This window comes from Natator depressus, chromosome 5 (genome assembly GCF_965152275.1).
Source record: "Natator depressus isolate rNatDep1 chromosome 5, rNatDep2.hap1, whole genome shotgun sequence".
Lineage (NCBI taxonomy): Eukaryota > Metazoa > Chordata > Testudines > Cheloniidae > Natator > Natator depressus.
In genome coordinates, this window is record NC_134238.1 from 1,313,956 (window position 1) to 1,453,682 (window position 139,727).

Here is a 139,727-nt window from a genome sequence, read left to right on the forward strand (position 1 = left end):
TCTGAGACGACAGGGGCAAATCCAATCGCCAGACGTGACGCAGCAGGGAGTGGGGCGGATTTGCCCTGGGAGGGTGTCACGGAGTGCCCGGGCGATGCTCTGGAACTGCTCCCCATGAAGCCAGTCAGGACTCTGGGGCAGTCGCCTTCCGGTGAGCAGCCTGTCCGCAGGGCAAACAGCTCACACGGCTTCCACCTTCCTGGGTCTGACCTCGGAGCATTCAGCATCCTCTGCCCCTCCGTGTGCTTCCCACAGCGAGACCGCTCAGGCGGGGCTCCTGGGGAAGCCAGAGGGTCCTGCACCCCAACTTCGCAGTCAGACGGGACTCTCAGCCAGCCAGTAAAACAGAGGTTTATTAGACGACAGGAACATGGTCTAAAACAGAGCTTGCAGGTGCAGAGAACAGGACCCCTCAGCTGGGTCCATTTTGGAGGGCAGTGAGCCAGACAACCACGTCTGCACTTCACTCCATGTCCTAGCCAGCCCCAAACTGAAACTCCCTCCAGCCCCCCCTCCTCTGGGCTTTGTTCCTTTCCCAGGCCAGGAGGTCACCTGATTCCTTTGTTCTCCAACCCTTTAGCTCTCACCTTGCAGGGGGGAAGGGCCCAGGCCATCAGTTGCCAGGAAACAGGGTGTCGGCCATTCTCTGTGTCCAGACCCCTGCACACACCTGCCCTCTAGGGCTCTGCAGTGATCATACACCCTTACCCCACCACCTAGATACTTAAGAACTGCATAAGGGAAATTGAGGCACCCCCACAATATTCGGAGGAACCATTAAGAACAGTCCCACTTCGTCACAGAGGGTTGCTGGGGAGTTCACTGGGACTGTCTGCATTGGTGATGGGAGACTTCCCCTGAAGGAAGATACCTGAGGCTCTAACCTGAGCCAGGAGGGGGGCTGGGAGAGCTGATACCTTGGCCTGGGAAACTGGACAAAGGCTAGAGGATGAGCTGGGGGGAGGGGGAGAGAGCCTGCGGGAGGGTTTTTTTTTTTTTCAGTTTGGTGCTGGGTGGAGGAACTCAGGGAACCCCAGGGCTGGGGTCTAAGCTCCCTGCTCCCCCAGAAGGACTTGACTGAGGGGTCCTGGTTGTACCCACAAGCTCTGTTTGGGACTGCGTTCCTGTCGTCCAATAAACCTTCCGTTTTACTGGCTGGCTGAGAGTCACGGTGAATCCCAGGAAGAGGGGTGCAGGGCCCGGACTCCCCCACACTCTGTGACACCAAGACATTGGCACCTAGCACCCAAGAACCCAGCGGATACCGACTGCCCCATCTCTCCTTAGGGAAACTGAACAATCCCCAGCTCGAGATCAAAGGACTGGGTGTGACGAAGCGGGACTGTTGTTAATGGTTCCTCTGAATAGTGTGGGGGTGCCTCAGTTTCCCCTAGGCAGTTCTTAAGTATCTAGGTGGTGGGGTAAGGGTGTATGATCATTGCAGAGCCCTAGAGGGCAGGTGTGTGCAGGGGTCTGGACACAGAGAAGGGCCGACACCCTGTTTCCTGGACACTGGTGGCCTGGGCCCTTCCCCCCTGCAAGGTGAGAGCTAAAGGGTTGGAGAACAAAGGAATCAGGTGCCCTCCTGGCCCGGGAAAGGGACAAAGCCCAGAGGAGGAGGGGCTGGAGGGAGTTTCAGTTTGGGGCTGGCTGGGGACATGGAGTGAAGTGCAGATGGGGTTGTCTAGCTCACTGCCCCCCAAAATGGACCCAGCTGAGGGGTCCTGTTCTCTGCACCTACAAGCTCTGTTTTAGACCATATTCTTGTCGTCTAATAAACCTTCTGTTTTCCTGGCTGGCTGAGAGTCCCGTCTGACTGCGGAGTTGGGGGGCAGGACCCTCTGGCTTCCCCAGGAGCCCGCCTGAGCGGACTCGCTGTGGGAAGCGCACGGAGGGGCAGAGGAGGCTGAATGCTCCGAGGTCAGACCCAGGAAGGAGGAAGCTGTGTGAGCTGTGTGTCCTGCAGACAGGCTGCTCCCCGAGAGGAGACTTCCCCAGAGTCCTGCCTGGCTTCGTAGGGAGCAGCTCCAGAGCATCGCCCGGGGACTCCGTGACAAGAACATTCCCACGTAGTCACACATGCTACCTTTGAGTGACCTGCTTTTAACGCCAGACCTAGAAAACATACGTTTCATTACACACACACACACACACAACGCCTTATGTTTTCCATACATACATCTCGCAATGATTGTGTGACACAGCCTTTCATTAGAGACCTTTCAGGACCCCTTCTTGAGAGCCAGGGGATCCCTCTACCCATGTACCCCGCGCCTCCTTGGTCCCACTCACTGCCCTGCCACTGGGGGCAGCTAACAGGCCCATTCGTGGCTAACCCCGGGCTCGCTGCTGGGCAGCTCTGGGACAGCCCGCCAGAGGCAGGGCCTGGCCCGAGAAAAGCCCTCTGCCAGGCAGCGGAGCGACGTGCATTGCAAACAGGCTGCCGGGGGAGCCCCCGACCGGCACCGACAGGGCAGGGCATAGGCAGGACACGTCTGTGCAGAGCCCAGAGGAGGGCCAGCAGGCTGGAGGGCCCGGGGGTCCCTGGGCCTGCGGGCTGTGAGCCGTATCCCCACGGATCTGTTGTGCCACCGCGTGCCTGCAGGCTGAGGTTGCACTCGGCCCCGAATGGGGCATCTGTCCAGGCCAAGCCCGCAGCTGAGGCCCCAGGGATCATCGCCTCTGTGCCCGGACCCAGCACTGCCTTCCCGCCGCCCTCCGCCTGGAACTCAACCCCCTCGTCCCCACTGTAAGGGCCCCCCAAACCGCTCCGCCCTCAGCCCCTTCTCTGTCCCCCTCACGCCCTGCCAAAGGCACATGCTGTCTGTGAGGATGTGACGCAGCAGGGAGGGGGGAGTGTTGACCTGGGAATGTGCCCTGGGGACGGGAGACCTGAGAGCCTGTCACCTGAGCCAGGAGGGGGAGGGGGAGGTGACACCTCTGCCCAGGAATGTGGAGGGAGGCTGCAGGAGAGAGCCGGCTAGGGGGGGGGTTTAGTTTCAGTTTGGGGCTGGGTGGAGGAACACAGGGAACCCCAGGGCTGGGGTCTAAGCTCCCTGCTCCCCCAGAAGGACTTCACTGAGGGGTCCTGGGTGTCCCCACAAGCTCTGTTTTGGACTGTGTTCCTGTGGTCCAATAAACCTTCTGTTTTACTGGCTGGCTGAGAGTCTCAGTGAATCCCAGGAAGAGGGGTGCAGGGCCTGGACTCCCCCACACTCTGTGACACTGTCCCCGCGCGCCCCCTGGGGCTGGGCACGGAGAGCAGGGGGGCCAGGCGGGTCGCCCCGCCCGTAGCTTCAGCCAGGCTGCCATCAGTCCAAGAGCAGCCCCCTTCGGAGGCACCGGTTTCATGAACAGACAATTCCCAGGAACACGAGAAAGACCTTTCCCCGGACCCCTCCGGCTGAGTCCGGCAGTGCCATGCCCCGGCCACACCCCCAAGGCACCCCCCCACTCCCATTATCCCGGCCACTCCTCCTCCACGGGCCCCGGAGCCCTTGTCTGCCCTGGGAGGCCCTGCCAGACCAGACACCCCGACACGCGGGAGACGCCGCTGGGCTGACCAGAGGGTGCGAGTGCCGGCGTCGCTTAGACCAGTGCCCTGGAGGGAACACGCTGCCCCGGCTTCGGCCCCTGGAGCCGGGATAACCGCATCCACGTGGGGCTTTGCCAGCATGGCACGGCGTTCGGGGTGACGTCGTCACGCTCTGAACTGACAGAGACAGGCTGGCAGATCGGTCAGCGTCGGCCCCAGCCCTGCATGGCAGCGACTCACAAAGTCTCCAGCTTCAACCACAGGCCAAGCCAGAGGCTCCTCTTCCCAGCGCCCTGCCCTCTGCATGGAGCCGGTGCCGAGCATAGCTCCCAGGGCAGGGACAGCGTCTCCGTCCCTGTCTGAGCAGCGCCTTGCACGTAGCCAGGCAAATCAATGCTGCAGCTCTTGCCAGCAGACAAGCTGCTCTGCTCTCCCCAGAGTCACCCAGCCACAAAGGCCCCTCCCCGGTAACCCCGGTGGGGTCTGGACCAACTCTGCCTCCGCCAGGCTGGGCAACTCCGTACAGAGCGTGGGGTGAATCGCTCCAGCCCCTCCAGCCTGCTCCTGTAAGTTCATTAGCTCCAGGGGGGGGTCGGGACTTTCTCTGCTTGGAGAAAGTAAAAGAGAAGTTGGCTGCTGGCGAGAGCCCGTCTGCCTTTGGCCGGCCCCACCTGCTCCCAGATCTATGCAAACTTCTGCTTCCTGCTGTCTGTGAGCTCCCTTTTCTTTTGCCACAGAGAGAGTGAGCTAGCTCCCCTGCCAGCGCCGGGGGCACAGCCAGTTCCCGCACAGCCGGCGCCGCAGACACAGCTGGTCCCTCCACAGCCGGCGCCGCGGACACAGCCGGTCCCTCCACAGCCAGCGCCGTGGGCACAGCCGGTCCCTCCACAGCCGGCGCCGCGGACACCACCGGTTCCCCCACAGCCGGCGCCACGGACACAGCCGGTTCCCCCACAGCCGGCACCGCTGACACAGCCGGTCCCTCCACAGCCAGCACCGCTGACACAGCCGGTCCGAACACAGCCGGCGCCGTGGGCACAGCCGGTCCCTCCACAGCCGGCGCCGCGGACACCGCTGGTTCCTCTCCAGCCAGCACCGCTGACACAGCCGGTTCCTCCACAGCCAGCACCGCTGACACAGCCGGTCCGAACACAGCCGGCGCCGCGGACACCGCCGGTTCCTCCACAGCCGGCGCCGCGGACACAGCTGGTTCCCCCACAGCCAGTGCCACGGACACAGCCGGTTCCTCCACAGCCGGCACCGCGGGCACAGCCGGTTCCCCCACAGCCAGCGCCGCGGACACAGCCGGTTCCTCCACAGCCAGCGCCGCGGGCACAGCCGGTCCCTCCACAGCCAGCGCCGCGGACACAGCCGGTTCCTCCACAGCCGGCGCCGCGGACACAGCTGGTTCCCCCACAGCCAGTGCCACGGACACAGCCGGTTCCTCCACAGCCGGCACCGCGGGCACAGCCGGTTCCCCCACAGCCAGCGCCGCGGACACAGCCGGTTCCTCCACAGCCGGCACCGCGGACACAGCCGGTTCCTCCACAGCCAGCGCCGCGGGCACAGCCGGTTCCTCCACAGCCGGCGCCGCGGACACAGCCGGTTCCTCCACAGCCAGCGCCGCGGGCACAGCCGGTTCCCGCACAGCCGGCGCCGCGGGCACAGCCGGTTCCCCCACAGCCGGCGCCGCGGACACAGCCGGTTCCTCCACAGCCAGCGCCGCGGGCACAGCCGGTTCCCCCACAGCCGGCGCCGCGGGCACAGCCAGTTCCTCCACAGCCGGCGCCGCGGGCACAGCCGGTTCCCCCACAGCCGGCGCCGCGGGCACAGCCTGTCCCTCTCCAGCCAGCACCGCGCAGGCACTGCCAGCCCCTCCCCAGCGAGCCCCGGAGCTGCAGCCGGCTCCCAGATGGCCCAGAGCGTCGTTTATGCCGACCTGAAGTTCGTGAAGGCCCCTGTGGGGAGCAGCGTGTGCTCCAGGTCGCGGGAGGCAGGTAAGAGCTGACCTGCCCCTGCGTGGTGCCGCCCCCTGCCCGGAGCCAGGCTGCAGACTAACCAGCGCCCTCTCCCTCCCTGCAGCGCCCGCAGACGAGGAGGAGGCAGAGCTCACCTACGAGAACATCCAGCTGGCCCAGCCTGGGGAGGTGAGGCGGGGGCAAGGGGCGGAGCAGAGCAAAGGTGAGTGTGTGGCTGTTCGCCCTGCCCCTAGCCCAGGGGTCCCGGGGGGAGCAAGCCGGGCAGGTGTCACGGAGTCCCTGGGTGATGCTCGGGAACTGCTCCCCATGAAGCCAGGCAGGACTCGGGGGAAGTCTCTCTGGGAGCAGCCTGTCTGCAGGACACACAGCTCAAAGGTTTCCACCTTCCTGGGTCTGACCTCGGAGCATTCAGCCTCCTCTGCCCCTCCCTGCACTTCCCACAGCCAGTCTGCCCAGGTGGGGTCCTGGGGGAGCCAGAGGGTCCTGCCCCCCAACTCTGCCGTCAGACATGACTCTCAGCCAGCCAGTAAAACAGAAGGTTTATTAGACGACAGGAACATGGTCTAACATAGAGCTTGTAGGTGCAGAGAACAGGACCCATAGAATCATAGAATATCAGGGTTGGAAGGGACCTCAGGAGGTCATCTAGTCCAACCCCCTGCTCAAAGCAGAACCGATCCCCAACTAAATCATCCCAGCCAGGGCTTTGTCAAGCCTGACCTTAAAAACTTCTAAGGAAGGAGATTCTACCACCTCCCTAGGTAACGCATTCCAGTGTTTCACCACCCTCCTAGTGAAATTTTTTTTCCTAATATCCAACCTAAACCTCCCCCACTGCAACTTGAGACCATACTCCTTGTCCTGTCCTCTTCTACCACTGAGAATAGTCTAGAACCATCCTCTCTGGAACCACCTCTCAGGTAGTTGAAAGCAGCTATCAAATCCCCCCTCATTCTTCTCTTCTGCAGACTAAACAATCCCAGTTCCCTCAGCCTCTCCTCATAAGTCATGTGTTCCAGGCCACGAATCATTTTTGTTGCCCTTTGCTGGACTCTCTCCAATTTATCCACATCCTTCTTGTAGTGTGGGGCCCAAAACTGGACACAGTACTCCAGATGAGGCCTCACCAATGTCGAATAGAGGGGAAGGATCACGTCCCTCGATCTGCTCGCTATGCCCCTACTTATACATCCCAAAATGCCATTGGCCTTCTTGGCAACAAGGGCACACTGCTGACTCATATCCAGCTTCTCGTCCACTGTCACCCCTAGGTCCTTTTCCGCAGAACTGCTGCCTAGCCATTCGGTCCCTAGTCTGTAGCGGTGCATTGGGTTCTTCCGTCCTAAGTGCAGGACCCTGCACTTATCCTTATTGAACCTCATCAGGTTTCTTTTGGCCCAATCCTCCAATTTGTCTAGGTCCCTCTGTATCCTATCTCTGCCCTCCAGCGTATCTACCACTCCTCCCAGTTTAGTATCATCTGCAAATTTGCTGAGAGTGCAATCCACACCATCCTCCAGATCATTTATGACGATATTGAACAAAACCGGCCCCAGGACCGACCCCTGGGGCACTCCACTTGACACCGGCTGCCAACTAGACATGGAGCCATTGATCACTACCCGTTGAGCCCGACAATCTAGCCAACTTTCTATCCACCTTATAGTCCATTCATCCAGCCCATACTTCTTTAACTTGCTGGCAAGAATACTGTGGGAGACCGTGTCAAAAGCTTTGCTAAAGTCAAGAAACAATACATCCACTGCTTTCCCTTCATCCACAGAACCAGTCATCTCATCATAGAAGACGATTAGATTAGTCAGGCATGACCTACCCTTGGTGAATCCATGCTGACTGTTCCTGATCACTTTCCTCTCATGTAAGTGCTTCAGGATTGATTCCTTGAGGACCTGCTCCACGATTTTTCCGGGGACTGAGGTGAAGCTGACTGGCCTGTAGTTCCCAGGATCCTCCTTCTTCCCTTTTTTAAAGATGGGCACTACATTAGCCTTTTTCCAGTCGTCCAGGACTTTCCCCGATCGCCATGAGTTTTCAAAGATAATGGCCAATGGCTCTGCAATCACAGCCGCCAATTCCTTTAGCACTCTCGGATGCAACGCGTCCGGCCCCATGGACTTGTGCACGTCCAGCTTTTCTAAATAGTCCCGAACCACCTCTTTGTCCACAGAGGAATGGCCACCTCCTCCCCATGCTGTGCTGCCAAGCACAGCAGTCTGGGAGCTGACCTTCTTCGTGAAGACAGAGGCAAAAAAAGCATTGAGTACATTAGCTTTTTCCACATCCTCTGTCACTAGGATGCCTCCCTCATTCAGTAAGGGGCCCACACTTTCCTTGGCTTTCTTCTTGTTGCCAACATACCTGAAGAAACCCTTCTTGTTACTCCTGACATCTCTTGCTAGGTGCAGCTCCAGGTGCGATTTGGCCTTCCTGATTTCATTCCTACATGCCCGAGCAATATTTTTATACTCTTCCCTGGTCATATGTCCAAACTTCCACTTCTTGTAAGCTTCTTTTTTATGTTTAAGATCCACTAGGATTTCACCGTTAAACCAAGCTGGTCGCCTGCCATATTTACTATTCTTTCGACACATCGGGATGGTTTGTCCCTGTAACCTCAACAGGGATTCCTTGAAATACAGCCAGCTCTCCTGGACTCCTTTCCCTTTCATGTTAATCCCCCAGGGGATCCTACCCATCCATTCCCTGAGGGAGTTGAAGTCTGCTTTCCTGAAGTCCAGGGTCCGTATCCTGCTGCTTACCTTTCTTCCCTGTGTCAGGATCCTGAACTCAACCAACTCATGGTCACTGCCTCCCAGATTTCCGTCCACTTTTGCTTCGACTACTAATTCTTCCCTGTTTGTGAGCAGCAGGTCAAGAAGAGCTCTGCCCCTAGTTGGTTCCTCCAGCACTTGCACCAGGAAATTGTCCCCTACATTTTCCAAAAACTTCCTGGATTGTCTATGCACCGCTGTATTGCTCTCCCAGCAGATATCAGGAAAATTAAAGTCACCCATGAGAACCAGGGCGTGCGATCTAGTAGCTTCTGCGAGTTGCCGGAAGAAAGCCTCATCCACCTCATCCCCCTGGTCCGGTGGTCTATAGCAGACTCCCACCACTACGTCACTCTTGTTGCTCGCACTTCTAAACTTAATCCAGAGACACTCAGGTTTTTCTGCAGTTTCATACCGGAGCTCTGAGCAGTCATACTGCTCCCTTACATACAGTGCTACTCCCCCACCTTTTCTGCCCTGCCTGTCCTTCCTGAACAGTTTATACCCATCCATGACAGTACTCCAGTCATGTGAGTTATCCCACCAAGTCTCTGTTATTCCAATCACGTCATAATTCCCTGACATCACCAGGACCTCCAGTTCTCCCTGCTTGTTTCCAAGGCTTTGTGCATTTGTATATAAGCACTTGAGATAACTCGCTGATCGTCCCTCTTTCTCAGTATGAGGCAGGAGCCCTCCCCTCACAGACGTTCCTGCCTGTGCTTCCTCCCGGTATCCCGCTTTCCCACTTACCTCAGGGCTTTGGTCTCCTTCCCCCGGTGAACCTAGTTTAAAGCCCTCCTCACTAGGTTAGCCAGCCTGCTCACAAAGATGCTCTTCCCTCTCCTCGTAAGGTGGAGCCCGTCTCTGCCCAGCACTCCTCCTTCTTGGAACACCATCCCATGGTCAAAGAATCCAAAACCTTCTCTCCGACACCACCTGCGTAGCCATTCATTGACTTCCACGATTCGACGGTCTCTACCCCGGCCTTTTCCTTCAACGGGGAGGATGGACGAGAAGACCACTTGCGCCTCAAACTCCTTTATCCTTCTTCCCAGAGCCACGTCGTCTGCAGTGATCCGCTCAGGGTCATTCTTGGCAGTATCATTGGTGCCCACGTGGAGAAGCAGGAAGGGGTAGCGATCCGAGGGCTTGATGAGTCTCAGCAGTCTCTCCGTCACATCGCAAATCTTAGCCCCTGGCAAGCAGCAGACTTCTCGGTTTTCCCGGTCAGGGCGGCAGATAGATGACTCAGTCCCCCGGAGGAGAGAGTCCCCGACCACCACCACACGCCTCCTTCTCCTGGGAGCAGTGGTCGTGGAACCCCCAACCTCAGGACAGCGCATCTCATGCCTTCCAACCAGTGGAGTCTCCTTCTGCTTTCTCCCCCCAGACGTATCATCTGGTCCACTCTCTGCAATGGTACCTGTGGAGAGAACATGAAAGCGGTTAGTTACCTGTGTCCGTGTTGCTGGAACCCGGACATTCCCCCTTCTTCTTCTGGAGGTCACATGTTGCCAAGCTTCTTCACTGGCCTCTTGGCTCCGCTGTGCAACCTGCTCTAAATCTTTAGAGCTTTGTGCCCGTAGAAGCATATCCTGACTTTTGTCCAGGAAATCCTCAGATTCTTGTATGCAACGCAGGGTCGTTATCTGTTGCTCCAGACCTTCAATCTTCTCTTCCAATATGGAGACCAGCTTGCACTTTGTACAGACAAAGTCGCTTCTGTCCTCTGGAAGAAAGACAAACATGGCACATCCAGTGCAGGTCACAATAGCTGAACACCCCCCCTCCATATCACCTTCCTACTATGAGCTTCCTCAGAGAAGTTGGCAAGATATAAGCCTCACTGGGCTCACCCCAGGCGAACTCCCAGACAAACTCCTGCTGTGTGCTGCTCTGCTGTTCCCCGCTGCTCAGCTGGTTCACCGCCGCTCCTCAGCTGGGTCCAATTTTGGGGGCAGTGAGCCAGACAACCACATCTGCCCTTCACTCCATGTCCCCAGCCAGCCCCAAACTGAAACTCTCTCCAGCGCCCCCTCCTATGGGCTTTGTCCCTTTCCCGGGCCAGGAGGGCACCTGATTCCTTTGTTCTCCAACCCTTTAGCACTCACCTTGCAGGAGGGAAGGGCCCAGGCCATCAATTGCCAGGAAACAGGGTGTCGGCCATTCTCTGTGTCCAGACCCCTGCACACACCTGCCCTCTAGGGCTCTGCAATGATCATACACCCTTACCCCACCCCCTAGATACTTAAGAACTGCCTAGGGGAAACTGAGGCACCCCCACACGATTCAGAGGAAACATTAAGAACTGTCCCACTTCGTCACACCTTCATGATATTTAGCGGCTGTAGTGATAGTCAGCCGACAGGCCTGTCTCCTGTAAGACATTAGCGTCCGCAGGTAGCGTACGTCTTGAGGTCTATGAGCTTCGAAGAGATCAACGGCCCAACGGAAACCCCAAGTATTGGGGAGCTGAAAGTTGAGGGTTTAAGGGGAATTTCTGACCACAGGAACAACCAACCACCAGAGTGTCGTGGCAGTGAATCGAGGTCTCTGTAAGCGGAGTCAGAATGAGCTCTCCCCTGATATCTGGTGGTGAGCTGTGGAAAAGGCCTTCAGGGGCTGATCTCGTTTGCATGGGCACACCCACCCCGCCTAGCATGATGGGACTGCTTGCCCAAAGGTCACCTTGCCTGCTGTGGGATCCCTGGTCTCTTTGTTATTGGGGCAGGAGTAATAAAGTGTTGTTATCCTGGTTATTTGAATCCAGGACAGTAGAACTGTACTTGGCATTTTATGGCTGAGGGGCTCTCCCTCAACTGAGAAGCACTCACTAGGCAAGGGACATGGTTCCACAGGCCTGTGGCTTAGGAGAGGTAGTTGTATGTAGCTATAGCTGATGCTCAAATAAATTGGTTAGTCTAAGGTGCTACAAGTGTGCCTTTCTTTTTGCAAATACAGATTAACACGGCTGTTACTCTGAAACCTGTAGTTGTATGTGGTAGTCTGGTTTTGAAATGCTGCCCTCTTGTTTTTTTTTTTTACACTGTGTAATAATAGAGCTGATTCAGATAAGAGTCCTGTGAAATGCTGTTGAGCTGCAATCAGCGAGACCTGGGTTTAAGCGTGAGATCTGCTCTGGGCGAGTGATTCTAGTGTAAGAAGCTTATGCAGGTGTGCCAGCAGCGAGGCTCCTCTGCTAACAGCTGAACTCACTGAGAGCTGTGTTAAATGGGGGGTGGCCCTGAGGGCACATTGGTGAGTGGCTGGCGGAGAGGCCTGGGGCAGGACCCCACACAGCAGTGAGGCAGTCGGCCCTGAGCAGCCGCGCGTGTAAGGTGCCTCCGTACCTTCCACCTGGGCTGGGAGGTGAACTCTGCAGATGAAGTTCTGAACTCTGGGGCTGCACTGACGAAGGACAGCGCCTGAGAGTTGGGTGACTTTTGGGTTGCTGGACTTAAGACCCTGAGAGGAAGAGGACGCTGCCCAACTCACTTGGGGGTGGGTCTTTTGCTCATGGGTTGTGTTATGAATCCTGTTGGTGGTGTTTCCCCAACATAATGCCGCATTGTTTCCCTCCTTTGTTAAAAGACGTTGGCTGCACTCAGACTCTGTGCTTGCGAGAGGGGAAGTTTTGCCTCTCAGAGGCGCCCAGGGGGTGGTGTGTAATTGTCCCAGGTCACTGGGTGGGGCTCGAGCCGGTTGCATTGTGTTATTGAAACGGAACCCCCAGATACTGAACCCGGCCCTTGTTGCTGCCAGCGCTGATGGGCGGAAGGGTTACACGTATAACAGGTGCATGAGCTACATCCGCACACACCTCATCACAGGCGGGCCATGGTAACGAATTGCCGTGTAGGATAACAAGGGCTGTGTCCTGTGTCCCCGCTGGCTGCAGAGCCCCTGGGGCGTGGAGCCCTACAGAGCTGCTGCGGCCGATGCTCGCTGGAGCCTCCTTTGGGGGTGCCCGGCTGGAGCTGCCTCTCCCTGCCGCTCGGAGGGGCTGGGGCCTGGGCCCTGCCGCTCACCCAGCTCTGAGTGGAGCTGTGAGCGCCCAGAGTAACCAGCCAGGCACGAGGCCCCAGGCCCAGTGTTTGGAGCAGGCCGCCTGGCCACAGAGAGGAAATCCAGCGGCTGGTGGGGCATGCGTGGGGAGAGCCCACACAAGGGGCATGGAGCCCACTCACAGGAGCTCAGACCCCCCACGCAGCCCGCTCCGACACGGCCCCCATCAGGCTCCGAACGGGAGAGAACAGACTTCTTGGGCAGGGACGGACGCTATAGTGAACTGGCTCCTGTCTCCCCAGGAGGCTGGGCCAGGCCCCAGGCGATACCTGGCCCAGCACCGGGGACGGGCTTGGGGGGCTGCTGGGGCTCTTCTGTCTGTGGGGTCCTCGCCCGGCTGGCTCAGGGATCAGGTTGGAATGACCCAGCAGCTGGGGTTAGCCCAGACCTGCCCACGGGGCGCTCCCCTGCACTCCAGCAGCTGGTGCTGGCCATGCCCCCAGGAGCCTGTCCCGGCCTCTAGGCAGAGTGTCCCTGTTCCTGGTGGGGATGGGGATGGGGGAGTGTGGCTGGGTGAGGGCAGAGGCCCCAGCTGGGTGGGCAGAAGCACAGGGCAAAGCCTCGGTGTGTGGCCCACTGCACGGGCAGGGCTCCGGCGCCCACCCCACCAGGCTGCCAGCCATGCACTGTGGGGGAACCGGAGCCGGTAGCCTAAGCCCGGGCGGGTCGTATCCCTGCAGCCCCACGGCACTGGGAGCTCTCCCCTGGCTCCCACTGCCCTCCTGGGGGGCTGAGCCCCATTCCCTGGGTGGCCGGAGGGGGGAGCTGGGCCGTGGGTTTGGGTTCCCAGGCACGCTGCCCTCTCGGGGGAAGGGGATGGGGGACCTGGTGCCCAGGGTTCCCACACGTTAACGCAGCTGGTTCTCTCCCGCAGAGCCCTGGTGGAGCACACGGTACCTGCCCCTCGGCTTGCTGGGGACCTGCCTCTTCCTCCTGGCCACCACCATCGGCCTGGGGGTTCGCTGTGAGTAGGGGACTCGGCCTGTGGGGGGCTTGTGGGGCCAGACACCCGGCCAGGGGAGAGAGGGAAGGAGCTGCATGTGGGGAGTGATGATGTGGGGGGCAGGGGCACCATGGGGGGGCTCAGGGTGACACAGGGCGCGGGCGGGGGGGTGAACCCGAGCAAAGGAGAGTTCTGGCTGCAGCTCAGGAAACCTCCCCAGCAGCAACACGGATCCAGCCATGGGGGGCCCTGTCCGGGGCATCTGGGGGCCCAGTCCCGGGGAAGACTGGGGCCCTGTTACCAGGGAGATGTGGGGGGCCCTGTCCCAGGGCAGGTGGGGGCTCTGTTACCAGGGAGATGTGGGGGGGCCCTGTTCCGGGGCAGTCGGGGGCCCTGTTACCAGGGAGATGTGGGGGGCCCTGTCCCAGGGCAGGTGGGGGCTCTGTTACCAGGAAGATGTGGGGGGACCCTGTTCCGGGGAAGACTGGGGCCCTGTTACCAGGGAGATGTGGGGGGCCCTGTCCCAGGGCAGGTGGGGGCTCTGTTACCAGGGAGATGTGGGGGGGTCCTGTTCCGGGGCAGTCGGGGGCCCTGTTACCAGGGAGATGTGGGGGGCCCTGTCCCAGGGCAGGTGGGGGCTCTGTTACCAGGGAGATGTGGGGGGCCCTGTCAGGGAATCCTCTCTGGGGAGGGGCCCATGGAGGGAGGGGCGGGGCCCTGTTTCTTGGGCCCTCTACCCACTGCCCGCCTGGCGCCCGCCCACCAGCACAGATGCTGCTGGGGCCAGTCAGCGCATGGCGGGGCTGACACTACCCCAGCTCCGCTGGCCAGGGGCTGTAGGGCACAGGCGGGTCCCTGGCAGGGCCAGGAAAGGCTGCTGGGCTGGCACTCGGCTGGCCCTGGCTGGCTGCCTGCAGGGCGCTCTGCCCGGCCCTCGCTGGCCGGCGCCCGGGGCCCCTCGCTGTGGGTTCGGAGGCTGCCCGCTGGCTGCAGCCCCCACTCGCCTCCCAGCTGTTTGAACCGCCTCGGCCCAGCGTTCCTGAGTCTCCGTCACCGCTGCTGGAGGCTCTGGCATTACGGGGCTGTTCTCCACGGTCGGGAGGGTCCCTGTCCCCCTGGGGCCCTGCTGGGGTGGATGAGTGAGCCCACTTCTCGAGTCGCCCTCCCGGCCCCGCCCCGCCCTGCTGGCACGTGCGCCCCTGCGTCCGGCCAGGCTCACGCTGTCTGTCCCCTGCAGACTGGCAGGTTTCCCAGCATCTGCAGCAGGCGTCCCGAGCGCACGAGGCCGAGAGCAGCCGCCTCTCCCAGCAAGTCAGCACCAAGGGGGCGACCCTGGCGCAGACGGCCAGGGAGCTGGGGCAGGCCAGGCAGGAGCTGGAGCAGGCCAGGCGGGACCTGGAGCAGGCCAGGCGGGAGCTGGGGCAGGCGAGGCAGGAGCTGGAGCAGGCCAGGCAGGAGCTGGAGCAGGCCAGGCGGGAGCTGGAGCAGGCCAGGCGGGAGCTGGAGCTGATGCGGCAGGAGGAGAACAGCAGCCAGAAGCAGCTGCGACAGCAGGAGGCCGCGTTAGAGGGAACGAAGGAGGAGCTGGCGAGGGTACAGGAGGAGAAGAGAGAAATTAAAGAGAAGCTGAACCAAACGGAGAGCGCCCTGTCCAGCATCCACTCCTGCGAGCAGACAGGTACTGCCTTCCCGGGGCGGGGGTCACTAGGGCACCCCACCCCCCAGCAGGGGCACCAGGGCCATGCTGCAGCAAGTGGCTCTGGTCATTCAGGAGGGGCAGCTCTTCCCCCAGGCAGCGCTGGCCCCCAGGTCTGCATGGTGCAGGGGAGTGTGTGCGCCATCGCAGACAGCCTGGGGCCTCCCCAACGGGCAGAGCGGGGCACGGGGAGGAGGCGGCTGCCAGGTGACAAGGGCAGCGAGTCGCTGTCTGCTCACGCGGAACAAGGAGCTCTGTCAGAACGAGGGAAACAGCCCGATCCCTAGAAGGGCTCAGTCTGTCTGCGCATCACTGCCCAGCCCTCCGGCCAGAGCTGTAACGGAGCAGTGCCCACGTCCTCACGGTGGCTGAACCCACAGAGCCACAGCGGAGTTGGCTGGGGCTGACTGTCATGGTACTGGAGGGTTCACACCTTTGGAAGGGTCAGTCAGGGGCTGCAGGACACATTGGGAAGGCTGGGAGCTCCCCTGAACCCCATGAACAGTTCACTTGTATCTGAGCCTGGGACTCAGCTCCCAGCCTGCCCCAAACCCTTGGGGAACCCCCCCTCCCCCCAGCTCAGAGCAGCTCCTGGAGCAGCCTTCAGTCTGGGGGAGTGTGAGCCCCTGGGGAGGGACCAGGCCTTCTTTGTACAGCCCTGGGCATGAGCCCTTTAATTGCACACAGGGCCAGGACAACCTCTGAGCTTCTCACCACCTCTTCTCTCCAGGCTGCTGCCCGGCGCAGTGGGTGTTGTACAGAGGAAAGTGCTTGTTCGTCTCGAAGAAGAAGGTGAATTGGCAGAAAAGTAAAGAAGAATGTGAATTGAACTCTGCTCGGCTTCTTATCACCAAATACTGGTGGACAATGCCGGTACGGTACATGCACGGCCGGTGTGACCACAGCCAGAACACTGTGTAAAGAGCGGGTGTCTCCAGGCTGGGGGGTGTTGGCAAATAGGCAGGGGCTCAGAGAAGAGCAATGGCAATGATCCAGGGGCTGGAGGGATCGATTTATGGGGGAGGCTAAAAGAGCTGAATTGGTCTAGCTGGGCTCTGTGACCAGCGTTGGGGTGGGGGAGGTTATGGGAACAGGGACAAATATTTATAGAGCCCAAAGCAGGAGAGGATCTATACAGAGAGTGAGAAAGGGGGTAAAACTCAGAGAAATTAGGAAAGGAATAACGGGAGCCCTGCCATTCAGCTCTTTCATACCACTTCCACTTTCACTGTCCATGGAATCTAAACTAGTATTAATTAGCTTGCTTTACAGCATCCACAGTGCACCGGGCGCTTCGTAGCACGCACAGAAAGACGCGGCCCCTGCTTTAAACAGCTTCCAGTCTAAAGCCCCAGCCTTGCAAGACACTGCACTAGCGCAGCCCCTGGTACCTGCAGGGGCCGCAGTGAGATTTTCAACACAGTCCCCCGACATTCTCATCAGCGAAGTAGGGACGTGCAGGCCAGATGAAATCCCTACAGAGCGGGTGCACAACTGGCTGAAAGTCTGTTCTCAGAGTATGTCAATGGTTTGCTGTCAGACTGGGAGGACATATCCAGTGGGTCCCAAAGGGGTCTGTCTTGGGTCCTGTACTAGTAAATAATTTCATTAATGACTTGGATAATGGAGTGCAGAATATGCTTATAAAGTTTGCAGATGACACGGAGTTGGGAGGGATTGTTAGTGCTTTGGAAGACAGGATTAGAATTCAAAACAACCCTGACAAATTGGAGAATTGGTCTGAAATCAGCAAGATGAAATTCAATAAAGACAAGTGCAAAATATGACACTTAGGAAGGAAAAATCAAACTCACAGCTACAAAAAGGGGACTAACTGGCTGGGTGGTCATGCTGCTGTAAAGGATCCAGGGGTTGGAGTGGATCAGAATCTGAGCTAGCATCTGTCATGCAGTCCCAGTCCCGGTGCTCTAAATGAAGTCAGCCAGGATTCTGGAGCAGCGACTCCCCTCAGGGCACCCTCACCAGGGCAAGGAGCCTGCTTGATTTCCGTGCCTCCTGGGTCTGACCTCGGAGCATTCAGCCCCCTGGTCACCCCGGGAGCTCCTTGCAGTGAGTCTCCCTGGACGGGACCCCTGGGGAGCCTCACCCCTCCCCCAAAGGGCCCTGCCCCCCACTCCGCAGCCAGCAGTGACCCAGCCAGCATGTGACACAGATGGGTTATTAGGCGTGGGGAACCCAGCATATCATAGAATCATAGAAGATCAGGGTTGGAAAGGACCTCAGGAGGTCCTCTAGTCCAGCCCCCTGCTCAAAGCAGGACCAATCCCCACTAGGAGGGTGGTGTCAAGCTGGGCCTTAAAAACTTCTAAGGAAGGAGATTCCATCACCTCCCTAGGTAACGCATTCCAGTGTTTCACCACCCTCCTAGTGGGGATTGGTCCTGCTTTGAGCAGGGGGCTGGACTAGAGGACCTCCTGAGGTCCCTTCCCTCAGGTAGTTGAAAGCAGCTATCAAATCCCCCCTCATTCTTCTCTTCCGCAGACTAAACAATCCCAGTTCCCTCAGCCTCTCCTCACAAGTCATGTGTTCCAGCCCCCTAATCATTTTTGTTGCCCTCCACTGGAATCTTTCCAATTTTTCCACATCCTTCTTGTAGTGTGGGGCCCAAAACTGGACACAGTACTCCAGATGAGGCCTCACCAATGTTGAATAGAGGGGAACGATCACGTCCCTCGATCTGCTGGCAATGCCCCTACGTATACATCCCAAAATGCCATTGCCTTCTTGGCAACAAGGGCACACTGTTGACTCATATCCAGCGTAGAGCAGAGCTTGTTAGTTCAGAAACCAGGAACATTCAGCGAAGTCCATCTTGGGGGGCTCCAGATCCCAGGGCTCCCCCCAACTCCCCCAGAGTCCCAAACCAGGAGACTGACCAGCTCGCAGCAGCCCAGCCTCTGTCAGGTCCAGCCGCCCCCCTCCGGGCTTTGTCTCTTTCCTGGGCAAACAGGTCACCTCTGTCTTTGTTCTCCAACACCTCCAGCTGGCTTCTTGCAGGAGACAGGCTTTGGCCATCAGCAGCCAGGATACAGAGTGTTGGCCATTCTCTGGCCCAGGCAGCCAGTCAGTGTCACACCTGCCCTTCAGGGGTCTCTGCAACAATCGCACACTCTGATCCCACCACCTAGATAGTTGAGTAACACATGGAGAAACTGAGGCACACACAGTATCCAGAGAAAACATTAAGAACATTCCCACTTCGTCACAGAAACGTGATGCCATTGCAAAAAAGACAAATGGCACGCTGGGGTGTGTTAACAGGAGTGTTGTATGTAAGACACGGGGGAAGTAATTGTCCTGTTGTACTTGGCACTGGCAAGGCAACAGGTAGGAAATGCCAGAATTAAGGTTGCCTGTGCTACCTTAATTCGCCCCCTGGTGCATATGCCTTAGGATACAGCATTTAATTACATGGCCACAGGCTATTGTTCCCCCATGACCCCTGCCTCATTCAGGGCACAAGATGGACCTGTTCCCTGGATGTTTCTTTTATCCTCCTGTCAAGGCTGATTCCCCACTCTGGCACTCCGAGTGCAGAAGGTGGGGGCCCGCAAGGATTTTAAAAATTAATACTGGCCACTCCAGGCTTGTATTAAACTCCCAAGGTTACAGCTTCTCTCTGACCTTGGCTTGGTAAACGCTGCCACCACCCAAATGCAAAATGCCTTTTGGAACCCAGGCAGACGCACTTGGGAATTCCTCCCTGTGGGGTGCCCTCAAGCCCTTTCACACACCCCGCTTCCCCCCCTTCCCCAGGGGAAGAGCTGAGAAAGAAAACAAAGGAAATTAACTGTTGCCACCAGCTAATCAAACAACATGTGCACAAACCTCTTAGGACCCCAAAACTCCAATCCTGTTCTTAAAAAAAAGGTAAATTTTATTAAAAACAAAAAAGAAAGAAAATCCATCTGGAACTTAGGTTTTGGCTAGATTTTAAAAGAGCAATTCCAAAACTTAAGCGCCCAAAATAGCTTTCTTGGGGTTTCAGCTTAAAGGTTACAAGCAAACAAAAGCATTTGAGGATAGCACAGAGGCCACTAGCCATAAGAAATAAACAGAAATAAACCTAATCGCATCTTTCTAAACATTCCTGATCTGCTTACACATTTGGGGGTTCCAAATAAATAATTCTAGGTATGAGCTGATGATCTGTGATCACACCTGGCTTAAAGCTTCTCACAGCATAACTGCTCCCTGTTCCCCTTTTTCCCGGAGAATAACAGAGACAAAGGGGAAGTTTTTTAAAAAAGTTCTAGCTTCTCTTTTGGTCAGGTGCCCACTCCCTTTCCTTTACCTGGAGGACTTTGTTAACCCTTTACAGGTAAAGCAAGCAGAGAACAACCATCAAGAGGGACTTTATAGCTACTGGCTGGCTGGGTGTCCATAAAAGGGAGCTACCCCCCTTCATTTATCACAGCTCCTCATTCAAGGTGTGGCCCCTGCCTTATTCACTGCGCACTATTCAAACCCTGCTCTGAACACCAAATTACTGCTTTCCCCATGGGCTTCTCCATGGGATGATCAGGAGTTCAGTGTTAAGCTGCAGGTGAGACATCGAGGAGGAGATGTCCCCGAGCCTGGCTGAGATGTGGGATTGGAGGGAGGAGACAAGGCAGGAGCAGGAGGCAAATTTGTGAGTGGCTGTGGAAATGAGGACACCCAGAGCGGGGGTGAGTGGAGGGAGAAGAGGAGGGGGCTGAGCCTTGGGGACCTGACACAGCTCATGGCTGATGGTGCATCTGGGCTGATGAGCAGGGAGAAAGGGCTCATTACCTTGGGGAGAAGTAGCCCCTCTCCATGCAGTGGGGCAGTACACTCTGACTGGGGCAGCTGGGGCCAGGCAGGGTAAATGCAGCTCTCCCAGCTTCTGCAGCAGCAAACTCCTCCGCTATAGCCATAGAGCGCTGGGCTGGTCCGGGCCTGCAGGCCTGTTGTATTGATTTAGAGGGAGTGTAGCAGCCCAAAGAGTCAAAGGTGTTAACACGACCCTGTCACTGTCCAGCATTGAACAGTTTTAAACAACGTTCAGGGTTTGGTCTACAGAGACCTCGGCCTGCTGAGTGCCCCGGCAAACACCCCATTCAACAGCCTCTTAACCTTTCATTAAAGATACAGAAGAGAAGGCAAAACAGTTAAAGCCTTTGGAATTAAAGTATTACGTAAGGCTTGCATTTGAACAACATCCCTTGTTCCCTTTCCCTTCAGCTGGAGAGAGTTTTTAAAAAGAACCTGCCCCCCTTTTGACAGTCTCTAGATGGTATCAAAGATGGTGATAACTGTCCTTCTGGGGAGAGGAGAAGACGTTAGCTGAGATGGGCTAGCGCTGCTGTTAAAGTCCAGTCCTGTTTCCTAAAAGACAAAACAAGACAAACACCCAAAAGGGGAGAGAAGAGAACAGCAAAGAGAGAAAATGCAGCTTCTCTCTCTGGTGCTGACTCTCACATGCAGCCTCACTGCTGGAGAGACTCAGGCCCAGCATAAGGTCTGATCGGCCAGTCTGAGACCTGAAAAACTCGTACCACCATTGGGCTGGTTAGGGCATTGCATTCCTCTGCCTCCCTGGTCACAGGCTCACAGCCTTGCTGCAAAATGTACAGTCTTGGCTGGCTACCCAGACTCTTATGAGACAGAAGTCAAAAGGAGAAGGACAGGGGAGGGAAGAAATAAGGTGGGGAAGGAAAGGGACGCCCAAGGGAGATGGAGAGATGAAGTCTCACATCCCAAGTGGTGTTCAGGACTTAGCCAGAGCTGGTGTCCTCTGGGTCCCTCTCTCTGGTCCGGTCTGGTCAGGACAGGACATCTCTCAGGGTCCGAATGATGGTCCCAGGAGATGGGGTGAAGGGCAGCCAGGATGGTGAAGCTGGCTCCAGTAGGCAATTTGTCTCCCAAAGTCTCCTTCTTTAAGGATGCCAAAGGGAGTAGTGGGTAGAACAGCCCCTGCCCTCCTTGTTTTGTCCACCAATTAGACCCAATTTCTGACACACCAATTTTGGCTCCTTGACTTCGGTCCCACACGTCAGTTGTTTATCAGGCAAGGCCTTAACGCAATCCTTGAGTTACACCAGGGGGCCTTTTTGTTTGGACTAATTCAGTCTGTCTCCTTTTTCCACATTTTCCCATCCCATTTCTTGTCCTGGGGTATTGTGACATCTTAGGAACCGTCGCCCACTTTTCACAGCTGAGCTCACACTTCGGGGAAACTCGTAGGCCCAGTTAGCACAGCCGATCCCAGCAGGGAAAGTACCCAGGGCCTCTCATTTCTGGTGGGCTGGGGTGAGTGGGATCCAGTACGATGGATAACCAATAGCAGGGCGCGCTGGGAGGATGCTGTTCGCCGCCCCACACCTGGCTAGCTGGGTAACCCCACTTCTGGAGCAATGTGATCGTGCTCATGGAAACATCCTTTTCTTCACCAGCTAATCCTCTCCCTGCAGTTCTCTGCTTCTTCACAGCAGTCACCTGAATGCAGGGGTGAATTCTTTTCTTCCTAGAATTTTCTGAAAAACACTGACGTCCCATACTGGATTGGACTAGTCCGGAATAAGGAATCACAGTGGCAGTGGAAGTGGGTTGATAACTCACCCTTTAAACCGTAAGTATCATATTTATTTCTTAAGCTAGATGCTCCATTTGCTAACCAGTGGCACCATCCAAAAGAAACATGCACTTTAGTAACTGTAACTAAAGCCACTGACTAAAGTGCGCTGGAAGGGTTAGAAGTGGTTTCCCCGAAATGGAACCAACGGGCCTGCAGTTCCTCATGTGGACCCTTTGCCAGAGGGGAATATTTAAAGCAACACCATGTACCTAAAAGCTGCAAAATAACGAGTTTCAAGCAGTTTCAAGTCCTCTGAGTAAATTCTTTATCGGTAGTGCCCCAGCGTAAGTCAGGTGGTTCCTGGGAGGGCAAGGGGCAAAACCACAGAGCAAATGAGTGTAAAACACAAATCCAGATGTCAGGAACGTACTGAACAGCGCTGGCAGGGAACGTGAAGAGGAGACATTTCTTAATTGTCTCTGACCCAATGCTGGGAATCCGGCTAACAAGCCAGAGGAATTGGAAATTCTCATTGATGAGAAGAAATGAGGTATTATTGTCATCACTGAGGCCTGGCGGGATGAGTCACAGGACGGGGATGTTAAACTCACTGGTTACAGCCTCTTTAGGAAGGTTTGGGGGGGGGCACTCTGCATGAAAGGCAGCATCACCTGTTTTAGAGGTGTTGCTAACTCAGAAGTGCAGGATCATGCCTATGGATGAATGTGCTAAAAAAGCCCAGCGGGTGCACGGGTGGGGTCTGTTACAGACACCAAATCAAACCGGAGAACAGAATGGGATACTCACTAACCTCTTGTCTGTGACGTGGGAAGAAAACCTGTGTTATGAGGGACTTCAGTCTGGGAGAGGTGTGGGAGGTCTCACGACCTGATCACATTCAGTGTGGGCACACAGAGGACAGTCCCAACCAGTAATTTATTCATAGACCAAAAGGGACCACGATGTTTATCTAGCCTGACATCCGTCACACACAGGCCAGAGCGCTGCTCCCCAAAGATGCACTAAAACATATCTTCTGGAAAGCTATCTGACCTCGATTTAAAGACTCCAAGCCATGGAGACACCACCACCTCCCATGGTGAGCTGTTCTGGTGGTTAATCACCCTCACAGCTAGGAAACAGAATCTGATTTCAAGGATCAATTTGTCCAACTCCAACTTCCAGCCATTGGACCTTGTTATGGCTTTGTCTGCTAGCCTGAAAAGCCCCTTGGTGTCAGCTCTCTTTTCCATGTGTCAGAACCTAGACACTGAGACGGTGTCACCTCTCAACCTTGTCTTTGATAAGCGGATTAGATTGGGCTTCTTAAACCTCACATCATATATCTTGTTTTCCATCCTCTGGGTCATTTTTGTGACCCGCCTCTGAACATTCTTTGGTATTTGGCATGCGGACACCAGGACTGGACACGGTATTCTAGTATCGCCTCTGTACGCAGCATGGTCAGGCTAAGATCACTTCCTTATTTCTACTGAAAGTCCCTTTTTTATACACCCAAGGAGCACATTAGCCCTTTTGGCCACAGCCTAGCACTCACGGCTCAGGTTGAGGCCACACAAAGTCCTTTTGTGAGTCGCTGCTTCCCAAGACAAAGTCTCATGTCCTGTAGAAATAACCAGTGTTCTTGGTTCCCAGATGCACTGCCATGCATTTGGCTGTATTAAATCACGTTTTGTCGGATTGTGACTATTTAGCCAGCCCATATAGATGACTGTGACAGTCTCCTGTCTTCCTCATTACTCACCACCCCACCAACCTTTGTGTCACCTGCATAATTACCAGCCAAGATTTTATATCATGATCTAGATTCTTGATAATATTGAAGTGTTGGACCAGGAACCGATCTTTGGGAGACCCCACTAGAAATGGCCCCGCTCATTGGGAACAAAGACATTTTGCAACCTCCCAGTTTTTAATCCATCTAACATGTGCCCTATTAGTTCCATTTGTAAACCTTTTGCCAGGTGGAGCCAGCAGCAACCAGGGCTGGGTTCAATATCTGGGGGTTCCTTTCCACCTATCCAACACAAAACCGGCTCGAGCCCCCACCCAGTGACCTGGGACAATTACATCCCCACCCCTGAGCACCTCGAGAGGCAAAACTTCTCCTATCACAAACTCTGAGGCTGAGTGTAGGAAAGAAACTTTTAATGAAAGGAAAAAGTCACCTGACATTAATTAGGGAAAATGCCACAAACAAGATTCATAAACACAAACTGTGAGCAGGACGCCCAGCCCACAGTGCGTGGGGCAGAGCTTCCGCCTCGTGTTCTTGAGATCTACAACCAACAGTTCCTTTTCTGTGCCCCCCTCTGCTCCCTCACCACACCCCACTCACAGGGGTTGTCCTGGGTCAGTGAGGACCCAGCGTTCAGAGGCGCAGCTGTGGGAGTTCCCCTCCCACCCGGGGGAGAAGGCACCTGGCTTGCTCCGGCCTCTGAGCACTTGCTCTGTCTTGCTGCCCTGCCAGCCGCGGTTCCTCTGGCCAACCCGCTCGCTGCTCGGCCAGCCACTCGCTGCTCCAGTGCACCCTGTCATCTTCCACTGCCTCCTGCCTTCTGCTGGGACCTCGGCAGGTCCGTCCCTTGAGGCTCCCCCAGCTCTCAGGAACTGTCAGCTTTTGGGGGGGGGGAACTGCCTTGCTGAAGCAGGCTGGGCAGAAACGCTGCCCCCCACAAGTGATGTCAGTGCTAGTGAGCACGTAACAAAAGACGCCGCACTCAGCTGTATCTGTGAACAGTGGGGAGGGGCAGGTCAAACTGTACCTGGGACCCATAAGTATCATCCACACCTCCTAGCAGGGACACCTGTCCCCACCCCTCTTACTTTCACAGGGGAGGGCTCTGGCATTCGAGCCCCTGGCTTAGCAAGCTCCTTTCAGTTGAGGGCGACCCCCTCAATCAGGACAGGCTCAGCACGGTTCGGCTGCCCTTTAGTCATACAATAAAGGTAACATGGATAACACCGTTTCACTCCCCCCTGCAGTCAGGAGTGAAGTGATTTGTATCCCAACACCAGCCAGCGTTGGTCACTTTGGGCAGCACCGTGCTGAATGCTGGATACCGACGCCGAGTGGGTGTGTTCATGTAAATACAGTCTGGTCCTGAAACCTTTTCCCCTCCCCAGCTAGCTGTCAGGGGAGAGCTCTTTCAGACCCTGCTTACACCTATACTGCAAGTTTTTAAATCAAAATACCATGTGGTACTAAGTCAACTGCCTTGGAGAAATCCAAGTCACTGTACCTTGATCACGCTGTACCTTGATCACGCTGTACCTTGATCACGCTGTACCTTGATGAACACAGCTACTTTTATCACACTGTATCTTTACCAGCCAGACCTGTAACCCTGTAAAAAGGGCTTGTCAAGCCTGACCTTCCATGAAACCATGCCGACTGAGGTTTATAAGGCCCGGCTTGACAAAGCCCTGGCTGGGATGATTTAGTTGGGGTTGGTGCGCCCCTTCGCAGCTGGGCAGCGAGTGGTAGGATCGCTGCTTCTCACACCCCCTGTTGACAACTACTGTGGCCCTGCAGTGGTCTCTTTCTTCCCATGACTCAGCCCTCTGGCTGGGTCACATTTAGCCCCACCTCTTCTGCGGTAACAAAGTCCCACAGAAACAAATATACACTCCCTCCGCCCCATCTGTCACCCTCCATTCTGGGCCCACTGCTCCATAGACCCTTTTCCCAGGGCTTCGAGTCATCCACCCCCCTTCTCAGGGACCTTCACGACTCCTGCCCCATGGCTAGTGGAGGAGCCCAGGCCTGCCCCCTACACCGGGCTCCAGCCAAGGGACCTAGGCCGGGCAGTCAGGGGTCACTCCACCAGACTCCTTGCTCCCACCTCCCTGCACTTCTTCCTCACCCTGCAAGAGCCTGGCTGTCCCCCAGGTCTCCTCACTCCCCACTCCCCGGAGAGGGACTGTGAAGCTCCCCCGGCAGCCCTCCCGCTGCAACCACCCTCTGTTTCTAGCACCCCCTGCTGGGTTTCCTCACTACCTGGCCATGGCCCATCCTCCCGGTGTACCCAGGTGGGTTACTGGTCTCTCAGGCCCACATCAGCCTTTTCAGCACCTGTGGGGTAGTCCCCTGTCTTCCACTGGTTTTTTTTAAAATGTTTTGTGGCTGCTGTCACAGCTCCATTTAAGCAGGATGTTTTTTGACCAGAGTAACTTCATGTTTGTGAAATCGTGGCATTTGGGACATCCGGTGGGATGGCCTTGAACAATTCCAGTTCTTGTTAACGCTACTGTCGTGGGGCAAGTCCATCCCATCACAGCTACCCAACTGTCAACAGGTGTGCCCAGTCAGCCATGCCAACAATTGCTTTAAGCTTTGGGAAACTGGCCCTTGAACTGGACAGTGAGTGTTGAGTTTCAGTAACTCTTGGAACACTGGGGAACTCCCAGAAGGAAGCCAACGTTGCTGGAACAGTGTGTCCAGTTCTGCTGTTCACCGGTCAAGAAGGACGTTGATAATTGGAGAGGGTTCAGAGAAGAGCCACGACAATGAGTAAGCGTTTGGAAAACCTGCCTTACAGTGAGAGACGCAAAGAGCTCAGTCTAGTTAACTTAACAAGGAGAAGGTACATGTGATTCCCATGCAGGTACAGGTGATTAGTCTATCAGTACCTGCATGGGGAACACGTATTTAATACTGGGTTCTTCAGAGCAAGATCTAACATGATCCATTGGGTGGAAGTTGAAGCTAGACACATTCAGATTGGAAATAAGGTGTACATTTTTGATAGTGAGAGTAATTAACCCATTGGAGCAAGTTACCAATGGCCATGGTGGATTCTCCATCACTGGCCATGTTTAACTCAAGATGGGATCTTTTTCTAAGAGATCTGCTCTGGGAATTATTTCAGGGCAGGTCTCTAGCCTGTGCTGTGCAGGGGGTCAGGCCAGTCCTAGGGCCTGCGCTGTGCAGGGGGTCAGGCTGGTCCTAGGGCCCGTGCTGTGCAGGGGGTCAGACTGGTCCTAGGGCCCGTGCTGTGCAGGGGGTCAGACTGGTCCTAGGGCCTGTGCTGTGCAGGGGGGTCAGGCCGGTCCTAGGGCCCGTGCTGTGCAGGGGATCAGGTCGGTCCTAGGGCCCGTGCTGTGCAGGGGATCAGGTCGGTCCTAGGGCCCGTGCTGTGCAGGGGGTCAGGCCGGTCCTAGGGCCCGTGCTGTGCAGGGGGTCAGACTAGATTTGCACAGTGGTCCCTTCTGGCCCGGGAATCCATGAAGCTGAGTATGGAGAGGCAGAGCTGAGTCACCGCAGAGCCGGGGGCAGAAGCAGCACGACTGGACCAGGGTGGACAGGGAGACGAGCCCTGTGCCAAGCCCACCGAGAGGGGCAGAGGGGCAGGAGAGGCTGAAGGGAGCCGGCAGAAGCAGCAGCAGGCAGGGGAGGTGTGAATGCCCAGGGGGGACAGGATTCCAAGGCAGAAGCTCAGCTGTGACCAGAGCAGCCAGGGCCAGGAACCCTTGACAGCCAAAGGTTAGGTGCTGAGTGACTTTAGGCTCCTCCAGGGCTCAGCGGCAGCCGAGGGGGGATTTTCTGCAGCGCAGGGTGCCTAGGCCTGGGACTTGCGTGTCTTTGTGGATCTGGGCCCAGGGCACCTACATACAGAGCAGATTTCTGGTGGCAGGCGGCTCCTCAATCTCGCGGCAGACGAGAGCAGAGCAAGCCCCAGTGGCTGAAAGACGAAGAGAGACAAAAATCAGACAGGAAATAAGGCAGAAAACCGGGCGGGGAATTAACCAGTGGAACAACTCACCCAGGCACGCGGCGGAGTCTCCATCCCCCGGGTTTCCGTGCCGAGTGGGTGTCGCTTTCGCTGAAGGAGGGGCTCCTGGCTGGGCTGCGGCTGTCGCTGGGTGAAGCGACTCTGGCCTTGAAATCGATGGTGACCTGGCCTTAGTGCGCCAGGGTGGCAGAGCTGACAGCCAGCGTAGGGCGGGTCGGGCCGTCTCAGCAATGCCCCTTCTCTTTCCAGAGACTGGAGCTACCCGAGTTACAGCTTTTCGTCATGTGGAGCAATAAGAAATGGCATCATAAACAAGGACTCGTGCTACGATCGAAAGCCATGGATCTGCGAGAAGGCACCCAGCCAGCCCAGCCCAGCCAGACGCTGGTTTCCTTAGAGTCCCTGGAGGGACAATCGGTGAGAGCCCTACCGGACAGTCCTGTGAGTCTGCAGCACCATCCCCGTATTGGGGACATTTCGGGCAAGGTCCACATCTGCAGGGTGGGGCTGGGGGGCAGGGCACACGGGGGGCAGGGGAGCAGGGGGTTGGCAGGGCGGAGCTGGGGGGGGGCAGGGCACACGGGGGACAGGGGAGCGGGGGGGTTGCGGGGTGGCTCTGTCCGAGCCGCTGTGGGGTGGAGGGTTGGGTGCTACCCCCAGGGATCTCCATGAAGGAGGCCCCAGGAGACGTCCTGATGGAGCAGTTGCTGACGCTGCCTTTTCTGCTCTCTCCGCCCAGGCTCTTCCCAGTGACGCGCTCCACCGCCTCCTACCTGGCTTGTGGGAGGGTGTTGGGCCCTGGGCTGTCGGATGGTTTGACGGTGCTGCCCGTGGGAGCCAGCTGAGGTCACTCAATCAGGGCGATCTGCAAACAGAGCAGGGCAGACAAACCCCAAACGCTGGTGGATATTCCAATATGTAGATTTACCCAGCCAGCCCAAACCAGCTTCTCTAGCCCCTCCCTGGGTACTCAGACGTCCACACAACGCAGTGCCCTTAAAGTACCAGCCTCCGGCCTCCACCCAGACACACGTCAGATATTATGGTGATTACTGAAAATCTTATCTCGTCATATAAAAGAAAAGGTTCTTCCAATCCCAAAGGATCAGCCAAATACACGCTTATAGTCAATTCTTGTTACCTAAACTAAAATTTATTAAAAAAGAAAAAAGAGAGAGCATGTTGGTTAAAAGATCAATATACAGATAGACTTGGGTTCAATTCTTGAGGTTCAGATACAGAGCAGAGCTGAGCTTGTAGTGGCCAAAAGTCCTTTTAGAAACAGTCCATATGTAATAGTCCAATGTCCATATTCAGGGTGACTCCAGGCAGTGACTGGGGATCTCAATCCTTGTGGCTTAAGGTTTCCCCCTCTTGAAACCCAGAGCCGATCTGAGATGAAGAAGGATCGTGTCCCAGGGTTTTTATACATTTCCTGCAGCCTTTTGGCCTGAGAAAACAATTGGTTTGACTTTCCTTCTTCCAAACATCTAGGGTAATTTATCCATTAACAGTTCAGACACAGGTTACCACAACCTTCAAAGAGACATAGACAATAACACTATTGCACTCAAGTGTCTTCCTAAATACTAATATTCCATTTTTGATCTTTCAATCAAAGCCATAGCAATAGGCAAGACTGGTTTGCTGACATCACAACACCTGAGAAAACATCTCCCCTTCTACCTCTAACAATACAGGCTGCATTTCAAAGCTCTGTTCATTTCCATCTCTTCCTAACCAGTCTCTAAAGTTCGGCCATGGGTCAGATCAGTCTGTGAGTTAATTAACTCTTTCTGATCCTGTAACGATGCTGGTTCTCGTGGGACCCCACGGAGAGTGCCAATTCAGGACGAATTGCTTCAAGCAGGGCAGTTCCAGCCCCAGGCTGGGGTTTCTGTGCACACCAAGGCAAACCCAACCAGACAGACAGAGAGGACTTCGGTTTTGCCCCACTGGCTAAGCACACATCACACAGCAATTCCCTTAGACACTACAGTTTCCCAGGATCTCCACCAGCACCAGTTGTTATGGGGACGAATGGTTATGAAAACCAATACCCCAGTAAAAGAAAAAAGATTCTCTCGATCCCAAAGGACCAAGCCCCAGACCCAGGTCACTATACAAATCAGATCTTACCCACAAATCACGCTGTTGCCAATCCCTTAGAATCTAAAATCAAAAGGTTTATACATAAAAGGAAAAAGATAGAGATGAGAGCTAGAATAGGTTCAATGGAATCAATGACAGACAGTGATGGCAAAGTTCTTGGTTCAGGCTTATAGCAGTGATGGAATAAACGGCAGGTTCAAATCAAATCTCTGGAGAACATCCCCAGCTGGGATGGGTCATTCAATCCTTTGTTCAGAGCTTCCATTATGTAGCAAAGTCCCTCCAGAGGAAAGAAGCAGGACTGAAGACAAGATGGAGGAGCTGCAGCAGCTTATGATAGTCTCTTGCCATGTGGTCTTTCTTTCTTTGTCCCAAGATCAAGCTGCCCATCCCATGGCCTGGAAACACCTCAGACTTCTGTCTATCGGCAGGTCCCTGCACACCTTGCTGAGTCCCAAGGCGTGTCTGCCTTCTCTCAATGGGTCAGTTGTGTAGCTGATGGTCCTTAATGGGCCATCCAGCAGGCCAGGCAGAGCTGACACCAACGTGTCTGGGGTGTCACCCTGAAGCACAGCACAAGGTTGAACTACAGACAGTCTAGAGCCAGTATTCATAACTTTAACTACAAAAATGATACACACATACAGACAGCATAATCACAAGCAGCAAACCATAACCGTGTCTTAGACACCTCATTTGACCCCCTTTATACAAGATTTGGTGCCACGACAGGACCTTGGTTGCAACAATGTTCTATACGGTCCCAGTTCAAGTCAATAACGTCACAGGCCCTATCACCTTTCAGTGAGATATTATATTACACTCATAACATCACAGACAGGTCGTGCACAGACCCCTGCTGCTGGATCTGTGAGCAGAGTGCCCTCACCTTGCAGTGGGGCCACAGCTCTGCCCCTCCCACTTTCCTGGGGGGAACACGACCTACACCTGCCTCGATCCCCAGTGAGAGCGGCTGAGGGCCCAGCCCCGGGACCCTGCACCTGGTGACCTGCTCCCCTCTACTCCCAGTGCTCCTCCCCTCCTGGGAGCCCAGTGATCCATGCACCCCCACGCCCCAAGAGCCTGCTGCACTGTCTCCCGTCCCCAGACTGCCCCTCACCAGGAAGCCTGCTGCCCAGGCCCAGACCCCACCAAACGAAGGCCCCACACTCCTGCCTCCCCAAGTCCCCTGCTGTCCAGGACATGCCCTGCAGTGTACTCTGTCATGGACAGCCCTTGCCAGTGCTGGCTGTGTCTGATCCCAGGCTGGAGTGCAGGGCAAGGCCGGGCACGGCACGGCATCAACACACGAAGAGCAGCAGCTCCTGGCACATCCCGGCCTTAGCCCAGTTGTGCAGATGCTGGCCAGGCTCCAGCTGGCCCAGACTGCGGCTGCCACCCGCCCCAGGGTCTGGGCTCCCATGAGCCCGTCAGGCCCATGCTCTGCTCCGTCCAGCGGCCCCCAGGTCCTGCCCAGGCCTAACCGTCAGAGCAATCACCGGATCAAGCCCCCGCTCCGCCAGAGCCAGATTGTCGCTCTCTGGCCCCCCGACAGCTGCGCTCCACTGGGGCAATGCAGACCGCAGAGTCCAGGGCACAGCGCCTGAGCCGGGACCCGGGATGCCCGGGCGAGGGGACCGGCGGTGGCATGAGCTTCTGGAGATCAGGTGAATCCGGAGTCAGAGCCTCTCTGAGGAACTCTGCAACACCTCCCTCTTCGACAAGGCTTTCCCTGTCCGAACCCCCTGCCCCCCACTGCATCCCCCAACCCCGATTTTATCCCCAAAGGGGAAGGATGCCAGAGGCTCCGTGAAGCCCCCTAAGGACCGTGCTGTCGCTCTAGATTTGATGGGAAGGCACCCAGCTGCAATGGTGATGGGCAGCAGCAGCCGGGGGGGGGGCTGTTTCCCCCACCCCACCTCTGTAAAGCTCACCAATAAACCCTTAAAATGTTCCCGTCTCACCTTCTCTTGGGAGCCCGTGTGTCAGGGGAGGGGGACCCCTGCATCCGTTCCCTTGAGCGCACCCATACACAGCCCTCACCGGTACCCGGGAAAGCCGTGCCCCAGCGGCTCACAGCCCAGGCAGAGCCCAGTCGCTCAAGGCCTAGGGTAGCCCCACGGCAGCGCGGAGCATCATTCCCCCACCCACCTCTCCGCATAGGGTGAGCGACAGAGGCACCCGGGCCGGGGGCTCCTCCCAGGACAGCACAGAGCCGTGCCGTGGCTGAGCCCCCTTCCCATAACAGGGGAGCCCCAGCTCTTTTCTGGGGTCAGTCCCCGGCTGGCTGGGGCTGATGGGCTCACTGGACTCGCCCCACGCTGCCAGGATGGGCAGCAGCCTGCAGCCGGAGAGGCTCCTGGGTCGCCGACGCGGGGCCGAATCCTGAAGGCCCCGCCTCACTCATGCAAGGGACGGTCCATTGCCCGTGCGCCAGCAGCGGCTGGGGGCGCTGGGCTTGTGCTGGGGAGGGCGAGGGGTGTCCGGCTGGTTTGCAGTCCCACCCAGAGGCAGCCGCAAGCGGCACCAACCGAGGCAGAGCAGAGCCAGGCTGCACTGAGCATCGCTGTGGCAGCCCCGTCTCCCCCCACCGGAGCCAGGCCCTGTGCTGGCGGCAGAGCCAGGGCGGAGAGCTGTACCCTGCAGTGCCGGGGGAGCCAGGGAGGCAGCCCTGGCGAATCCGGGAAGAGCAGCCGGAAGCCACGTGGCTGGGGATTGATGCTGCCCTGGCCAGGAGAAAGGCCGACGCGAAGTGGGAGCAAGGGAGAAAACTGAGGGTGGCTCTCTCGTGTCCCTGGGAGAAACGTCCCCCTGCAAGGCAGACGCAGGCTAGAACCCCAGGCAGACAGGGACAATTGAGGGGTTTGCCCGGACAGGGTGCACGCACTGTGACGCCTCTCAGAGCACCCAGGGCTGAGAGTCGCCTTGTTATCCCTGCCGGTGCCAGCCCCCTGCTGCCCCCAGCCTGGCAGCCCTCCAGTCCTCTCCGCCAGGCTGTACCAGCCCTGCCTTTGCCTTGCAGGCTGCCAGCCGATCCCCCCAGCCCCTAAGGAACCGCAAAGTGTCCCCTCCACGCTGTGATCCAGCCCCAGTCACTGCATCCCCCGAGAGATCCAAGATCCCCTGTTCCCAAAGGAGCAGTGTACCCCAGCTTTCCCTTCGCTCCCTCCCCGGTACCACACACAGCGCTTGAGTAACACAAGCGAGTCAAGCAGAAACCAGCGTGAGAGACGGGAGCAAACGGTTCCGTACACGTCAGAAGACGTGTTCTCATGAACCGAACTACCAAGTTCTCCTCCTGTCTAACGAAGTTTCTCACCCAAAGGTCACCTGGGTGGCCTGCCTCTGAATCCACCCTGGTCTTTACAACCAAGCCTGGCTGAAGTCCCTTTTCATGAAGAAAACCTGCCGTCAGATCACTGCCTAGGTGAAGGGTGCTGGGGTGTCTTCCCCCCAAATGCACCAGACCAGACCTGTGATGTTCACCTAGGGTCCCCACCCCCACCCCACTATTTACCTCTTCCTGGCAGCGTCCTTCTGCAGGCTCTGCCCGCTCGTCAGTGGCATCAGACTTCGAATGCTAATAGACACCTATTGTAGGACGTGCAATGCACATTGGTCCACGCTGGAGGTGTCTCCCGCCCAGTCTGGACTGGAGAACTTTGCCTCAAGACATGCGGTCCCAGTCCCACAGGATCGGTGCTACGCCCCCAGCTTTGGACCAGTCTCTAGGAGGAGCCCGTCAGTGGGACAGGCCCCCTACAGGCCTCACTCTTCCTCCAGAGTAAGCCACGTGGTCTCACCGCCTCTGAGACTGAGTCTCTGGGGCTCCAGCCCCCCTGCTTCGTGCTGTGAGCTCTGACCAGCGAGTCCAACTGAGACAGAGCCCTGGGAGAGACACGTCCACTCTTTAGTGACTGACGCAGCCAGCCAGTGTCTGCAGTGAGACTGTGACAAATTGGAAATCGTTTGTAATATTTGTGTGAAGCCTGTGTGTGCCTCAGTTTCCCCTACCTGCTGCATTGTTACCTGGTGGGTGGAAGGGGACTGTTTCCTCTCAGGCCAGGTGAACAGACATAGGTGTCTGGGCCTTAATCCCCACATCAGTGGAGCATCTGAGACGACAGGGGCAAATCCAATCGCCAGACGTGACGCAGCAGGGAGTGGGGCGGATTTGCCCTGGGAGGGTGTCACGGAGTGCCCGGGCGATGCTCTGGAACTGCTCCCCATGAAGCCAGTCAGGACTCTGGGGCAGTCGCCTTCCGGTGAGCAGCCTGTCCGCAGGGCAAACAGCTCACACGGCTTCCACCTTCCTGGGTCTGACCTCGGAGCATTCAGCATCCTCTGCCCCTCCGTGTGCTTCCCACAGCGAGACCGCTCAGGCGGGGCTCCTGGGGAAGCCAGAGGGTCCTGCACCCCAACTTCGCAGTCAGACGGGACTCTCAGCCAGCCAGTAAAACAGAGGTTTATTAGACGACAGGAACATGGTCTAAAACAGAGCTTGCAGGTGCAGAGAACAGGACCCCTCAGCTGGGTCCATTTTGGAGGGCAGTGAGCCAGACAACCACGTCTGCACTTCACTCCATGTCCTAGCCAGCCCCAAACTGAAACTCCCTCCAGCCCCCCCTCCTCTGGGCTTTGTTCCTTTCCCAGGCCAGGAGGTCACCTGATTCCTTTGTTCTCCAACCCTTTAGCTCTCACCTTGCAGGGGGGAAGGGCCCAGGCCATCAGTTGCCAGGAAACAGGGTGTCGGCCATTCTCTGTGTCCAGACCCCTGCACACACCTGCCCTCTAGGGCTCTGCAGTGATCATACACCCTTACCCCACCACCTAGATACTTAAGAACTGCATAAGGGAAATTGAGGCACCCCCACAATATTCGGAGGAACCATTAAGAACAGTCCCACTTCGTCACAGAGGGTTGCTGGGGAGTTCACTGGGACTGTCTGCATTGGTGATGGGAGACTTCCCCTGAAGGAAGATACCTGAGGCTCTAACCTGAGCCAGGAGGGGGGCTGGGAGAGCTGATACCTTGGCCTGGGAAACTGGACAAAGGCTAGAGGATGAGCTGGGGGGAGGGGGAGAGAGCCTGCGGGAGGGTTTTTTTTTTTTTCAGTTTGGTGCTGGGTGGAGGAACTCAGGGAACCCCAGGGCTGGGGTCTAAGCTCCCTGCTCCCCCAGAAGGACTTGACTGAGGGGTCCTGGTTGTACCCACAAGCTCTGTTTGGGACTGCGTTCCTGTCGTCCAATAAACCTTCCGTTTTACTGGCTGGCTGAGAGTCACGGTGAATCCCAGGAAGAGGGGTGCAGGGCCCGGACTCCCCCACACTCTGTGACACCAAGACATTGGCACCTAGCACCCAAGAACCCAGCGGATACCGACTGCCCCATCTCTCCTTAGGGAAACTGAACAATCCCCAGCTCGAGATCAAAGGACTGGGTGTGACGAAGCGGGACTGTTGTTAATGGTTCCTCTGAATAGTGTGGGGGTGCCTCAGTTTCCCCTAGGCAGTTCTTAAGTATCTAGGTGGTGGGGTAAGGGTGTATGATCATTGCAGAGCCCTAGAGGGCAGGTGTGTGCAGGGGTCTGGACACAGAGAAGGGCCGACACCCTGTTTCCTGGACACTGGTGGCCTGGGCCCTTCCCCCCTGCAAGGTGAGAGCTAAAGGGTTGGAGAACAAAGGAATCAGGTGCCCTCCTGGCCCGGGAAAGGGACAAAGCCCAGAGGAGGAGGGGCTGGAGGGAGTTTCAGTTTGGGGCTGGCTGGGGACATGGAGTGAAGTGCAGATGGGGTTGTCTAGCTCACTGCCCCCCAAAATGGACCCAGCTGAGGGGTCCTGTTCTCTGCACCTACAAGCTCTGTTTTAGACCATATTCTTGTCGTCTAATAAACCTTCTGTTTTCCTGGCTGGCTGAGAGTCCCGTCTGACTGCGGAGTTGGGGGGCAGGACCCTCTGGCTTCCCCAGGAGCCCGCCTGAGCGGACTCGCTGTGGGAAGCGCACGGAGGGGCAGAGGAGGCTGAATGCTCCGAGGTCAGACCCAGGAAGGAGGAAGCTGTGTGAGCTGTGTGTCCTGCAGACAGGCTGCTCCCCGAGAGGAGACTTCCCCAGAGTCCTGCCTGGCTTCGTAGGGAGCAGCTCCAGAGCATCGCCCGGGGACTCCGTGACAAGAACATTCCCACGTAGTCACACATGCTACCTTTGAGTGACCTGCTTTTAACGCCAGACCTAGAAAACATACGTTTCATTACACACACACACACACACAACGCCTTATGTTTTCCATACATACATCTCGCAATGATTGTGTGACACAGCCTTTCATTAGAGACCTTTCAGGACCCCTTCTTGAGAGCCAGGGGATCCCTCTACCCATGTACCCCGCGCCTCCTTGGTCCCACTCACTGCCCTGCCACTGGGGGCAGCTAACAGGCCCATTCGTGGCTAACCCCGGGCTCGCTGCTGGGCAGCTCTGGGACAGCCCGCCAGAGGCAGGGCCTGGCCCGAGAAAAGCCCTCTGCCAGGCAGCGGAGCGACGTGCATTGCAAACAGGCTGCCGGGGGAGCCCCCGACCGGCACCGACAGGGCAGGGCATAGGCAGGACACGTCTGTGCAGAGCCCAGAGGAGGGCCAGCAGGCTGGAGGGCCCGGGGGTCCCTGGGCCTGCGGGCTGTGAGCCGTATCCCCACGGATCTGTTGTGCCACCGCGTGCCTGCAGGCTGAGGTTGCACTCGGCCCCGAATGGGGCATCTGTCCAGGCCAAGCCCGCAGCTGAGGCCCCAGGGATCATCGCCTCTGTGCCCGGACCCAGCACTGCCTTCCCGCCGCCCTCCGCCTGGAACTCAACCCCCTCGTCCCCACTGTAAGGGCCCCCCAAACCGCTCCGCCCTCAGCCCCTTCTCTGTCCCCCTCACGCCCTGCCAAAGGCACATGCTGTCTGTGAGGATGTGACGCAGCAGGGAGGGGGGAGTGTTGACCTGGGAATGTGCCCTGGGGACGGGAGACCTGAGAGCCTGTCACCTGAGCCAGGAGGGGGAGGGGGAGGTGACACCTCTGCCCAGGAATGTGGAGGGAGGCTGCAGGAGAGAGCCGGCTAGGGGGGGGGTTTAGTTTCAGTTTGGGGCTGGGTGGAGGAACACAGGGAACCCCAGGGCTGGGGTCTAAGCTCCCTGCTCCCCCAGAAGGACTTCACTGAGGGGTCCTGGGTGTACCCACAAGCTCTGTTTTGGACTGTGTTCCTGTGGTCCAATAAACCTTCTGTTTTACTGGCTGGCTGAGAGTCTCAGTGAATCCCAGGAAGAGGGGTGCAGGGCCTGGACTCCCCCACACTCTGTGACACTGTCCCCGCGCGCCCCCTGGGGCTGGGCACGGAGAGCAGGGGGGCCAGGCGGGTCGCCCCGCCCGTAGCTTCAGCCAGGCTGCCATCAGTCCAAGAGCAGCCCCCTTCGGAGGCACCGGTTTCATGAACAGACAATTCCCAGGAACACGAGAAAGACCTTTCCCCGGACCCCTCCGGCTGAGTCCGGCAGTGCCATGCCCCGGCCACACCCCCAAGGCACCCCCCCACTCCCATTATCCCGGCCACTCCTCCTCCACGGGCCCCGGAGCCCTTGTCTGCCCTGGGAGGCCCTGCCAGACCAGACACCCCGACACGCGGGAGACGCCGCTGGGCTGACCAGAGGGTGCGAGTGCCGGCGTCGCTTAGACCAGTGCCCTGGAGGGAACACGCTGCCCCGGCTTCGGCCCCTGGAGCCGGGATAACCGCATCCACGTGGGGCTTTGCCAGCATGGCACGGCGTTCGGGGTGACGTCGTCACGCTCTGAACTGACAGAGACAGGCTGGCAGATCGGTCAGCGTCGGCCCCAGCCCTGCATGGCAGCGACTCACAAAGTCTCCAGCTTCAACCACAGGCCAAGCCAGAGGCTCCTCTTCCCAGCGCCCTGCCCTCTGCATGGAGCCGGTGCCGAGCATAGCTCCCAGGGCAGGGACAGCGTCTCCGTCCCTGTCTGAGCAGCGCCTTGCACGTAGCCAGGCAAATCAATGCTGCAGCTCTTGCCAGCAGACAAGCTGCTCTGCTCTCCCCAGAGTCACCCAGCCACAAAGGCCCCTCCCCGGTAACCCCGGTGGGGTCTGGACCAACTCTGCCTCCGCCAGGCTGGGCAACTCCGTACAGAGCGTGGGGTGAATCGCTCCAGCCCCTCCAGCCTGCTCCTGTAAGTTCATTAGCTCCAGGGGGGGGTCGGGACTTTCTCTGCTTGGAGAAAGTAAAAGAGAAGTTGGCTGCTGGCGAGAGCCCGTCTGCCTTTGGCCGGCCCCACCTGCTCCCAGATCTATGCAAACTTCTGCTTCCTGCTGTCTGTGAGCTCCCTTTTCTTTTGCCACAGAGAGAGTGAGCTAGCTCCCCTGCCAGCGCCGGGGGCACAGCCAGTTCCCGCACAGCCGGCGCCGCAGACACAGCTGGTCCCTCCACAGCCGACGCCGCGGACACCGCCGGTTCCCCCACGGCCGGCGCCGCGGACACAGCCGGTCCCTCCACAGCCAGCGCCGTGGGCACAGCCGGTCCCTCCACAGCCGGCGCCGCGGACACCACCGGTTCCCCCACAGCCGGCGCCACGGACACAGCCGGTTCCCCCACAGCCGGCACCGCGGACACAGCCGGTCCCTCCACAGCCAGCACCGCTGACACAGCCGGTCCGAACACAGCCGGCGCCGTGGGCACAGCCGGTCCCTCCACAGCCGGCGCCGCGGACACCGCTGGTTCCTCTCCAGCCAGCACCGCTGACACAGCCGGTTCCTCCACAGCCAGCACCGCTGACACAGCCGGTCCGAACACAGCCGGCGCCGCGGACACCGCCGGTCCCTCCACAGCCGGCGCCGTGGGCACAGCCGGTCCCTCCACAGCCGGCGCCGCGGACACAGCCGGTCCCTCCACAGCCAGCACCGCTGACACAGCCGGTCCGAACACAGCCGGCACCGTGGGCACAGCCGGTCCCTCCACAGCCGGCGCCGCGGACACCGCTGGTTCCTCTCCAGCCAGCACCGCTGACACAGCCGGTCCCTCCACAGCCGGCGCCGCGGACACCGCTGGTTCCTCTCCAGCCAGCACCGCTGACACAGCCGGTTCCTCCACAGCCAGCACCGCTGACACAGCCGGTCCGAACACAGCCGGCGCCGCGGACACCGCCGGTCCCTCCACAGCCAGCGCCGCGGACACCGCCGGTTCCCGCACAGCCGGCGCCGCGGACACAGCCGGTTCCTCCACAGCCGGCGCCGCGGACACAGCTGGTTCCCCCACAGCCAGTGCCGCGGGCACAGCCGGTTCCTCCACAGCCGGCACCGCGGGCACAGCCGGTTCCCCCACAGCCGGCGCCGCGGACACAGCCGGTTCCTCCACAGCCGGCACCGCGGGCACAGCCGGTTCCCCCACAGCCGGCGCCGCGGGCACAGCCGGTTCCCCCACAGCCAGCGCCGCGGGCACAGCCGGTTCCCCCACAGCCAGCGCCGCGGGCACAGCCGGTTCCCCCACAGCCGGCGCCGCGGGCACAGCCAGTTCCTCCACAGCCGGCGCCGCGGGCACAGCCGGTTCCCCCACAGCCGGCGCCGCGGGCACAGCCTGTCCCTCTCCAGCCAGCACCGCGCAGGCACTGCCAGCCCCTCCCCAGCGAGCCCCGGAGCTGCAGCCGGCTCCCAGATGGCCCAGAGCGTCGTTTATGCCGACCTGAAGTTCGTGAAGGCCCCTGTGGGGAGCAGCGTGTGCTCCAGGTCGCGGGAGGCAGGTAAGAGCTGACCTGCCCCTGCGTGGTGCCGCCCCCTGCCCGGAGCCAGGCTGCAGACTAACCAGCGCCCTCTCCCTCCCTGCAGCGCCCGCAGACGAGGAGGAGGCAGAGCTCACCTACGAGAACATCCAGCTGGCCCAGCCTGGGGAGGTGAGGCGGGGGCAAGGGGCGGAGCAGAGCAAAGGTGAGTGTGTGGCTGTTCGCCCTGCCCCTAGCCCAGGGGTCCCGGGGGGAGCAAGCCGGGCAGGTGTCACGGAGTCCCTGGGTGATGCTCGGGAACTGCTCCCCATGAAGCCAGGCAGGACTCGGGGGAAGTCTCTCTGGGAGCAGCCTGTCTGCAGGACACACAGCTCAAAGGTTTCCACCTTCCTGGGTCTGACCTCGGAGCATTCAGCCTCCTCTGCCCCTCCCTGCACTTCCCACAGCGAGTCCGCCCAGGTGGGGTCCTGGGGAAGCCAGAGGGTCCTGCCCCCCAACTCTGCCGTCAGACATGACTCTCAGCCAGCCAGTAAAACAGAAGGTTTATTAGACGACAGGAACATGGTCTAACATAGAGCTTGTAGGTGCAGAGAACAGGACCCATAGAATCATAGAATATCAGGGTTGGAAGGGACCTCAGGAGGTCATCTAGTCCAACCCCCTGCTCAAAGCAGAACCGATCCCCAACTAAATCATCCCAGCCAGGGCTTTGTCAAGCCTGACCTTAAAAACTTCTAAGGAAGGAGATTCTACCACCTCCCTAGGTAACGCATTCCAGTGTTTCACCACCCTCCTAGTGAAATTTTTTTTCCTAATATCCAACCTAAACCTCCCCCACTGCAACTTGAGACCATACTCCTTGTCCTGTCCTCTTCTACCACTGAGAATAGTCTAGAACCATCCTCTCTGGAACCACCTCTCAGGTAGTTGAAAGCAGCTATCAAATCCCCCCTCATTCTTCTCTTCTGCAGACTAAACAATCCCAGTTCCCTCAGCCTCTCCTCATAAGTCATGTGTTCCAGGCCCCGAATCATTTTTGTTGCCCTTTGCTGGACTCTCTCCAATTTATCCACATCCTTCTTGTAGTGTGGGGCCCAAAACTGGACACAGTACTCCAGATGAGGCCTCACCAATGTCGAATAGAGGGGAAGGATCACGTCCCTCGATCTGCTCGCTATGCCCCTACTTATACATCCCAAAATGCCATTGGCCTTCTTGGCAACAAGGGCACACTGCTGACTCATATCCAGCTTCTCGTCCACTGTCACCCCTAGGTCCTTTTCCGCAGAACTGCTGCCTAGCCATTCGGTCCCTAGTCTGTAGCGGTGCATTGGGTTCTTCCGTCCTAAGTGCAGGACCCTGCACTTATCCTTATTGAACCTCATCAGGTTTCTTTTGGCCCAATCCTCCAATTTGTCTAGGTCCCTCTGTATCCTATCTCTGCCCTCCAGCGTATCTACCACTCCTCCCAGTTTAGTATCATCTGCAAATTTGCTGAGAGTGCAATCCACACCATCCTCCAGATCATTTATGACGATATTGAACAAAACCGGCCCCAGGACCGACCCCTGGGGCACTCCACTTGACACCGGCTGCCAACTAGACATGGAGCCATTGATCACTACCCGTTGAGCCCGACAATCTAGCCAACTTTCTATCCACCTTATAGTCCATTCATCCAGCCCATACTTCTTTAACTTGCTGGCAAGAATACTGTGGGAGACCGTGTCAAAAGCTTTGCTAAAGTCAAGAAACAATACATCCACTGCTTTCCCTTCATCCACAGAACCAGTCATCTCATCATAGAAGACGATTAGATTAGTCAGGCATGACCTACCCTTGGTGAATCCATGCTGACTGTTCCTGATCACTTTCCTCTCATGTAAGTGCTTCAGGATTGATTCCTTGAGGACCTGCTCCACGATTTTTCCGGGGACTGAGGTGAAGCTGACTGGCCTGTAGTTCCCAGGATCCTCCTTCTTCCCTTTTTTAAAGATGGGCACTACATTAGCCTTTTTCCAGTCGTCCAGGACTTTCCCCGATCGCCATGAGTTTTCAAAGATAATGGCCAATGGCTCTGCAATCACAGCCGCCAATTCCTTTAGCACTCTCGGATGCAACGCGTCCGGCCCCATGGACTTGTGCACGTCCAGCTTTTCTAAATAGTCCCGAACCACCTCTTTGTCCACAGAGGAATGGCCACCTCCTCCCCATGCTGTGCTGCCAAGCACAGCAGTCTGGGAGCTGACCTTCTTCGTGAAGACAGAGGCAAAAAAAGCATTGAGTACATTAGCTTTTTCCACATCCTCTGTCACTAGGATGCCTCCCTCATTCAGTAAGGGGCCCACACTTTCCTTGGCTTTCTTCTTGTTGCCAACATACCTGAAGAAACCCTTCTTGTTACTCCTGACATCTCTTGCTAGGTGCAGCTCCAGGTGCGATTTGGCCTTCCTGATTTCATTCCTACATGCCCGAGCAATATTTTTATACTCTTCCCTGGTCATATGTCCAAACTTCCACTTCTTGTAAGCTTCTTTTTTATGTTTAAGATCCACTAGGATTTCACCGTTAAACCAAGCTGGTCGCCTGCCATATTTACTATTCTTTCGACACATCGGGATGGTTTGTCCCTGTAACCTCAACAGGGATTCCTTGAAATACAGCCAGCTCTCCTGGACTCCTTTCCCTTTCATGTTAATCCCCCAGGGGATCCTACCCATCCATTCCCTGAGGGAGTTGAAGTCTGCTTTCCTGAAGTCCAGGGTCCGTATCCTGCTGCTTACCTTTCTTCCCTGTGTCAGGATCCTGAACTCAACCAACTCATGGTCACTGCCTCCCAGATTTCCGTCCACTTTTGCTTCGACTACTAATTCTTCCCTGTTTGTGAGCAGCAGGTCAAGAAGAGCTCTGCCCCTAGTTGGTTCCTCCAGCACTTGCACCAGGAAATTGTCCCCTACATTTTCCAAAAACTTCCTGGATTGTCTATGCACCGCTGTATTGCTCTCCCAGCAGATATCAGGAAAATTAAAGTCACCCATGAGAACCAGGGCGTGCGATCTAGTAGCTTCTGCGAGTTGCCGGAAGAAAGCCTCATCCACCTCATCCCCCTGGTCCGGTGGTCTATAGCAGACTCCCACCACTACGTCACTCTTGTTGCTCGCACTTCTAAACTTAATCCAGAGACACTCAGGTTTTTCTGCAGTTTCATACCGGAGCTCTGAGCAGTCATACTGCTCCCTTACATACAGTGCTACTCCCCCACCTTTTCTGCCCTGCCTGTCCTTCCTGAACAGTTTATACCCATCCATGACAGTACTCCAGTCATGTGAGTTATCCCACCAAGTCTCTGTTATTCCAATCACGTCATAATTCCCTGACATCACCAGGACCTCCAGTTCTCCCTGCTTGTTTCCAAGGCTTTGTGCATTTGTATATAAGCACTTGAGATAACTCGCTGATCGTCCCTCTTTCTCAGTATGAGGCAGGAGCCCTCCCCTCACAGACGTTCCTGCCTGTGCTTCCTCCCGGTATCCCGCTTTCCCACTTACCTCAGGGCTTTGGTCTCCTTCCCCCGGTGAACCTAGTTTAAAGCCCTCCTCACTAGGTTAGCCAGCCTGCTCACAAAGATGCTCTTCCCTCTCCTCGTAAGGTGGAGCCCGTCTCTGCCCAGCACTCCTCCTTCTTGGAACACCATCCCATGGTCAAAGAATCCAAAACCTTCTCTCCGACACCACCTGCGTAGCCATTCATTGACTTCCACGATTCGACGGTCTCTACCCCGGCCTTTTCCTTCAACGGGGAGGATGGACGAGAAGACCACTTGCGCCTCAAACTCCTTTATCCTTCTTCCCAGAGCCACGTCGTCTGCAGTGATCCGCTCAGGGTCATTCTTGGCAGTATCATTGGTGCCCACGTGGAGAAGCAGGAAGGGGTAGCGATCCGAGGGCTTGATGAGTCTCAGCAGTCTCTCCGTCACATCGCAAATCTTAGCCCCTGGCAAGCAGCAGACTTCTCGGTTTTCCCGGTCAGGGCGGCAGATAGATGACTCAGTCCCCCTGAGGAGAGAGTCCCCGACCACCACCACACGCCTCCTTCTCCTGGGAGCAGTGGTCGTGGAACCCCCAACCTCAGGACAGCGCATCTCATGCCTTCCAACCAGTGGAGTCTCCTTCTGCTTTCTCCCCCCAGACGTATCATCTGGTCCACTCTCCGCAATGGTACCTGTGGAGAGAACATGAAAGCGGTTAGTTACCTGTGTCCGTGTTGCTGGAACCCGGACATTCCCCCTTCTTCTTCTGGAGGTCACATGTTGCCAAGCTTCTTCACTGGCCTCTTGGCTCCGCTGTGCAACCTGCTCTAAATCTTTAGAGCTTTGTGCCCGTAGAAGCATATCCTGACTTTTGTCCAGGAAATCCTCAGATTCTTGTATGCAACGCAGGGTCGTTATCTGTTGCTCCAGACCTTCAATCTTCTCTTCCAATATGGAGACCAGCTTGCACTTTGTACAGACAAAGTCGCTTCTGTCCTCTGGAAGAAAGACAAACATGGCACATCCAGTGCAGGTCACAATAGCTGAACCCCCCCGCTTCCATATCACCTTCCTACTATGAGCTTCCTCAGAGAAGTTGGCAAGATATAAGCCTCACTGGGCTCACCCCAGGCGAACTCCCAGACAAACTCCTGCTGTGTGCTGCTCTGCTGTTCCCCGCTGCTCAGCTGGTTCACCGCCGCTCCTCAGCTGGGTCCAATTTTGGGGGCAGTGAGCCAGACAACCACATCTGCCCTTCACTCCATGTCCCCAGCCAGCCCCAAACTGAAACTCTCTCCAGCGCCCCCTCCTATGGGCTTTGTCCCTTTCCCGGGCCAGGAGGGCACCTGATTCCTTTGTTCTCCAACCCTTTAGCACTCACCTTGCAGGAGGGAAGGGCCCAGGCCATCAATTGCCAGGAAACAGGGTGTCGGCCATTCTCTGTGTCCAGACCCCTGCACACACCTGCCCTCTAGGGCTCTGCAATGATCATACACCCTTACCCCACCCCCTAGATACTTAAGAACTGCCTAGGGGAAACTGAGGCACCCCCACACGATTCAGAGGAAACATTAAGAACTGTCCCACTTCGTCACACCTTCATGATATTTAGCGGCTGTAGTGATAGTCAGCCGACAGGCCTGTCTCCTGTAAGACATTAGCGTCCGCAGGTAGCGTACGTCTTGAGGTCTATGAGCTTCGAAGAGATCAACGGCCCAACGGAAACCCCAAGTATTGGGGAGCTGAAAGTTGAGGGTTTAAGGGGAATTTCTGACCACAGGAACAACCAACCACCAGAGTGTCGTGGCAGTGAATCGAGGTCTCTGTAAGCGGAGTCAGAATGAGCTCTCCCCTGATATCTGGTGGTGAGCTGTGGAAAAGGCCTTCAGGGGCTGATCTCGTTTGCATGGGCACACCCACCCCGCCTAGCATGATGGGACTGCTTGCCCAAAGGTCACCTTGCCTGCTGTGGGATCCCCGGTCTCTTTGTTATTGGGGCAGGAGTAATAAAGTGTTGTTATCCTGGTTATTTGAATCCAGGACAGTAGAACTGTACTTGGCATTTTATGGCTGAGGGGCTCTCCCTCAACTGAGAAGCACTCACTAGGCAAGGGACATGGTTCCACAGGCCTGTGGCTTAGGAGAGGTAGTTGTATGTAGCTATAGCTGATGCTCAAATAAATTGGTTAGTCTAAGGTGCTACAAGTGTGCCTTTCTTTTTGCAAATACAGATTAACACGGCTGTTACTCTGAAACCTGTAGTTGTATGTGGTAGTCTGGTTTTGAAATGCTGCCCTCTTGTTTTTTTTTTTTACACTGTGTAATAATAGAGCTGATTCAGATAAGAGTCCTGTGAAATGCTGTTGAGCTGCAATCAGCGAGACCTGGGTTTAAGCGTGAGATCTGCTCTGGGCGAGTGATTCTAGTGTAAGAAGCTTATGCAGGTGTGCCAGCAGCGAGGCTCCTCTGCTAACAGCTGAACTCACTGAGAGCTGTGTTAAATGGGGGGTGGCCCTGAGGGCACATTGGTGAGTGGCTGGCGGAGAGGACTGGGGCAGGACCCCACACAGCAGTGAGGCAGTCGGCCCTGAGCAGCCGCGCGTGTAAGGTGCCTCCGTACCTTCCACCTGGGCTGGGAGGTGAACTCTGCAGATGAAGTTCTGAACTCTGGGGCTGCACTGACGAAGGACAGCGCCTGAGAGTTGGGTGACTTTTGGGTTGCTGGACTTAAGACCCTGAGAGGAAGAGGACGCTGCCCAACTCACTTGGGGGTGGGTCTTTTGCTCATGGGTTGTGTTATGAATCCTGTTGGTGGTGTTTCCCCAACATAATGCCGCATTGTTTCCCTCCTTTGTTAAAAGACGTTGGCTGCACTCAGACTCTGTGCTTGCGAGAGGGGAAGTTTTGCCTCTCAGAGGCGCCCAGGGGGTGGTGTGTAATTGTCCCAGGTCACTGGGTGGGGCTCGAGCCGGTTGCATTGTGTTATTGAAACGGAACCCCCAGATACTGAACCCGGCCCTTGTTGCTGCCAGCGCTGATGGGCGGAAGGGTTACACGTATAACAGGTGCATGAGCTACATCCGCACACACCTCATCACAGGCGGGCCATGGTAACGAATTGCCGTGTAGGATAACAAGGGCTGTGTCCTGTGTCCCCGCTGGCTGCAGAGCCCCTGGGGCGTGGAGCCCTACAGAGCTGCTGCGGCCGATGCTCGCTGGAGCCTCCTTTGGGGGTGCCCGGCTGGAGCTGCCTCTCCCTGCCGCTCGGAGGGGCTGGGGCCTGGGCCCTGCCGCTCACCCAGCTCTGAGTGGAGCTGTGAGCGCCCAGAGTAGCCAGCCAGGCACGAGGCCCCAGGCCCAGTGTTTGGAGCAGGCCGCCTGGCCACAGAGAGGAAATCCAGCGGCTGGTGGGGCATGCGTGGGGAGAGCCCACACAAGGGGCATGGAGCCCACTCACAGGAGCTCAGACCCCCCACGCAGCCCGCTCCGACACGGCCCCCATCAGGCTCCGAACGGGAGAGAACAGACTTCTTGGGCAGGGACGGACGCTATAGTGAACTGGCTCCTGTCTCCCCAGGAGGCTGGGCCAGGCCCCAGGCGATACCTGGCCCAGCACCGGGGACGGGCTTGGGGGGCTGCTGGGGCTCTTCTGTCTGTGGGATCCACGCCCAGCGGCTCAGGGATCAGGTTGGAATGACCCAGCAGCTGGGGTTAGCCCAGACCTGCCCACGGGGCGCTCCCCTGCACTCCAGCAGCTGGTGCTGGCCATGCCCCCAGGAGCCTGTCCCGGTCCCTGGGCAGGGTGTCCCTGTTCCTGGTGGGGATGGGGATGGGGGATTGTGGCTGGGTGAGGGCAGAGGCCCCAGCTGGGTGGGCAGAAGCACAGGGCAAAGCCTGGGTGCGTGGCCCACTGCACGGGCAGGGCTCCGGCGCCCACCCCACCAGGCTGCCAGCCACGCACTGTGGGGGAACTGGAGCCGGTAGCCTAAGCCCGGGCGGGTCGTGTCCCTGCAGCCCCACGGCACTGGGAGCTCTCCCCTGGCTCCCACTGCCCTCCTGGGGGGCTGAGCCCCATTCCCTGCGTGGCCGGAGGGGGGAGCTGGGCCGTGGGTTTGGGTTCCCAGGCACGCTGCCCTCTCGGGGGAAGGGGATGGGGGACCTGGTGCCCAGGGTTCCCACACGTTAACGCAGCTGGTTCTCTCCCGCAGAGCCCTGGTGGAGCACACGGTACCTGCCCCTCGGCTTGCTGGGGACCTGCCTCTTCCTCCTGGCCACCACCATCGGCCTGGGGGTTCGCTGTGAGTAGGAGACTCGGCCTGTGGGGGGCTTGTGGGGCCAGACACCCGGCCAGGGGAGAGAGGGAAGGAGCTGCATGTGGGGAGTGATGATGTGGGGGGCAGGGGCACCATGGGGGGGCTCAGGGTGACACAGGGCGCGGGCGGGGGGGTGAACCCGAGCAAAGGAGAGTTCTGGCTGCAGCTCAGGAAACCTCCCCAGCAGCAACACGGATCCAGCCATGGGGGGCCCTGTCCGGGGCATCTGGGGGCCCAGTCCCGGGGAAGACTGGGGCCCTGTTACCAGGGAGATGTGGGGGGCCCTGTCCCAGGGCAGGTGGGGGCTCTGTTACCAGGGAGATGTGGGGGGGCCCTGTTCCGGGGCAGTCGGGGGCCCTGTTACCAGGGAGATGTGGGGGGCCCTGTCCCAGGGCAGGTGGGGGCTCTGTTACCAGGAAGATGTGGGGGGACCCTGTTCCGGGGAAGACTGGGGCCCTGTTACCAGGGAGATGTGGGGGGCCCTGTCCCAGGGCAGGTGGGGGCTCTGTTACCAGGGAGATGTGGGGGGGTCCTGTTCCGGGGCAGTCGGGGGCCCTGTTACCAGGGAGATGTGGGGGGCCCTGTCCCAGGGCAGGTGGGGGCTCTGTTACCAGGGAGATGTGGGGGGCCCTGTCAGGGAATCCTCTCTGGGGAGGGGCCCATGGAGGGAGGGGCGGGGCCCTGTTTCTTGGGCCCTCTACCCACTGCCCGCCTGGCGCCCGCCCACCAGCACAGATGCTGCTGGGGCCAGTCAGCGCATGGCGGGGCTGACACTACCCCAGCTCCGCTGGCCAGGGGCTGTAGGGCACAGGCGGGTCCCTGGCAGGGCCAGGAAAGGCTGCTGGGCTGGCACTCGGCTGGCCCTGGCTGGCTGCCTGCAGGGCGCTCTGCCCGGCCCTCGCTGGCCGGCGCCCGGGGCCCCTCGCTGTGGGTTCGGAGGCTGCCCGCTGGCTGCAGCCCCCACTCGCCTCCCAGCTGTTTGAACCGCCTCGGCCCAGCGTTCCTGAGTCTCCGTCACCGCTGCTGGAGGCTCTGGCATTACGGGGCTGTTCTCCACGGTCGGGAGGGTCCCTGTCCCCCTGGGGCCCTGCTGGGGTGGATGAGTGAGCCCACTTCTCGAGTCGCCCTCCCGGCCCCGCCCCGCCCTGCTGGCACGTGCGCCCCTGCGTCCGGCCAGGCTCACGCTGTCTGTCCCCTGCAGACTGGCAGGTTTCCCAGCATCTGCAGCAGGCGTCCCGAGCGCACGAGGCTGAGAGCAGCCGCCTCTCCCAGCAAGTCAGCACCAAGGGGGCGACCCTGGCGCAGACGGCCAGGGAGCTGGGGCAGGCCAGGCAGGAGCTGGAGCAGGCCAGGCGGGAGCTGGGGCAGGCGAGGCAGGAGCTGGAGCAGGCCAGGCAGGAGCTGGAGCAGGCCAGGCGGGAGCTGGAGCAGGCCAGGCGGGAGCTGGAGCTGATGCGGCAGGAGGAGAACAGCAGCCAGGAGCAGCTGCGACAGCAGGAGGCCGCGTTAGAGGGAACGAAGGAGGAGCTGGCGAGGGTACAGGAGGAGAAGAGAGAAATTAAAGAGAAGCTGAACCAAACGGAGAGCGCCCTGTCCAGCATCCACTCCTGCGAGCAGACAGGTACTGCCTTCCCGGGGCGGGGGTCACTAGGGCACCCCACCCCCCAGCAGGGGCACCAGGGCCATGCTGCAGCAAGTGGCTCTGGTCATTCAGGAGGGGCAGCTCTTCCCCCAGGCAGCGCTGGCCCCCAGGTCTGCATGGTGCAGGGGAGTGTGTGCGCCATCGCAGACAGCCTGGGGCCTCCCCAACGGGCAGAGCGGGGCACGGGGAGGAGGCGGCTGCCAGGTGACAAGGGCAGCGAGTCGCTGTCTGCTCACGCGGAACAAGGAGCTCTGTCAGAACGAGGGAAACAGCCCGATCCCTAGAAGGGCTCAGTCTGTCTGCGCATCACTGCCCAGCCCTCCGGCCAGAGCTGTAACGGAGCAGTGCCCACGTCCTCACGGTGGCTGAACCCACAGAGCCACAGCGGAGTTGGCTGGGGCTGACTGTCATGGTACTGGAGGGTTCACACCTTTGGAAGGGTCAGTCAGGGGCTGCAGGACACATTGGGAAGGCTGGGAGCTCCCCTGAACCCCATGAACAGTTCACTTGTATCTGAGCCTGGGACTCAGCTCCCAGCCTGCCCCAAACCCTTGGGGAACCCCCCCTCCCCCCAGCTCAGAGCAGCTCCTGGAGCAGCCTTCAGTCTGGGGGAGTGTGAGCCCCTGGGGAGGGACCAGGCCTTCTTTGTACAGCCCTGGGCATGAGCCCTTTAATTGCACACAGGGCCAGGACAACCTCTGAGCTTCTCACCACCTCTTCTCTCCAGGCTGCTGCCCGGCGCAGTGGGTGTTGTACAGAGGAAAGTGCTTGTTCGTCTCGAAGAAGAAGGTGAATTGGCAGAAAAGTAAAGAAGAATGTGAATTGAACTCTGCTCGGCTTCTTATCACCAAATACTGGTGGACAATGCCGGTACGGTACATGCACGGCCGGTGTGACCACAGCCAGAACACTGTGTAAAGAGCGGGTGTCTCCAGGCTGGGGGGTGTTGGCAAATAGGCAGGGGCTCAGAGAAGAGCAATGGCAATGATCCAGGGGCTGGAGGGATCGATTTATGGGGGAGGCTAAAAGAGCTGAATTGGTCTAGCTGGGCTCTGTGACCAGCGTTGGGGTGGGGGAGGTTATGGGAACAGGGACAAATATTTATAGAGCCCAAAGCAGGAGAGGATCTATACAGAGAGTGAGAAAGGGGGTAAAACTCAGAGAAATTAGGAAAGGAATAACGGGAGCCCTGCCATTCAGCTCTTTCATACCACTTCCACTTTCACTGTCCATGGAATCTAAACTAGTATTAATTAGCTTGCTTTACAGCATCCACAGTGCACCGGGCGCTTCGTAGCACGCACAGAAAGACGCGGCCCCTGCTTTAAACAGCTTCCAGTCTAAAGCCCCAGCCTTGCAAGACACTGCACTAGCGCAGCCCCTGGTACCTGCAGGGGCCGCAGTGAGATTTTCAACACAGTCCCCCGACATTCTCATCAGCGAAGTAGGGACGTGCAGGCCAGATGAAATCCCTACAGAGCGGGTGCACAACTGGCTGAAAGTCTGTTCTCAGAGTATGTCAATGGTTTGCTGTCAGACTGGGAGGACATATCCAGTGGGTCCCAAAGGGGTCTGTCTTGGGTCCTGTACTAGTAAATAATTTCATTAATGACTTGGATAATGGAGTGCAGAATATGCTTATAAAGTTTGCAGATGACACGGAGTTGGGAGGGATTGTTAGTGCTTTGGAAGACAGGATTAGAATTCAAAACAACCCTGACAAATTGGAGAATTGGTCTGAAATCAGCAAGATGAAATTCAATAAAGACAAGTGCAAAATATGACACTTAGGAAGGAAAAATCAAACTCACAGCTACAAAAAGGGGACTAACTGGCTGGGTGGTCATGCTGCTGTAAAGGATCCAGGGGTTGGAGTGGATCAGAATCTGAGCTAGCATCTGTCATGCAGTCCCAGTCCCGGTGCTCTAAATGAAGTCAGCCAGGATTCTGGAGCAGCGACTCCCCTCAGGGCACCCTCACCAGGGCAAGGAGCCTGCTTGATTTCCGTGCCTCCTGGGTCTGACCTCGGAGCATTCAGCCCCCTGGTCACCCCGGGAGCTCCTTGCAGTGAGTCTCCCTGGACGGGACCCCTGGGGAGCCTCACCCCTCCCCCAAAGGGCCCTGCCCCCCACTCCGCAGCCAGCAGTGACCCAGCCAGCATGTGACACAGATGGGTTATTAGGCGTGGGGAACCCAGCATATCATAGAATCATAGAAGATCAGGGTTGGAAAGGACCTCAGGAGGTCCTCTAGTCCAGCCCCCTGCTCAAAGCAGGACCAATCCCCACTAGGAGGGTGGTGTCAAGCTGGGCCTTAAAAACTTCTAAGGAAGGAGATTCCATCACCTCCCTAGGTAACGCATTCCAGTGTTTCACCACCCTCCTAGTGGGGATTGGTCCTGCTTTGAGCAGGGGGCTGGACTAGAGGACCTCCTGAGGTCCCTTCCCTCAGGTAGTTGAAAGCAGCTATCAAATCCCCCCTCATTCTTCTCTTCCGCAGACTAAACAATCCCAGTTCCCTCAGCCTCTCCTCACAAGTCATGTGTTCCAGCCCCCTAATCATTTTTGTTGCCCTCCACTGGAATCTTTCCAATTTTTCCACATCCTTCTTGTAGTGTGGGGCCCAAAACTGGACACAGTACTCCAGATGAGGCCTCACCAATGTTGAATAGAGGGGAACGATCACGTCCCTCGATCTGCTGGCAATGCCCCTACGTATACATCCCAAAATGCCATTGCCTTCTTGGCAACAAGGGCACACTGTTGACTCATATCCAGCGTAGAGCAGAGCTTGTTAGTTCAGAAACCAGGAACATTCAGCGAAGTCCATCTTGGGGGGCTCCAGATCCCAGGGCTCCCCCCAACTCCCCCAGAGTCCCAAACCAGGAGACTGACCAGCTCGCAGCAGCCCAGCCTCTGTCAGGTCCAGCCGCCCCCCTCCGGGCTTTGTCTCTTTCCTGGGCAAACAGGTCACCTCTGTCTTTGTTCTCCAACACCTCCAGCTGGCTTCTTGCAGGAGACAGGCTTTGGCCATCAGCAGCCAGGATACAGAGTGTTGGCCATTCTCTGGCCCAGGCAGCCAGTCAGTGTCACACCTGCCCTTCAGGGGTCTCTGCAACAATCGCACACTCTGATCCCACCACCTAGATAGTTGAGTAACACATGGAGAAACTGAGGCACACACAGTATCCAGAGAAAACATTAAGAACATTCCCACTTCGTCACAGAAACGTGATGCCATTGCAAAAAAGACAAATGGCACGCTGGGGTGTGTTAACAGGAGTGTTGTATGTAAGACACGGGGGAAGTAATTGTCCTGTTGTACTTGGCACTGGCAAGGCAACAGGTAGGAAATGCCAGAATTAAGGTTGCCTGTGCTACCTTAATTCGCCCCCTGGTGCATATGCCTTAGGATACAGCATTTAATTACATGGCCACAGGCTATTGTTCCCCCATGACCCCTGCCTCATTCAGGGCACAAGATGGACCTGTTCCCTGGATGTTTCTTTTATCCTCCTGTCAAGGCTGATTCCCCACTCTGGCACTCCGAGTGCAGAAGGTGGGGGCCCGCAAGGATTTTAAAAATTAATACTGGCCACTCCAGGCTTGTATTAAACTCCCAAGGTTACAGCTTCTCTCTGACCTTGGCTTGGTAAACGCTGCCACCACCCAAATGCAAAATGCCTTTTGGAACCCAGGCAGACGCACTTGGGAATTCCTCCCTGTGGGGTGCCCTCAAGCCCTTTCACACACCCCGCTTCCCCCCCTTCCCCAGGGGAAGAGCTGAGAAAGAAAACAAAGGAAATTAACTGTTGCCACCAGCTAATCAAACAACATGTGCACAAACCTCTTAGGACCCCAAAACTCCAATCCTGTTCTTAAAAAAAAGGTAAATTTTATTAAAAACAAAAAAGAAAGAAAATCCATCTGGAACTTAGGTTTTGGCTAGATTTTAAAAGAGCAATTCCAAAACTTAAGCGCCCAAAATAGCTTTCTTGGGGTTTCAGCTTAAAGGTTACAAGCAAACAAAAGCATTTGAGGATAGCACAGAGGCCACTAGCCATAAGAAATAAACAGAAATAAACCTAATCGCATCTTTCTAAACATTCCTGATCTGCTTACACATTTGGGGGTTCCAAATAAATAATTCTAGGTATGAGCTGATGATCTGTGATCACACCTGGCTTAAAGCTTCTCACAGCATAACTGCTCCCTGTTCCCCTTTTTCCCGGAGAATAACAGAGACAAAGGGGAAGTTTTTTAAAAAAGTTCTAGCTTCTCTTTTGGTCAGGTGCCCACTCCCTTTCCTTTACCTGGAGGACTTTGTTAACCCTTTACAGGTAAAGCAAGCAGAGAACAACCATCAAGAGGGACTTTATAGCTACTGGCTGGCTGGGTGTCCATAAAAGGGAGCTACCCCCCTTCATTTATCACAGCTCCTCATTCAAGGTGTGGCCCCTGCCTTATTCACTGCGCACTATTCAAACCCTGCTCTGAACACCAAATTACTGCTTTCCCCATGGGCTTCTCCATGGGATGATCAGGAGTTCAGTGTTAAGCTGCAGGTGAGACATCGAGGAGGAGATGTCCCCGAGCCTGGCTGAGATGTGGGATTGGAGGGAGGAGACAAGGCAGGAGCAGGAGGCAAATTTGTGAGTGGCTGTGGAAATGAGGACACCCAGAGCGGGGGTGAGTGGAGGGAGAAGAGGAGGGGGCTGAGCCTTGGGGACCTGACACAGCTCATGGCTGATGGTGCATCTGGGCTGATGAGCAGGGAGAAAGGGCTCATTACCTTGGGGAGAAGTAGCCCCTCTCCATGCAGTGGGGCAGTACACTCTGACTGGGGCAGCTGGGGCCAGGCAGGGTAAATGCAGCTCTCCCAGCTTCTGCAGCAGCAAACTCCTCCGCTATAGCCATAGAGCGCTGGGCTGGTCCGGGCCTGCAGGCCTGTTGTATTGATTTAGAGGGAGTGTAGCAGCCCAAAGAGTCAAAGGTGTTAACACGACCCTGTCACTGTCCAGCATTGAACAGTTTTAAACAACGTTCAGGGTTTGGTCTACAGAGACCTCGGCCTGCTGAGTGCCCCGGCAAACACCCCATTCAACAGCCTCTTAACCTTTCATTAAAGATACAGAAGAGAAGGCAAAACAGTTAAAGCCTTTGGAATTAAAGTATTACGTAAGGCTTGCATTTGAACAACATCCCTTGTTCCCTTTCCCTTCAGCTGGAGAGAGTTTTTAAAAAGAACCTGCCCCCCTTTTGACAGTCTCTAGATGGTATCAAAGATGGTGATAACTGTCCTTCTGGGGAGAGGAGAAGACGTTAGCTGAGATGGGCTAGCGCTGCTGTTAAAGTCCAGTCCTGTTTCCTAAAAGACAAAACAAGACAAACACCCAAAAGGGGAGAGAAGAGAACAGCAAAGAGAGAAAATGCAGCTTCTCTCTCTGGTGCTGACTCTCACATGCAGCCTCACTGCTGGAGAGACTCAGGCCCAGCATAAGGTCTGATCGGCCAGTCTGAGACCTGAAAAACTCGTACCACCATTGGGCTGGTTAGGGCATTGCATTCCTCTGCCTCCCTGGTCACAGGCTCACAGCCTTGCTGCAAAATGTACAGTCTTGGCTGGCTACCCAGACTCTTATGAGACAGAAGTCAAAAGGAGAAGGACAGGGGAGGGAAGAAATAAGGTGGGGAAGGAAAGGGACGCCCAAGGGAGATGGAGAGATGAAGTCTCACATCCCAAGTGGTGTTCAGGACTTAGCCAGAGCTGGTGTCCTCTGGGTCCCTCTCTCTGGTCCGGTCTGGTCAGGACAGGACATCTCTCAGGGTCCGAATGATGGTCCCAGGAGATGGGGTGAAGGGCAGCCAGGATGGTGAAGCTGGCTCCAGTAGGCAATTTGTCTCCCAAAGTCTCCTTCTTTAAGGATGCCAAAGGGAGTAGTGGGTAGAACAGCCCCTGCCCTCCTTGTTTTGTCCACCAATTAGACCCAATTTCTGACACACCAATTTTGGCTCCTTGACTTCGGTCCCACACGTCAGTTGTTTATCAGGCAAGGCCTTAACGCAATCCTTGAGTTACACCAGGGGGCCTTTTTGTTTGGACTAATTCAGTCTGTCTCCTTTTTCCACATTTTCCCATCCCATTTCTTGTCCTGGGGTATTGTGACATCTTAGGAACCGTCGCCCACTTTTCACAGCTGAGCTCACACTTCGGGGAAACTCGTAGGCCCAGTTAGCACAGCCGATCCCAGCAGGGAAAGTACCCAGGGCCTCTCATTTCTGGTGGGCTGGGGTGAGTGGGATCCAGTACGATGGATAACCAATAGCAGGGCGCGCTGGGAGGATGCTGTTCGCCGCCCCACACCTGGCTAGCTGGGTAACCCCACTTCTGGAGCAATGTGATCGTGCTCATGGAAACATCCTTTTCTTCACCAGCTAATCCTCTCCCTGCAGTTCTCTGCTTCTTCACAGCAGTCACCTGAATGCAGGGGTGAATTCTTTTCTTCCTAGAATTTTCTGAAAAACACTGACGTCCCATACTGGATTGGACTAGTCCGGAATAAGGAATCACAGTGGCAGTGGAAGTGGGTTGATAACTCACCCTTTAAACCGTAAGTATCATATTTATTTCTTAAGCTAGATGCTCCATTTGCTAACCAGTGGCACCATCCAAAAGAAACATGCACTTTAGTAACTGTAACTAAAGCCACTGACTAAAGTGCGCTGGAAGGGTTAGAAGTGGTTTCCCCGAAATGGAACCAACGGGCCTGCAGTTCCTCATGTGGACCCTTTGCCAGAGGGGAATATTTAAAGCAACACCATGTACTTGAAAGCTGCAAAATAACGAGTTTCAAGCAGTTTCAAGTCCTCTGAGTAAATTCTTTATCGGTAGTGCCCCAGCGTAAGTCAGGTGGTTCCTGGGAGGGCAAGGGGCAAAACCACAGAGCAAATGAGTGTAAAACACAAATCCAGATGTCAGGAACGTACTGAACAGCGCTGGCAGGGAACGTGAAGAGGAGACATTTCTTAATTGTCTCTGACCCAATGCTGGGAATCCGGCTAACAAGCCAGAGGAATTGGAAATTCTCATTGATGAGAAGAAATGAGGTATTATTGTCATCACTGAGGCCTGGCGGGATGAGTCACAGGACGGGGATGTTAAACTCACTGGTTACAGCCTCTTTAGGAAGGTTTGGGGGGGGGGCACTCTGCATGAAAGGCAGCATCACCTGTTTTAGAGGTGTTGCTAACTCAGAAGTGCAGGATCATGCCTATGGATGAATGTGCTAAAAAAGCCCAGCGGGTGCACGGGTGGGGTCTGTTACAGACACCAAATCAAACCGGAGAACAGAATGGGATACTCACTAACCTCTTGTCTGTGACGTGGGAAGAAAACCTGTGTTATGAGGGACTTCAGTCTGGGAGAGGTGTGGGAGGTCTCACGACCTGATCACATTCAGTGTGGGCACACAGAGGACAGTCCCAACCAGTAATTTATTCATAGACCAGAAGGGACCACGATGTTTATCTAGCCTGACATCCGTCACACACAGGCCAGAGCGCTGCTCCCCAAAGATGCACTAAAACATATCTTCTGGAAAGCTATCTGACCTCGATTTAAAGACTCCAAGCCATGGAGACACCACCACCTCCCATGGTGAGCTGTTCTGGTGGTTAATCACCCTCACAGCTAGGAAACAGCATCTTATTTCAAGGATGAATTTGTCCAACTCCAACTTCCAGCCATTGGACCTTGTTATGGCTTTGTCTGCTAGCCTGAAAGGCCCCTTGGTGTCAGCTCTCTTTTCCATGTGTCAGAACCTAGACACTGAGACGGTGTCACCTCTCAACCTTGTCTTTGATAAACGGATTAGATTGGGCTTCTTAAACCTCACATCATATATCTTGTTTTCCATCCTCTGGGTCATTTTTGTGACCCGCCTCTGAACATTCTTTGGTATTTGGCATGCGGACACCAGGACTGGACACGGTATTCTAGTATCGCCTCTGTACGCAGCATGGTCAGGCTAAGATCACTTCCTTATTTCTACTGAAAGTCCCTTTTTTATACACCCAAGGAGCACATTAGCCCTTTTGGCCACAGCCTAGCACTCACGGCTCAGGTTGAGGCCACACAAAGTCCTTTTGTGAGTCGCTGCTTCCCAAGACAAAGTCTCATGTCCTGTAGAAATAACCAGTGTTCTTGGTTCCCAGATGCACTGCCATGCATTTGGCTGTATTAAGTCACGTTTTGTCGGATTGTGACTATTTAGCCAGCCCATATAGATGACTGTGACAGTCTCCTGTCTTCCTCATTACTCACCACCCCACCAACCTTTGTGTCACCTGCATAATTACCAGCCAAGATTTTATATCATGATCTAGATTCTTGATAATATTGAAGTGTTGGACCAGGAACCGATCTTTGGGAGACCCCACTAGAAATGGCCCCGCTCATTGGGAACAAAGACATTTTGCAACCTCCCAGTTTTTAATCCATCTAACATGTGCCCTATTAGTTCCATTTGTAAACCTTTTGCCAGGTGGAGCCAGCAGCAACCAGGGCTGGGTTCAATATCTGGGGGTTCCTTTCCACCTATCCAACACAAAACCGGCTCGAGCCCCCACCCAGTGACCTGGGACAATTACATCCCCACCCCTGAGCACCTCGAGAGGCAAAACTTCTCCTATCACAAACTCTGAGGCTGAGTGTAGGAAAGAAACTTTTAATGAAAGGAAAAAGTCACCTGACATTAATTAGGGAAAATGCCACAAACAAGATTCATAAACACAAACTGTGAGCAGGACGCCCAGCCCACAGTGCGTGGGGCAGAGCTTCCGCCTCGTGTTCTTGAGATCTACAACCAACAGTTCCTTTTCTGTGCCCCCCTCTGCTCCCTCACCACACCCCACTCACAGGGGTTGTCCTGGGTCAGTGAGGACCCAGCGTTCAGAGGCGCAGCTGTGGGAGTTCCCCTCCCACCCGGGGGAGAAGGCACCTGGCTTGCTCCGGCCTCTGAGCACTTGCTCTGTCTTGCTGCCCTGCCAGCCGCGGTTCCTCTGGCCAACCCGCTCGCTGCTCGGCCAGCCACTCGCTGCTCCAGTGCACCCTGTCATCTTCCACTGCCTCCTGCCTTCTGCTGGGACCTCGGCAGGTCCGTCCCTTGAGGCTCCCCCAGCTCTCAGGAACTGTCAGCTTTTGGGGGGGGGGAACTGCCTTGCTGAAGCAGGCTGGGCAGAAACGCTGCCCCCCACAAGTGATGTCAGTGCTAGTGAGCACGTAACAAAAGACGCCGCACTCAGCTGTATCTGTGAACAGTGGGGAGGGGCAGGTCAAACTGTACCTGGGACCCATAAGTATCATCCACACCTCCTAGCAGGGACACCTGTCCCCACCCCTCTTACTTTCACAGGGGAGGGCTCTGGCATTCGAGCCCCTGGCTTAGCAAGCTCCTTTCAGTTGAGGGCGACCCCCTCAATCAGGACAGGCTCAGCACGGTTCGGCTGCCCTTTAGTCATACAATAAAGGTAACATGGATAACACCGTTTCACTCCCCCCTGCAGTCAGGAGTGAAGTGATTTGTATCCCAACACCAGCCAGCGTTGGTCACTTTGGGCAGCACCGTGCTGAATGCTGGATACCGACGCCGAGTGGGTGTGTTCATGTAAATACAGTCTGGTCCTGAAACCTTTTCCCCTCCCCAGCTAGCTGTCAGGGGAGAGCTCTTTCAGACCCTGCTTACACCTATACTGCAAGTTTTTAAATCAAAATACCATGTGGTACTAAGTCAACTGCCTTGGAGAAATCCAAGTCACTGTACCTTGATCACGCTGTACCTTGATCACGCTGTACCTTGATCACGCTGTACCTTGATGAACACAGCTACTTTTATCACACTGTATCTTTACCAGCCAGACCTGTAACCCTGTAAAAAGGGCTTGTCAAGCCTGACCTTCCATGAAACCATGCCGACTGAGGTTTATAAGGCCCGGCTTGACAAAGCCCTGGCTGGGATGATTTAGTTGGGGTTGGTGCGCCCCTTCGCAGCTGGGCAGCGAGTGGTAGGATCGCTGCTTCTCACACCCCCTGTTGACAACTACTGTGGCCCTGCAGTGGTCTCTTTCTTCCCATGACTCAGCCCTCTGGCTGGGTCACATTTAGCCCCACCTCTTCTGCGGTAACAAAGTCCCACAGAAACAAATATACACTCCCTCCGCCCCATCTGTCACCCTCCATTCTGGGCCCACTGCTCCATAGACCCTTTTCCCAGGGCTTCGAGTCATCCACCCCCCTTCTCAGGGACCTTCACGACTCCTGCCCCATGGCTAGTGGAGGAGCCCAGGCCTGCCCCCTACACCGGGCTCCAGCCAAGGGACCTAGGCCGGGCAGTCAGGGGTCACTCCACCAGACTCCTTGCTCCCACCTCCCTGCACTTCTTCCTCACCCTGCAAGAGCCTGGCTGTCCCCCAGGTCTCCTCACTCCCCACTCCCCGGAGAGGGACTGTGAAGCTCCCCCGGCAGCCCTCCCGCTGCAACCACCCTCTGTTTCTAGCACCCCCTGCTGGGTTTCCTCACTACCTGGCCATGGCCCATCCTCCCGGTGTACCCAGGTGGGTTACTGGTCTCTCAGGCCCACATCAGCCTTTTCAGCACCTGTGGGGTAGTCCCCTGTCTTCCACTGGTTTTTTTTAAAATGTTTTGTGGCTGCTGTCACAGCTCCATTTAAGCAGGATGTTTTTTGACCAGAGTAACTTCATGTTTGTGAAATCGTGGCATTTGGGACATCCGGTGGGATGGCCTTGAACAATTCCAGTTCTTGTTAACGCTACTGTCGTGGGGCAAGTCCATCCCATCACAGCTACCCAACTGTCAACAGGTGTGCCCAGTCAGCCATGCCAACAATTGCTTTAAGCTTTGGGAAACTGGCCCTTGAACTGGACAGTGAGTGTTGAGTTTCAGTAACTCTTGGAACACTGGGGAACTCCCAGAAGGAAGCCAACGTTGCTGGAACAGTGTGTCCAGTTCTGCTGTTCACCGGTCAAGAAGGACGTTGATAATTGGAGAGGGTTCAGAGAAGAGCCACGACAATGAGTAAGCGTTTGGAAAACCTGCCTTACAGTGAGAGACGCAAAGAGCTCAGTCTAGTTAACTTAACAAGGAGAAGGTACATGTGATTCCCATGCAGGTACAGGTGATTAGTCTATCAGTACCTGCATGGGGAACACGTATTTAATACTGGGTTCTTCAGAGCAAGATCTAACATGATCCATTGGGTGGAAGTTGAAGCTAGACACATTCAGATTGGAAATAAGGTGTACATTTTTGATAGTGAGAGTAATTAACCCATTGGAGCAAGTTACCAATGGCCATGGTGGATTCTCCATCACTGGCCATGTTTAACTCAAGATGGGATCTTTTTCTAAGAGATCTGCTCTGGGAATTATTTCAGGGCAGGTCTCTAGCCTGTGCTGTGCAGGGGGTCAGGCCAGTCCTAGGGCCTGCGCTGTGCAGGGGGTCAGGCTGGTCCTAGGGCCCGTGCTGTGCAGGGGGTCAGACTGGTCCTAGGGCCCGTGCTGTGCAGGGGGTCAGACCGGTCCTAGGGCCTGTGCTGTGCAGGGGGGTCAGGCCGGTCCTAGGGCCTGTGCTGTGCAGGGGGGTCAGGCCGGTCCTAGGGCCTGTGCTGTGCAGGGGGGTCAGGCCGGTCCTAGGGCCTGTGCTGTGCAGGGGGGTCAGGCCGGTCCTAGGGCCCGTGCTGTGCAGGGGATCAGGTCGGTCCTAGGGCCCGTGCTGTGCAGGGGGTCAGACTAGATTTGCACAGTGGTCCCTTCTGGCCCGGGAATCCATGAAGCTGAGTATGGAGAGGCAGAGCTGAGTCACCGCAGAGCCGGGGGCAGAAGCAGCACGACTGGACCAGGGTGGACAGGGAGACGAGCCCTGTGCCAAGCCCACCGAGAGGGGCAGAGGGGCAGGAGAGGCTGAAGGGAGCCGGCAGAAGCAGCAGCAGGCAGGGGAGGTGTGAATGCCCAGGGGGGACAGGATTCCAAGGCAGAAGCTCAGCTGTGACCAGAGCAGCCAGGGCCAGGAACCCTTGACAGCCAAAGGTTAGGTGCTGAGTGACTTTAGGCTCCTCCAGGGCTCAGCGGCAGCCGAGGGGGGATTTTCTGCAGCGCAGGGTGCCTAGGCCTGGGACTTGCGTGTCTTTGTGGATCTGGGCCCAGGGCACCTACATACAGAGCAGATTTCTGGTGGCAGGCGGCTCCTCAATCTCGCGGCAGACGAGAGCAGAGCAAGCCCCAGTGGCTGAAAGACGAAGAGAGACAAAAATCAGACAGGAAATAAGGCAGAAAATCGGGCGGGGAATTAACCAGTGGAACAACTCACCCAGGCACGCGGCGGAGTCTCCATCCCCCGGGTTTCCGTGCCGAGTGGGTGTCGCTTTCGCTGAAGGAGGGGCTCCTGGCTGGGCTGCGGCTGTCGCTGGGTGAAGCGACTCTGGCCTTGAAATCGATGGTGACCTGGCCTTAGTGCGCCAGGGTGGCAGAGCTGACAGCCAGCGTAGGGCGGGTCGGGCCGTCTCAGCAATGCCCCTTCTCTTTCCAGAGACTGGAGCTACCCGAGTTACAGCTTTTCGTCATGTGGAGCAATAAGAAATGGCGTCATAAACAGGGACCCGTGCTACGATCTAAAGCCATGGATCTGTGAGAAGGCACCCAGCCAGCCCAGCCCAGCCAGACGCTGGTTTCCTTAGAGTCCCTGGAGGGACAATCGGTGAGAGCCCTACCGGACAGTCCTGTGAGTCTGCAGCACCATCCCCGTATTGGGGACATCTCGGGAAAGGTCCACATCTGCAGGGCGGGGCTGGGGGGCAGGGCACACGGGGGGCAGGGGAGTGGTGGGTTTGCAGGGCGGGGATGGGGGGCAGGGCACACGGGGGGGGCGGGGAAGTGGTGGGTATGCAGGGCGGGGCTGGGGGGCAGGGCACACGGGGGCATGGGAGTGGTGGGTTTGCAGGGCGGTGCTGGGGGGGCTGGGCACACGGGGGACAGGGGCGCGGGGGGTTTTCAGGGTGGTGCTGGGGGGTAGGGCACATGGGGGGCAGGGGAGCGGTGGCTTTGCAGGGTGGTGCTGGGGGGTAGGGCACACGGGGGCAGGGGAGTGGTGGGTTTGCAGGGCAGGGCTGGGGGGCAGGGCACACAGGGGGGGCGGGGAAGCGGTGGGTTTGCAGGGCGGGGTTGGGGGGCAGGGCACTCGGGGGGCAGGGGAGTGGTGGGTTTGCAGGGCGGTGATGAGAGGCAGGGCACGAGGGGAGCAGTGGGTATGCAGGGCGGGGCTGGGGGGCAGGGTACACGGGGGCAGGGGAGCGGGGTGTTTGCAGGGCAGTGCTGGGGGGGCAGGGCACACGGGGGGCAGGGGCGCGGGGGATTTTCAGGGTGGTGCTGGGGGGTAGGGCACATGGGGGGCAGGGGAGCGGTGGGTTTGCAGGGTGGTACTGGGGGGCAGGGCACTCGGGGGGCAGGGGAGTGGTGGGTTTTCAGGGTGGTGCTGCGGGGCAGGGCACACAGGTTAGCTGTGAGTTCAGTGGGTTGTGCTGGGGTAACGGGGGGCCCAGCGAGCGTGCCTGTCCCCCTCCTCCCTGTGGTGCAGATCCAGGGCTCAGTATAACCGAGGATGTTTCTGAACTAAAGCACCAGCCAGGCTCCCCTGTGGGCTCCGGGCACCAGTCGGGTCGATTCGCGTCGCCCTGGGCATGCCCCAAATCAGCCGCCCCTGAGCCCAAACTCACCCCGTTCCCCAGGCCGTGCAGAGCCACAGAATCAGGCCCCCCACCCTGGCTGTACGAGGGGCAGAGGCCAGGCCTAGCTGGCACTGCCATTGCATCCGTCGGGGTCTCAGGCCTGCCCCAGCCGGGGGCGGGGGACTGACCCCCCGGCCCAGCTCACCCTGGCTGTTCCCTTACAGCTCCCGCTGCGCCAGGCTCGGCTCCTGTGTCGTCTTCCTGCCCTGCTCCCAGTGCCGAGGACACAGCACCCGAGGGCCGGCCCCACCAGCATCGCCTGCTCCACACTCAGCCTTGCCCCCTGCCTGGGGGGCAGGGCCCCTGCTCCGGCCTGGAGCCCGGCCTCACCCCCGGCAGGTGCCAGCTCGTGCATTGGGCAGGGCAGGGTGCTCGCAGCAAAGGGCTGGGGGCGTCATGCCCAGGAAAAGAGCTGCCGGCCATCAGCACACAGCCAGCCCCCTTCCCGCACATGGGGCTGGGTTCCATGGGGGCGAGTGGCCACTAAATGCCCCAGTGGGGCAGGCTCCGGGGAGGGGCGCCCAGAGCTCTCCCCACGGCTGCCGACACCTGCCAGCAGGGCAGGAGCAGGGAGCTGCGCTCTGCCCCACAGATCCTCCTGCAGCCCCTGGCTGTGGGCATGGGCCCATGCAGGGCAAGCGGCCTGCCCCTTTCTAACGGTGGCGGGCTCCCACGCAGGCCGGGTCACTCGTGCGGGGTGATTTCTGCTGCCCACAGCCCGGCGTGGCTGGGGTTGGGGCGCTGCCCGGCCGCTGGGGCTGCAGAGCAGTGACCCAGAGCACCCAGGGCTGGTCCCAGGCCCAGCTGTGCCCGGGGGTGTCAGCGCCGGGCCTGGGGCACAGCCCTCGCCGCCCCGCCTTCCGCACCCGGCGTTTGATGGGTCAGCGGGGCAAGGGCTGGGTGAGCCCAACACGGCCCCCCCGGTCCTGCCCCCGGCCTTCAGAGACACAACACGCCCCCCCCCGCCCCCCCGGCCTTCAGAGACACAACACGTCCCCCCCCCACGCCCCCCCGGCCTTCAGAGACACAACACGCCCCCGCCACACCCCCCCGGCCTTCAGAGACACAACACGCCCCCCCGGCCTTCAGAGACACAACACACACACCCCACGCGCCCCCGGCCTTCAGAGACACAACACGCCCCCCCCCCACACCCCTCCTGGCTTCAGAGACACAACACGTCCCCCCCACACCCCTCCGGCCTTCAGAGACACAGCACGCCCCCCACACACCCCTCCGGCCTTCAGATACACAACACGCCCCCCCCCACACACCCCTCCGGTCTTCAGAGACACAACACGCCTCCCCATGCCCCCCCCCCCACTCCCCTGGCCTTCAGAGACACAACATGCCCCTGCTCCTGCTCCCCTGGGCTTCAGAGACACAACATAGATTCACAGACTCATAGACTTTAAGGTCAGACGGGACCATTATGATCGTCTAGTCTGACCTCCTGCACAACGCAGGCCAGAGAATCTCACCCACCCGCTCCTGACCTATGTCTGAGCTATTGAAGTCCTCAATTCGTGGTTTAAAGACTTCAAGGTGCAGAGAATCCTCCAGCAAGTGACCCGTGCCCCACGCTGCAGAGGACGGTGAAAAACCCGCAGGGTTTCTGCCAATCTGCCCTGGAGGAAAATTCCTTGCCGACCCCAAATATGGCGATCAGCTAAACCCTGAGCATGTGGGCAAGACTCACCAGCCAGACACCCAGGAAAGAATTCTCTGTAGTAACTTAGATCCCACCCCATCTAACATCCCATCACAGGCCACTGGGCATATTGATCGCTAATAGTCAAAGGTCAATTAATTGCCAAAATTAGGCTATCCCATCATACCATCCCCTCCATAAACTTATCAAGCTTAGTCTTGAAGCCAGATAGATCTTCTGCCCCCACTGCTCCCCTTTGAAGGCTGTTCCAGAACTTCACTCCTCTGATGGTTAGAAACCTTCGTCTAATTTCAAGTCTAAACTTCCCGATGGCCAGTTTATATCCATTTGTTCTTGTGTCCACATTGGTACTGAGCTTAAATAATTCCTCTCCCTCCCTGGTATTTATCCCTCTGGTATATTTCTAGAGAGCAATCCTATCTCCCCTCAACCTTCTTTTGGTTAGGCTAAACAAGCCAAGCTCTTTGAGTCTGCCTTCATAAGACAGGTTTTCCATTCCTCGGATCATCCTAGTAGCCCTTCTCTGTAGCAGTTCCAGTTTGAATTCATCTTTCTTAAACATGGGAGACCAGAACTGCACCCAGTATTCCAGGTGAGGTCTCCCCACTGCCTTGTATAACGGTACTAACGCCTCCTTATCTCTACTGGAAACACCTCGCCTGATGCATCCTAAGACCGCATTAGCTTTTTTCACGGCCATGTCACATTGGTGGCTCATAGTCATTCTGTGATAAACCAATACTCCAAGGACCTTCTCCTTCTCTGTTACTTCCAAGTGATGCGTCCCCAGTTTATAACAGAAATTCTTGTTATTAATCTCTAAATGCATGACTTTACACTTCTCACTATTAAATTTCATCCTATTACTATTACTCCAGTTTACAAGGTCATCCAGATCTTCCTGTAGGATATCCCGGTCCTTCTCTGTATTGGCAATACCACCCAGCTTTGTGTCATCCGCAAACTTTATTAGCACATTCCCGCGTTTTGTGCCAAGGTCAGTAGTAAAAAGATTAAATAAGATTGGTCCCAAAACCGATCCCTGAGGAACTCCACTGGAAACCTCCCTCCAGCCTGACAGTTCACCTTTCATTGTGACCCACTGTAGTCTCCCCTTTAACCAGTTCCTTATCCACCTTTCAAATTGATCCCCATCTTTTCCAATTTAGCTAGTAATTCCCCATGTGGAACCATATCAAATGCGTTACTGAAATCGAGGTAAATTAGATCCACTGCGTTTCCTTTGTCTAAAAAATCTGTTACCTTCTCAAAGAAGATCAGGTTGGTTTGGCACGATCTACCTTTTGTAAAACCATATTTTGTCCCAGTTACCATTGACCTCAATGTCCTTAACTACTTCCTCCTTCAAAATTTTTTCCAAGACCTTGCATACTACAGATGTCAAACTAAAAGACGTGTAGTTACCTGGTGTCACAGAGTCCCTGGGCGATGCTCTGGAACTGCTCCCTACGAAGCCAGTCAGGACTCTGGGGAAGTCTCCTCTCTGGGAGCAGCCTGTCTGCAGGACACACAGCTCACCCAGCTTCCACCTTCCTGGGTCTGACCTCGGAGCATTCAGCCTCCTCTGCCCCTCCGTACGCTTCCCACAGCGAGTCCGCCCAGGCAGGGCTCCTGGGGAAGCCAGAGGGTCCTGCCCCGCAACTCCGCAGTCAGACGGGACTCTCAGCCAGCCAGTAAAACAGAGGTTTATTAGACGACAGGAACATGGTCTAACACAGAGCTTGTAGGTGCAGAGAACCGGACCCCTCAGCTGGGTCCATTTTGGGGGCAGTGAGCCAGACAACCACGTCTGCACTTCACTCCATGTCCCCAGCCAGCCCCAAACTGACTCTCTCCAGCACCTCATCCCCTGGGCTTTGTCCCTTTCCCGGGCCAGGAGGTCACCAGATTCCTTTGTTCTCCAACCCTTTAGCTCTCACCTTGCAGGGGGGAAGGGCCTAGGCCATCAGTTGCCAGGAAAGAGGGTGTCGGCCATTCTCTGTGTCCAGACTCCTGCACACACCTGCTCTCTAGGGCTCTGCAATGATCATACACCCTTACCCCACCACCTAGATACTTAAGAACTGCATAGGGGAAACTGAGGCACCCCCACAATAGTCAGAGGAAACATTAAGAACAATCCCACTTCGTCACACCTGGATCACTTTTTTTTCCTTTCTTAAAAATACGAACTATGTTAGCAATTCTCCAGTCATACGGTACAACCCCTGAGTTTACAGATTCATTAAAAATTCTTGCTAACGGACTTGCAATTTCTTTCTTTGTTTTCTTCTTATTTATATGGCTATAGAACCTTGTACTATTGGTTTTAATTCCCTTTGCAAGGTCCAACTCCTTTTGGCCTTTCTCACTTTATCCCTACATGTTCTGACCTCAATAAGGTAGCTTTCCTTGCTGATCCCTCCCATCTTCCACTCCTTGTAGACTTTCTGCTTTTTCTTAATCACCTTTCTGAGATGCTTGCTCATCCAGCTTGGTCTACACCTCCTGCCTATGAGTTTTCCCCCTTTCTTGGGATGCAGGCTTCTGGTAGTTTCTGCAACCTTGACTTGAAGTAATTCCAGGCCTCCTCCGCCTTTAGAGCCACAAGTTTTTCAGTCCAATCCACTTCCCTAACTAATTTCCTTAATTTTTTAAAGTCAGCCCTTTTGAAATCAAAAACCCTAGTTGCAGATCAATTTTTGTTTATCCTTCCATTTAGTTTGAACTGAATTAGCTCATGATCACTCGAACCAAGGTTGTCCCCTACAGCCATTACTTCTATGAGGTCCTCGCTACTCACCAAAACCAAATCTAAAATGGCACCCCCTCTTGTTGGTTCAGCAACTACTTGGTGAAGGAATCCATCAGCTATCGCATCTAGGAACATCTGAGCCCAATTATTATTACTAGCACTCGTCCTCCAAGTTAAAGTCTCCCATGATCACACAATTCCCATTAGTATTTACTTCATTAAAAACACTAAAGAGGGCTCTATCCATATCCAGATCGGATCCTGGTGGTCTCTAGCACTCCCCAAGCACTATCCCAGGTGGGGCTTGAGTAGTTTTCTTCCCCAATGTGATTTTTGCCCAGACAGACTCTGTCTTGTCCATTTCATCACTTCTTATTTCTTTACAGTCGACCTCCTCAGTGATAGACAATGCTACTCCACCACCTTTGCCTTTATTTCAGTCTTTCCTAAACAGCACTTACCCTTCCATACCCGTACTCCAGTCGTGACGACTATTCCACCCTGTTTCTGTTCTCCCTAGAATATCTGGTGTCACTTCCTGCACCAGTGGCTCTAGTTCCTCCTTTTTGTTACCTGGGCTCCTCGCATTGGTGTACAGACATCTTCGTTTTTGCTGTTTGGCCTCTCTCACATTCTGTACCCGATTGGGCACAGACACTCTACCGCCAGTATCTCCTATTAGACTGGTACCCGCACTGCCCTTCCTCCTCATGTCCATTCTCCTACCCACGGCTGTCTCCTTTCTTACTTCGTTTTCTTCCCTCTCAAGGCTAAAATCCGGCATGGAGATTATCTGGACATGTCCCAACCATCTCCCCCAGATTCCTAGTTTAAAGCTCTCTTAATCAGTTGTGCCAGCCTCCATCCTAGAAGTCTATTTCCCTCCCTACTCAGATGAAGTCCATCCCGAGAGAACTGTCCTCTGTCCAGGAATGCCTCCCAGTGGCCACACATCCCAAAGCCCTCCTGACAGCGCCACTGCCTAACCCAGCTGTGGATAGTCATAATCTTGTCACACCTTTGTTGCCCTTCTCTAGGAACAGGCAGAATCCCACTGAAGATCACCTGAGCCTCGATTTCCTTAAGCCCCCCATACTCCCCCAGGCTTCAGAGACACAACACGGCACCCCCCCACTGGGCTTCAGAGACACAACATGGCACCCACACGGCACCCCCTGCTCCCCCAGGCTTCAGAGACACAACACGGCACCCCCTCCCCCAGCTGGGCTTGCAGGGGCCTGTCAAAGTGCAGCCCAGCAGCCGTCCCTGGAGCTGGGCAGTGCAGGGGCCGAGAGCGGCCGGAGGCTGGGGGCAAGCAGAGGGCGTGGGAGGAGGCCAGTGCTGCGGGCAGGGGGGCAGAGCAGGCCCAGGAGTTTGGCTGGCGCCGGCATGTGAAGGTTTATGACCAAGGAGGGTCACTGAGTGGCGAGCCCAGGGGGGTGGGAGCCGGCCGCGTGCCTGGGGCAGGTGAGAAGGGGGCCAGGCTGGAGTGGGGAGCCACGCTGCAGCGGGGCTGGGCTGAGCGGGGGGGCAGCACAGGGCCAAGGTGCAGAGACAGGGCAATGCCCATGCCCCTCCCCAAGATGCTGCTGTGACGAAGTGGGACTGTTCTTAATGTTTCCTCTGAATACTGTAGGGGTGCCTCAGTTTCCCTAGGCATTTCTTAAGTCTCTAGGTGGTGGGATAAGGGGGTGTAATTGTTGCAGAGCAAAGGGCCAGGGTACATAACTGGCCGACACTCTGTCTCCTGGCACCTGATGGCCTGGGCCCTTCGCCCCTGCAAGGTGAGAGCTAAAGGGTTGGAGAACAAAGGAATCCGGTGACCTCCTGGTCCAGAAAGGGACAAAGCCCAGAGGAGGAGGGGCTGGAGGGGGAGTCAGTTTGGGGCTGGCTGGGGACGAGGAGTGAAGTGCAGACGGGGTTGTCTGGCTCACTGCCCCCCAAAATGGACCCAGCTGAGGGGTCCGGTTCTCTGCACCTGCAAGCTCTGTGTTAGACCATGTTCCTGTTGTCTAATAAACCTTCTGTTTTACTGGCTGGCTGAGAGTCCCGTCTGACTGCGGAGTTGGGGGGCAGGACCCTCTGGCTTCCCCAGGACCCCGCCTGGGCAGACTCGCTGTGGGAAGCGCACGGAGGGGCAGAGGAGGCTGAATGCTCCGAGGTCAGACTCAGGAAGGAGGAAGCCGTGTGAGCTGTGTGTCCTGCAGACAGGCTGCTCCCAGAGAGGAGACTTCCCCGGAGTCCTGACTGGCTTCATGGGGAGCAGTTCCAGAGCGTCGCCCGGGGACCCCGTGACAGCTGCCCCCAGCAACATGGTGCAGGGATGGAGCCAGGGTGGCCCCAGCTGCCGTGCTCCCAGCACAGGATTGGCTCCATCCCTCCCACCCGTGTATCCCCCTGGGCCCCGGCCAGAAGGCAGCAAGGACGAGCCCCCTCCCCAGCAACACCTCCCTTTGCACCAGCAGCTGCTGAGCCATACCTGCCCCACTGCCCGCCCCCCACCATCCCCTCCTCCCTGCGCTGCAACCAGGGGCCTCATGGGGCTGAAACCCACAGGAACAGCCTTCAGTGCTGCTGACACGCTCCCCACCCCCAGGGCTGTGCAATCCCAAGGGCACAGATGGGGAAACCGAGGCACAGCACTGAGGGGCCTCACTTGAGGTGGGTTTTCCTGACTCACACTCCCAGGCCTGGCTGTGTCCCTGTCCTGAGACCAGCAAGATCAGCGCCCCCCCGCCCCCCCTGGGTCGCACGGCACACACACAGTGGGCGCTGGGACAGTCACTTTTATTGGAACACCTTAAATAAGCCGTATATATTACTAGCAATTATCAATCATAATAAAAAACAAGAGTCTGCACTCACCAGGGCATCGCACACGTCGGCTGCGGGGAGCCCGGGGGCCGCCCCAGGCAGGGACTGGGCCGCTTGGGGACGCAGCTGGGGGGGGCAAGCCCCAACCACCATATTGCAAACAGACCTGCCCCATTGGCCACTCCACAGCCGCCATGGAGGGGACAGGGCCTGAACCAGGATGTGATGATGGGGGTGGGAGTGGGGGGGTGTATTTATCCCCACTTGCCAGGGACTGGCATCCAGCCTGCTTTGTGCCCGGTGGGCCGCAGGCCCTGACCCCCGGCCCCCAGACAGGCAGGTTCCATGGGGGAGGGCATTGCGCTGTCTCCCCTGCTCAGCGCCCGGCTCACCCGTTACCCAGCCCCCTTACCCCTGTGTGTGATGGACAGAGGGGAGCCCCCAGTGCACACTGCTGCCCCCCAGGCTTGTGCTCCCATCGCCTCTGAGCACGGGGGCTGGGGAGCGGACATGCAGGGACAAGCGGCCAAGGAGGAGCCCCAGGTCCTGGAGTGACCCCCTGACTGCACCTGCTCAGGGGTCACCCCTGCTCCTCTCCCCACAGCCGCGGGCAGGGAGGGGCGGGTTGGAGGGCCGGCCCAGCCCACCTGCCCAGCGAGCCTTCCCAGAGACTCCTGGGTGGCATCGCGCCCCGCTGGTCCATCGGCACCACACCTGTGTCTGGTCACTGGAGCCCCCAGCTTTGAGTGGGGGTGCAGAGCCCCTCTGCCCAGCCACGTCCCCATGGCAGGACATGAACCGGCACCGCTCCCCCCTCCTAGGGGAAGCGCTGGCCCCGACACGGTCGTGTGCACGAGGCCGCCATGTTATTGCACATCAGCCCAGCACGACTCGCCCGCCCCTGGTGCCACTGCAGGGAGCCAGCCCCGCACAGAGCCGGCACCACCTCGCTGCTGGGTCTGTGCCCAGCCTGTAGCTCCCTGCACGAGCTCCCCCTCCACCCCGCTCACACTTGGCCAGCCAGGACCCGAGCCCAGGTTGTGCGTGGCCTTGACAATGGCTGACGGTCTCACCAACACGGCGAGCGGCCCTGAGGCGGCCCTAGGGGAGGACTGGGGTCCCGGCCGGCAGGCCAGGTCCGGGGATTGCTGGGCTCCTTGCTCCGGGCCCTGCTCAGCGCAGGCCATGGGGGGAGCTGGAGCCGTGGCGGGGGGCTCGCCCATCTGTCCATCGCCCCATCTGCCCCCCCACTAGGACTGCGCCTCCGGCAGCTTGAGGCTGGGCTCGGGCAGGCGCTTGGGGTGGCGGCCCCGGTCCTGGCAGAGGAGGCTCTTGGCCTCGCAGGTGAGGTGCTGGTAGTGGGGTGGGCTGGGCGCGGGCCGATGGCAGACGGAGGCGAAGCTGAAGCTGAAGGGGCCCAGGCAGCAGCCGGGGCAGGCCAGCACCTCGTCCTGCTCCAGCCCGGCGCTGGAGGCGTGCCGGGGCAGCCCGCTCGAGTGCTCCGTCCGCTCCAAGGCCGCCGCGCGGGGGATGCTGAGCTCCGAGCAGCCGCGCTCCAGGCCGCGGCCCCAGCCGTGCGGGGTGCTCACCACCACGCTGTTGTTGTTGAGGGGCAGGCCGTTGGGGGGCCCCGGCGGCCAGGGCTGGGCGCCCGACGCCGAGGTGCTGATGAAGGTGCCGTTGGTGAGCGGCGGGGCGGGCGCCGGCTCGGGCTCAGGGCTGTCGGGGCTGCAGTCCATCTGCTCCACCGCGGGGGGGCTGGGAAGGGGCGAGCGCCCTGCCACCTCCCCCGCCGCCCCCCAGCTCTGAGCGGGGAAGGGGCTGTGAGGCTGGGGGCCCTCCCCACACGCCGGGGACTCCTGCCGCCGGCAGGCGCGGCCCGGCTCCCCCCACAGCGCCAGGCTCCCCCGGCGGGCCGGCTCGGGGGACGTGGGCAGCGAGCGGCACTTGCGTGTCAGCACCAGGGGGGCGGAGAAGTCGCACTGCGCCTCCACCACGGGCTCGGGCGTGACGGGCGTGCCCAGCTGGTAGGGGGCGGGCGGCGGCAGGGCGAAGGTCAGCGAGATGACCGACTTGCTGGGCGTGTCGAAGAGCTTGATCTTCCCGCCCTTCAGGTCCTCGCGCCGGGAGAAGGGGTTGAGGCGCAGCGGCATCTCCTTGGGGCGGGCGCCCGCGTCGGGCTCCTGGGGCGGCAGCAGGGCCGGGGACCTGGGGGGGAACATGTCCGAGCGGCTGCGGGCGAGGCGGGGGTCGGGCTGGAGGTGCGGCCAGCTCAGATCCCGCGGCGCTGGCTGCTTGGGGAGCGCGGGCTCGCTCGCTGCCTCGCCTGGCACAACACAGACAGCGGGTTAGCAGCCCCCCAGGCTGGGCCGGGCCCGCGGCCTCCAGCCCCTCCCGCCCGTTTGGAGAGCGCCTGGCGCCGTGCGCAGCCAGGGGCTCTGGGCACCGGGCGGGAGAACCCCCTGGGCACCCTGCTGCCCGGCCGTCTGCCCCGCCACAGCAGGCCTGGGTCACGCCAGCCCCCTGCCCTCCTGCCCCGCGGAGTGGGGCTGGCATTTCCACCTGATCCCACCCCAGGGCTGTGGGGCCTCCCCATTAGTTCAGTGAGGTGAGAGACGGGTCCCCACGGGGGGGACAGCCAGCAAGCCGCCCGCGGACCCCTTTGCTGCAGCCCTGTCCAGCAAGCGCCCAGGGGACAGGCTCAGCGTCCGCAGCGCCCAGCTCTGGCCACATGGGGGCAGCACATGCCCTAAGGTCCCTTCAGCACCCGCAGTGCCCAGCCCAGTGCCAAGGGCTGCTGGGGGTGCCCGGGGGGGTCAGCAGGACGGACAGGCCCACGGGAGGGGCAGTCACGGTACCGTTCAGCGTGGCCGGGGTCCCGGGCGAGGGCACACTCTCCCCATCGCTCTGTGGGTCGGGGCCAGTGCCCCCCGCTCCCAGCTGGTGCTGCAGGATACCCTCCAGGCGCTGCGTGATCTCCACAAAGGCAGGTCGGGCCGTCGGCTCCATCTGGGTGCGGGAGTCGCCACATCACCGACGGCCACGGGGCACCAACTCTCCCACCCGCCTGCCCGGCTTCACTGGGGCCCCCACCCCCGTGGGACTTGGGGGGGATGGCTGGGCAGGAGACGGGGGCAGCTTCCCTCCAGAGCAGGGGACAGCTTGGTTGTGCTGCCCCGTCCTGCATGCTGGGGGCGAGGGAGGGGAGAGCAGGCACGGATCCCAGTGGCTCTGTGGTGCCAGGATCCCAGTCCCATTCGGGGACAGGCTGGCAGGGGGGCAGGCCTTGGCACCAGGAATCTGAATTTCAGAAGAGGGTCCCTGTTTGAGGCAATCACCCGGCTGCCTCGTCTCGGTGTCCGGGAGATGGGGGCAGGCCCAGGGACGCTGCCCAGGGGGAGGGAAGGGAAGAGAGGGACACGTACCCTGCAGCAGTGGAAGGCCAGCTGGAGGAAGGCCGCAGGGCAGTCATCCCCCACCATGTTGCAGAAAGCAGCAACGTCCAGCCCAAAATCCTGCCCGGGGAGACGAGGGGAGGTCAGCAACTGAGCCCGAATCACGGGGTCTAGGGCAGGAGGCCTGCCCCCCTCCCCAGCGCCCCTCTGCATCGAGCTCCTGCCCCAGACGGCGCCCCAGGGGGATCCCAGCCACAGGTCAGGAAGTGCCCCAAAGCCCTGCCCTTCACAGGAGCCGTCCCTGGACCTGGGGAGCAGGGCCCCGTGTCTCCGGGGGGGTGCGTGGCCTCCTGCGGTGCGTCTACACTGCACTAAAGGAGCCGTGGCACAGCCGCAGCTGGCCCAGCTCAGCCGACAGGGGCTGCGGGGCGACGGGGAGGGTCCCAGCGCCCATGCTGCTGTCTAGCCCTGCAGCCCGAGCCAGCTGAGCCGGCTCTGGGGCGGCGCCGCGGGTTTCGCTTGCAGCGTAGAGGTGCCCGGGGGGATCGGGGCCTCGGGGCGCAGGGTCAAACCGGGACCAGGAGTACAACTCCCCTGCCACGAGGAAGGGTCGGGGGCAGCCAGTGTCTCCTGGGACGGCGCAGGAGATGGCTCAGCCCGACAGGTCACTGCAGGGGCTCGCCCTCCCTCCCAGCACCGGGGGCCCGGGCCCAGGAATTGCTTGGCCTCGGCCTTCCCTCCCGCTGTAGCTGGAGGCGGCTCCAGCTTGTCCCCGGCTCCCCGGACAGGGACAATGGGCAGGCTGGTCCATGCTCTGAACGCTGGGTCCAGTTATTAGCACGGAGCAGCACGTCCCCGTCACCCCACACGTACACCAGAGCCCCGACCCCAGGGCAACGCAGAGGGGAGCAGCACCTCCACCCCTGGGCAACAGAGCCACAGCCCGGGCGATGGGCTGGCACCCCCAGGGTCCTTGGGGCAGGACACCCCAGCTAGGGAGACAGCGACCCTAGCACGAGGGCTGCCCAAGCATCCCCACTCAGCCCCTGCCTCAGTCACCCACAGCTCGCCGGCTTTGGAGCATGACCCGGCTGGGCGGTGGGGTCTGCACAGCTCTCGCACCATGACGCCCGTCACCCTGGTATCTGAGCTGGGGCGTGGCCCATAGGGAGGAGACGCAGGCCGCGTGCTGGCGCTGAGCGAGCTAGGAGCCTGCGGAACTCCCTGCCGCAGCGCAGCGTGACTGGCGGGATCACTGACCAGCGTGGGCCAGCTGCAGGGGCCTCCCCTCAGGCCATGCTCACAGCCCGGCTGGCCCCGCGAGGGGACAGGAGGGGGCTCCCCACGCAGCCCTGGCCAGCCAGGGGAAAGGGCGTCCCGGGGAGCAGGTCAGACACTCGAGACAGGAAATGCCAGGCGGTGCCGGCCACGGTGCCTCTGCCCCGTTGGCATTGTCTGAGGGGGTCCTGGCTGCCCGCAGAGAACACAAGAGCCTGGCCCCCAGGGGCTGCTCCCCGCACAGGGCCAGGTCACACGATCCCCTTGCGCTGGCTCACAGCTAGCGGCCCCATGGGCCGGGTGCCCCATGGGCCGGGTGCCCCAGGGAGCCTGGCACCTGTAGCTCAGCCCGTGGCAATGCTGCTGGCACATGGGGCAGAGTCATGGCTGCAGGGTTGTAGCGGGAGCCAGGCCGCATGCAGGCCTCGGCACCCCTGCCACGCGCCCCCTGCCACGCTCCGCCTCGGCCCCCCGGCTCGCACCGGACCCCGGGGCAGGCCCTCGTCCCTCCCGGCACCAGGTGGCCCAGCCGAGCGTTACCTCGGTGCGGGGCAGGTAGTCCGGATCCGCGGGGACTCGCGCGATGGTCTCACACAGGATGATGCCGTAGGCAAAGACGTCGGCCTGCGGAGAGGAGCGGGAGGTGGAGGGTTTGGCAGAGGCGCTGAGGGGAACCCGACTGCCCTTCTGCTGGGCACGCATGAGCCAGGACATCCCACGGCACCCGCTGGGGCCATGGCCCCGCCGTACAGCGCGGAACATCACGGCTTCTGCAGCCCCGGCCTCTCCCAGTGTGGCGGGGGGGAGGGGGTGCTGGCTGTGGGGGGCTCCCGGCTACTCCAGCCTGGCCGCTCCCAGCAGGGTGCGTGTCGGAGGTGTGGTGGGTTGGCCAGGGGAGTGACAGGTTCAGGATGCCCTCCAGGAAATGCTGGAAGGACAGTGTCAGTGATCACTGTGACGAAGCGGGACTGTTCTTAATGTTTCCTCTGAATATTGTGGGAGTGCCTCAGTTTCCCCTATGCAGTTCTTAAGTATCTAGGTGGTGGGATAAGGGGATGTAATTGTTGCAGAGCAAAGGGCCAGGGTACATAAATGGCCGACACTCTGTCTCCTGGCAACTGATGGCCTGGGCCCTTCCTCCCTGCAAGGTGAGAGCTAAAGGGTTGGAGAACAAAGGAATCAGGTGACCTCCTGGCCCGGGAAAGGGACAAAGCCCAGAGGGGGGGGGCTGGAGGGAGTTTCAGTTTGGGGCTGGCTGGGGTCATGGAGTGAAGGGCAGACGTGGTTGTCTGGCTCACTGCCCCCCAAAATGGACCCAGCTGTGGGGTCGGGTTCTCTGCACCTACAAGCTCTGTGTTAGACCATGTTCCTGTCGTCTAATAAACCTCTGTTTTACTGGCTGGCTGAGAGTCCCGTCTGACTGCGGAGTTGGGGGGCAGGACCCTCTGGTTTCCCCAGGACCCCGCCTGGGCGGACTCGCTGTGGGAAGCGCACGGAGGGGCAGAGGAGGCTGAATGCTCCGAGGTCAGACCCAGGAAGGTGGAAGCCGGGTGAGCTGTGTGTCCTGAAGACAGGCTGCTCCCCGAGAGGAGACTGCCCCAGAGTCCTGCCTGGCTTCATGGGGAGCAGTTCCAGAGCATCTCCCAGGGAATCTGTGACACCCACACAGCCCCCTCGCCCTGCCATCCCCCGGCACCCCCCATGTCCCACCACCCCTCATGCCCCCCGCACCCTGCCCCCACATCTCCCCCCACCCTGCTGGCCCCCTCACCCTCCCCATGCCCTGCCGCCCCCAGCACCCCCCATGCCCCCCGCACCCTGCCGGCCCCCCCATGCCCTGCTGCCTCCCAGCACCTTCCCCCCTGCCGACCCCCAGGACCCACCATCACACACACATCCCCCCGCTCCACTGGGGCCCTGCTGGCTGCCAGGCTGGCACTGCCCCTGGAAATGGCTGAGCCCAGGCGTGGCAAAGGCAAGCAGCCCCCGGTCCCGCCAGCCTGGCCGTGCCCGGCGCCCAGCGCAGCGAGGGGAAGGCCCCAGGCGCAGGCAGCGAGTTACCTTCTCGTTGTACAGCTCCCCACGCAGCACCTCCGGGGCCATCCAGTACGGCGAGCCCACCACGGCCAGCGGCTCCTTCTGAGTGTCCTCGCTGGTGGGGCAGAGCCGCAGGGTTAGCCCCGGCCCCTGGCCCTGCCGGGCAACCCCCAGCCCCCACGGTCTCCTCCCCGACCCGGGGAACGCCCAGCTCCCCTGCGTCCCCTGCCCAGCCGGGGCAACCCCCAGTTCTCCCCCCGGGTCTCCTCCCCCAGCCGGGCAAGCCCCAGCCCCACTGGGTCGCTGCCCGCAGTCCCCCTGCCCCCGGGTCTCCTCCCCGGGGTCCCTGCTCACAGCCGGGGCAACCCCCAGCACCCAGGTCCCCTCCCCAAGCCAGGCAACCCCCAGTCCCCCTGGGTCCCCGCCCCAAGCCAGGGTCAGCTTGCAGCGCTTCAAATCCCTTCCCCAAGCCCTCCCCATCCCCCCTCCAGCCAGGGGCAACCCACACCACCCAAACTACCCCCCGATTTCCCTCCCCCAGCTGGCTCTGATCCCCAGGAGGGCGTGGGTGCCGCCCTGCCTCGGGGGTGGGAAGGGCCCAGAGGGGACTGCTGGCCCCTCTGCCTAGGCCTGCCCCACTCCGGGGTGGGGGAGCTCCCCATGCACCTGTAGGTGGGAATCTTCTCTGCCAGGCCGAAGTCGCCCACCACGGCCGTGTAGCCGTTGTCCTCGCTCTTCACCAGGCAGTTCTGAGAGCCAGAGGAGAGGAGACGTCACGCCGCCCACCCCACCTGGCACCTGCCCCATGACACACTGCCCCCTACAGGCAATCGAGAGGGTCGCGGGCAGGGGCATTCCCACCCTGCTGTGCCGGGGGAGGGCAGCGAGCGTCCGAGGGAGCGCAGGGGGTCCAGCTCGGCCCTCTCTGCGTGTGTGATGAAGTTGGGGATGTTTGTAGCGTTCTACATGAATAGCGTGTGCGCGCCTCAGTTTCCCTGTGTGCTGCATGTTTAAGAAGGTGGCGGGAGAGGGGTTGTTGTTGTAGAGGACCAGGTGTGACCTCGCCAAGCAGCTGGGACCCCCAGACAACGGCCTGGAGATGGGGAACCCCAACAACTGCTGCCCTGGTGACTAAGAGGCCCACCCCCGCTTGGGAGCCAGCGGTTCTGGCCAGAGGGGAACAAAGGACGGAAGAGAGAGGGCCCCAGTGACCTGTTTACCTGGGACAGAAGACAAAGGGCAGGGGAGGAGCTGTTGGGAGAGATGATACAGGATGCCTTGGCTGGAAGGAGGCGTCTCTGGGCTGGGAGGGGAGAGCAGCCAGAGCCCCCCTGGATGTGGGACAGCCCTAGATGTGCTGGGCTGAGGGAGGCCAGGCCTGAGGCCGGAGAGTTTCCTGTGCTGGGTTCAGACACTCAATAAACCCTCCTGTGTTATGCTGGCTGAGAGTCGCTCCACCCTAGAGATCAGGGGGATTATTCCCTCTGGCCGTGGAGGCCCTGGGGGTCCAGAGTGAGGGGGCTCCCCAAGGGGGCCCATGGCAGAGACAGGCGGGCTAAGGCTCAGAGAGGTGCGGTTCCAGGAGGCAGAGGGGCTTAACCCCCGAGAGTGAGTGGACCCCCCGCGAAGAGCTGTCGCACTGAGAGGGTCCCCCCAGGGACCGTACGGGGCCCGGACAACGTGCCCTTCACACCGTCCCGTCAGGGAAGCCCCCAGGTGGCAGAGCGAGGCTTGGGCTCAGCACCCTGCCAGCCCCGGCTCGTTCCGGGGCCCCCACGGCTTCCACGGGGCCGGGCAATGGAGGGGCTGGCTCCTCCGGGACCCTGCGCCGTGGGCGAGCGAGCGAGGGCTCCGGGGGGCCGGGGAGTGCAGGGGAGGGGCCTGGCAGCTGGGGGGAGCGCGGGGGGGGCACTGCCCACCTTGGAGGTGAGGTCGCGGTGGAAGATGCCCTTGGAGTGCAGGTAGCGCAGGCCGCAGGCGATGTCCAGGGCCAGCCGGATGCGCACGGCCCAGGAGAGCGGCACCGGGCTGTCCAGCAGCTGCTCCAGGTTCCCGCCGTTGATGTACTGCCAGGGAGAGGGGACGGGCAGCGTGCCGTCAGCCCCCCGCACCCCCACGGGGCCCGTTCCCCTGCCTTGCCCTGCCCTGTCGCCTCCCCCATGGGGCCCGTCCCCCCGTCCTCCTGCCCTGCCCTGCCCGCCTCCCCACTGCCTCCCCCAGCCACCCTGCCCTGCCCGCCTCCCCCATGGGGCCCGTCCCCCCGTCCTCCTGCCCTGCCCACCTCCCCACCGCCTCCCCCATGGGGCCCGTCCCCCTCGTCCTCCTGCCCTGCCCTGCCCACCTCCCCACCGCCTCCCCCAGCCACCCTGCCCTGCCCGCCTCCCCCATGGGGCCCGTCCCCCCGTCCTCCTGCCCTGCCCTGCCCGCCTCCCCCATGGGGCCCGTCCCCCCGTCCTCCTGCCCTGCCCTGCCCGCCTCCCCACCGCCTCCCCCAGCCACCCTGCCCTGCCCACCTCCCCCATGGGGCCCGTCCTCCCGCCCTGCCCTGCCCACCTCCCCCATGGGGCCCATCCCCTTCGTCCTCCTGCCCTGCCCTGCCCACCTCCCCCATGGGGCCCGTCCCCCCGTCCTCCTGCCCTGCCCACCTCCCCACCGCCTCCCCCATGGGGCCCGTCCCCCTCGTCCTCCTGCCCTGCCCACCTCCCCACCGCCTCCCCCAGCCACCCTGCCCTGCCCGCCTCCCCCATGGGGCCCGTCCCCCCGTCCTCCTGCCCTGCCCACCTCCCCACCGCCTCCCCCAGCCACCCTGCCCTGCCCGCCTCACCCATGGGGCCCGTCCCACCTCCCATCTTGCCTTGCCCTGCCCACCTCCCTGCCAGCTCAGTGCCCACCAGCCCCAGCCCATGGGCCCCTGCCAGGGCAGGCACAGCTTCATGGGCCCCTGTGCAGCCCCCCTAGGGCCCCCTGGGCGACCCCCGCTTACCTCCGTGAGCGCGTGCAGCTGCCCCTGGTGCACACAGACCCCCATGAACCTGAGACACAGAGGGGGGCGGGTTAGACCAGCAGCGCCAGGGACCTGCCCCCTGGACAGGCCAGAGCCGCTCGCAGAGAAGAGAGAGAATCCACGAGGCGGAGAAGGGACCGGCTCCCTCTGCCCAGCACATGCCAATCCGGGGCAGGGACCTCACCCCCCCAGCCCGAGCTGGCTTCCCCTTGCCCTGGGTGGAGGCACACGGGCAGAGCCAGGGCCTCCATGAGGGCCACAGAGCCAGGCTCAGCAGCCAGGCCGGGCCAGGAGGGGCCACGCTCGGCTGGGAGCCGGGCTCGCAGAAGCCAGCTGCCCCTCTCCGCAGAGCAGGGCAAGGGCCGCCCGGGTGGCAGGGGGCGACGGGGGGGTCACTGCGGGCCCCGCACCTGAGGATGTTGGGGTGCGAGAGGCGGTTCATGAGCTGCACCTCCCGCAGCATGTTCCCCCGGTTGCTCATCAGCTTGTTCATCTTCAGCACCATGATCTGGCCGGACTGGCGGTGCCGCACCTGGGGGGAGTAGAGAACGAGGAGTAATGGTCTCAAGTTGCAGGGGGGCAGGTCTAGGCTGGATGTTAGGAAACACTATTTCACTAGGAGGGTGGTGAAGTACTGGAATGGGTTCCCTAGGGAGGTGGTGGAATCTCCTTCCTTAGAGGTTTTTAAGGTCAGGCTTGACAAAGCCCTGGCTGGGATGATTTAGTGGGGATCGGTCCTGCTTTGAGCAGGGGGTTGGACTAGATGACCTCCTGAGGTCCCTTCTAACCCTGATCTTCTATAATTCTAGGGGTGGGACACAGCATGGCCTAGCGGGCAGAGCACAGGACTGGGAGCCAGGACGCTGAGTGCTGAGAGGGACCTGCTGGGTCCCACCCTGCCAGGAGCCTCAGTTTCCCCATGTGAAGTGGAGAGGAAGGTCTGCAAGCACACTGCGGATGGCCGGCTCTGGGCACATCAGCGCCGTTGTATTAATAAGGCCCCTTAGCAGAGGACTGAACGGCCCCTGGAGCCCGGCAAGGCCCTCGGGGGCTAGGGGAGGAGCCGGGAGCTCAGCACTCTGCAACTGACCAGAACCACTTTCCCAAAGCGCAGCGTTGGCCCCGAGCCTGCAGGCTCAGCACCAGGCCCTGGCAGACCCGGGAGCCCTGCCTGGGTGAGCAGCCGGCCGCAGGGAGCGGGGGCTCGGCGCCCAGCCCTGGCAGCCGTAGCAGGGCGGTATATTTAGCCTGCTCTGAGCGGAGGCCACCACGTGATCCGCGTTACTGGGGCTGCTCCAGGGAATCCCAGAGGGGCGGTGGCTGCCAGGGTCCGTCCTCCCAGCACACACAGAGCCCCCGTCTCTCGCACACAGACCCCGCCACATGCACGCACACACGGCTGACACACGCACACACACGGAGCCCCCATCGCATGCACACATGGCTGACACACACACGCACACAGAGGCCCCGTCTCTCGCACACAGATGCTGCCGCACGAACACACGGCTGACATGGGCACGCACACGGAGCCCCCGCCACATGCACACACGGCTGACACGCGCACGCACACAGAGGCCCCGTCTCTCGCACACAGATGCTGCCGCACGAACACACGGCTGACATGGGCACGCACACAGAGCCCCCGTCTCTCGCACACAGACGCTGCCGCACGCACACATGGCTGACATACACACGCACACAGACCCCGCCGCACGCACACACGGCTGACACGCGCAAGCACACTGAGCCCCCGCCACACGCACACACGGCTGACACGCGCAAGCACACGGAGCCCCCGCCACATGCACACACGGCTGACACGCGCACGCACACAGAGGCCCCGTCTCTCGCACACAGATGCTGCCGCACAAACACACGGCTGACATGGGCACGCACACGGAGGCCCCGCCACATGCACACATGGCTGACACATGCACGCACAAGGAGCCCCCGCCACATGCGCACACACAGCTGACACACACATGCACACAGAGCCCCCGCCGCACGCACGCAGACCCCATCACACACACACACACGGTTGATACACGCATGCACACGGAACCCCCACTGCCATGCACACACGGCTGACACAGACACGCATGCACACGGAACCCCCATCGCATGCACACACGGCTGACACACACACGCACACGGAGTCCCCGCCACACGCACACACGGCTGACAAACGCACGCGCACACACGGAGCCCCCACTGCCACACAGGCTCAGAGTCTTCCCCGGGGGTTCCAATTCCCTAGGGGGGTCCCTGGGCTCTGGGGGTGCTGGGAAGAACAAGGGGCCTCGCCCCATTTCCGGAGAGCAGTGCAGAGCACCCCCCAGCCCAGCTGCCCACCGGGCGGGGCCCTGCGGTGGGGCCCAGCTGCTGAGGGAGGAGCCCCAGCCCCCAGGGAGCCGCAGGCAGGCTCAGGCATTCCTCAGGGCTGCTGTCAGCTCCCCACGTTTGCCCTTTTTAGTCAATGCAGCTCTGAGTCGCTGTGGCTGTGCCAGGCCCCGGCCCGCCCCCAGCCAGGCCTGCCCCCCCCCCCCCATGAGGGGCTCTGCTGGGCTCTAGGCAGAGTCTGCCTCCCCCAGTCAGTACCGGCAGGGCGCGGGAGCTGTCTGGGGGGCAGATGTAGACAGGCCCTGGGCAGTTCCCCTGGCAGAGGCAGGAGGGGAGCAGGCCCCTCGCAGCACAAGGCTGTCTGCCTCCCTTGCTGTCCTGAGCAGTTGGGCGGTGTTGCTGTGCACTGTTAAGAGAGCTGCCAAGCCTGTACCAGAGGTGGCTGCATGCCAGTGCTGGGCAGGGGTGCCCCACATACCGTGTGTGCAGCACTTTGGGTGAATGGGGCCAAGGAAATGATAGTTACACCGTGAACCTGTCTCCTTCTGCTGCCTGCCCCCTCCCTCAGCACAGGACCCGAGTGCGTCATCCTGTGGGGGGTGCCCCATTCCACAGGCACCTGCGCAGATGCCTGTGCCCCCCTCCTGCCCCCCAGTGCAGAGCGGGGCACGTGGTGATCCCGGCACAGCCTCCACCACGGGGCGAGAGCCATGCGGGGACCGGATACTGCAGCTGGCAGGCCAGCCGAGGTTGGGGGGCGGGGGCCAGAGGGTTCTGGGGGGAGCCTGCCTCAAACCCAGCCCCTTCTCTGGGCTGGAGAGTGAGGGGTCACACAGAGCCCCCTGCCCCCGCCGGGCGTTCCCACGCACACACAGGAGACGTAGCCGGGAGGCGCCATGCCCGGCCCGGGGGGCACTGTGCCCAGGCGTTGCCGTGCCTTGCCCAGGTGGGGCCCCAGGAGGCGCCGGGCCCAGCCAGACTAAGTGCCCCTTCCTTACAGACGTCCGTGGCCATGCTCGTGATGCATGGGGCCTAGGGTAGACGCACCCTCCCCATGGTACCCTGTGCTCATTCCCACGGCTTTGGGAGGGGGCAGATTCAGGCTACAGCCAGAGCACCCCCTAGGCTGGCGCCCCGTGTCCCAGGGCCGGGTGTCTCCCCTGGGCCCCAATGGCCTCGCCTGCGCCTGCCTCTCCATTCGGCCCTCCCCCGGGCCCTGCATTATTCAGCAGCCCCTCGGCCTGGGCGCTCGCCTTTCACCGGTGTCGCCTTCCCAGCCAGTTCCCCGCACCTGTGCCACCGAGGGGCCCGGGCGCTAAGGGCAGCTCCCTGCTTAGCACCCACTGTCCTCTGGAGCCACCTGGCCCAAGGGCAGCGACCAGACAGAGACCCAGGCCTGGCCACTCCCAGGGGCACCCTGATTCCTGATACCCCCCTCCCCAGCCAGAGTACCCGGGGCGATCGTGATCCCTGACCACCCCATCTCACCCCCGTGCACCCCGGCTGGAAGTACCAGCCCGCTGGGTCCCCGTCAAGCAGCGGGCGCTCTCTCCCCACCCAGCACTCCCAGCAGAGCGGGCTCACAGGCGCTGCCCCGCAGGGAGGGCACAAGCAGAGCTGCCCCGGCACACAAGCGCCAGCTAAGGCCCATCGGCGCGAGAGGCAGGAGCAGGTTCTGCTGCTACCCCCCAGCAAAGGGCGCACAGGGCGCGGCAGCTCTCCCAGGCCCAGTCAGCACCGGGCCCCATTGTGCCGGGAGCTGCACGCACACGCTCGCACAAACACGTATATACACACGCACGCACAAACCTGTATACACACGCACACACGCGCCCTGGCCTGCTGTTCACAGCAGTGCGCTCTGGGGGAGTGCGGGCCCCATCGGGCAGGGGACTGGGATGCACGCCCAGGTGCCAGGCCGGCGAGAGCCCAGCTCCCCAGCAGGGGATGGCCCAGCCCCCCTGCACCCCGCCAGGAGCAGCAAGGCCCCCGTCGTGCACAGCCAGCCCGGGTCCCAGCAGGGGAGCGGGGGCTGTGCAGTTGGGCCCAGGTGCCCTGATGCCCAGGGGACCCCAGCAGCCGGGGCAGGGAGCAGGATCCCACATGGGTCGGGAAGGGCCCAGGGACAAGCGGGCAGCCTGCTGCCATGGGGGAGGGGTGAGCTCCTTCGGCTCTGCTGGCTGGGAAGCCCCCGTCCTCATTCCCTCTAATAAGCCTCCTCCCATGGTAATTGGCCAGGACAGATGGAGACTAATGCAGCCTAATCCCCTTGTACAGGGGCAGGGAGGGGGAAGGGGTGCTCCCAAGTGCTGCAGGACTGGGGGAAGGTGAGGGCCAGCACATGGCAGGGCCCCCCAGGAGGAGCTATCTGAAAAGGTGGGGGGCAGACAAGACACTCCCCTTGCACTGGGGGCAGGTCCCCCGGGATCCCTGCATATCTCTGGACCCTGCCCGCCCAGGGCAGCGGGACAGAGCAGGGTAGGGTGACCAGATGTCCCGATTTTATAGGGACAGTCCCGATTTTGGGGTCTTTTTCTGATATAGACTCCTATTACCCCCCACCCCCGTCAGGATTTTTCACACTTGCTGTCTGGTCACCCTAGAGCAGGCATGTGGGGCCACCTCCAAGGGGTCAGCTAGCTGGGCACAGACCCCTCCCTGCCCCAATTTCTTCCCATGGGCCAGCCCAGCCCTGCCCCATCTCCTGCCAAGGACACTGCACCCCCCCACTGCACCCCCTAAACTTTCCCAAACACTCCCCTCCACACCCTGGGGAACAGGCACCGAGAGATCCCAGCTCTGTGTCAATCCCTGCCCCCCTGCCACTCCTCCCATGTCACTGGATCCCGTAACAGGATCCCACAGCCCGGGGGGGGGGGGGGGGGGCAGGGCACACGGCTGCCATTCTCTGCTGGCCAGGAGCCAGCCCGGGTAGCACAGGCAGGCAGGAGAGCGCCCGAATTCCCACTGATTGGGTAGGGGGCTGCCATGGGACAGACAGAGCCTGCACCCCCCACTCCACTCCGCTGCCAGAGGGCTGGGCAAACCCAGCACCCCAGAGCCAAGGCACCCCCAGCTGGCTGAGAGCAGTTTCACCCTGCCTCCTGGGCCCTCTCCCCAACCGTCTCCCTGCAGCGCGCACCCCAGCGCAGCCCTCCTTATAAGCCAATATTTAAGAAATAATTCACTGCCTGCCAACTGATCATAAATCCGCCCCCCCCCCCCCCGTGATCCGGTGATCCTCATGGAACACCAGCCGAATCTTAAACCCCTTAAAAATACCAGTATGAGCGCCTGGGAAGGGGAGGTGGGAATTAAAGTTCACCTTATAAACACCACAGAAATACCAAACCACTGGGGAACAGGGGTTAAAATAAGGAGTCCCTATGAAAATACCACCCAGCACTCCAGCTACCCACAGTGACCCTATCCATAAAATCAGCCAGTTAAAACAGGAACAATACGAACAGTTCTTGTGGGATCCTGCCCAATACCCCGTAGTAAACTGACCCTACGGTTCCCAAACACGTGCACCAAAACCTAAACCAAAACTATGCATTCAAAAAAGGCACCCCAATTAACGTAGACACACCAGAGTCGTTTGTAACTCAAAGTGATCCAGTAAAAGTCTTGTTAAATCCACTATTAATAAACATAAAAATTGGTATAAATTAAACTCAGCTAAACGTGTCTAAATTGGAACCCAAATAAAAACACATCCACACCCCAATGGCCGAGCAAGACAAAATGTAGTAAACACCGCAGCAAAGAAAGTTAAATTTAAAGCAAAAATTATAAATACTGTAACCCTAATGGCAACTAAAACAAGTTACGTTTCTTGTCACAGCTGCAAACTAGTCTCATTCGCAAGCAGGCAAATACTACTATGAATTTGGTACAAAGAGGCCTAAACCCCTAAAAGCCACATAAACCCCCTCTGGTGGTGGCTAACCAGCACCTCGCAGCTGCGAGAGAAACAAACCATGAAATTAGGAAGTAAAACTGCCTTGGGCATAGAAGGTACCAAAATGGGACAGCGACGGCCCGTGCCCTGCCCAGCCCCAGGGAGCAGGGCCCGCTGGGCTCCCTGCAGACCCCCTGCGACAGCTCCCCCAGCATGGAGAGGTACCAGCTGGGCCCCCATATGACGCACCCCCCCCCAGTGCATTGTTCCCTGGCCCCTCCCTCTGCTAGGACCTCCACCATGGCAACCCCCAGGAGAAGGCCCCCCAGGCACCCCGTGAACACACTGAGCCGAGGCAGCTCCTGCCCCTCCCCCTCCCTCACTAAAACGTGGGAGGACCCCCCCCCCAAGGACCCCATGTCGAGCACCTCATCCCAGCTGGCTGCCTGAGGGGCTGCCGAGCCCTACCTTGGGGAGACCAGCTCCCCCCCCGACATCCTGCTCCCCCCCCGGTACCCAGCGACCAGCCGGGCCCCCCAGAAACCCCTCTCCATGCAGCTCCCGCGCGCCTAGCACATCACTACCGTTCCCTGCCCCAGCGCCCCCAGCATGACCCCCCCAGCCTGCGGGCACCCTGGGCCAGTGGTGAAGGGGTTAAGCGGTGTACGTGCAGCCAGCCTCCCACACACGGCTGCAGTCGGCGGCTGGCGCCCTGCTCGGCTGTGCCGGGAGCGTGGGGCGTGGCCACGGCACCCCCCGGCCCAGGCTCAGCTCCAGGGAGCAGCCAGGGTTCGGGTGCCCCTAGCGGGGCTGCCTGACCCCCATTCCCTGCACCTGCCCACTGGCATCGGGGCACCACCTCTGTCTGGCACTCCAGCTCTGGTACAGCTCCAGCTGGGCCCCACACCCGCTAGGCCCCCAAGCCCCTGCTACCCAGGACCATGGGGGCACCTCACCTGTCAGGGCCCACCCCAGCATGGCCCCCAGAGAGAGGAAACCCCAGGGCCATCGCTGGGTCCTGAAACTCCAGCTCCCTCCCCACACTTCCCCACGGGGGGGTGCTGTGGCCGTGTGCAGAGACAAGGCTCCCCCAGCTGCATGCTCACTCCCCAGTGGGCAACATCAGGGAACAGCAGCCCCGGCCAGGCACGACCAGGGTCTAATGCACCCTCAGCCCCGGGACAGCCTTCAGCAGGGGCAGCCCCGCGAGATGGGAGCCACGGGCAGAGCCTTTGTAGGCAGGCTGCCTGATCCCTTGCAGCCCAGAGCACGGCGGGGGGGGGGGGGGGGGAGATAAGCTACGCCACCCGCCCTCACCTCCCCATGCGCTGGCACCCTGCCCTGGAATCCCGGCACATTCCCCAGAGCTGAGCTCTGCCGGGCAACCACATGCGGCCCTGCTCTGGGTGACGGGCAGGCAGCCTGGTCCTGCCCACCACCCACAGGGCTGGATGGGCCCTTCTGCTCCTCCCGAGGTGACACCCGCCTGGCACCCAGTGCCCCCGGCCTGGCACCCCGCGACTCCCCCCACCCCCACAGCACTGGCTGCCCGCTCTAGTTCATCCAGCACTTGGACCCAGCACCGGGCCCCTGGCACAGGCGAGCTCCAAGATCCATCCCCTGCCACGCCACCCGGGCACCAGGCAGCTGAGCTGCCCTAGCAGCAGACATTAGAAAGGATTAACGAGAACGTTAATGAGAGCGAGCAGACAGCCCATGAGCCGCAGCCTGGCCCCCGCTTCCCCACGGACCAGTCCCCCCCTCCCCAGCAGAGCCCAGCAAGGTGCCATCCCAGCAGGGCTTAACTGCCTAGGCACAAGCCTGGGGGCCATGCTCTACCTCCCCCTCTGCACCCGGGGCCCGTCCCTGCCTTAGCCCCCTCCTCCTGCAAGACGGGACAGTCCTGCCCCCGGGGGCGCGGGGAGACCTGCTCCAACAGCCGGTGACTGGACAGCAGGCGGATTCCAGGGAACCTGCCCACTCGCCATGGATGGACACAGAGCGCACTCGGGCCCAGGGTGGCAGGTCTCTGGGGGCCTGGCTCTACGCCCCAGCTGGGAGGCGCACCGGAGTTGCCCGGGTCCAAGTGTCGCACCCACAGGCCAGGCTGATCCGGCCTGCTAGGATGGAGCCCGAGTGCGGGATCCCCGTCAGCAGCCTGTGGCTCCCCGGCCAGCCTTCTTTGCTCACAAGTCTCCATGCCTGGGCTCAGCACTGCCTGGGGCCCTTCGGTGCTGCGGGCACCTTGCCCTCCCATCCCCATGGTTACCAGCTACTTGCCACGCTCCAGGTTAGCCTCTCTGGGCTCTGGCATTCAGCACCTCCTCTGGGCACGGCCAGGCTCTGGGGAACTGGAACTTCTGCAGCTGCGCTGTGCCCCCCGGCCCTCACTGGGTCCCAGAGCATGAGCCATGGGGTTCCGCAACATGGCAGGTAGCTGTTAGCTGCAGTATGGACACACGCCCCAGCATGCGTTCCTGACCCTAACGGCCAGGGATCCTTATGTGCTTAGGCATGGGGGCCAGTCTGCACCTCAGGCTCTAGGCATGTTCCCAACATGGGCTAAAACCCATCCAGGTTCAGACACGATGCGAAGGCAACAATTAGAAATAAAAAAGCAATATCTAACAAATGGAACTAAGAGGTACAGAACGGGAATGGGGGCAAGCAGATTGCAACTGATATAAATGAGAAGTTATGCAGAATGGAAAATTGATAAGGGAAGCTGAAGACATCAGGGAAAATATCCATGGCTGGCTGGGCCAAGGACAATAAAAAGGAGGGTTTTTTTAAGGTATGTCAGGAATAAAAGAAACCCTAGCAATGGCAGAGGCTCATTACTAGATGGAGATGGCAAAGTTTTTCACAATGACACAGAAAATGAAGAAGCATTCAAAAATATTTCTGTTCTGTATTTGGAAAGAAGCAGGATGATGTACTCATATCACACAAGAATGAAGTACTACCCAGTCCAGTAGGAACTGAGGATGATGTTAGACAACATATACTAGGGATAAACATTTTTAAATCAGCGGTCTTGGTAACTTGCACCCAAGAGTCCTAAAAGAGTTGGCCTGCTGATGATAAATGTTCAATAAATCCCGGAATACTGGGGAAAATTCGGAACACTGGAAAAGTGCTAATGTTGCATCAATATTCAAAAAGCTCAAGCAGGATGACCTGGGTAACAATAGGCTGGTTAGCCTGACATAAATCCCAGACAAAATAATGGAAAAACTGATATGGGATTCAAGTGACAAAGAACGGAAAGACAGGAAAACAGGTTTTATGGAAAACAGGTCTTGTCAACCATATCTGATTTCATCCTTTGATGAGATTCCAAGTTAACGAAGGTAACAGCGCAGATGGAACAGACTGTTGGAAGGTGTGTGACATTCTGGTTAAAAACGAGCAGTGTACACTATCAATAAGGCACATGCTAAATAGCTTAAGGACTGGCTAACTGACGGATCTCAAGAAGCGGTCACTGATGGGGAATCACTGAACGGGGGTGTTTCTAGTGGGGTTCTGCTGGGATTGGTACTATGCCTGACACTAGTCACTGTAAGAGGTGGCCTGGCCAAGTGGCTAGAATACTGGAATAGTGCACTGGGCTGGGTCTCAGGAGAGCTGGGTTCTAGCCTGAGCTTGGCCACTGGCCTGCTGCGTGACCTGGGACAAGTCGCTTCCCTGCCCTGTGCCTCGATTTCTCCACCTGTAAAACTGGAGACTGATCCTGCCCTCCTTTGTGCAGAGCTACTGAGGAAAAGGCCAGGGATTATTACTGTCATCAGCAATCTGGGGAGATCTGTGGAGAGCAGCCAGATGGGCGGGGCAGCAAGTAATGAGGACAGGGTGAAACTCGCTAAGCTGGGCCCATTCAAACAACATGGGGTTTAAAACAGCCAAACGCAAACAGCGACTCGGAAAAGGATGCGGGGCCCACAGTGGACGAGGAAGAGAACAAGCGCTTCCAGCGCGATGTTCTGCTGCGAAGGGCTAAGGTGAGGCCGGGGGTGTATGAGCAGGAGCGGGGGGATTTTACCTCCGTACACAGCGCTGCTGAGACGGATGCTGGATCCTGCGTCCAGCTCTGGTGGCCACAGTATTAAAAAGACGTTGAAAACTTGGAGAGGTGCAGAGAAGAGACACACAAATTATTTTCCGCTGCATGCAGCCGATGAAGTGAGCTGTAGCTCATGAAAGCTTGTGCTCAGACAAATTGGTTAGTCTCTAAGGTGCCACAAGGACTCCTCGCTGCTGTTACAAATTATTCCAGCACTGGTGAAAACGACGAGTGAGAGACAAAGGGCTGGAAGCTGAGGCCAAAGAAATGCACATTAGAAACAAGACCCAAATGCGTGCCAGGGAGGTGGTTCCCGCTGGCACAGACGGCCAGGGACTCCCCGGCTCAGGTTGCCGATCCACGCCGGAGCCCTTCTGGAGGGGGCTTTGGTCAAACCAGGGACTGGGCTCAGCACAGGGGTAACAGGTGAGATTCCCCAGCTGGAACCAGCCAGGACCCCCCTGGTATGGAACGACACCTCCCCACCGCACACTGAACGCCGACGGGCCGCCCTTCCCCCACCGCTGCTACCCGAACCCCCGGCCCTTCCCCCGCCGCTGCCACCCGAACCCCCGGCAGGGGGCACAGTGTGTGTGGATCCTGCCGGCTGGGGGCGCGGATCCCGCCGGCTGGGGGCGCGGATCCCACCGGCTGGCAGGAGAGTCGTTTACAGATGGAGCCGTATTCCCTGAGCAGCCAACCGCCCGCCTGGCTGTGTTGAATGCCACCCTTAGCCTGCCTGGGCCAGCCTCTCGCGGGGATGGCCAGTGTCACCAAGGCAGCAGCTGCTCCCCACGGCCGCCAGCCCTCCTGCGGGGCCCTGGGGCGGGGAAAGCACGCCAGACCCAGATCCCTGCCCACCGGCCCCAGGTGCCAAGGCCACAGCAGGAGGCCGGGGCAGGGGGACCTTCAGGGGGCTCGTCCAGGCATGGAGCTAGCCAGCTCCATGGGACCCAGGCTGACCCCGCGCCCCACCGGAGGGCTGCCAACGGGGGCTGGAGCTCACGCTGTCATGCTCGGCAGCACCCACAAGCACCCTGGGGAGCTCCTCTCAGCTCTGCTCCCCCCTGAAAGGACCCCAGGGATGAAGCCGCATGGGCCAGGCATGGGGGGGAGGGTGTTACCCGCCCACGGCCCGTGGGCGCCTGTTCGTGCCTTACGCTGCCAAACCGTCCCGGGCAGCCGGGCAGCCACACACTCGCACGCTCCTCTGCGGAGGGGGGGGGCAGAGAAGGAGCCTCCCGCCCCCAGCGGCCCCTCCCCACACCGCACCAGGACAGCTGCTGTGAAAACGAGCAGAGACAGGCCGTGCGGGGAGCCCAGGCCAGAGCCTGCCGCTCCCCACTCCAGAAACCCCGCGGCAGGCACGACCCCGGCCCCACGGCCCACGACCCCCGCGGCAGGCATGACCCCGGCCCCACGGCCCACGACCCCCGCGGCAGGCATGACCCCGGCCCCACGGCCCCTGAGGCCCACGAACCCAGCGGCAGGCACGACCCCGGCCCCACGGCCCCTGCGGCCCACGAACCCCGCGGCAGGCACGACCCCGGCCCCACGGCCCCTGCGGCCCACGAACCCCGCAGCAGACACGACCCCGGCCCCACGGCCCACGAACCCCGCGGCAGGCACGACCCCGGCCCCACGGCCCCTGTGGCCGACGAATCCCACGGCAGGCACGAACCCGGCCCCACGGCCCCTGTGGCCGACGAACCCCGCGGCAGGCACGACCCCGGCCCCACGGCCCCTGTGGCCGACGAACCCCGCGGCAGGCACGACCCCGGCCCCACGGCCCCTGTGGCCGACGAACCCCGCGGCAGGCACGACCCCGGCCCCACGGCCCACGAACCCCGCGGCAGGCACGACCCCGGCCCCACGGCCCACGAACCCCGCGGCAGGCACGACCCCGGCCCCACGGCCCCTGTGGCCGACGAACCCCGCGGCAGGCACGACCCCGGCCCCACGGCCCCTGTGGCCGACGAACCCCGCGGCAGGCACGACCCCGGCCCCACGGCCCACGAACCCCGCGGCAGGCACGACCCCGGCCCCACGGCCCCTGCGGCCCACGAACCCTGCGGCAGGCACGACCCAGGCCCCACGGCCCACGAACCCCGCGGCAGGCACGACCCCGGCCCCACGGCCCACGAACCCCGCGGCAGGCACGACCCCGGCCCGAAGGCCCCTGTGGCCGACGAACCCCATGGCAGGCACGACCCCGGCCCCACGGCCCCTGAGGCCCACGAACCACGCGGCAGGCACGACCCCGGCCCCACGGCCCCTGCGGCCCACGAACCCCGCGGCAGGCACGACCCCGGCCCCACGGCCCACGAACCCCGCGGCAGGCACGACCCCGGCCCCACGGCCCCTGCGGCCCACGAACCCCGCGGCAGGCACGACCCAGGCCCCACGGCCCACGAACCCCGCGGCAGGCACGACCCCGGCCCCACGGCCCACGAACCCCGCGGCAGGCACGACCCCGGCCCGAAGGCCCCTGTGGCCGACGAACCCCATGGCAGGCACGACCCCGGCCCCACGGCCCCTGTGGCCGACGAACCCCGCGGCAGGCACGACCCCGGCCCCACAGCCCACGAACCCCGGGGCAGGCACGACCCCGGCCCCACGGCCCCTGTGGCCGACGAACCCCACGGCAGGCACGACCCCGGCCCCACGGCCCCTGTGGCCGACGAACTCCGCGGCAGGCACGACCCCGGCCCTACGGCCCACGAACCCCGCGGCAGGCACGACCCCAGCCCCACGGCCCACGAACCCCGCGGCAGGCACGACCCCGGCCCCACGGCCCCTGTGGCCGACGAACCCCGCGGCAGGCACGACCCCGGCCCCACAGCCCACGAACCCCGCGGCAGGCACGACCCCGGCCCCACGGCCCCTGTGGCCGACGAACCCCGTGGCAGGCACGACCCCGGCCCCACGGCCCCTGTGGCCGACGAACCCCGCGGCAGGCACGACCCCGGCCCCACGGCCCCTGCGGCCCACGAACCCCGCGGCAGGCACGACCCAGGCCCCACGGCCCACGAACCCCGCGGCAGGCACGACCCCGGCCCCACGGCCCACGAACCCCGCGGCAGGCACGACCCCGGCCCCACGGCCCCTGTGGCCGACGAACCCCACGGCAGGCACGACCCCAGCCCCACGGCCCCTGTGGCCGACGAACCCCACGGCAGGCACGACCCCGGCCCCACGGCCCACGAACCCCGCGGCAGGCACGACCCCGGCCCCACGGCCCCTGTGGCCGACGAACCCCACGGCAGGCACGACCCCGGCCCCACGGCCCCTGTGGCCGACGAACCCCGCGGCAGGCACGACCCCGGCCCCACGGCCCACGAACCCCGCGGCAGGCACGACCCCGGCCCCACGGCCCCTGTGGCCGACGAACCCCGCGGCAGGCACGACCCCGGCCCCACAGCCCACGAACCCCGCGGCAGGCACGACCCCAGCCCCACGGCCCCTGCGGCCCACGAACCCCGCGGCAGGCACGACCCAGGCCCCACGGCCCACGAACCCCGCGGCAGGCACGACCCCGGCCCCACGGCCCACGAACCCCGCGGCAGGCACGACCCCGGCCCCACGGCCCCTGTGGCCGACGAAGCCCGCGGCAGGCACGACCCCGGCCCCACGGCCCCTGCGGCCCACGAACTCCGCGGCAGGCACGACCCCGGCCCCACGGCCCCTGTGGCCGACGAACCCCACGGCAGGCACGACCCCGGCCCCACGGCCCCTGTGGCCGACGAACCCCGCGGCAGGCACGACCCCGGCCCCACGGCCCACGAACCCCGCGGCAGGCACGACCCCGGCCCCAGGGCCCACGAACCCTGCGGCAGGCACGACCCCGGCCCCACGGCCCCTGAGGCCCACGAACCACGCGGCAGGCACGACCCCGGCCCCACGGCCCCTGCGGCCCACGAACCCCGCGGCAGGCACGACCCCGGCCCCACGGCCCCTGCGGCCCACGAACCCCGCGGCAGGCACGACCCCGGCCCCACGGCCCACGAACCCCGCGGCAGGCACGACCCCGGCCCCACGGCCCCTGCGGCCCACGAACCCCGCGGCAGGCACGACCCAGGCCCCACGGCCCACGAACCCCGCGGCAGGCACGACCCCGGCCCCACGGCCCACGAACCCCGCGGCAGGCACGACCCCGGCCCGAAGGCCCCTGTGGCCGACGAACCCCATGGCAGGCACGACCCCGGCCCCACGGCCCCTGTGGCCGACGAACCCCGCGGCAGGCACGACCCCGGCCCCACAGCCCACGAACCCCGCGGCAGGCACGACCCCGGCCCCACGGCCCCTGTGGCCAACGAACCCCACGGCAGGCACGACCCCGGCCCCACGGCCCCTGTGGCCGACGAACCCCGCGGCAGGCACGACCCCGGCCCCACGGCCCCTGAGGCCCACGAACCCCGCGGCAGGCACGACCCCGGCCCCACGGCCCCTGCGGCCCACGAACCCCGCGGCAGGCACGACCCCGGCCCCACGGCCCCTGCGGCCCATGAACCCCGCAGCAGGCACGACCCCGGCCCCACGGCCCACGAACCCCGCGGCAGGCACGACCCCGGCCCCACGGCCCCTCTGGCCGACGAACCCCACGGCAGGCACAACCCCGGCCCCACGGCCCCTGTGGCCGACGAATCCCACGGCAGGCACGACCCCGGCCCCACGGCCCCTGTGGCCGACGAACCCCGCGGCAGGCACGACCCCGGCCCCACGGCCCCTGTGGCCGACGAACCCCGCGGCAGGCACGACCCCAGCCCCACGGCCCCTGTGGGCGACGATCCCCGCGGCAGGCACGACCCCGGCCCCACGGCCCCTGTGGCCGACGAACCCCGCGGCAGGCACGACCCCGGCCCCACGGCCCCTGTGGCCGACGAACCCCGCGGCAGGCATGACCCCGGCCCGACGGCCCCTGCGGCCGACGAACCCCGCGGCAGGCACGACCCCGGCCCCACAGCCCACGAACCCCGCGGCAGGCACAACCCCGGCCCCACGGCCCCTGTGGCCGACGAACCCCGTGGCAGGCACGACCCCGGCCCCACGGCCCCTGTGGCCGACGAACCCCGCGGCAGGCACGACCCCGGCCCCACGGCCCCTGTGGCCGACGAACCCCGCGGCAGGCACGACCCCGCCCCACGGCCCCTGTGGCCGACGAACCCCGCGGCAGGCACGACCCCGGCCCGACGGCCCCTGTGGCCGACGAACCCCGCGGCAGGCACGACCCCGGCCCCACGGCCCCTGTGGCCGACGAACCCCGCGGCAGGCACGACCCCGGCCCCACGGCCCCTGTGGCCGACGAACCCCGCGGCAGGCACGACCCCGGCCCCACGGCCCCTGTGGCCGACGAACCCCGCGGCAGGCACGACCCCGGCCCCACGGCCCACGAACCCCGCGGCAGGCACGACCCCGGCCCCACGGCCCCTGTGGCCGACGAACCCCGCGGCAGGCACGACCCCGGCGCCACGGCCCCTGCGGCCCACGAACTCCGCGGCAGGCACGACCCCGGCCCCACGGCCCCTGCGGCCCACGAACCCCGCGGCAGGCACGACCCCGGCCCCACGGCCCACGAACCCCGCGGCAGGCACGACCCCGGCCCCATGGCCCACGAACCCCGCGGCAGGCACGACCCCGGCCCCACGGCCCCTGTGGCCGACGAACCCCGCGGCAGGCACGACCCCGGCCCCACGGCCCCTGCGGCCCACGAACTCCGCGGCAGGCACGACCCCGGCCCCACGGCCCCTGTGGCCGACGAACCCCACGGCAGGCACGACCCCGGCCCCACGGCCCCTGTGGCCGACGAACCCCGCGGCAGGCACGACCCCGGCCCCACGGCCCACGAACCCCGCGGCAGGCACGACCCCGGCCCCACGGCCCACGAACCCTGCGGCAGGCACGACCCCGGCCCCACGGCCCCTGTGGCTGACGAACCCCACGGCAGGCACGACCCCGGCCCCACGGCCCCTGTGGCCGACGAACCCCGCGGCAGGCACGACCCCGGCCCCACGGCCCACGAACCCCGCGGCAGGCACGACCCCGGCCCCACGGCCCACGAACCCTGCGGCAGGCACGACCCCGGCCCCACGGCCCCTGTGGCCGACGAACCCCGTGGCAGGCACGACCCCGGCCCCACGGCCCCTGTGGCCGACGAACCCCGCGGCAGGCACGACCCCGGCCCGACAGCCCCTGCGGCCGACGAACCCCGCGGCAGGCACGACCCCGGCCCCACGGCCCACGAACCCCGCGGCAGGCACGACCCCGGCCCCACGGCCCCTGTGGCCGACGAACCCCGCGGCAGGCACGACCCCGGCCCCACGGCCCCTGCGGCCCACGAACTCCGCGGCAGGCACGACCCCGGCCCCACGGCCCCTGCGGCCCACGAACCCCGCGGCAGGCACGACCCCGGCCCCACGGCCCACGAACCCCGCGGCAGGCACGACCCCGGCCCCACGGCCCACGAACCCCGCGGCAGGCACGACCCCGGCCCCACGGCCCCTGTGGCCGACGAACCCCGCGGCAGGCACGACCCCGGCCCCACGGCCCCTGTGGCCGACGAACCCCGCGGCAGGTACGACCCCGGCCCCATGGCCCCTGCGGCCCACGAACTCCGCGGCAGGCACGACCCCGGCCCCACGGCCCCTGTGGCCGACGAACCCCACGGCAGGCACGACCCCGGCCCCACGGCCCCTGTGGCCGACGAACCCCGCGGCAGGCACGACCCCGGCCCCACAGCCCACGAACCCCGCGGCAGGCACGACCCCGGCCCCACGGCCCACGAACCCTGCGGCAGGCACGACCCCGGCCCCACGGCCCCTGTGGCCGACGAACCCCACGGCAGGCACGACCCCGGCCCCACGGCCCCTGTGGCCGACGAACCCCGCGGCAGGCACGACCCCGGCCCCACAGCCCACGAACCCCGCGGCAGGCACGACCCCGGCCCCACGGCCCCTGTGGCCGACGAACCCCGTGGCAGGCACGACCCCGGCCCCACGGCCCCTGTGGCCGACGAACCCCGTGGCAGGCACGACCCCGGCCCCACGGCCCCTGTGGCCGACGAACCCCGCGGCAGGCACGACCCCGGCCCGACAGCCCCTGCGGCCGACGAACCCCGCGGCAGGCACGACCACGGCCCCACGGCCCCTCAGGCCCACGAACCCCGCAGCAGGCACGACCCCGGCCCCATGGCCCCTGCGGCCCACGAACCCCGCGGCAGGCACGACCCCGGCCCCACGGCCCACGAACCCTGCGGCAGGCACGACCCCGGCCCCACGGCCCCTGTGGCCGACGAACCCCACGGCAGGCACGACCCCGGCCCCACGGCCCCTGTGGCCGACGAACCCCGCGGCAGGCACGACCCCGGCCCCACAGCCCACGAACCCCGCGGCAGGCACGACCCCGGCCCCACGGCCCCTGTGGCCGACGAACCCCGTGGCAGGCACGACCCCGGCCCCACGGCCCCTGTGGCCGACGAGCCCCGTGGCAGGCACGACCCCGGCCCCACGGCCCCTGTGGCCGACGAACCCCGCGGCAGGCACGACCCCGGCCCCACGGCCCCTGTGGCCGACGAACCCCGCGGCAGGCACTACCCCGGCCCGACGTCCCCTGCGGCCGACGAACCCCGCGGCAGGCACGACCCCGGCCCCACGGCCCCTGAGGCCCACGAACCCCGCAGCAGGCACGACCCCGGCCCCACGGCCCCTGCGGCCCACGAACCCCGCGGCAGGCACGACCCCGGCCCCATGGCCCCTGCGGCCCACGAACCCCGCGGCAGGCACGACCCCGGCCCCACGGCCCACGAACCCCGCGGCAGGCACGACCCCGGCCCCACGGCCCCTGCGGCCCACGAACCCCGCGGCAGGCACGACCCCGGCCCCACGGCCCCTGCGGCCCACGAACCCCGCGGCAGGCACGACCCCGGCCCCACGGCCCCTGCGGCCCACGAACTCCGCGGCAGGCACGACCCCGGCCCCACGGCCCCTGTGGCCGACGAACCCCACGGCAGGCACGACCCCGGCCCCACGGCCCCTGTGGCCGACGAACCCCGCGGCAGGCACGACCCCGGCCCCACGGCCCACGAACCCCGCGGCAGGCACGACCCCGGCCCCACGGCCCACGAACCCTGCGGCAGGCACGACCCCGGCCCCACGGCCCCTGTGGCCGACGAACCCCACGGCAGGCACGACCCCGGCCCCACGGCCCCTGTGGCCGACGAACCCCGCGGCAGGCACGACCCCGGCCCCACAGCCCACGAACCCCGCGGCAGGCACGACCCCGGCCCCACGGCCCCTGTGGCCGACGAACCCCGCGGCAGGCACGACCCCGGCCCCACGGCCCCTCAGGCCCACGAACCCCGCAGCAGGCACGACCCCGGCCCCATGGCCCCTGCGGCCCACGAACCCCGCGGCAGGCACGACCCCGGCCCCACGGCCCACGAACCCTGCGGCAGGCACGACCCCGGCCCCACGGCCCCTGTGGCCGACGAACCCCACGGCAGGCACGACCCCGGCCCCACGGCCCCTGTGGCCGACGAACCCCGCGGCAGGCATGACCCCGGCCCCACAGCCCACGAACCCCGCGGCAGGCACGACCCCGGCCCCACGGCCCCTGTGGCCGACGAACCCCGTGGCAGGCACGACCCCGGCCCCACGGCCCCTGTGGCCGACGAACCCCGTGGCAGGCACGACCCCGGCCCCACGGCCCCTGTGGCCGACGAACCCCGCGGCAGGCACGACCCCGGCCCGACGTCCCCTGCGGCCGACGAACCCCGCGGCAGGCACGACCCCGGCCCCACGGCCCCTGAGGCCCACGAACCCCGCAGCAGGCACGACCCCGGCCCCACGGCCCCTGCGGCCCACGAACCCCGCGGCAGGCACGACCCCGGCCCCATGGCCCCTGCGGCCCACGAACCCCGCGGCAGGCACGACCCCGGCCCCACGGCCCACGAACCCCGCGGCAGGCACGACCCCGTCCCCACGGCCCCTGCGGCCCACGAACCCCGCGGCAGGCACGACCCCGGCCCCACGGCCCCTGCGGCCCACGAACCCCGCGGCAGGCACGACCCCGGCCCCACGGCCCCTGCGGCCCACGAACCCCGCGGCAGGCACGACCCCGGCCCCACGGCCCCTTGCGGCCCACAAACCCCGCAGCAGGCACGACCCCGGCCCCACGGCCCCTGGCGCGATGAGCTGTGGCACCCCAGGGGCAGGGCCCGACTCCCTGCAGCCCACGGCACAGACACACCACCACAGCCAGCGTCAGGGCCCCTCTGCTGGGCTGCGATTCGATAATCAAACTGCTTCCCCAAGCCCCAGCCATCATCCGGGTTGGCGATGCCACAGCTGCCCCCCAGCACCCTGTGCACGAGCCTTCCCCTGTGCCCCAGGCAGGCAGACGGAAGGGCCAGCGCCCTGCCCGCAACTGGCCCCACCACCACCCTCAACAGTGGGTGGGACCCAGGTCATCGATGGGCCCAGCACCCCCATCCCATTCTGCCCAACGCCACCTGGGCCCACAGCTGCACCCCGCTAAGCTGCCATACTGAGGTGCAAAGACGTCGCTCTTCCCTGACCTGCCCCACAGAACTACCAGGGACCCCCTGTCCCCCACTCGGCCCCATGGGCTCCGCTCACACCCAGAGCTTCCTGGCTTGGCTTCCCACTGTCCCTACAGCTGTAAACAGCCTGGACACGCCCCACACCCTGCGACACACAATCCTGTGCTCCGGCCCCAGCTGCCAGCCCTCTGCCCTGGGAGCCCGGGGCAGGGGCCCCCACAGCTCAGCCACGGCAGCCCCCTCCCCTGCGGCTGGGCGGACACACACACTGCCCCTCTGCTCTGGGAGTCCCGACACCCCCACACAGCCACGCACACACACTGCCCCTCTGCCCTGGGAGTCCCGACACCCGCGCACACACTCAGGAGCTCAGCAAGGGAGGGGTTCTGAAGCACCCGAGACCCAAGGGGACGGGACACCCCAGCTAACAAAGCCCCCTCCTCGTGCCCAGGCCCTGTGGTGCCTAACAGCCCAGGGCCCAGCAAAGAGCGTGTGGTGTCTGGCGCGTCCCAGAGCCCCGAGGTGAGGTTGCTCTGGGTTTGCAGAGGGGAAGCACTGCCCACAGCGGAGCTGCCTGACCCAGGTCCCCGCGCCAGGGACCCTGGGCTCCCAGGTTTGGGTGCGGGAGGGGAAAGCCACTGTCCTGGAGACGAGGTGCGGGGTTCAGGGTTCCCCCGGCCACGCCGACCAGCCTTGCTGAACTCCATACCTGGCCAAATGCCAGGGCCAAGGCCTGAAGACCAGAGGCCAGCAGGAGCCTGGGGGAAGCTGTGCCAGGGACCTGGGAGAGGGAGTGGGGTGTCCCCACAATAGCCCAATGGCCGGCGCTCCCAGGCACCCAGCCCCCATGGCTGGTGCCCACTGGTACCCACCCTCCTATTTTCTAGCCCCTGGCCCACAGCCCAGCCCACGCGCCCATGGCCCAGAGGAACTGGAGGAACGGCTCTGACAGGTTGCTGAGCCGGCCCTCTCCACCCCCAGCCAGAGGCCTTGAGCCAGGGGCATAGGACAAGGAAGAGGCAACTGCCACAAGGCAACCATGGTCCCTGCCCCATGTGCGGTCCCCACACTGCCCAGTTTCCCACCCCTCCAAGGCGCCATCCCCACGGAGCCCTCCCATCCCCATGCACCTGCCCCACCCCTTTGAAGCGCCAGTCTCCACAGAACCCTGCGCAAACGCCCATCCCCATGGCACCCATCCCTTGCCCCTCTGAGGTGCCCAACCCATGCACCTGCCCTGTCCCTGAAGTGCCTATCCCCATCCCACGCTGCCCATCCTCACATGTCCGTCCTGCCCTGCCTGTCCCCAGGTGCCCGTCCCTGTCCCGCACTGCCTCTCCCCAGGTACCCGTCTCCATCCCGCACTGCCCGTCCCCAGGTGCCCGTCCCGTCCCGCACTGCCCGTCCCCAGGTGCCCGTCCCCGTCCCGCACTGCCCGTCCCCGTACCTTGAAGACCTCGGAGAAGAAGCCAGCTCCGATCTTCTCGCAGTAGAAGTCATCGATGCGGGCCAGGGTGGAGACAGCGCTGCGCAGGGCCCGGTACGAGGAGGGCCGGAGGCGCCCACAGCCCTGCCAGGCGGCCAGAGGCTCCCCGTCACCCTCGTCCAGCCGGTCCACCCGCAGGGAGAGCCCGGGCCGCCGGCTCAGCTTCTCCCAGTCCATGTCGGGCGCGCTGAGCACCCCCAGCGCCATTCACATAGTGCTCGGCTCGGCCCCCTGCCTGGGCACAGCTCCCCTCGCCCCCAGCTGGGAGCCCAGTGTCCTGCCCGGGCGGGGGCACAGACAGGCGCAGGGCCTGGGGGCCTTCAGGGGCCCCAGGACCAGAGGGGATCCAGGGGAGTTTGGCACCAGGCGCAGGGGCAGGGGAGGGGGCAGCCCCTGGGGAGGGGTGGGGATGGGGGGGTCATGCCCTGGGGTGGGGCCGGGGGGCTGCAGCAGGCCCGGGGCAATGGCCGGAGTGGGGGCGGGGGCCCCGGGTGGAGCCGGGGCAGGGGATCGGGAGCAGGGCGCTCCGGCGGGGGGCAGCCCCGGGGCGCAGCGGAGCTCGGGCTGGCCAGGGGCCCGGCCGGGCTCGGTTCCGCCGCTCCGTGTCTCCGCTTCTCTGCGGCTCCGAGCGCGGCCCTGAGAGCGGAGGGGACCGGAGAGGCGGAGCCGGGGCGGGGCGAGCCCTTAACTCCTTGGGTACCAACCTCCCCGTCCGCTGCTGCCGCGCTCCCCGGCTCCCTCCCGGCCTCTGCCCCGCCCCTGCCCCTGCCTCGCTCCCCGGCTCCCTCCCGGCCCCTGCCCCGTCCCCCTGCCCCGCTCCCCGGCTCCCTCCCGGCCCCTGCCCCGTCCCCCTGCCCTGCTCCCCGGCTCCCTCCCGGCCCCTGCCCCGTCCCCCTGCTCCGCTCCCCGGTTCCCTCCCGGCCCCTGCCCCTGCCCCGTCCCCCTGCCCCGCTCCCCGGCTCCCTTCCGGCCCCTGCCCCGTCCCCCTGCCCCGCTCCCCGGCTCCCTCCCGGCCCCTGCCCCTGCCCCGTCCCCCTGCCCCGCTCCCCGGTTCCCTCCCGGCCCCTGCCCCGCTCCCCGGTTCCCTCCCGGCCCCTGCCCCGTCCCCCTGCCCCGCTCCCCGGCTCCCTCCCGGCCCCTGCCCCGTCCCCCTGCCCTGCTCCCCGGCTCCCTCCCGGCCCCTGCCCCGTCCCCCTGCCCTGCTCCCCGGCCCCCTGCCCCAGCCTCCGCTCCGGTTCAGCCTCTGACCTAACAAGCCGCAGGCCCTGCAAAGGGCCCAACATCCCAGCGCCTGGCCGGGACGGGGCTCCCCAGGGCGTGTGGGGCCCTGCCCTCAAGGACACCTAGTGCCTGCCTGGGCAGGGTCCCCCGTGATTAATGTTTAGTTATTAAGAGGGAAAATGCCATGAAGCCCCTGTAGAAATCCCCAGTCCCCACCCCGTGAACACGGCGGGCAGGGCTGGTCTCCCCAGCCCCAGCCGGTACATTCGAATCGGAAAGGTTCAGAGGAGGGTGACAGAAATGGCCCCTCAGTGTGGGGGTGTCTCCACTACAGGCCTGGACGGGTCTTAGACCTGCCCTCAGGTCCCAGCCCCCCCGAACCGGCCGCCAGCCCCCGCCACGTCCCGTCGGCCTTGCTCCCTCACCCAGAACTCTGGGCTCCACTTCCCCGCCGGCCTCCCCGGCCTGCTGTGCCCAGCCCCAGCCATTTACAGATGACCCCAAGTGGGCTGAGCGCACCCTGCGCCAGGAGGGCAACTGGACTCTGTGTCTTTGGGAGCGGCAGCCCAGTGACCCCCTGGCCGAGCTGGCACCGCCCGCAAGACCGCATGCTCCTGCCAGGGCCATGGTGTTGAGGGCAGAGATTCTCCCAGCACCGCTCTGGCAACTTGCTCTGGGGAGGCCCCGTGGGCTGGGGGACGGGGCCCCGATACCCGCCGCCAAAGAAGGGGGATGGTCTGTAATGTCTGGATGACTCCTAGGCGTGCCTCAGTTTCCTGCCGCACTTTGCGTTGTTACCCGTGGGGGGGGGGGTAAGTCTGCTCCAGGGGCAGCGCAGAACAGGAAGTGGGTGTCCCGGGGCTGTCTGGGCCGCAGTGCAGAGGGTTGTTAAGGAGCTGGCCGCACCCCGTGGTGATGCTGGATCCCAGCCAGGCCATGGGACCCCCAGTGCCCAGCACCTGGACACCTAGGGACCCACAGGCAAGGGGCAGGAGGTCCCCCCAGCTCTCAGCAGGGAAGCTGGGCAGAGATCCCCGCTTGAGGACAAAGGGCTGAGACAGGCCAGGCAGGGGGTACAGAGCAGGCTACTGGAGGGAACTGGCTGCTCGCACCTGGGACTGACCAGCCGAGGGAGCGAGAGAGGGCCAGGGCCTGAGCTGGGGCCAGGCCAGCCTGGCTGGGGAGCTGCTCTGCTCGGCCAGGTGGACGATGCTTCAGCCTGCAGGTCTCTGGGCTGAGCTAAGGGCTGCCCATGGGGGCTCCAGGTGCCTGACAAACGCTGCTCTGGCTGGAATAGGCTGCCGGGCACCGCTGCAGACCCTGGCAGGGGCATCGGTCCCTGCAGAGGGGACACGTCTTGCCCAGGGTCTGGCTGGGACTCGCTGGGCAGGGCTCTGGGGGTGGAGCAGGAGGCTGGGGCCCAGGGGCTCAGATTCAGAGGCGATGGGGCTGTGGGGCTGGGGGAAGGAAGAACGGCCAGACCAAAGGTCCATCTAGCCCAGTATCCTGTCTCCCGACAGTGGCCAGGCCAGGTGCCCCAGAGGGAATGAACAGAACAGGGAATCATCAAGTGATCCATCCCCTGTCACCCATTCCCAGAGCAGGGCCCTGTGGGAGTCTGGCCCTCTGAAGGGATCCTCCAAAGTACTGTTTACAAGCTGGGGCATAGCACACATCTTGTGGATCCATGACACTAGATAGAGTGGGGATGGGGGCAGGACTCCTGGGTTCTATCCCCAGCTCTGGCAGGGGAGTGGGATCAAGTGGTTAGAGCATGGACCTGGGAGCCAGGGTTCCTGGGTTCTCTTCCCAACTCTGCCATTCACTCAGTATGTGATCTTAGGCAGGCGACGTCCATTCTCTGAGCCTCAGTTTCCCCATCTAGTGACAGCGCCTCTTCTAGGGAGTGGATGAGGTGTAGGGAAGGGCGAACTCTTGTTATTTGCCAGGGAAGCTGTGAACTGGGCAAACTGTATATGTGCCTGGCAGCTCTGCCCATGCCCGTCCCACAGGGGCTGCACGCTGCGTGGCCCTCTCATGGGCAAATAACAGCAGCTCCGTCCTGTGGCTTGTGGCTCGGAGGATGGGCTAGATGGGCTAAGGATGGCAGGTGCCAGGGGAAGGGGCTGCCATGGGTCCTGTTTACCCAGCCGGGCTAAGGATGGGCTAGATCGCCTGATGGGCTGTCCCCCCCGACTTCAGCTACTCTGATCAGTGAACTATGGAGGAGGGGTGGCCATAGCCGGGGCCAGCTGGTCCTGGCTTTCTCAGCGCCGCCTTGGCAGGCTGGCCTGGCTGCACAGACACTGCTCAGACCAAGGCCTGTCCTGAGAGCCCGAGGGGCTGCTGGGCCAGGCCTGCTCATCGGGGCTCAGGGTTAGGGCCAGTTTGGGTTCTCATGGTGCCCGTTGCATGCAGAGCACTGCGGTCCCATCGCTCGCTGGAGCAGAGGATGTACAGGGGGCAATCGCTCCGAATCCGCCTGGAACCACATGGGTCCCTGGCTGCTCCCAGTGCAGCTCGGAGCCCAGAGGCAGCCCTGCCCATGGGGTGCAGGGACTGGCATCGCATACGACAGCAGGAGATAAGAGCGGCTCAATGTGCAGGAGGCTCATTAACCAGATGGCACTGCAGGTTCATGCCCGAGTGACTGATAACAAACCCTGGGCTGATAACAAACGCCCTGGAGCTCCCAGCCACTCCCCCAGCAGAGTGACCCCGTCTGCCCGGCCTGGCAGCTGGAGCGCTGGTGGGAGTCACTCGTTGGCACGGGGCGAGGCTGAGCCCTGACCCGAAGCTCGTTGCTGGAAGCGGATTGCAGAAGCTCACGGCTAGACGTGCGGGGAGACTGCAGATCCCAGCATGCAGTGGGGCCAAGCTGCTCAGAGCTGGCTGATGCTTTGCATGCCAGGGCCCCTGGTCTCCATGGGTCCCCCATCCCAGAGCAGCCTTGGGCCCCCGTGCTACCTGGAGTTTAGCCAGTGGAGCTGGGACCTTCTCCCTGGGCCAGGGCCCCTCACGCTGGTCCGGCTCCTGGTCCCTTGCCTGGCACGTACGGCAGCAGAGATGATCAGATGGGAAGAAATGTGCCAGGGACAAACCTCCAAATACAGCAGGAGACTGGGCACCACAATGTGGGGGATGCAAAGGGGAAGTTGGGAGGGGGCCCTGGGGGCTGCTGGGGAGTTAGGGGTCCCTGGGGTGGGATCTGGGGGCTGCCGGGGACATAGGGGTCCCTGGGGTGGGGTGGGATCTGGGGACTGCCAGGGACATAGGGGTCCCTGGGGTGGGGTGGAATCTGGGGACAGCCGGGGACATAGGGGTCCCTGGGGTGGGGTGGGATCTGGGGGCTGCTGGGGAGATGGGGTCCCTGGGGTGGGGTGGGTGGGATCTGGGGGCTGCTGGGGGGGGTGAGCTCACTTAGGGGTGGGCCTGGGTGCTACTCACATTCTGGTGAATTTCAGGTTGTTTTCTTCTGAGACAGGTGAGAGAAAACAGCTGAGACCAACCCTCCCCCTGCCCCCCAACTCCACTCCGCTGGGGGGCCCTGCCCTGGGGGTAAGTGAGAAACCCTCCCTTGTGTGCCCACGTGGGGCCTGCCTGTGATGTCGGGGTGACCCCTGAGCCTGGCAGTGCCTGGCCGGATAGGGGATTGCTTCCCAGTCGGCAGAGCGGGAGACAGGGGTGGGGTGGGTCACGCGACCATCGGGGTGGGGGTGCTGTCACGGAGTGCCCGGGCGATGCTCTGGAACTGCTCCCCATGAAGCCAGTCAGGACTCTGGGGCAGTCGCCTTCCGGTGAGCAGCCTGTCCGCAGGGCAAACAGCTCACACGGCTTCCACCTTCCTGGGTCTGACCTCGGAGCATTCAGCATCCTCTGCCCCTCCGTGTGCTTCCCACAGCGAGACCGCTCAGGCGGGGCTCCTGGGGAAGCCAGAGGGTCCTGCACCCCAACTCCGCAGTCAGACGGGACTCTCAGCCAGCCAGTAAAACAGAGGTTTATTAGACGACAGGAACATGGTCTAAAACAGAGCTTGTAGGTGCAGAGAACAGGACCCCTCAGCTGGGTCCATTTTGGAGGGCAGTGAGCCAGACAACCCCGTCTGCCCTTCACTCCATGACCTAGCCAGCCCCAAACTGAAACTCCCTCCAGCCCCCCCTCCTCTGGGCTTTGTTCCTTTCCCAGGCCAGGAGGTCACCTGATTCCTTTGTTCTCCAACCCTTTAGCTCTCACCTTGCAGGGGGGAAGGGCCCAGGCCATCAGTTGCCAGGAAACAGGGTGTCGGCCATTCTCTGTGTCCAGACCCCTGCACACACCTGCCCTCTAGGGCTCTGCAGTGATCATACACCCTTACCCCACCACCTAGATACTTAAGAACTGCATAAGGGAAATTGAGGCACCTCCACAATATTCGGAGGAACCATTAAGAACAGTCCCACTTCGTCACAGGTGCATGGGGTGTTAACAGTCTGGCTGGAGCCAGCCAGACGGACGGAGGATCCCAGAGCACAAGGGGAGCCCCAGGGACAGAACGAATCCCCTGCAGGCGGAGCCCGTGACCCGGCCTGGGGCTGCGGGGGGCAGTGGCCTGAGATGCCAGGAGGTGTCTGTGTTAAGAGCTGAGCTCTCGCTGGGACTGACTGACAGACAGGCAGAGCCAGGGAACGGATCCTGCAGCCGCCTGGCTACAGACTAACACACCTGCTCCGGCTGGGCCAGGCTGCCGGGTGTCCCTGCAGGGCCGAGCTGGGCGCGTCAGTACCAGGGTCTGGCTCAGTGGGCAGGGGTCCGGCGGTGGCAGGAGGCTCAGCCCCGGTCCACACTGCAGAATTGCTTCGGTGTAGCTCCATCGCTCGGGGTAACCCACATGCAGTCACACCGCCCTTGGCCCCGCACAGGCCGCGCTATGGCTTCTCCCGCCCCTCGGGGAGGGGGGTTCACCACGCCCACGGGGAGTGCTCCCCCCCGGCTTGCAGCGTCTGCCCTCAGTCTCGGAGGCCAGCAGGTGCCGGAAGGAAGAGCGGCCCCGGCGGGGGGGTGGTCCTGACCTACTGAAGGGATCCTCCGAGAGCCCGTTTCTAAGTTGGGGCTCAGCCCCGATCCTGTGGGCCTGGGACACTTGACACAGTCCTTCTCCCTGCGGCCCCAGCCTCGCCCGCCTGCTCCCCGGCTCCTGCTACACTCGCTGTCGCTGGCGAGGCCTGGCTGTGCTCCCTAGGGCGCAGCCATCTTCCCTGCCGGCCCCTGGCTTCCAGCGCATCTCCCCGGCGCTGCCCCCTGGCCGTTCCCTCCCCCCCTCGCCCCAGGGTCTCATGCGGCTCTTGTCCCCTCTGCTCCCTACCAGGGCCCCCAGCAGAACCGTCTCCAGCTCCCGCGCCCCTGCGAGCCCTGCTGCATGGCGGGGGATGGGAACCCGGGCGCAGAGTCCGCCATGGAGGGGCTGCTGCTGGAGGTGTTACTGCCCCGGGACCGGCCCTGGGCTTTGGCGATGGGGTAAGCCAGGCCTGTGCCCCAAGGAGCATCCCAGCGGTGGGGCCAGGGGACCAAGCCGGGGGAGCCGGGAGGGTTTGTCCTCTCACACGCTCGGTATTATCTCACCTCGGTATTGAGCCACCCACATCTTGCATCCCCCCACCGTGGTCCTGTGCCATCACTCGGGGGAGCCGGGGGGCCAGGGTGAATCGCTACCACCTGCTCGCAGCGCGAAGGCGTCTTGTCTGAGCCCACCAGGGGAGGTTCCCCCAAAGCTACCGGCTGCCGGCTACACAGCACCCCACTCTGGGCTGCTGCAGGCCCTGCCCTTTCCCTCCGCAGGCTTGCAGCTTACACACCCTGCTTTGCTACACTCAAGTGCCCCGTCCCCTATGTTCTGGCCACCGCCATGCCCACCGACCCACTGCCCTCGGGGAAGCAGTGTCCCCTGGGCCCCGTCTCACCTCAGCTCAGCTCTCCTAAGCACCAGGCACCTAGACCGGTTCATAGTCAATCCCGACTGATGTTTATTTACCAGAGCCTGAGACAGAAATTCAAACAAAAGGGTTTGAAGAGATCTGTCTGCAGAGAACAGAAAAATGTACCGTGCAATGTAGAGCCCGCACCTCTTCATGCAGTCCTGCCTGGTCTAACAAGGAGCTTCCCCCGCCCCCCCCAGTCAATCCACATGGCGCTTGTCCCCTTCTGAGAGCTGGGATCCGCCTTTTATGAGCCACCCCCACCGGCAGAGTGTCGCCTCCCTAACGGGTAATCTTTGTGCCCTCTTCCTTCTCTTCTGGTCGCAGCCCTTTGGCTGGGTCAGCACTCAGCCTGCATCTCCCATAAACACAGAGCGGGGCTAGGTCAGGGATCTCAGCTGTTATCACTGAGCCAGATGACAGGTCTCACCTCCTCCCGCATTCACCAGGTCCCAGAGTCCTGCCGATGTTCGCTATGCTAGGATCCAGCAGTGACTAGGAAACAGCTAGTTCTGAGCTATGGGCAGACCCCCCCCTGGCCGCCTGTGGCCCGATAGCAGATGTGATGCACCAGCCAGGGCCTGTCTGCAGCCAGGGCCTGTCTGCATGGCGGGTACCCAGGTGTGAGCCCAGGAGCAGCCCAGATGGGAGGAGGCCCAAGGACCGAGCTCTGGGGCGAGACAAGGTGCCAGGCATGCAGAGGGGGCTGCTCTGGGCATAGGAGCCCCGTTGGTGTGACGACATGGGACTGTTTTTAATGTTTCCTCTGAATACTGTAGGGGTGCCTCAGTTTCCCCTATGCATTTCTTAAGTCTCTAGGTGGTGGGATAAGGGGGTGCAATTGTTGCAGAGCAAAGGGCCAGGGTACATAAATGGCCGACACTCTGTCTCCTGGCCACTGATGGCCTGGCCCTTCCCCCCTGCAAGGTGAGAGCTAAAGGGTTGGAGAACAAAGGAATCAGGTGCCCTCCTGGCCCAGGAAAGGGACAAAGCCCAGGGGAGAAGGGGCTGGAGGGTGAGTCAGTTTGGGGCGGCTGGGGACATGGAGTGAAGTGCAGACGTGGTTGTCTGGCTCACTGCCCCCAAAATGGACCCGGTGGAGGGGTCCTGTTCTCTGTACCTACAAGCTCTGTGTTAGACCACGTTCCTGTCATCTAATAAACCTCTGTTTTACTGGCTGCCTGAGAGTCCCGTCTGACTGCAAAGTTGGGGGGCAGGACCCTCTGGCTTCCCCAGGACCCCGCCTGGGTGGACTCGCTGTGGGAAGCGCACGGAGGGGCAGAGGATGCTGAATGCTCCGAGGTCAGACCCAGGAAGGTGGAAGCTGTGTGAGCCGTGTGTCCTGCAGACAGGCTGCTCCCCGAGAGGAGACTTCCCCAGAGTCCTGCCTGGCTTCATGGGGAGCAGTTCCAGAGCAACGCCCGGGGACCCCGTGACAGTGAGGTTGGGGCCAGCTGGGCTCAGGGGGCAGAGTGAAGGTGAGTGGTACTGACAGTAGAAGCCGAGAGTAGGGCAGGGCTGAGGATGAGGGGCTAGAACGTGAGGCACAGGCTCAGGGACAGGAAGTCACAGCAGAAGAGGAAGCCGATCTCACCTCTGTTTGCCCTTCACTAGCCAGGCAGCCTTAGGCTCAGACAAGGGCGGGAGCTGGGCAGCCTGGCTGTGGGGCGATCCTTTCGTGGGTCCGTGCTGAGCCCCCACGAGCTGCCAGCTTCTTGGACCCTCTCCCCCGCCCAGAAGAAAGCTCCTAGGATATGGTGCATTTCACCTCCTTACTCCTAGCTCCATCCCCTCCCTGGCTGAGGGTGTTAACCCAGCACCGCCCGGCCTGAGGCTGGTGCCTCACCCCCTCCCGTGGGGCGGAGGGGGCATCATGTGGGCAGGGCACTTTTGGGGATGTTGCTAAGGAACCACCACAAACGGAGAGAGCGTTAGCGTAAGGCACCCAGCCCCCACGCTGCCCACAGCGGCTGCTTCCTGTGCCAGGAAGGGGGCAGAGAGCCCCGGGGAGAGCTGCTGGGCTCGGCCCCCCAGCTCCCCGAAAGCGCCCCACTGACCATCACAGAGCCCAGAAGGGCCCATCCCGCTCCGATGCCGCAGAGCTGAGTGGGCGATGGGACGAGGGGGGCGGGCTGGCCGGGGACTCTGCTGCTGCTCAGAGCCAGTGCAGGCTCTGCCCTTTATTGCCTCTCCCGGCCTGGCAAATCCCATTTAGAGCTTAATAAGCAACCACGCGGCTCGCTGACATTTCTCATCCTCTTCTGCTGCTCCACGCCGAGGCAGCCCCCAGCGTGAGCCGAGCGTGGATCAGAACCAGCCGCCCGGGGAAAACCTGCCTCCCGCAGCTGCTGCAGTGGCCGAGCCCCAGGCTGGCTGCTAGGAACGTCCCTCGCCCCTCCACCTGGCCAGATGTGCCGGGGTCGCACAGCCTGGGCAGACAGGGAGATCCTCTGCGGGACGGTCTCTCTGACACTCTGAGGCCAGAGAGCCGCTCGCTGCACTCCCCAGGCAGGCTACAAATGGGGAAGGAAAAGGGTTCAAACAGCACCCGTGTTCCCAGTTCCCCAGGAAGGTGTGGGCTGTGTGGGGCACTGGGTGAGAGAACAGCCTGGCGCCACCCATGGCCGGAGCCCCCAGTATCTGTGTCTGGGCTAGTGCAGGGGGGCCGCTAGTGTAGACAGGAGGCCAGCGCTCTCCCCACTGCGCCACCTCTCGGTGCCCGATAGTGGGGCCTGTCTCCCACTGCGTCTGTGCAGCAGCTGGCAGAGCGCCCGGTGCAACAGGGCCCTGCTCCCAGCTGGGGCTCCAGGGACCTCCATGACATGAATAAATAACCAGACTAGCCCTGGCCTAGTTTCTCGCCTGTCCTATTTCAGGATGTCAGTTACCCCACCCTGCTGATCCCTGCCTGGGCAGGTTCGACTGGCTCTGGACAAACAGGTCTCCGACTGTCTCCCAGAGGAAATTAACATCCTCCAGGCCAGGGGCTTTTACAAGTGTGTGTGCAAGCCAGTGCTCATGGTGAGCCAAGTGTGTCAGCGCTGGCTGCAGGGCAGGGGAGCGGCCCGTGACAGATACCCAGGCAAAGGGGCGCTGGGGCCCCTGGCAGGGCAGGATTGTTACCTCTTCGCCTTTCAGCAGCACCCCCAGGCCCTGAGCAGGACCAGGCCCTGCTGTACTGGGTGCCTTGGCACAGAGGTGTCAAGGACCCACAGGGTCGCTGCTAGGTCCCAGCTTTGCAATGGTCTGTAAGAGGAACCTGTCAGAGTGCCAGACCCCTAGGGGTCTTGCTCTTCTTCCTCCAGGGTGAGCCACGCAGTTTCACAGCCTCCTTAGGCTGGACCCCTGGGCCTGCAGCCCCTCCCCCCCTCCGCTCAATGAGTCCCACTGAGACAGAGCCCAGTGGAGACCTGTCCACTCCGCAGGGATTAATGCAGCTCGCCCAGCATCTGCAGTGACACTCCCACAGCGCTGCCAGAGCCGTCCGGTCGATCAGACACCTGGACACAGCACAGGGAGCCCTTAGGGTAGCAGTAACCCACCTGAGAGTGCCAATTCAGGACAAATGGCTTCAAGCAGGGCAGTCACAGCCCCAGGCTGGGTTTCTATACACACCAAGGCAAACCAAACCAGCCAGACAGAGAGGACTTTGGTTTTACAGCACTGGCTAACCACACGTCACACAAGCAATTCCCTTAGACACTCTGTTGAAGTGAGCTGTAGCTCACGAAAGCTCATGCTCAAATAAATTGGTTAGTCTCTAAGGTGCCACAAGTCCTCCTTTTCTTTTTGCAAATACGGACTAACACGGCTGCTACTCTGAAACCTGTCCAGTTTCCCAGTATCTCCACCAGTGCCACTCGTTATGGGGACAGATGGTTATGAAAACCAATACCCCAGTAAAAGAAAAAAGGTTCCCTCGATCCCAAAGGACCGAGCCCCAGACCCAGGTCAATATACAAATCAGATCTTACCCACAAATCACGCTGTTGCCAATCCCTTAGAATCTGAAATCTAAAGGTTTATTCATAAAAGGAAAAAGAGAGAGACGAGAGCTAGAATGGGTTCAATGGAATCAATGACAGACAGGAATGGCAGAGTCCTTGGTTCAGGCTTGTAGCAGTGATGGAATAAGCTGCAGGTTCAAATCAAGTCTTTGGAGAACATCCCCAGCTGGGATGGGTCATTCAGTCCTTGGTTCAAAGCTTCAGTGTAGCAAAGTCCCTCCAGAGGCAGGAAGCAGGACTGAAGACAAGATGGCGGAGCTGCAGCAGCTTTGTATAGTCTCTTGCCATGTGGTCTTTCTTTCTTTGTCCCAAGGACAAGCTGCCCATCACCTGGCCTGGAAACACCTCAGAGTTCTGTCTATCGGCAGGTCCCTGCCTACTTGGCTGAGTCCCAAGGCGTGTCTGCCTTCTCTCAATGGGCCGGGTGTGTAGCTGATGGTCCTTAATGGGCCATCCAGCAGGCTAGGCAGAGCTGACACCAACTTGTCTGGGGTGTCCCCCAGAAGCACAGCACAAGTTTGAAAACAGACAGTCTAGAGCCAATACTTATATCTTTAAATACAAAAATGATACACACATACAGACAGCATAATCATAACCAGCAAACCATAACCTTGTCTTAGACACCTCATTTGACCCCCTTTATACAAGATTTGGTGCCACTGCATGACCTTGGTTGCAACAATGATCTATACGGTCCCAGATGATGTCAATAACATCACAGTAGCCCAGAGAACTGACGGTTGGAGCATCGTCCAGTCTGGTCAGCCCAGAGCCCAGCCAAGCTGTATGGAACACCTTGGGTCAAGCTCTGTCTGATCTCGTAGATCAGACTCCAGGTGAGAGCCTGACTCCTCCCAGCTGCCAGCTCTGATCCTCCACCTTGTTCCTCCCCAGTCCTTTGATCTCGAGCTGGGGATTATTCAGTTTCCCTAAGGAGAGGCGGGACAGTCCATATCCCCTGGGTCATTGGTTGCTAGGCGCCAGTGTCCTGTTGATTGGAGTTGCTCTCTCTTCTCAGGCCCAGACAGCTGGGGACACCCACACCTATGTGTGTCAGCCTGCCCTGAGAACAAGCAGTCCCCTTCCACCCACCAGGTAACAATGCAGCATATGGGGAAACTGAGGCACAAACAGGCTTCATAAAAATATTACAAACTGTTCCCACTTTGTCACACCCTGCCCATGGATCGTCCTGCAGACGAATTAGTCCCACACTCCCCTTCCCCACAGAGTGATGCCAGCTGTTCCCAGCAGGTGGGAGTGCAAGGGAAGGTGGGAGGAAGGCAAGTGCCTCTGGGGAGTGGGAGCAGGGCTCTAGATGCCCCAAGGGCTTCCACCTGTGCCTTCCCTCAGCCAGCAGGTGTGGGTCTTTGCTTGGCCAGCCAGCATGGCTCTGTCCTCCACCCGGCAAGGGGAGCCCTAAGGGGCCCCTGTTGGCAGAACAGGGGTTGGGCTGGCCTGATGGGGACCCCCGGGCAAGGGCTTCTGTGTGAGCCAGGCTAGCCCAGCCGGGAGCTGAAATGACCAGCTCACCCCAGAGGGACCCCTGAGGCCCCTGAAGCTCAGCCAGCCATGTCCTCCAGCGAAGGGGTCGGGGGGCACATGTCCTGCAGGATGCCCTGCGTGGCTGCCATGGCCGTGACTCCCGGTCACACCCCGTGTCTGTCCGGGCTGCGGGTTCAATGGCTGCTGAGCGAGAGGCCCCGCCCCCACCCCTTCTGCCCTAGGCCTCACCCCCTGCCCACCAGAGCCCCAAGCGCCCCCCCCCTGCCCTGCAGCTGGAGGAGTCTCAAGCGCCCCCCCGCCGGCCGCTGGCTGGAGCTGAGCCCCCGCCGTCTTCAGGGGAGAGGGGGAGCGAGGTCAGGGCCTTGGGGCAGAGCATGGGCAGGGCCACAGCCTGGGTTGGGGCGGCTCAGCCTCCCTGGCCTTCTGGACCCACTGCTCAGGCCTAAGCCCCAGTCCAGTGTCGTCAAAGAGGCTGAAGGCGTGTGGCTGCAGCCGGCAGGGGGTGGCTGACTTTGACCTCCCCCGGGACAGGGACAAGCCCAAGCCCCGGGTCCAGGCCATCCAGGCCCCTGCCCTTAGTGCTGAGCTCCGAGGGTCACTGGCCTTTGTTTATTTCCTCCCAGCCGGCTCCTCCAGTGACACCAAACCAGCGCCCCTGCCAGCCAGGGTGACCAGATGTCCCAATTTTATTGGGACAGTCCTGATATTTTGGGGTAATAAGTGCCTATCACTCCCCACCCTGTCCCGATTTCTCACACCTTCGATCTGGTTACCCTACTGCCAACCTCCCCCCCGCCCTCCCCTGGAGCAGGGCAGAACAAGCAACTGCCTGGCCCCAGCCCCTTCCCGCAGGCTCCTCCCAGCATGCTCTGCAGGGCCACGCTCCTGCAGACTCGGCCAAGGCGGGCGCGGGGTGAAGCCCACAGCTGAAGGGCCCGCATGGCAGTGCCCTGCCAGCAGCCTCCCCTCTGCTAGGGTGACCCGGTGTCCCCTTGTTGACCGGAACACCCCGTCAAAAAGGGACCCTGGCGGCTCTGGTCAGTCCCACCGACCGTGCCGTTAAAGGTCTGCTCGGCCGTGCTGTGGGGCTAAGACAGGCTAGTCCCGACCAGTCCTGGCTCCGCGCCGCGCCCCGGCAGCAGCCAGCAGCAGGTCCAGCTCCTAGGCAGGGGGGCCACAGGGCTTCGCGTGCTGCCCCCTCCCCGAGCACCGGCTCCGCACTCCCATTGGCTGGGAACCGGCCTGCTGGCCACTTCTGGGGCACACGCAACAGGGTGTCAGGACAAGCAGGCAGCCTGCATTAGCCCCCCTGCTGTGTCGCTGACCGGGAGCGGCCCAAGGTAAGCCCACGCCCCAGCCCTGAGCCCCAACCCCTTGCCCCTGCCCTCAGCCCCCCCAAACCTGAAGTCCTCTCCTGCACCCCAAAACCCTCATCCCCAGCCCCAACCCAGAGCCTGCACCCCCTCCCACACCCCAACCCCCTGCCTCAACCCACTGGCCCCTCACACACTCTGAATCCCTCAGCCCCACCTCCCAGCCTGGAGTCCCCCCCTGCACCTCAAACCCCTCATTCCCAGCCCCACCCCAGAGCCAGCACCCCCAGCTGGAGCCCTCACCTGCTCCAGCATCCCAAGCCCCAACCCCAGCCCAGTGAAAGTGAGTGAGGGTGGGGGAGAGCGAGCCACTGAGGGAGGGGGATGGACTGAGTGGGGCGGGGCCTCGGGGACAGGCGGGCTTGCCCGTGGGAGCCAGCTGAGGTCACTCAGTCAGGGAGATCTGCAAACAGAGCGGGGCAGACAAACCCCAACCACTGGGGGATATTCCAATACTGGGATTTACCCAGCCAGCCCAAACCAGCTTCTCTAGCCCCTCCCTGGGTGCTCAGACGTCCACACAACGCAGTTCCCTTAAAGTACCAGCCTCCGGCCTCCATCCAGACACACACATCAAACAGAGGATGATAAACTCTGAAAATCTTATTTCATCATTGTCACGGAGTCCCTGGGCGATGCTCTGCAACTGCTCCCCACAAAGCCAGGCAGGACTCTGGGGATGTCTCCTTTCTGTGAGCAGCCTGTCTGCAGGACACACAGCTCACCCGGCTTCCACCTTCCTGGGTCTGACCTCGGAGCATTCAGCATCCTCTGCCCCTCCGTACGCTTCCCACAGCGAGTCCGCCCAGGCGGGGTCCTGGGGAAGCCAGAGGGTCCTGCCCCCCAACTCCGCAGTCAGACGGGACTCTCAGCCAGCCAGTAAAACAGAGGTTTATTAGATGACAGGAACATGGTCTAACACAGAGCTTGTAGGTGCAGAGAACCGGACCCCTCAGCTGGGTCCATTTTGGGGGGCAGTGATCAAGACAACCATGTCTGCACTTCACTCCACATCCCCAGCCAGACCCAAACTGACTCACCCTCCAGCCCCTCCTCCTCTGGGCTTTCCCCTTTCCCGGGCCAGGAGGTCACTTGATTCCTTTGTTCTCCAACCCTTTAGCTCTCACCTTGCAGGGGAAGGGCCCAGGCCATCAGTTGCCAGGAGACAGAGTGTCGGCCATTTATGTACCCTGGCCCTTTGCTCTGCAACAATTACACTCCCTTATCCCACCACCTAGAGACTTAAGAAATGCATAGGGGAAACTGAGGCACCCCTACAGTATTCAGAGGAAACATTAAGAACAGTCCCACTTCGTCACAATCATATAAAAGAAAAGGTTCTCCTGACCCCAAAGGACCAAGCCCCAGACCCAGGTCAAATAATAACTTAGATCTTACCCAAAATACACGCTATAGTCAATTTTTGTTAACTAAACTAAAATTTATTAAAAAAAAGAAAAAAAGAGGTAGAGAGTTGGTTAAAAGATCAATACACAGACAGACTTGAATTCAATTCTTGAGGTCAGATATGTAGCAGAGATGAGCTTGTAGTTGCCAAAAGTCCTTTTAGAAATAGTCCACGGGTTATAGTCCAATGTCCATGTTCAGGGTGACTCCAGGCAGTGACTGGGGATCTCAATCCTCATGGCTTAAGGTTTCCCCCTCTTGAAACCCAGAGCAGATCTGAGATGAAGAAGGATCGTGTCCCAAGGTTTTTATACATTTCCTGCAGCCTTTTGGCCTGAGAAAACAATAGGTTTAACTTTCCTTCTTCCAAACATCCTGGCCATTAGCACAGGGTAACTTATCCATTAACAGTTCAGACACAGGTTACCACAACCTTCAAAGAGACATAGCCCTGGTCTACACTAGGACTTTAGGTCGAATTTAGCAGCTTTAAATCGATGTAAACCTGCACCCATCCACACGATGAAGCCCTTTATTTCCACTTAAAGGGCTCTTAAAATCGATTTCCTTACTCCACCCCTGACAAGTGGATTAGCGCTTAAATCAGCTTTGCCGGGTCGAATTTGGGGTACTGTGGACACAATTCGACAGTATTGGCCTCCGGGAGCTATCCCAGAGTGCTCCATTGTGACCGCTCTGGACAGCACTCTCGACTCAGATGCACTGGCCAGGTAGACAGGAAAAGAACCGCGAACTTTTGAATCTCATTTCCTGTTTGGCCAGCGTGGCAAGCTGCAGGTGACCATGCAGAGCTCATCAGCAGAGGTGACCATGATGGAGTCCCAGAATCGCAAAAGAGCTCCAGCATGGACCGAACGGGAGGTACGGGATCTGATCGCTGTATGGGGAGAGGAATCCGTGCTATCAGAACTCCGTTCCAGTTTTCGAAATGCCAAAACCTTTGTCAAAATCTCCCAGGGCATGAAGGACAGAGGCCATAACAGGGACCCGAAGCAGTGCCGCGTGAAACTTAAGGAGCTGAGGCAAGCCTACCAGAAAACCAGAGAGGCGAACGGCCGCTCCGGGTCAGAGCCCCAAACATGCCACTGCTATGATGAGCTGCAAGCCATTTTAGGGGGTTCAGCCACCACTACCCCAGCCGTGTTGTTTGACTCCTTCAATGGAGATGGAGGCAACACGGAAGCAGGTTTTGGGGACGAAGAAGAAGATGATGATGATGACGAGGTTGTAGATAGCTCACAGCAAGCAAGCAGAGAAACCGGTTTTCCCGACAGCCAGGAACTGTTTCTCACCCTGGACCTGGAGCCAGTACCCCCCAAACCCACCCAAGGCTGCTTCCTGGACCAGGCAGGCGGAGAAGGGACCTCCGGTGAGTGTACCTTTTAAAATACTATACATGGTTTAAAAGCAAGCATGTGAAAGGATTAATTTGCCCTGGCATTTGCGGCTCTCCTGGATTTACTCCCAAAGCCTTTGCAAAGGGTTTCTGGGGAGGGCAGCCTTATTGCGTCCTCCATGGTAGGACACTTTACCACACCAGGCCAGTAACACGTACTCGGGAACCATTGTACAACAAAGCATTGCAGTGTATGTTTGCTGGCGTTCAAACAACATCCGTTCTTTATCTCTCTGTGTTATCCTCAGGAGAGTGATATCATTCATGGTCACCTGGTTGAAATAGGGTGCTTTTCTTCAGGGGACACTCAGAGGAGCCCATTCCTGCTGGGCTGTTTGCCTGTGGCTGAACAGAAATGTTCCCCGCTGTTAGCCACGGGGAGGGGGGAGGGTTGAGGGGCTAGCCACACGGTGGGAGGAGGCAAAATGCGACATCATAACGAAAGCACATGTGCTATGTATGTAATGTTAACAGCAAGATTTACCCTGAAAGAGTGTAGCCATTGTTTTATAAAATGTGTCTTTTTAAATACCGCTGTCCCTTTTTTTTTCTCCACCAGCTGCATGTGTTTCAATGATCACAGGATCTTCTCCTTCCCAGAGGCTAGTGAAGATTAGAAAGAAAAAAAACCACACTCGTGATGAAATGTTCTCTGAGCTCATGCTGTCCTCCCCCACTGACAGAGCACAGACGAATGCGTGGAGGCAAATAATGTCAGAGTGCAGGAAAGCACAAAATGACCGGGAGGAGAGGTGGCGGGCTGAAGAGAGTAAGTGGCGGGCTGAAGAGAGTAAGTGGCGGGCTGAAGACAGGGCTGAAGCTCAAATGTGGCGGCAGCGTGATGAGAGGAGGCAGGATTCAATGCTGAGGCTGCTGGAGGATCAAACCAGTATGCTCCAGTGTATGGTTGAGCTGCAGCAAAGGCAGCTGGAGCACAGACTGCCACTACAGCCCCTGTGTAACCAACCGCCCTCCTCCCCAAGTTCCATAGCCTCCTCACCCAGACGCCCGAGAACGCGATGGGGGGGCCACCGGCCAACCAGCCACTCCGCCACAGAGGATTGCCCCAAAAAAAGAAGGCTGGCATTCAATAAATTTTAAAGTTGTCAACTTTTAAAGTGCTGTGTGGCATTTTCCTTCCCTCCTCCACCACCCCTCCTGGGCTACCTTGGTAGTCATCCCCCTATTTGTGTGATGAATGACTAAAGAATGCATGAATGTGAAGCAACAATGACTTTATTGCCTCTGACAGCGGTGATCGAAGGGAGGAGGGGAGGGTGGTTAGCTTACAGGGAAGTAGAGTGAACCAAGGGGCGGGGGGTTTCATCAAGGAGAAACAAACAGAACTTTCACACCGTAGCCTGGCCAGTCATGAAACTGGTTTTCAAAGCTTCTCAGATGCGCACCGCGCCCCCCTGTGCTCTTCTAACCGCCCTGGTGTCTGGCTGCGCGTAACCAGCAACCAGGCGATTTGCCTCAATCTCCCACCCCGCCATAAACGTCTCCCCCTTACTCTCACAGAGATTGTGGAGCGCACAGCAAGCAGTAATAACAGTGGGAATATTGGTTTCGCTGAGGTCTAAGCGAGTCAGTAAACTGCACCAGCGCGCCTTTAAACGTCCAAATGCACATTCTACCACCATTCTGCACTTGCTCAGCCTGTAGTTGAACAGCTCCTGACTACTGTCCAGGCTGCCTGTGTACGGCTTCATGAGCCATGGCAGTAAGGGGTAGGCTGGGTCCCCAAGGATACATATAGGCATTTCAACGTCCCCAACGGTTATTTTCTGGTCTGGGAATAAAGTCCCTTCCTGCACCTTTTGAAACAGACCAGAGTTCCTGAAGATGCGAGCGTCATGTACCTTTCCCGGCCATCCCACGTTGATGTTGGTGAAACGTCCCTTGTGATCCACCAGAGCTTGCAGCACTATTGAAAAGTACCCCTTGCGGTTTATGTACTCGTCGGCTTGGTGCTCCAGTGCCAAGATAGGGATATGGGTTCCGTCTACGGCCCCACCACAGTTAGGGAATCCCATTGCAGCAAAGCCATCCGCTGTGACCTGCACATTTCCCAGGGTCACTACCCTTGGTATCAGCAGGTCTTTGATTGCGTGGGCTACTTGCATCACAGCAGCCCCCACAGTAGATTTGCCCACTCCAAATTGATTCCTGACTGACCGGTAGCTGTCTGGCGTTGCAAGCTTCCACAGGGCTATCGCCACTCGCTTCTCAACTGTGAGGGCTGCTCTCATCGTGGTATTCATGCGCTTCAGGGCAGGGGAAAAGCAAGTCATAAAGTTCCATGAAAGTGCCCCTACGCATGCGAAAGTTTCGCAGCCACTGGGAATCGTCCCAGACCTGCAACACTATGCAGTCCCACCAGTCTGTGCTTGTTTCCCGAGCCCGGAATCGGTGTTCCACAGCATGAACCGGCCCCATCAGCACCATGATGCATGCATTGGCAGGGCCCATGCTTTCAGAGAAATCTGTGTCCATGTGCTGATCACTCACGTGACCGCGCTGACATCGCCTCCTCGCCTGGTATCGCTCTGCCAGGTTCTGGTGCTGCATATACTGCTGGATAATGCGTGTGGTGTTTAATGTGCTCCTAATTGCCAAAGTGAGCTGAGCAGCCTCCATGCTTGCCTTAGTATGGTGTCCGCACAGAAAAAAGGCGCGGAACGATTGTCTGCCGTTGCTCTGACGGAGGGAGGGGCGACTGACGACATGGCTTACAGGGTTGGCTTACAGGGAATTAAAATCAACAAAGGGGGGTGGCTTTACATCAAGGAGTATTTCAGGCAGGACTTCACGGAGGGTTCCAATTAGAAATGGTGCACCTAAAAGTTATTGTTCTTATTGGAACAAGCATGTTGATCTGGCCTCTGATTGATACATGGCTAGATTTACCTCACTGCACCTTCTCTGTGAGTGACTGCAGTGTGACCTAGAGGAATGAGTCCCCTAGACGGGGGGGAAGCAAATGAGTACAAAACAAATCTGGTCTATTTCTTGTTTTGATCCACTCCATCTATCTTTTACATCTTTGGCTGGCAGCAGACGGTGCAGAAGGACTGCATGCCATCCACATCTCATGGCTGCTCGGCAGAAGACGGTACAATAGGACTGCTAGCCATCTGTATCACCTGCCTGCTCACCATAAGATGGTTCAATAGGACTGACTGCAGGACTAAAGAGAATGACCTGGTCAAGTCACTCCAAATTTAGTCCCTGCACTCATGTCTGCCCAGGCGCTCCTGGCCGACGTGGCCAGGAGCACCTCGGACATGACGATGACGGCTACCAGTCCTACTGTACCGTCTGCTGCCACAAGGCAAGGGGTTGCTGCTGCTGTGTAGCAATGCAGTACCGCGTCTGCCAGCACCCAGGAGACATACGGTGACGGTGAGCTGAGCGGGCTCCATGCTTGCCGCGGTATGGCGTCCGCACAGGTAACTCAGGAAAAAAGGCGCGAAACGATTGTCTGCCCTTGCTTTCACGGAGGGAGGGAGGGAGGGAAGGGGGGACTGACGATATGTACCCAGAACCACCTGCGACAATGTTTCAGCCCCATCAGGCATTGGGATCTCAACCCAGAATTCCAATGGGCAGCGGAGACTGCGGGAACTGTGGGATAGCTATCCACAGTGCAACGCTCTGGAAGTCGACGCTAGCCTCGGTACTGTGGAAGCACTCCGCCGAGTTAATGCACTTAATGCACTTAGAGCATTTTCTGTGGGGACACACACACTCGAATATGTAAAAAAACCGACTTTTATAAATTCGACTAATTTCATAGTGTAGACATACCCATAGACAATAACACTATTGCACTCAAGTACAACAAGGAGTCCGGTGGCACCTTAAAGACTCTCATGAAAGCTTATGCTCAAATAAATCTGTTAGTCTTTAAGGTGCCACCGGACTCCTTGTTGTTTTTGGGGTTACAGACTAACACGGCAACCCCCTGATACATTTCACTCAAGTGTCTTCCTAAATGTTAATATTCCTTTTGTTGATCTTTGAATCAAAGCTACAGCCATAGACAAGACTTGTTTGCGGACATCACAAGCCCTGAGTACACAGCTCCCCTTCTCTCTCTCACAATGCCGGCTGCATTTCACAGCTCTCTCCATTTCCATCTCTTCCTAACCAGTCCCTAAAGTCAGGCCCTGGGTCAGGTCAGTCTGGGAGGTAATTAACTCTTTCTGGCCCTGTCACCTTTCAATGAGATATTATATTACACTCCGAACGTCACAGCAGGGGTAGCTTGTTCAGTTTTGTGTGATTAGAAAGTTGGCAACCCTCCCCCTCTCCGACACTCAGGGGGCCGTGGGTCAGACTGGAGCTGTCGCTGCATGGCCCAGGGAGGGTTGGCTGCCAGCAGGCAGGGCCCTTGACATCAACGCAGTGCCAGAGGCCTGATTTCTCCCCCCCTTTGCCATCCTGCCCCTGGGCTCGCCAAGTGCACCAAGGCCCGGCTGTGTGAGCAACGCAGGGCACCATGGGGCTGCGCTATAGGGCAGCAGCACCCCATGGCCACTGGTGATTAACAGCTGGCCTTTGGCCCGGATGCCTGGGTTCACGCCCTGGCTCTGAGGACAAGCGCCCGAGGGCCTGTAATGCCCCGAGTGCTCCTGCTCCCCCCTTGAGGCCTGGGCCGAGCAGAGGTGCCTGGAATTCTCTGGCCAGGCACAGGGCCAGTCCCAGAGACACCTGCACGAGCGATGGGGGGGGTCATTGCTCCAACCTGGCCGGGGCAGGGGGAGGACAGACCTGTCCGGAGGGTGCTGAGAAGGAGGGTGGAGCAGCCCCGAGCGCCCCAGCTCCGCTGCCCCCCGTCCAGCCCCTGGTCCCAGCCCGCTTGGGAAGCAGCTGCTTGGCTTTTCCTTCCCTTTTCCATACAGACCCTTCTGGGCACAGGGTATTTTGGGCACTTCCCTGTTCCCACTTACCCTGGGTGGCTTCTGGGCACCTGTTCATCACTGGGAGCTTGGCCAGGCTGAGACGCAAAAAGGGGAAACGCCAGGCCCTGGGTACCAGAACTCCGGCCCTGTACGGGAAACTGGGGTCCAACCTGGAACCCCAGCACCAGCCGAGCCCCTGGGGCTGCTCTGAACTTTCGCCCTGCCTGGGGCTGGCCACTACCGGCATCTGGGGACAGCACTGGGAGCAAGGGCAGGGACTATGGGGCAGAGCACTGGGGGCCGGGGCCCTAACATAGGTGCTGGGGGTGCCATCCGTGCAGGGGGCGACCGGAGGCAGCTTCACCCAGGGAGTCCAGGGCAGAGCCTGCTGCTCACCCTGGGGGGCAGAGCTGGCACGTAGGGGCAGGGGGTATCGGGCAGGGGGGCGATGGGGAGGGCAGTCCCCATTAGGGAGGGGACACGGCTGGGCTGGGAGAGCAGGTTGGAGACGTGTCCCCGGTGCCGTGAGCACATCTGGAGCCCGGGGTTCTGGGGCATCAGCAGAACCAGGTACAGGGCATTTCTGAGAACACGGGGGGCAGGAGAGCTCCTCCCCCAGGCCCAGGGGGGAGAGGACCCCTCGCAGGCATTTCCATGGCAATGGTGATATTTGGTGAGATTTAGGAGCCCACAAAAGGCAGCTGTCGTATCCTCTGGGCCAAGGGCCTCCCCCTTCTGTGTGTAGAACCTGCCACCACAAGGCGTGATGGAGGGCAGTGTTCCCTCTAATATTTTACATCCATGTGTGGAATGAATTTTGTTATGTGCACCAATATGGAGGGGATGTGTGGCGGGGCTGGGGCCAAGGGGGTCGGAGTGTGGGAGGGGGCTCAGGGCTGGGGCAGAGGGTTGGGGTGCAGGATGGGGGTGAGAGCTCCAGCTGAGGGGGCAGGCTCTGGAATGGAGCCCAGGATGAGGGGTCTGGGGTGCAGGAGGGGGCTCCAGGCTGCAGCAGGGAGTTGGGGTGCAGTGAGGTATAGGCTCCGGGCTGGGGGTATGGGCTCTGGGGTGAGGTTGGGGATGAGGGGTTTGGGGTGCAGGAGAGGGCTCTGGGCTGGGGCAGGGGTGCAGTGGGGAATAGGCTCTGGCCTGGGGGTGCAGGCTCCAGGTGGGGCCAGAAATGGGGGGTTCAGGGTGCAGGAGAGGGCTCCAGCTAAGGGTGTGGGCTCGGGAGGGAGCGGGGATGAAGGATTTGGGGTGCAGGCTGCCCTGGGGCTGCGGCAGGGAGAGATGATTCCCCCCAGCCCTTGCGCTCTGCAGCAGCCTGGTGCCGGGGGAGAGGCGCTGCTCCAGTCCAGGCCCCGTGGCTCTGCGCCTGCACGCCCTTGATAGCCTGATGCACGGCCACGCAGCTTAGAGGGAACTTAGACGGGCACCACCCTGCCAACCCCCCTGCTCGGGATAATCGATACCCGACCTCCCATCCATAGAGAAGAGGGCAGCAGCAATGACCCCCAGGCCCACCATCTGGCACAGATCCAGCACCCATCCCTGCCCCCCCCTCCTTGAGCCAGCACCCTCTGGCACCCACTGCTCCCAGTGGGGCAGGAGGGGCAGGAGACTCGGTCTATTCCAGGCCAACGGCCAGAGCTCACGCCAAAGGGGGAGTCTCCGGAGCCTTCCCCCATTATCGCCAGGGTCTGGAGTGATTACACGCCCCATGGATTGGGGGCACTCCTGGGCACTGGTCAGTGCGAAACGTGGCGTAGGCAGCCATGGCAGTGGGGCTCAGCCGGATGTGGGGAGAGATGGAGCCAGAGAGTGAACCAGAGCAAGACGTAGGGCTCCCGTCCCCAGGCAGCGGGCAGAGATCTGCCCTGACGGTCACTAGCCCAGGGTGTGGGAGCTGGACAAGCAGCTGCCCCCACTCCAGACCCTGTCCCCCAGGTGCTGGGGAGTTGGGACGTGTATGTCACATCCACGCTGCCCCCTCCCCGAAGCTGTCAGACCCGCTGCAGGCCCCAGGACGTGGTGCTGGCCAGGCTAGGGTTGCCAGTTTTGGTTGGACATATTCCTGGAGGTTTCATCACATGACATAGTCTTTAATTCAAGATTAATCTTTAATTCCTGGAGACTCCAGGACAATCCTGGAGGTTGGCAACCCTATGGTCAGCAGGAGGATTCGGGTGTGTGGGGGGTGTTCCCAGGCCTCAGAGCTCCGTTCTCCCTGGCCCACTGGGGTGGGGGGGAGGGCGAAGCAAGAGCTGGGCCAGGCCAGGGCCACGCTCAGTGTTAGACCTGGCAAGCCAGACGAGGGGGTGGGGCAGTCAGTTCCGGCTGCCCAGGGGTCAGAAAAACCATTTGCCCCCCAGCCCCGCAGAGGCCGGCAGTGCTGGGGTCCCTGCTGGGCAGGGAAGGAGAGACGCTTGTGCCCGCCGTGTCGCGGGCAGGGGCCCGTCCATAGCACAGGGTGTGTCTGCGGCTGGGCCCCAAGCCAGACGCCAAACGGGAGGGAGTCGGCGCTGTGCCAAACTGGTCACGGCTGGGAGCCCTCGGCCCAGCCAGCAGCCCCCTGTGCCTGGCCAGGCTGGGCCGTGCTGGGCCGTGCTGGGCTGGGGAGCCGCCACAGATCTCACAGCTCCACCCTCCCGGGTCCAGCTGGGGTCACGTGTCCGAGAGTGGGTGCGATGTGCAGCAGCCTGCGCTGGGAAGAAGCGTGGGAACTGCTCACAGGCCAGTCAGAAACCCCATCCCGCAGCCCCAGCTTCCCCAAACCCAGCCTGGGGCGAGTCCCCCTGCGTCCCCAGCCCCCAGCCCGGGCTGGGAACTTCCCCTTTCTCACTCTTGGTTTTGTTACAACCGATTTCAGTTAAATCTTGTGCAATAAAAATATCTCCCCGCATGGGCTGGCGAGAGTGTGTGTGCTGGGGGGCTCTGGTGCAAGGGGTGGGGGGTGCAGCCAGGGTGGGGTAGGGCTTCAGCACAAGGGGACGTAGGGTGGGCCCCTGGGGGGGGGTGCCCAGGGTGGCCGAGGGCCGCAGCCGTGAGAAGCAGGAGCGTGCTCCGAATAACCAGCTGCCCTCCCGTCCCCAGGACAGGGTCTGTCATTGCGCCAGGCCGGACATAAAACAACCCCGCACAAGGGGGGGCACAAGCAAGGGGGGGGCACAGCTAAAACCAGCTTCTCAGCTCAGCCCCAGCAGTGAGTCTGGCTCTCCGGCCGGGCCCCCGCAGCCAGCGAGAGATCGGCCACGAGGCTTTTCAAGAGTAAAATTCAAGATGTTCAGAACATGGAGCACGTACATTCCCCTGGGTGACCCCGGCCCCAGAGCCCTGGGACGGAGACGCCGGCTCTCCAGACATAACACGGCACCGCCAAGCACCGGGGAGGGGGTCCTTGTCCCCCGTGGGACACAGTGCCATGGGGGGGTGTGATGAAGTGGGACTGTTCTTAATGGTTCCTCGGAATAGTGGGGGGGTGCCTCAGTTTCCCCTAGGCAGTTCTTAAGTATCTAGGTGGTGAGATAAGGGTGTATGATCATTGCAGAGCCCTGGAGGGCAGGTGTGTGCAGGGGTCTGGACACAAAGAATGGCCAACACCCTGTTTCCTGGCACCTGATGTCCTGGGCCCTTCCCCCCTGCAAGGTGAGAGCTAAAGGGTTGGAGAACAAAGGAATCAGGTGCCCTCCTGGCCCGGGAAAGGGACAAAGCCCAGAGGAGGGGGGGCTGGAGGGAGTTTCAGTTTGGGGCTGGCTGGGACATGGAGTGAAGTGCAGATGTGGTTGTCTGGCTCACTGCCCCCCAAAATGGACCCGGCTGAGGGGTCCTGTTCTCTGCACCTACAAGCTCTGTGTTAGACCATGTTCCTGTCGTCTAATAAACCTCTGTTATACTGGCTGGCTGAGAGTCCCGTCTGACTGCGGAGTTGGGGGGCAGGACCCTCTGGCTCCCCCAGGAGCCCCGCCTGGGCGGACTCGCTGTGGGAAGCGCACGGAGGGGCAGAGGAGGCTGAATGCTCCGAGGTCAGACCCAGGAAGGTGGAGCCGGGTGAGCTGTGTGTCCTGCAGACAGGCTGCTCCCAGAGAGGAGACTTCCCCAGAGTCCTGACTGGCTTCGTAGGGAGCAGTTCCAGAGCATCGCCCGGGGACGCCGTGACAGGGGGTTGGTGGGTCTGTGGAATAGATGCCACGGCTGCTGCTGCCCAGTGCTTGGCCAGAGCCCCGTGGGTGCCAGCAGCAGCCCCCGGCCTGGCCACCTTTGCTCCCTGCATAGCCCGGGGCAGGAAGCAGCCGCCCGGGGAGGGGACGTGGCCTGTGGATCAGGAGAGACACCTGGTGGGCAACGAGGAGATGACATGCTATGACCGTGCCACCCTGCCCACACCCCTTTACAGCTGGCCTGGCCCCCACCGGTCCCCGGGCAGCCTGCGGGAAAGGTTCACCCACCAGGGACCGGTGTCGCCCCGGGGAAGGGACGGGGGAGATGCCCGGGGCCCCGTGGCAATAACAAGCTGTGGAGCTCCCCAAGCCAGCTCCACTCTCGGGGTCAGGGGGCGACCCCGCTGAGGGGGACATGCCAGGCGGGGCCTGTTGGGGTTCAGAGGCTCAGAGCCAGGCAGGAGGAGGAAGAGGAGGGCAGCACCGCAGCAGATGGGGCCAAGCGAGGCCCTCTCAGGGAGCCCTGGCTCCTGCATGCGCAGAGCAGTGGGGGGGGCCGAGCAAAACAGGGAATCATCAAGTGATCCATCCCCGTCGCTCATTCCCAGCTTCTGGCAAACAGAGGCTAGGGACACCAGCCCTGCCCATCCTGGCTAATAGTCATTGAATGACCTGTCCTCCATGAACTTACCTAGTTCTTTTTTGAACGCTGTTATAATCTTGGCCTTCACAACATCCTCTGGCAAGGAGTTCCACAGGTTGACTGTGCGTTGTGTGAAGAAATACTTCCTGTTGTTTGTTTTAAACCTGCTGCCTATTCATTTCATTGGGTGACCCCCTGGTTTCTGTGTTACATGAAGGCGTAAATAACACGTCCTTATTCACATGCTCCACACCCATCACAATCGTATAGACCTCGATCACATCCCGCCTTCGCCGTCTCTTTTCCAAGCTGAAAAGTCCCAGGTTTATTAATCTCTCCTCATACAGCAGCTGTTCCATACCCCGAATCATTTTTGTTGCTCTTCTCTGTACCTTTTCAACTTCCAATAGATCTTTTTTGAGATGCCAGTTGTCACGGAGTCCCTGGGCGATGCTCTGGAACTGCTCCCTACGAAGCCAGGCAGGACTCTGGGGAAGTCTCCTCTCGGGGAGCAGCCTGTCTGCAGGACACACAGCTCACCCGGCTTCCACCTTCCTGGGTCTGACCTCGGAGCATTCAGCATCCTCTGCCCCTCCGTGCGCTTCCCACAGCGAGTCCGCTCAGGCGGGGTCCTGGGGAAGCCAGAGGGTCCTGCCCCCCAACTCCGCAGTCAGACGGGACTCTCAGCCAGCCAGTAAAACAGAGGTTTATTAGACGACAGGAACATGGTCTAACACAGAGCTTATAGGTGCAGAGAACCAGACCCCTCAGCTGGGTCCATTTTGGGGGGCACTGAGCCAGACAACCACGTCTGCCCTTCACTCCATGTCCCAGCCAGCCCCAAACTGAAACTCCCTCCAACCCCTCCTCCTCTGGGCTTTGTCCCTTTCCCGGGCCAGGACGTCACTGGATTCCTTTGTTCTCCAACCCTTTATCTCTCACCTTGCAGGGGAGAAGGGCCCAGGCCATCAGTGGCCAGGAAACAGGGTGTCGGCCATTGTCTGTGTCCAGACCCCTGCACACACCTGCCCTCTAGGGCTCTGCAATGATCATACACCCTTACCCCACCACCTAGATACTTAAGAACTGCCTAGGGGAAACTGAGGCACCCACACACTATTCAGAGGAAACATTAAGAACAGTCCTGCTTCGTCACAGCCAGATCCACAAGCAGTATTCAAGCTGTGGCTGTACCATGGATTTAGATAGAGGCAATGTGATATTTTTTGTCTTGTTATTTATCGCTTTCCTAGTGGTTCCTAACAGCTTTCCCCAGAGCTCCTCTAACCTCCTGACTCACCCCTGGACTCTCCCTCACTGGCTCTCCTGGACCTTTCATTCCCCCAGCTGCTGCCCTGCCCTCTTACCTGGGCAAAAGGGAGCAGCTGCTCTGCACAGGGAGCTGGCCTTGCTCCATTTTCTGGGGCCGCCCGCCTGTGGCTGCTGCATCCCCCTCAGGAGCTGGAGGATGTTCCGTGTGCAGGGATCTCTGCGTAGGGCACAGGACTGGAAGGGACCCTGCTGGGTCACTGAGTCCAGCCCCTGCTATCGCAGGCCAGCCCCTCACTTAAACCCCAGGCAGAAGCTTACATAAAACTCATTAGGTGGTTTGCCAGGAGGAGGCTGGTCCAATTTTACCCCACTGCATCCCAGACTTTGGTTTTACCCCACTGGCTAACCACTCGTCACACAGCAATTCCCTTAGACACTCCAGTTTCCCAGGATCTCCACCAGCGCCACTCGTTATGGGGATGAATGGTTATGAAAACCAATACCCCAGTAAAAGAAAGAAGGTTCCCTCGATCCCAAAGGCCCAAGCCCCAGACCCAGGTCAATATACAAATCAGATCTTACCCACAAATCATGCTGTTGCCAATCCCTTAGAATCTAAAATCTAAAGGTTTATTCATAAAAGGAAAAAGATAGAGATGGGAGCTAGAATGGGTTCAATGGAATCAATGACAGACAGTGATGGCCAAGTTCTTGGTTCAGGCTTGTAGCAGGGATGGAATAAACGGCAGGTTCAAATCAAGTCTCTGGAGAACATCCCCAGCTGGGATGGATCATTCAGTCCTTGGTTCAAAGCTTCAGTGTAGCAAAGTCCCTCCAGAGGCAAGAAGCAGGATTGAAGACAAGGTGGAGGAGCTGCAGCAGCTTTTGATATTCTCCTGCCATGTCCCAAAGACAAGCTGTTCATCCCATGGCCTGGAAACACCTCAGAGTTCTGTCCATCGGCAGGTCCCTGCACCCCTGGCTGAGTCCCAGGGCTTATCTACCTTCTCTCAATGGGTCAGTTGTATAGCAGATGGTCCTTAATGGGCCATCCAGCAGGCTAGGCAGAGCTGACACCAACTTGTCTGGGGTGTCCCCCAGAAGCACAGCACAAGTTTGAAATACAGACAGTGTAGAGCCAATACTTATATCTTTAAATGATACCTGCACCCAGATAGCATCATCCTAACCAGCGAACCATAAGCCTCCCATAGACACCTCACACGACAACCTTGGTACAATATTTGCTGCAAATATAGAACAGTGGTTGCAACAGTGATCTATACAGTTACAGATTCTGCCAATAACGTCACACAGCCTGACAGCGATCCCGGCAAAGTACTGGGATGGCTGATCTGGGATTCGATTCATAAACATACAAAGAGGGTAACGGAATCAATGCCAAGCCCCAGAGGGTGGTAGAGGGTAGATCCTGTGAACCTAACGTGATCTCTTTTTGATGAGATTATTCGGTAGCGATAGGTACCAGTGGTGATGTAATGTACTTAGACTTCTGTAGGGCGTTTGACTTGGTACCACAAGACATATTGATTAAGAAACTAGAATGCTACAAAATGAACGGTTTCAGAGTAGCAGCCGTGTTAGTCTGTATTCGCAAAAAGAAAAGGAGGACTTGTGGCACCTTAGAGACTAACCAATTTATTTGAGCATAAGCTTTCGTGAGCTACAGCTCACTTCATCAGATGCATTCAGTGGAAAATACAGTGGGGAGATTTATATACACAGAGAACATGAAACAATGGGTGTCACCATACACACTGTAACCAGAGTGATCAGGTAAGGTGAGCTATTACCAGCAGGAGAGCAGGGCGGGGGGGGCTGTGGGGGGGGGCTGGAACCTTTTGTAGTGATGATCAAGGTGGGCCATTTCCAGCAGTTGACAAGAACGTCTGAGAAACAGTGGGGGGGTGGGGGGGGGATAAACAAGGGGAAATAGTTTTACTTTGTGTAATGACCCATCCACTCCCACTGTATTTTCCACTGAATGAATCCGATGAAGTGAGCTGTAGCTCACGAAAGCTTATGCTCAAATAAACTGGTTAGTCTCTAAGGTGCCACAAGTCCTCCTGTTCTTTTTGTGAATACAGACTAACACGGCTGTTACTCTGAAACCAGTCTAAAACAGAGCTTGTGGGTACAACAAGGACCCCTCAGTCAAGTCCTTCTGGGGGAGCAGGGAGCTTAGACCCCAGCCCTGGGGTTCCCTGCGTTCCACCACCCAGCACCAAACTGAAACTAAACCCCCCACAGGAGGCTCCCTCCTGCAGCCTTTGTCCAGTTTCCCGGGCAGAGGTGTCACCTCCCCCTCCCCCTCCTGGCTCAGGTGACAGGCTCTCAGGTCTCCCACCCCAGGTCCCGCTCCCTCCCCCAGCAGCTGAATTCCAGACCGAGCGGCAGAAGGATCCCTCCTTGGAGGAGCTGAGGGGACTTGCTGGCCACAGGCTGCAAACCCCCATGGGGAAGGCTGTAGGGACAGATTCCCGTGGGAGAAGGGATTCCTGTACCAGGATGGGGCTCCCCCAGGGGAAGTATAACTGTGGGGGATCAGGAGGCAACTGGGGGTGCCCCAGAAATATCACCGCCAGCTGTCGTACCCTGCCCACGATGTCCCTCTCTCGGGACACTGGGGAATCCAGGGCCCAGGCAGCGGCTGCTGCAGAACCGTGACTGGCCCGGAGTCTGGGACGCAGCCCAGGAACATGGCAGGTCCTGCGACCCCGGCCAAAGGGGGGGAAGGCCAGGATAAGGGTGAAGCCCCCTTGAGACCCCTGCTCATCATAGAGGAACCTTTCCAGAAGGGGGATCTGGACATAGTTGGGCCCCTCAGCAAGGCGACCCGGTCAGGGAAGAAATACGTCCTGGGGGTGATGGATTTCGCCACCCGCTACCCAGGGGCAGGGGCTCTGTCCTCCACCGAGACAGACACCAGGACAGACGCGCTGCTGACCATCTTCAGCAGAGGGGGGTCCCCAGCGAGGCCCTTACAGACCAGGGGTCCAATGTCCTGTCAGCCCGGCTCCAGGGCTGGTGGGAGAAAGGTGGGGTCTGGCCCACCTGGGCCTCTGCAGGTGACCCTCTGTCCCACGGGCTGGTGGAGAGAGTCTATGGGGCCCTGGGGTTGATGCTGAGGACTTTTATGACTCAGCATCCGCAGGACGGGGACAAGGATCTGCCCCACCTGCGCTGCAGGGAGGTGCCCCAGGAATCCACCGGGTTCTTCCCTTTCGAGCTGCTGTATGGGAGGAGAGTGAGGGGACCCCTGGACCTGGAAAGGGACGATTGGGAGGAGAAGGGGGAAGACCCCCTGGTGGATCTCTTCCCTGAGATGGGAGCCAATCCTCCCATCAGGTGTGTCCCCTTCAGAGTCACTGGGAAAACAGCCCAGAACCTGGAGAGAGAGGACATGCTGGCTTTAGAGGTGATCCAGCCATTCAACAGCCCGTGGGCCTCACCCGTGGGGCTGGTCCCCAAGGAAGACGGGTCGATCAGAAGCTTAATGCCATCACCATGTCCGATGCCTACCCCAGACCTAGGCCTGGTGAGATTCTAGACAGGCTGGGGGGCGGGGGGTGTTCATTACCACTCTACTATGGATCTCACCAAGGGAGACTGGCAGATGCCTTTGAACCCAGATGCCAGGCTGAAATCTGCCTTCACCACCCCTTTGGGGATCTTTGAGTTCCTGATCCTGCCTTTCGACTTCAAAGGGCCATTGGCCACCTCCCAGCGCAGGGTGGATCGGCTACTGAGGGGGATGGAGAACTTGGCCCTGGCGTCCATTGATGACATCTGTGTCTTTAGCCAGACTTGGGAGGAGCACGTATCTCAGGTGAAGAGGGGGCTGGGCTGCCTCAAGGAGGAAGGACTGATGGTAAAAGCTGAAAAGTGTAAGGTGGGTATGGCAGAGGTGTCGTACCTGGCCCACAAGGTGGAGAGCGGATGCCCAAGCCCAGAGTTGGCCAAGCTGGAGATGATCAGAGATTGGCCCATTCCCCAGACCAAGAAAAAGGTCCAGGCCTTCATTGGGATGGTGGGGTGTCACGGACTCACAGATCGTGCCCACTCTTGGCACCTTGCGGTCCGTGGGGGGTACCCTACTCCCAGGGGTCCACTCTCTCTTGGGGTTAAGCCCCTCCACCTCCTGGAGACGCACCTCTCTGAGCCTTAGCACACCTGTTTCTCGCCGTGGGCCCCCTCAGGGAGTCCCCTCGCTCTGGACCGCTGGGGCCTCCACCGCCTGAAGGGGATGATGCCACCCTGTTCTCTAGGCCAGAGCGACTCTCAGCCAGCATAACACAGGAGGGTCTATTAAGCATTGAACCCAGCACAGGAAACTCTCAGGGCCTCAGGCCTGGCCTCCCTCAGCACAGCATATCCAAGTCTCCCCTGCATCCAGGGGGGCTCTGCCTGCTCCCTCCCTCCAGCCCCGAGCCCCCTGCTTCCCAGCTGGGCATCTGAGATCACCGGCCCCAGGCTCTGCCTCTGTCCATTGTCTTCTCTCCAGGTAAACAGGGTCTTAAACAGGGTCACCTGGGCCCCCTCTCCTCTCTTCACAGCCCATTGTCCTCCCACTGGCCAGACCCTGCTGGGACTCCAGATCTGGGCCTCCGGGTCCCCAGGTCACCAGTCACTGGGGTCTCCATTCTCCACGCCAGTGATTGGGGTCCCAAGTTCCCTCGCCGGTCCTCTGTAACAACAAACTCCCTCTCCCATCCCCTCATTAAACCCGTAGCACCTAGGGAAACTGAGTCCCACCCCCTCTGCATGCAAACCATAGGAAAACCAAGAAAATCCCCCACAGGAAACAAGGAAAAACAAGAAACTCCCCCCACTTCGTCACATGGGGTGCTACCGGAGGTTTGTACCCCACTTTAGCTCCCTAGCTGCCCCCATCACTGAGCTATGTAAGAAGGAGAAGCCAGATGAGCTGGTCTGGACCGAGCCGTGCCAGAGGGCTCTCTGTGCACTGAGGGAGGCTCTAATCCAGGGCCTGGTAAATCTGGTAAACCCGGACAGGGCCAAGCCCTTTTCAGTGTTCACCGACCCCTCAGACGCAGGGCTGGGCACGGTGCTAATGCAACCTGATGCTAAGGGGGGGAGACACCCCTTTGGGTAGCTGAGCAAGAAGCTGCTGCCCTGGAAGCAGAACTATGCGGCCATAGGGAAGAAATGCCTGGCCATGGGGCAGGCCCTTAAGAAGCTGCAGCCGGATCTATGGGGCGGCGCTTTGCGGTATACCTGACCCTTCTGTCCCGACGTGGCTGCATCCAATGAAAGGGGCTGATGCCGAGCGACGGGTGACAGAGACACCTGGCCAGAGGGTGGCCCAGGTCAAGATGGGGGCTCTTAACCAAGACAGCCTGATATGCAGCCCTCCAGACTGGAGCGCTGGGAGAAGACCAGATCCCAGTTTGACCGCTGGGGGTTTTGGGGTGGCAAAAGGGCACAGACCGCATAAACCTTCCCATATGCAGCCTGCAAGTGCCATCGAGCACCCCCGACCTAAGGGAGGGCGTGAAACTGGAAGGGCGTAAAACTGGAAGGGCCTGGTGTAACTCCCACCAAGGAATGGGAGAAATGCTAGGGCATCCATGCGAACGTTGGTGGCTTCGAACTTCCCCAGGTCACCGGCTAAAGTGACCCCGTTCAGTTCGGTCTCGAAGCGGGGAGAGATGTGATAAAGTGGGACTGTTCAGAGGACTGTTTCCTCTGAATATTGTGGGGGTGCCTCAGTTTCCCCTACACAGTTCTTAAGTATCTAGGTGGGGGGATAAGGGTGTGTGATTATTGCAGAGCCTTAGAGGGTCAGTGTGATGGTGTCTGCACGGAGAATGGCCGATACCCTGTCTCCTGGCAACTGATGGCCTGGGCCCCTCCCCTGCAAAGGTGCCAACTGAAGGTGTTGGAGAACAAAGAGATCAGGTGGCCTCCTGGCCTGGGAAAGAGACAAAGGCCAGAGGAGGGGCTGGAGAGTTTCAGTTTAGAAGTGGCTGGGGAAATGGAGGGAGACCCAGAACTGAGGTCTGGGCTACCTACCCCCAAGATGGACCTGACTGAGGTGTCCTGTTCTCTGTACCTACAAACTCTGTTTTAGACCACGTTCCTGTTGTCCTGTGTGCTTGATGGGTTGTTTGAAAAGGGTGGGAACTGGGAGTGCTTTGTTCCAGGTGAGCCTTAAGTGGGCCTGACTGTATAAAAAGCCAGTCAGCTGCGAACAGCTGAGCAGTGAACAAGAAGGAGTTTGCCTGGGAGTTCGCCTGGGGAGAGCCCACTGAGGCTTACATCTTGCCGGCTTCTCTGAGTAATTACTACAACTCCTGAGGAAGCTCGTAGAAGGAAGGTAATATGGATGGGGGGTGTTCAGCTGTTGTGACCTGCACTGGATGTGCTATGTTTGTCTTTCTTCCACAGGACAGATGCGACTTTGTACAAAGTGCAAGCTGGTCTCCATACTGGAAGAGAAGGTTCAAGGTCTGGAGCAACAGGTATCGACCCTGCATTGCATAAGAGAAACTGAAGATTTCCTGGACAGATGTCAGGATATGCTTCTACGGGCACAAGGTTCTGAAGATTCAGAGCAGGCTGCGCAGCGGGGACAGGAGGACGGTGAAGAAATTTGGCATCATGTGACCTCCAGAAGAAAAAAGGGGAACGTCCATGTACCAGCAACACAGACACAGGTAAGTAACCGTTTTCATGTTCTCTCCACAGGTACTAATGCGGAGAGTGGACCAGATGATACGTCTGAGGGAAAGGAGCAGAAGGAGACTCCGCCGATTGGAAGGCATGGGATGCACTGTCCCAGGGATGGGGGTCCACGACCACCGCTCCCAAGAGAAGGAGGTGGGTGGTGATGGTCGGGGACTCTCTCCTCAGGGGGACTGAGTCATCTATCTGCCGCCCCGACCGGGAAAACCGAGAAGTCTGCTGCTTGCCAGGAGCTAGGATTCACGATGTGACGGAGAGACTGCAGAGATTCATCAAGCCCTCGGATCGCTACCCCTTCCTGCTTCTCCACGTGGGCACCAATGATACTGCCAAGAATGACCTTGAGCGGATCACTGCGGACTACCTGGCTCTGGGGAGAAGGATAAAGGAGTTTGAGGCGCAAGTGGTCTTCTCGTCCATCCTCCCCGTGGAAGGAAAAGGCCTGGGTAGGGACCGTCAAATCGTGGAAGTCAACGAATGGCTACGCAGGTGGTGTCGGAGAGAAGGCTTTGGATTCTTTGACCATGGGATGATGTTCCAAGAAGGAAGAGTGCTGGGCAGAGACGGCCTCCACCTAACGAAGAGAGGGAAGAGCATCTTCGCGAGCAGGCTGGCTAACCTAGTGAGGAGGGCTTTAAACTAGGTTCACCGGGGGAAGGAGACCAAAGCCCTGTGGTAGGTGGGGAAGCGAGATACCGGGAGGAAGCACGAGCAGGAGCGCGTGAGAGGGGAGGGCTCCTGCCTCATACTGAGAATTATGTGGGTTATCTCAAGTGCCTATATACAAATGCACAAAGCCTGGGAAACAAGCAGGGAGAACTGGAAGTCCTGGCACAGTCAAGGAATTAGGATGTGATTGGAATAACAGAGACTTGGTGGGATAACTCACATGACTGGAGTACTGTCATGGATGGATATAAACTGTTCCGGAAGGACAGGCAGGGCAGAAAAGGTGGGGGAGTAGCACTGTATGTAAGGGAGCAGTATGACTGCTCAGAGCTCCGGTATGAAACTGCAGAAAAACCTGAGAGTCTCTGGATAAAGTTTAGAAGTGTGAGCAACAAGGGTGATGTCGTGGTGGGAGTCTGCTATAGACCACCGGACCAGGGGGATGAGGTGGATGAGGCTTTCTTCCGGCAACTCGCAGAAGTTACTAGATCGCACGCCCTGGTTCTCATGGGAGACTTCAATCACCCTGATATCTGCTGGGAGAGCAATACAGCGGTGCACAGACAATCCAGGAAGTTTTTGGAAAGTGAAGGGGACAATTTCCTGGTGCAAGTGCTGGAGGAACCAACTAGGGGCAGAGCTCTTCTTGACCTGCTGCTCACAAACTGGGAAGAATTAGTGGGGGAAGCAAAAGTGGACGGAAATCTGGGAGGCAGTGACCATGAGTTGGTTGAGTTCAGGATCCTGACACAAGGAAGAAAGGAAAGCAGCAGAATATGGACCCTGGACTTCAGAAAAGCAGACTTTGACTCCCTCAGGGAACTGATGGGCAAGATCCCCTGGGAGAATAACATGAGGGGGAAAGGAGTCCAGGAGAGCTGGCTGTATTTTAAAGAATCCTTATTGAGGTTACAGGGACAAACCATCCCGATGTGTAGAAAGAATAGTAAATATGGCAGGCGACCAGCTTGGCTTAACAGTGAAATCCTTGCTGATCTTAAATACAAAAAAGAAGCTTACAAGAAGTGGAAGATTGGACAAATGACCAGGGAAGAGTATAAAAATATTGCTCGGGCATGCAGGAGTGAAATCAGGAAGGCCAAATCACACCTGGAGTTGCAGCTAGCAAGAGATGTTAAGAGTAACAAGAAGGGTTTCTTCAGGTATGTTAGCAACAAGAAGAAAGTCAAGGATAGTGTGGGCCCCTTACTGAATGAGGGAGGCATCCTAGTGACAGAGGATGTGGAAAAAGCTAATGTACTCAATGCTTTTTTTGCCTCTGTCTTCACGAACAAGGTCAGCTCCCAGACTACTGCACTGGGCAGCACAGCATGGGGAGGAGGTGACCAGCCCTCTGTGGAGAAAGAAGTGGTTCGGGACTATTTAGAAAAGCTGGATGAGCACAAGTCCATGGGGCCGGATGCGCTGCATCCGAGAGTGCTAAAGGAGTTGGCGGATGTGATTGCAGAGCCATTGGCCATTATCTTTGAAAACTCATGGCGATCGGGGGAAGTCCCGGAAGACTGGAAAAAGGCTAATGTAGTGCCCATCTTTAAAAAAGGGAAGAAGGAGGATCCTGGGAACTACAGGCCAGTCAGCCTTACCTCAGTCCCTGGAAAAATCATGGAGCAGGTCCTCAAGGAATCAATTCTGAAGCAATTCGAGGAGAGGAAAGTGATCAGGAACAGTCAGCATGGATTCACCAAGGGCAAGTCATGCCTGACTAATCTAATTGCCTTCTATGACGAGATAACTGGCTCTGTGGATGAAGGGAAAGCGGTGGACGTGTTGTTCCTTGACTTTAGCAAAGCTTTTGACACTGTCTCCCACAGTGTTCTTGCCAGCAAGTTAAAGGAGTATGGGCTGGATGAATGGACTATAAGGTGGATAGAAAGTTGGCTAGATTGTCGGGATCAACGGGTAGTGATCAATGGCTCCATGTCTAGTTGGCAGCCGGTATCAAGTGGAGTGCCCCAAGGGTCGGTCCTGGGGCCGGTTTTGTTCAATATCTTCATAAATGATCTGGAGGATGGTGTGCATTGCACTCTCAGCAAGTTTGCAGATGACACTAAACTGGGAGGAGAGGTAGATACGCTGGAGGGCAGGGATAGGATACAGTGGGACCTATACAAATTGGAGGATTGGTCCAAAAGAAATCTGATGAGGTTCAACAAGGACAAGTGCAGAGTCCTGCACTTAGGACGGAAGAATCCCATGCACCGCTACAGACTAGGGACCAAATGGCTCGGTAGCAGTTCTGCAGAAAAGGACCTAGGGGTTACAGTGGACGAGAAGCTGGATATGAATCAGCAGTGTGCCCTTGTTGCCAAGAAGGCCAATGACATTTTGGGATGTATAAGTAGGGGCATAGCCAGCAGATCGAGGGAAGTGATCGTTCCCCTCTATTCGACATTGGGAGGCCTCATCTGGAGTACTGTGTCCAGTTTTGGGCTCCACACTACAAGAAGGATGTGGAAAAATTGGAAAGAGTCCAGCGGAGGGCAACAAAAATGATTAGGGGACTGGAACACATGACTTATGAGGAGAGGCTGAGGGAACTGGGGATGTTTAGTCTACGGAAGAGAAGAATGAGGGGGGATTTGATAGCTGCTTTCAACTACCTGAAAGGGGGTTCCAAAGAGGATGGCTCTAGACTGTTCTCAGTGGTAGCAGATGACAGAACAAGGAGTAATGGTTTCAAGTTGCAGTGAGGGAGATTTAGGTTGGATATTAGGAAAAACTTTTTCACTAGGAGGGTGGTGAAACACTGGAATGCATTACCTAGGGAGGTGGTGGAATCTCCTTCCTTAGAAGTTTTTAAGGTCAGGCTTGACAAAGCCCTGGCTGGGATGATTTAATTGGGGATTGGTCCTGCTTTGAGCAGGGGGTTGGACTAGATGACCTCCTGAGGTCCCTTCCAGCCCTGATATTCTATGATTCTATGATTCTATGAATAAACCTTCTGTTTTACTGGCTGGCTGAGAGTCACATCTAACTGCGGAGGTGGGGGGCAGGACCCTCTGGCTTCCCCAGGAGCCCCGCCCGGGTGGACTCGCTGTGGGAAGCGCACGGAGGGGCAGAGGAGGCTGAATGCTCTGAGGTCAGCCCCCGGAAGGTCGAAGTTGTGTAAGCTTCTTGCCCTGCAGACAGTCTGCTCACAGAGAGGAGACTTCCCCAGAGTCCTGCCTGGCTTCGTAGGGAGCAGTTCCAGAGCATCACCCGGGGACTCCGTGATGGTGATCTACTTCTCTGGGGGAGTGTTCTTGTTTGGTGAAGGCAGTTTTGATCATGTTAAAGTGTATATCCTGGACTTTCTTCTTGGAGCATATGCTGTGGTATGAGTGCCTGGCTGTAGATAACAGATTTCTTTGGTGTGTTTGGGGGTCTGGGGGTTTCTTGTACATAGTTGTCCGTAGAGTTCCATTGTTGAAGCTGATCATGGTGTCCAAGACATTGATGCTAGTGTGGGAGTGTCCAAAAGAGAGTTTACTGGATGGGTGTTGGTTGTTGATGTGGTGGTGGAAATCTATGAGGGAGTTTAAGCTATCTGTCCAGAGGACGGATATATCATTGATTTCTCTCAGGTATATCATTGGTTTCATGGTGCATTTGTCCAGAAATTCTTCTTCCTGTTGGGGAGCCATCCTAGTACCCCTGGATGCTCCTGTGGTTTGGTCAC

The 139,727-nt window shown here is 60.1% G+C and overlaps 3 protein-coding genes across 3 annotated transcripts; 2 read left to right on the plus strand and 1 right to left on the minus strand.

The window, feature by feature from the left end:
- Window positions 1–5,301: 5,301 nt before the first annotated feature.
- Window positions 5,302–28,459, plus strand: LOC141987139 (B-cell differentiation antigen CD72-like). The gene is made up of 8 exons (XM_074952202.1): window positions 5,302–5,532; window positions 5,618–5,716; window positions 13,249–13,338; window positions 14,555–14,995; window positions 15,744–15,886; window positions 21,526–21,626; window positions 27,578–27,769; window positions 28,068–28,459. Exons 1-7 carry the CDS (start codon window positions 5,448–5,450, stop codon window positions 27,723–27,725), a joined length of 1,107 nt encoding a protein of 368 aa, XP_074808303.1. The 5' UTR covers window positions 5,302–5,447; the 3' UTR covers window positions 27,726–27,769; window positions 28,068–28,459.
- A 10,528-nt stretch (window positions 28,460–38,987) lies between these two features.
- On the plus strand, window positions 38,988–62,905 carry LOC141987140 (B-cell differentiation antigen CD72-like). Its single transcript, XM_074952203.1, has 8 exons — window positions 38,988–39,218; window positions 39,304–39,402; window positions 46,935–47,024; window positions 48,241–48,660; window positions 49,409–49,551; window positions 55,191–55,291; window positions 61,282–61,473; window positions 62,641–62,905. The coding sequence occupies exons 1-7, from the start codon at window positions 39,134–39,136 to the stop codon at window positions 61,427–61,429; spliced, it is 1,086 nt and encodes a 361-aa protein (XP_074808304.1). The 5' UTR covers window positions 38,988–39,133; the 3' UTR covers window positions 61,430–61,473; window positions 62,641–62,905.
- Window positions 62,906–69,679: 6,774 nt separating this feature from the next.
- Window positions 69,680–101,126, minus strand: TESK1 (testis associated actin remodelling kinase 1). The gene is made up of 10 exons (XM_074953859.1): window positions 100,748–101,126; window positions 79,842–79,963; window positions 79,411–79,459; window positions 78,347–78,493; window positions 77,094–77,176; window positions 76,452–76,542; window positions 74,931–75,014; window positions 73,143–73,232; window positions 72,576–72,726; window positions 69,680–72,043 (listed from the first exon to the last, which is right to left on the minus strand). Exons 1-10 carry the CDS (start codon window positions 100,991–100,993, stop codon window positions 70,968–70,970), a joined length of 2,139 nt encoding a protein of 712 aa, XP_074809960.1. The 5' UTR covers window positions 100,994–101,126; the 3' UTR covers window positions 69,680–70,967.
- Between the last annotated feature and the right edge of the window lie 38,601 nt (window positions 101,127–139,727).

Excerpts from the sequence above, each read along its gene's own strand:
- TESK1 (XM_074953859.1), bottom strand. The coding sequence starts at position 100,993 with ATGGCGCTGGGGGTGCTCAGCGCGCCCGACATGGACTGGGAGAAGCTG. Across the intron at positions 79,460-79,841 it reads TCGCACCCCAACATCCTCAG|GTTCATGGGGGTCTGTGTGC; the intron begins GTGCGGGGCCCG and ends TCTGTGTCTCAG. Across the intron at positions 72,044-72,575 it reads GACCCCGGCCACGCTGAACG|GCGAGGCAGCGAGCGAGCCC; the intron begins GTACCGTGACTG and ends GTGTTGTGCCAG.
- LOC141987140 (XM_074952203.1), top strand. The coding sequence starts at position 39,134 with ATGGCCCAGAGCGTCGTTTATGCCGACCTGAAGTTCGTGAAGGCCCCT. Across the intron at positions 48,661-49,408 it reads CCACTCCTGCGAGCAGACAG|GCTGCTGCCCGGCGCAGTGG; the intron begins GTACTGCCTTCC and ends TCTTCTCTCCAG. Across the intron at positions 55,292-61,281 it reads GATAACTCACCCTTTAAACC|AGACTGGAGCTACCCGAGTT; the intron begins GTAAGTATCATA and ends TTCTCTTTCCAG.
- LOC141987139 (XM_074952202.1), top strand. The coding sequence starts at position 5,448 with ATGGCCCAGAGCGTCGTTTATGCCGACCTGAAGTTCGTGAAGGCCCCT. Across the intron at positions 5,717-13,248 it reads AGGGGCGGAGCAGAGCAAAG|AGCCCTGGTGGAGCACACGG; the intron begins GTGAGTGTGTGG and ends TCTCTCCCGCAG. Across the intron at positions 21,627-27,577 it reads GATAACTCACCCTTTAAACC|AGACTGGAGCTACCCGAGTT; the intron begins GTAAGTATCATA and ends TTCTCTTTCCAG.